The sequence below is a fragment of the Ctenopharyngodon idella genome, chromosome 19 (assembly GCF_019924925.1).
Source record: "Ctenopharyngodon idella isolate HZGC_01 chromosome 19, HZGC01, whole genome shotgun sequence".
Lineage (NCBI taxonomy): Eukaryota > Metazoa > Chordata > Actinopteri > Cypriniformes > Xenocyprididae > Ctenopharyngodon > Ctenopharyngodon idella.
This window is the reverse complement of record NC_067238.1, coordinates 30,170,139-30,292,034: the sequence shown is the minus strand read 5'-3', so window position 1 is coordinate 30,292,034 and position 121,896 is coordinate 30,170,139. Positions and strand designations below refer to the sequence as shown.

The following is a 121,896-nucleotide window of genomic DNA, read 5'->3' as shown; positions in this document are numbered from 1 at the left end:
AGAATACACACTCTAAAAAATGCTGGGTTAAAAACAATCCAAGTTGGGTTGAAAATGGACAAACGGTTGGGTTAAATGTTTGTCAAACGTGCTGGGTGGTTTTATTTAACTCAACTATTGTTTAAAATGACTATATGGCTGGTTTAAAATGAACCCAAAATAGGTTGAAAATTAAAAATCAGACACATAATTACTAGAGGCAACAATAATAATCAAAAGGTGAACATTTATTAATAGGCAATTTAATAAATGTTTATTGTTTAATTATTATTATTCGTTAAACTTATTAATAAATGTTAATTTCCAACATACTTTGGGTTCATTTTAATCCAGCCATATAGTAATTTTTAAACAATATTTGGGTTAAATAAGACTACCCAGCAAGTTGGGCAAACAATTAACCCAACTGCTGGGTTTGTCTATTTTCAACCCAACTTGGGTTGTTTTTAACCCAGCATTTTTTAAAAGATTCATCTGAAAGGTAAAATTATTCTATGATGATTTGTAATTATTTACTTATTTAATTGCCCATATTTTAATTGAAGATATGTCATAATAGCAGCACTAAAATGCTAATTTAACAATTTCACTCAACTAATCCATAGGTTTTAATGAAAGCAAAGATGTCTGAAATGTACATCTAATTCATGGAAATACTGAATAATAACCCCATTAATTACAATAATTATTAAATTTAAAAATAACAACACTAGTAACCTTACCCCAACTTACCCTACCACATATTTCGAGATACCAAATCTACAGAGGGCAATATTTTTTATTTTATTTATTTATTTATTTTTTTAATGTGAATAATGTATATTTGTCTTTTTGGTCTTTCCATTTTAAATTTAGATTGTCACAAGATGCTGACCACACAAGTTTTAATTTTTGGTGTCCTTATGATGAATGACAATCATCACTATAAAACTTTAACTGCATTATGTATCAGTGATTGAATTTGGTTTAAATTGAATCACATTTACTTCTTAAAGTAGCGCACATTTAATTCTTTGGTTTTGGTCAAAAGCTGTAAAGCTGCATACAGGTATAGAAGCCATTCATTTTTTTTCATCTTTGTGCTTATTCTCACAATAAGAATATGATTATACGACTGACTTCTTGTTAACATGCATCCGTTTCAGAGAATGTAAAGGAATTAGAATTGTATTTTATTTTATGAAACCACACTGGAGACCATGTGGTCTGTCCAGTCCTGTATGCAAATTAGTCAGCAATAGCACAAAGTTGATAAAGGCACTCAGGTCCATTGTCTCAGACGCATCTCCACCCGGTGCTTCATCTATTCATATTCAAATTCAATCAGATAGGACTATTTGCTTAATGGTGAGATTTTCACTTGCTTATTTTAAAACATAAGCCCATGGGAGACAACAAAACTTTCTTAATTTCCCTTAGTTTGTGTGCATTTCATGCATTCAGAGATCTTCATTGTTTTTAGGGTGAATCCTCAATGTCTTCCTCATGCATTGCAATGCATTCCTCATAACTTTATTTCAAAGAGCTGGCATCTCCCTGAACCTCCAATTAACTCTCTCTAGGTAACAGATGCTTGGTCGACAGCTGCTATTTTCAGTCAAGAGCAGCAGCACAGACACAGTCGGGTCACATATACTGTGGCAATCAGAGCGGCATGCAGTGGAGTCTAAAACTCAAAGACCTCACTGGAAATCTAGGATTTTTTTTATTCAAACCTGCTAATAAATAATATTTACTTTTATTTACTTTGAAAAATGCTGGAGAACATGATATAACAGGTTTTACAGAGTTCATGCAGCTCAAAAGTGCTGCTGTCATAAAAGAAAAAGGGGGACTGAACTGTTATAATATAAATTCATTAAAAATAGCATAATAGACAAATTATTTTACTATAGGTCACATATGTTTGTACCCCACTTCACATCAAATATTACACGGACGACAGTGATAAGGATTGACTGTCCATTTGAGTAAAATATAATCAGTCATAATTGCATTAACAGAACTGTTGTCATTGTCTGAAGACAATGTCCTTCATGTAAGCAATGCTTTGCATAGTCAACAGACAATACATATAAATAAAAAGCTGAATTATATGCATTATTAATAATGAGAAAATACATAGGGCAGCACATGCAGCTTTCTAAATGCACCAGTTGCAATAAAGTGACTGAAAATTAGTGGGTTTAGGAGGACATAGGAATTTTATTATTTATGTATTAATTTATTTATGATGAAACTAAATATGTAAAATGATGTGTTCATGGCATGGAATCTTACATTAATGTGCAAAATATATTTTTACACACAAACAAAATGCAATTGTGCTTCAATGCTGCTTAGTATACTTCCCCTTAACCATGCTTCACAGCTGTCGTTATATAATTTTGAACTTTAATTTAATCCAAAAAAAGTAAAAGATAAAGAAGTTAAAGAAGTTTATCTGTCAACTTGATGCATGTTAAACAGCTAATCTAAATAAAAAAAAGACTGAACAACTCTGATTAAGTCAACCTAAACCTACGGGGCAAGTAAATAATCAAACAAATCCTTTTAAAAAAAGTCTCTTTAATAGTCATGATTGTGGTCTTGCTCAACAGTAATCCTAGAAAATGAAGGAAACAGAATTATGCCGTAAGCAACCGGTCATATGACTGATATTACAAAGAGATTCCACAGCAAAAAAAAACAAACAAACAAACAAACAAACAAAAAAAGTTGGCACATGTGAATTGTGGCAATTCTCACTTTCTTCTTTCCCTCACACACAGCCCAAAGATGATTACTGGAGTCCCACCCCTACATACAAACACAACTCTGCATATCCTGCCCTGTTTCAAACCACTGAACATTTGTCTTTTTGTTTATTGTGAGGACTCTTGGTCTGGTCTGGCCTGTTTGCCTGGTTCTTGTATAGCAGAGCAATGCTAACAGGCTTAATATCTATTTATCCAGATAAACTCCCATTTGGTGTCTCTCAGGCACTCAACAAGTGTGGGGGAGGGCACGAATCAACGTCAGTGCCTGGCATGAGATCAGAGTTGAGTCATGCAATACAGAGGGAAAGGCCTGAACTTCTCTCTCAAGGCTCAAACACAGAGCAGGCCTCATTGCAAGATAGCTTATTTACATTTGAAGTAATGCAGCGATGCTTATATTATGAATGGCTTGAGTTTTGCCTCATAAATCGGTTTGGATCAAAGTTTCTGCTAAATTAATAAATGCAAATGTAATGTACATTTTACAAATATATTAGCCAGAAATATTGCAATGCTATGGATCTTTGGAAGTGCTTTATTTTATTTAAAGTCTGCATAAAATTGAAGTTTTCTTCACTATTGTGATACATATCCGAGTGAAACAGTTTCTCGAACAATAACAAATGTAGGGCGGGACTTGATTTTGTCTGTGGGGAACCGATTGGATGGTTGTGGTTTGCTATTGGTGGATCTCATTTGAGTGACAGGTTGCCCCGCCCTCTCACCAGTAAACACGTCATTAGAGAAAAGAAGTTGCTGCAGGAGGGAGGGGAAGTTATTTAGATTAAAGATTACGAGGCACACCAATTTAAGAAAATAATCATGTGCACGGATAAATCGTTTATAATAAATGCAGCAATATTCCATACAAAGAAAAAAAAAAGGTCAATTTTGATTTCATGGTGACTTTAAAGAATCTTTGGGCTTTCTAGCTTTAAATCAGATATATAATACATGATTTGTCATTCAATCAAATTATTGTACTCTAGTTCTAAAGTTAAAACAGCATTGCTTTTAAAACAGTCAAACATAACATACCTTAAAACTTGGCCTTCAAAATGTCAAATATAGTCATAAATATCAGGCCAACCTCACAGCTTCCTGTAACAAAGAAAAAACACCCTTTAACCTAAAAGGTAGAAATCCTCCACCTCCCCCTCAAGGCAACAAATTTACACTTGCAAATCCTCTCCATGTGTTATGCATTTTAAAGGTGTAATGCAAATGGTTGGGGGTCAGGAAACAAACATCTGCATGTGTGAGAACCCCATGGATCTGTCTCAAACCTTTGGTGAGAATGCAAATGTCCATGAATGAAAAGAAGTTATTCCTGTTTACTTCACAACTGAGAACTGTTGCTTGTAAAAAAAAAAAAAAAAAGTAGAAGTATGGTTCACTTTACAGTTTACACCCATATATATATATATATATATCTTCCTTCAAGATAAGACTTTCAAGCAGGAACGCAAATATGACTCATCTACTGTAATATTAAACAACATAACAGGGTATGTTAGGGCAAGATCAAGTTCATAGGGCAAATACTTTGCTCCCTTAAATAGCTAGTAAAACGGTAACACAAGAAAGGCTATTTTATGACTCGACCAGTCTTATTTTTGTCCTCCAGGTTTGTCAGATTATAGCTTGCCCACTTATTTACACATACAATTTTGGAAAAATACAGAAAAGGTGCTTTTACAATAGGAAGAGAGTAACCTAAAATACTCAGATATTGGCTGTCTTTTTGATAAAATCGATGTATCATATCAAACTTCTCACTTTATCAGTGAACCCTGTAAGGTTACATTACACTCTTCACGCTTACGTCAGTCTTTCGCGCATGTAAATAAGCACGCGACATCTTGCCGCATTCAGCAAAGCACATCCGGGTCATTTTCTCAACAGCGCTGAGGTAAATCAATAATAAATACCGGAGGCAGTGTCATTGTTCATATATCTGTTATTATTGCCCATTAACTGTTTGAGTTATATGCCTACATATTTTTAAGATCTACAGCATTTAACAAACTCAGCACTATCTGCTGTAAAATTTAATAGACATTCTTTTAACTCGACATGATGCGCCACCTGCTGGCCGTCACCGCACTGCGTCAGTTAATAAGAGTGTGGATGGCTGTAATGGTTAGTTTATTATTTACACTGTAACCATTAAAATTATGAGAGGTTATTTACTCTATAATCGCACATAGGAATGCAAATGACTCTGCACTGTAATCATTGCATTTATTGTGCATGATCATAATCAGAAATGTATATGATTTATTATAAAAAATAAAAAAAAATTGAGACTCAAACATAGACTCATTGCCCCGGTTTCACAGACAAGGCTTAAGCCTAGTCCTAGACTAAAATGCATGTTTGAGCTGATTTAATGGAAAGCAACTTGCACTGACATATGTTAAATATGTCAGTAATGTTTTTTTCTAAGGCACGTTTATAAAAGTTTCTTAAATGTCCTAATTAAACTAAGGCCTAATCCTGGCTTAATCTAAGACCTGTCTGTGAAACCAGGCCGTTGAGTGCTTAAAATAAGCATTAAGTTAATGACTTAAAAACTCCATTAAATTCATTAAACATTTCAACTTTTGAACAAAGGCAAGTTTCAAACAATAATGAAACAATAATTCCCTGTCTGGACTATTAATAGTAAACATGAATGGACTGTATCTGTCAACACCATGGTTTTCGTGAAAATGTTAGATGACCTAGTGCTGAATGACAATTAATAGAGTACAGTTACTTCATTAGCAGGATTAAAATGACCTTAAAATGCATTGGTATCCCCCCAAAATAAAGTATTTTTGTTATTGATGCATTAAAGTGCTTATTAATAAGTATTTTCAAATGCAATAAAATATGGTTGAATCCTCTAAATTTGTTCCTTTTCAGCAATGTACCACATACTGCACTTCTTTAAAAGATAGCAAAATAACAGAATTAGGATATGTAATTTCTCCATTCCATCATGATTAACTCAACAAGTGAAATATCACCAGAATAATAAACATCACTCTGTTTAAGGCACTTTAGATTTTTTCCTGAGTGAAATATAATTATTATCAAAAGTTTGGACAAAAAGTTTAACCATTTCTGCTTTTATGAATAATTGTATTCAAAGTATGGGAATTATGCAGTGACCTAAAAAATTACTGTCTGGTTCAATAATAATAATAATAAAAAAAAAGGTAATAGCACATTTTATATTTGTCTAAGTGTAACATTATTTCTTTGAAGATCATGAAAAACAAAGTGAAGTTAGTCCGAACTGGTGCCATGAGTGGCACCAGTCAAACTCAAATAAGTCAGTTCTAATATCCCTCTGAATTGGTCAACTGGAATGTTTAATTGCGCATATCTGTGTCTGATTCCTCATCTGTCCTTGCCCAGCTCTGAATCTTTCCAGTGCCAAAGATGATGAAAAAAATGGCTCCGAAGGCGCTCACTCCAGCTGACAAAAAGAACACATGCCTCCATCCTGTAGCTGAGTGCTGCTCAGAACAAAAGAAAGGAGAACAAACATATTAAAAAACGTGATGAATTCAAACTGCAGTTTTATAAAGAATAAAAGGACAGCTTACATCTTTGGTCAAGTAACCCACAACAATTGGTGCAAGAACACCAGGGATGGTCCCAAAAGTGTTTGTGATTCCTAGAAGCATACCCGCATACCTGAGAAAATACAAACAGAGATATAACTGGTGCAATAAAAGTGGAGCATGTACTTAATTGATAGACTGATGCATGCTATGTTTAGCATAGGGATGTTCATCTTATAGTTCTAAACCCAGAATCAGCATTTTCGAGCATCTCTTCAAATAATTTTAACCTACAGACTTGATTTTACGTCAAAAACCCATAGGAAATTCCAGACGGAACTCATATCCTATAAATCTATGTTATGACTGAACAGCTTTGTTCAGCCAGTCAAGCAGTTTTGTTTTTGTACCGTGGAGCAATATCGATCTGGTTAATGAAGACACCAGCAGCACTGAATCCCCCAAACGCACTGGACAAAGTCAGAAAAGTCACGGCCAGCAAACCGCTACACCCCGAGAAGCCCACCGCAAGCAGGAAAACAGCGGGTAGAAACAGACCTATGGGACACAAGACATAAAAATATAAATTAATACAATATCAATTAATATCGATACAATTACAGTAATGTATATATGTATCTATCCTCTATTACACTTGGTCAGCATAAACATTCATCAAAATTTGTGACGAGAACACTTACAAAAAAAAAAAAAAAATTCCCAAATCCTGAAGCTCGTTTCCGTCCACAGAATAAAAAAAAAAAGTTAATTGAGACATAAAAATTGACATTTTTTTCCTCACAATTCCGAGTTTATATCTCACATTTTCTGAGGAATGAAGTCTGAATTGCGAGATATAAACTCGGAATAGCTAGTTATAAAGTTTGAACTGCGAATTTACAATTTTGAAAAAAAAAAAAAAAAAAAAAAAAAACAGAATTGTGAGATAAAAAGTTGCAATTACCTTTTTTAATTGCAAGGTTACGTCCACAATTCAGACTTTTTTCAATTTCAGGTTTATATCTTACAATTCTGAGAAATAAAGTCAGAACTGAGAGAAATAAAGACAGAATTGTGACATAAAAAGAAAGTTTCTGACGTTTTTCTCGCAATTCTGAGTTTATATCTCACAATTCTTGAATTGCAAATTATAAACTTGGAACGGCGAGAAATAAAGTCAGATTTGTGAGATAAGTTACAATTATCTTTTTTATTTTGTACAAAGCCCTGCACATGACATGCAAAAAAAAAAAAAAAAAAAAAAAAGTATATCATGGCACGAATTAACAATTCGTTCCCACGACTAATACGTCAACATTTACTAAAACGATTTACTAAAACGAGAGAACGAATTATTAAAGGATTAGTTCACTTCAGAATTCAAATTTCCTGATAATTTATTCACCCCCATGTCATCCAAGATGTTCATGTCTTTCTTTCTTCAGTCGAAAGAAATTAAGGTTTTTGAGGAAAACATTCCAGGATCTTTCTCCATATAGTGGACTTCAACAGGGACCAACGGGTTGAACGTCCAAATTGCAGTTTCAGTGCAGCTTCAAAGAGCTCGACACGATCCTAGACGAGGAATAAGGGTCTTATCTAGTGAAACAATCAGTCAACTTCAAAAAAAAAAAAAAAATGTATATACTTTTAAACCACAAATGCTCATCTTGCACTGCTCTGCGATGTGCCACACATTAATCATGTTGAAAAGGTCGCACGTGACGTAGGCGGAAATACCGCGGTGGGGCGAAAAACTCCATCTCATTTTCTCCTCCAACTTTAAAATCCTCCGACATTGTTGTTTTACCTTTTTTTTTGTAAAGGCCATTTGACTTAGTATTTTGCTTTGTAGACACTGGATCTGTACTTCCGCCTACGTCACGTGTGACCTTTCCAATGTGATTACGTAATGCGTGGCGCATCGCAGAGCAGTGCAAGACGAGCATTTGTGGTTAAAAAGTATATATATATATTTTTTTTTTTTTTTGAAAATGACCAATCATTTCAATAGATAAGACCCTTATTCCTCGTCTGGGATCGTGTAGAGCTCTTTGAAGCTGCACTGAAACTGACATTTGGACCTTCAACCCGTTGGTCCCTGTTGAAGTCCACTATATGGAGAAAAATCCTGGAATGTTTTCCTCAAAAACCTTAATTTCTTTTCAAATGAAGATTGAAAGACATAAACATCTTGGATGACATGTGGGTGAGTAAATTATCAGGAAATTTTAATTCTGAAGTGAACTAATTCATGGCCACAATATATATTTTTTGTCTGCATGTCATGTGCAGGGCTCCGGAATTTATTCCGTGGCGGAAACAAGCTTCCATATAAATCACATACCAATGAAAGTGAAGAGTTTTCGGACGGCTGTGACAGTCAGGAGCTCCCTCTCCAGGAGGTTGTCTGCCAGCACACCTGAGCCCACTGAGAACAGCCAGCCAGCCAGATACGGAAGAGCAGAGAGGAACGAATTCTGAATAACAAAATAGAGTGAGACGCAGTATATACACTAGACTCGTTTCATCTAAATATACCGACTGCCTCACCTGTTGCAAATCAAAGTGGAGCACAGTGTCCATGTAGATAGGAAGTGAGGTGAGGAGAGTGTAATAAGACCAGTTGGTGCACATCTGTGAGATGATTATGGCCCAAAGAGGCACAGAGAGCAGCATCGATAATGCAGGCACTGACCAACCATGAGGCAGCCCCTAAAAACAGAGAAAATATCAAATCAGCATAATAAATGCCTGTAGACCTAAACCACAGAATCAGATTAATTATGAAGAGGAGGGAATGTTGGAAATTCTCTTCTAAACACAATAACAAATTCACATATCATCATTATTTTTAACATGAATGATTTACCCTTGATTAATAAAGAATGAGGCCAAACTGCATGCATCATCAAAATTGTGCAAAATTGAGTAGTTCATACCTGTGAACCTATGGTGTTAATTATGTAATTTTTCTCTCTGTCACTAATTCTTGGGTGAGTTCGGGGTTCATCTGATACCAAGAGAAACCAAAACAGAGCCCAAAGGCACCCTGCACCACCTGGTGGTAAAAACATTTTAATACATATATGTTTGGATACAAAAAATACAAGATATAATACTATATTACATTAAACATGATATTACAAATATGAAGACAACATTAAGGACATGTACTTTCTTTCTCACACACACACACACACACACACACACACTTTATATATATGTTATATATACATGTTGGCTGTTTATTAATACTTATAAAGCACATGTTAATGCCTTATTCTGCATGACCATATTCTACATCCCTGAATCCTACCCAATACCTAAACTTAACAACTAATTTACTATTAATAAACAGTAATTCCAAGTTTATTGAGGCAAAAGTTGTAGTCAATAGTTAGTTAATAGTGAGAATTGGACCCTAAACTAAAGTATGACCATATATATATTTAATGTTTTTGAAAAAGTCTCGTTTGTTCACCAAGGCTGTATTTATTTGATCAAAAATACAGTAAAAACAGTAAAATTGTGAAATATTATTACAATTTAAAATAACTGTTTTCTATGCGAATATATTTCAAAATGTAATTTATTCCTGTGATCAAAGCTGAATTTTCAGCATCATTACTCTTCAGTGTCACATGATCCTTCAGAAATCATTCTAATATGCTGATTTGCTGCTCAAGAAAGGCTTCCTCAGCATTCTTAGATGAACAGAAAGTTCAAAAGAACAGCATTTATTTGAAATATAAATATTTTTTAACATATTAAATGTCACTTTTGATCAATTTAATGCATCCTTGCTCAATAAAAGAATTTATTTCTTTAAAAAAAAAAAAAAAAATCTTATTGACCCAAAACGTTTGTATCTGTAACTTAAATGTTATTTCCCTCACCACAGGAGTAGAAAACTGCTGGCCATCCTAGACTATTGCAGATTAAGCCAGTGAGAGGAAGAGCCACAAAGGCACCGAAGCTAGATCCTGCACCGGAGAACGTCATCAGACGCGCCCTCTCCAACGGAGGAGCCCAGCGGGCCCACATCGCACTCATAGCAGGAAACGTCACACCCTAGACAAAAGAACCCCACACAGACTCAATTACAGATTACATATTCTCCATTTGAAGTATTTCAGGTAATTAAAAACGGCCCTAACCTCCCCGAATCCCTCCAGCGCACGCAAGGCAAACAGCCACTTGGCTCCAAGCTGTGCTGACAGTGGAGTGAGGAGAGTGAGGACAGCTGTTCCAAGCACACCACCACCAAGGAAAAGGCTTCCTCCAAAGCGACCTGACAGGTAGCCTCCGGGGATCTGAGTAAACAGGTATCCAAAGAAGAAAGCACCAAGCAGCATTCCCTGCGTTTCGGCATTCCATGGGTATCTTGGAATCTGGGAGAAGAAAATTAAAGACAGAGAAACATGAACTAAATATTTTATATACACTACAGTTCAAAAGTTTGGGGTGAGTAAGATTATTTTGGTTGTTGTTAAAATAAACTAATACTTTTATTCAGTAAGGAAGCATTAAATTTAGAGATGCACCGATACTAAATTTCTCCGCTGATACCGATTATTCAGAACGATATCTGCCGATACCAACAGTTTGATTGAAATCTCTCTCAACTAATGCTGTAAACTATACAGAAACCCTCTCATTTGGTACATTACTATAATATTACAGCTTAAAATTAACAACAGAACTATTATATTAAACTGCAATTTATTTTCAGATAATAATCACACTCAAAAACTGAAAACTCAGTTGCACATAAGGTAGTTTTCATAAAGACTTGTCTTCATGACAAATTCATTAATATAATTAACAGTAAATAAGCTCCTCTCTAATGTTTTTATAGCTAACTAACGAACTGTGAACATCGGGTAACTTTCCTGAGGTAAGGTCCACAAGCTGTTTTATTGACGTCTTTCCGCGACTGAAACACTGATTAAGCGATGACATGAGACATGATACATTTAGGTAAGTTGTACTGTATCTTTCAACACATCTTCTGATGTTCATACATGTTTTTTCGTGCTGTAACTTGTTTTAAAGTGGAAGAGGTGACTCGCGCCCCGCGCTGCCACTTGAGCTGATGCGCTACAGCGATCTGTCACGTCACATTTAAAGGGATAGTTCACCCAAAAATGAAAATTATCCCATGATTTACTCACCTTCAAGTCATCCTAGGTGTATATGACTTTCTTCTTTCAGACGAACACTATCTGAGATATATTTAAAAATATCCTTAGTCCTCCAATGTTTATAATGGCGTTTTGAAGGCAAAAATAATGCATCCATCCACAAAAAAAATTTTTGGCTTCAAAACACGGCGCCCCATTCACTCCCATTATAAACCTTGGAGGAGCAAGGATATTTTTAAATATATCTCTAATTGTGTTCATCTGAAAGAAGTCATTTACACCTAGGATGGCTTGAGGGTGAGTAAATCATGGGATAATTTTCATTTTTGGGTGAACTATCCCTTTAAGAGCATCAAAACACTATTTATTGTTTGAATTTTGAACTTTGCGATTATTAGATGGGAAGAGCGCTACAAATAATGTTCAGTGTACAGAAAAACAGCAGATCTGGCAACCCTGGCTTGATCTACGGGTGACTCATAGGGTCAAATAGAGTCTGCTTTATTAGAATGATTATTATTAGTAGTATATTAGAATGATTTCTGAAGGATTATGTGACACTGAAGACTGGAGTAATGATGCTGAAAATTCAGCTATGGCATAACAGGAATAAATTATTCCAAAAACATAAAAAAATCTTACTGATACTAAACTTCTGAGCGGTAGTGTATAAGAACAAATCCATGACTTATGTGGAGACCTACCAGGTTCAGTGCATGAAAAGCTGTGTGCAGTTAAGTCTTACCCCTTCTGGCTGTTCTGAGCTTTGGCTGTTGTTGTGAAGTGTATGGGAAGATCCTGGACACTCATTGGATATATTGCTATTGGATGGCGGCTGGTCATTAGTTCCATTTACCATAGCAACCATGGCAACACTGAGATTTACACGCAGACCATAGACCACAGCAAAGCCAAAGAACATCATAGCAGCCAGATTGCATCGTACTGAGCAGCATTTGGGAGGCACTGTCACACATACAAAACACATTCTCAAATGTCAAATAATTATAGGTTTAAAAAAGATTAATAAATATTAGTGTCACTTAGTACATTACTTTTCAAAAGTCTGGGGCCTTTTTGAAATAAAATACTTTTTTTTTTTTTTCCAGCAAGGACGCATTCAAATGATCAAGAATAATCAACGAATCCTGGGGGAAAAAAATGGACTAATGGACTAATGAAGGATGAAAATAGGAATAAATTACATTTTAAAATATATAAAATAGAAAACAGGTATTTTAAACTGTAATACTATTTAAAATACCTGTTTTCTACTATCACATTATTACTGTATTTTTGATAAAATAAATGCAGCTTCTGTGAGATTAAGAGACTTCTTTCAAAAGCATTAAAAAAAAATAAAAATAGTACTGACCCCAAACTTTTGAACGGTAGTATTTGTGTAACAGGACCTATAAAGCTCATCATGCAGATTTTTAACAGTCCGCAAAAGATCACATCCCAGACTTACCTGTGATTTTTTTCACTTCATTTTCTAAAAGCGGCGCAGTGTCACTGTCCTGGTCATCCGCGCTCGAGTTAATGGAGTAGCCGTGTTGTAATGCCATGATCGCAGAGGTTAAGGTGTAAGTTTTAAACTGAACTTGAGCTAGTCGAAGTATGACATCCACAAATCCTGAAACAAAAACAAGACATTTCAGATAATGCAGCTGATCTCTTTTGTGGTGTCAAAATACATGAGCTGTAAACAATTTCATCATCATCATTATCAACAATCATGGGCTCAGTGCATGTGTGTCTGAAGCTGTATTTATTACAATAACAAAAACACAATAACTATCTGTTGTGTGCAAAGTGACCCACATTTGGTTTTAGACCACTGAAAATAGGCAATATTCAACAATTTGGACATGGAGCCGCAATGAGATCCCCATATCTATGGGTTTGAACTTAAAAATTAACATAGCAAAAGAAAAGTTTGCTAAGAACCAGAATGTAAAATTATATTGAGATATCTTTAATACTTCTTAAGTTACAGACACACAAATTTGGGGAAAAGAATATATATGGCACTCAGACAGGAATGTTCTATGCAATTGTTTTCATAGAGGGAAACAAAATACATTTCTCCTTTTTACATTATTTGTTCTACAGACGTTCCTCTTTAAAAGAAAAAAGTATCAGCTGTATGCAAAGTGACCCACATTTAGTTTTTAACTATTGAAAATGTGTACAATTTAACCTTTTATTCTTGAAACCATATTGAGATCCCAATACCTCTGGAATTAAACCATATAGGGCCTTCAGGAATGAAGATACCAAAAGAAAGGATTGCTAAGAACCAACATCTAAAAGGATATTAAGATATCTTTAATACTTCTTGAGTTACATGTATGCAAACTTTGGAAAAAAAAAAAAAAAAGAAAAACATGAAAATGCCTTTTCCTAATTTTTGAACTGTCACCACTGGCATATAATGCAACAAAGATTGCTAAAGACAACAGATTTCACACAATCTCTGTGTAAAAATAAAAATGATGCTGCCATCTTTCTAAGGTCATTTTTACCCCCTGTAATCTGGCTCCAAATCTCAGGTGAGAATTGCCATTTTGACCCCCCTCTACAAAATGGTGAATGAGTAAATCCATTTGGCTTTCATCACTATTTAGGTTTGTCTTCTTCAAAAAAAATTATCAGAATCAAAAATGTGAGCTGGGGAAGTTTCCAAAATTTGGTTGATTTGACACGGACCCTATTCTGTTTCCATACACTGTGTTCCAAATTATTATGCAAGTGACATATCAGTAGGATTTCAGTACAATAAACATTCAGATTTTAGTTTTTCTAAGAAAGTGTTTGTTTGTTTATTTACCCATGTCTTTTTACATAACTGGTATCTCAGACAAAATAATTTGCCAGGTCTACTTAGGTAAATGGAAACTCTACTTAGAGGTTGTGCCACATTATTATTATTAAGTTCTCATGCAGTATGGGGAGGAAGAACGATCTTTCTGAAGATGAAAAGCATGAAATGTGCAAAAGGCATGAAAACAACTAATATTGTGTGAAAACTGAATGGAGATTATCGAATTATCATAAGATTTGTGAGTGATTTAGATCACAGCAGAACTCGCTCAGATAAAGGCTTATTAAGGAAAGTTTCTGTCAAACAAGTTAATTGTATTAAAAGGGCAGCTATAAAAAAAGCCAGTGTTGAGCAGCAAACAGGTATTTGAAGCTTCTGGTGTCTCTGGAGTCTTGAGAAGCTCTCCATGCAGGCTGGCAGTTATGTATAAAATTGCATTTCATCCACCACTAACCAAACCTCACAAAGAGAAACATTTACAGTGGGTGTAGAAATACATTTTCAAACAGTTTTATTGCTGTGGTGTTTTTGTGCAGCATGGGATAGTGCATAGTGCATTGTATTTCAGAAGGCACTATCCTCCTTTTTATACCATAGCTGAAAATGGCCAGTTATGAACTCCGCATATCTTGCAAAAGTCATTTTGACACCCTCAGAGACCCTAAAGGGACCTTCCATCTCACTTCCCAATATTCCAGCCCAAATCATCACCCGGTAGCTCCCTGCTGACGTCGCAGTCTTGTTGGAACGTGGTGGCCATTCACCAACCATCCAGAAATCCATCCATTGTAGTACGGCATTCGTCAGTGTATAAAACTATTTAAAAATGAGTCTTTATGCATTTCTAAACCCACTGTAAATGTTTCTCTTTGTGAGGTTTGGTTAGTGGTGGCTGAAATGCATCTTTACGCACAACTGCCAGCCAGCATGGAGAGCTTCTCAAGACTCCAGAGACACCAGCAGCTTCAAATACCTGTTTGCTGCTCAACACTGGCTTTTTTTTTTTTTATAGTTGCCCTTTTAATACAATTAATTTTTATTGACAGAAACTTTCCTTAAAAAGCCTTTACCTGACCGAGTCCTGCTGTGCTCTAAATCACTCACAACTCTTATGATAATTCGATAATCTCCATTCAGTTTTCACACAGTATTAGTTGTTTTCATGCCTTTTGCACATTTCATGCTTTTCATCTTCAGAAAGATCGTTCTTCCTCCCCATACTGCATGAGAACTTAATAATGCTTAATAATGTGGCACAACCTCTAAGTAGAGTTTCCATTTACCAAATTATTTTGTCTGAGATTGATATCAGTTATCTAAAAAGGCATGGATAAACAAACAAACAAACACTTTCTTAGAAAAACTAAAATCTGAATGTTTATTGCACTGAAATCCTACTGATATGTCACTTGCATAATAATTTGAAACACAGTGTATATTTCTGCCTAATGCTCCACATTAGTGTTTGATATCATCAGTCTATTAACTGAGGGGTCTTCCTTTTCTGTTTGGACCATCCATCATGCTCAATACCAATTGTTTAATCTTCCTGTCATCATTCGTTATGCAAAAGTTTCTTTTTAATCTTCTTTCAGGTGAATTCTACGATAATGTTCTTTGTTTGTGACCTTCCGAGTCCGTTGATTCCTTTTAAATACTATTACATCCTTAGGATTCCTTTTTTTTTTTTTTTTTTTTTCGTGACAACCTTATCTGCATGTTTTTTTTCCAGATCTGTTCTATGTTCTTTAATATTATGTATTGCAATTCAGGTGATATGTTATATTGCACATATTTAAACATCTCCTTCAATCTTTGTGATTTTTATGCCATCAAATACTAAAAGGTCTAATATTTTTTCAAAAAGAGGGAGAAATACTCACTCAGATGTGGACTGCATCTATTGGGAAGCCCAAACCTCGTGTAGCACCTTGCTGAAAATTGTGCAAGCACTATGGACACTGTAAAATAAATACCATATCATACAGGTTTAAATTCCTATAATCTCTAAGTGTAGCACATGACAGCATCTGTACATAACATATGACCAGCACAAAGGTTAACAGAAGAACAGATCAGCTGACATGTTGTGAATAAACATTAACCACAACATCCATCATCTTTATGTCAATAGCATCGGTGATACAGGTGACAGTCTTTGCCTCCTTTACTGGACATAAATATGAAATAAAAATAAAAAAAAGTGAGAAAAAGCACACATACGTGATACAAAGGGTTTTATATTCATTTATATGTTACATTACTTATGTAACGTAATACGTTACAGATTGTACAAATACGTATTAGGTTACAACTACAAAGTATCCTATGACATATGGTGCACTTTTTATTTATCCTTACCATGTTTCCCAAACAAATGTAAGATTCTGGACAATCGCTGGATGATTTAGAAAGAAGACGATTCGTTTTCAACCCCTCCATAACCGTACCAACCGCTTTAATTTTTTCTATAAGTGATAAATGTTTAATCCATCGGGAAATATTAATGCTGACCGGGCTTTCCAGCGTATTTTAAGACATTCACAGATCCTGTTTTGACTTCAGTGTTGATCACGTGATCTTCAGACTTCCTGCTCTGGAAAACATCATAATCTAAACGCTCTGGAACGACTGACTGTGTTTATTTCTATGGACAGGTTTAATGCTATGATATATTAGTCTAATACCGTGCTTAAACAGCATTTGTTGGAGCGGTGTTTTCGTCTGTCATGTGATTTAAGAACAGAAAGTTACCACGGTAAGTATACAATGGTTTTAAACTGAACATTTTAACGCATTTATTAACGTATTTATATATAATACCCATTCCTAGCTTAGCAAAATCGAGGCTTCCGGTTGTATATTCGCAAATGAAACGATATCGAGGGGCATTGGTCGTTATTTTGCAATGAAACTGTTTCTTAATCTTCATACTTTTATATGTTTGTGCCCCATAAAAATGACATTTTAAATGTGTGGTGCAGGAAATCACAGTGACTAGTTCACTTATTCACTTCCTTATTTAGTGTTTTCTCTTCCTGTAAGCGTATTCTGCTAACAGCAGGGCTGTGAATGTGTTCAGATCTTCAGATTGAGATTTAAGCATGAGTTTCTCAGCGGCGAAGCTTCGCCTCATCTCTGTATCTGCGTGTCTGCTGTTGCTGTGTGGATCATCGTGGGGATCCAATGCCACAGTTCCTCTGGTGATATGGCACGGCATGGGTGAGACACACTACATCATGATCACATCCACCGATCAATTAAAGCTGCTGGTGAATAATAGGCATGAGTCATTCATGAATCATTAGGAAATTTTCAGTGGTCACTGGTCACTTTTTAGGTGATTCACTCTGTGTACACAAACAGCAACTAAAAACTGACATCAACTTTTTGAAAATGTCTTAACACATCAATGTGCAATTTATATACAGTGGCAAGAAAAAGTATGTGAACCACTTGCAGAATCTGTGAAAATGTTAATAATTTTAACAAAATAAGGGAGATAATAAAAAATGCATGTTATTTTTTATTTAGTACAGTCCTGAGTGAGATGTTTTACATAAAAGATGTTTATATATAATCCACAAGACAAACAAATAGCTGAATTTATTCAAATAACCCCGTTCATAAGTATGTGAACCATTGATTCCTAATACTGTGTGTGGTTACCTGGATGATCTACGACTGTTTTATTGTTGTGTGATGGTTGTTCATGAGTCTCTTGTTTGTTCTGAGCAGTTAAACTGAGCTCTGTTCTTCAGAAAAAATCTCCAGGTCCTGCAGATTCTTCAGTTTTCCAGCATTTTTTGCATATTTGAACCCTGTACAGCAGTGACTGTATGATTTTGAGACCCGTCTTTTCACACTGAGGACAACTGAAGGACTGTATTTGTATTTAATTTGTCTTCCGGGAAACATGCAAGTATTTTCTGTTTCTTTCGAAGGGCAGTACTAAATGAAAAAAAAAAATGATATTCAAGCGAAATAAGAAAAATTTGGACCTCCTCATCCTGTTCAAATGTTTTCACCCCCCGGCTCTTAATGCATCGTGTTTCCTTCTAAAGCCTCAGTGAATGTTTGAACCTTTTTTTAATAGTTGTGTTTGAGTCCCTCAGTTGTCCTCAGTGTGATAAAATGGATCTGAAAATCATACAGTCACTGCTGGAAAGGGTTCAAATATGCAAAAGATGGTGGAAAACTGAAGAATCTGCAGGACCTGGAGGATTTTTCTGAAGAACAGAGCTCAGTTTAACTGCTCAGAACAAACAAGAGACTCATGAACATCTATCACAAAACAATAAAACAGTCGTAGATCATTCAGGTAACCACACACAGTGTTAAGAATCAATGGTTCATAAACTTTTGAACTGGGTCATTTTAATAAATTCAGCTATTTTTTTGTCTTATGGATTATATGTAAACATCTTTTATGTAAAATATCTTACTCAGGACAGTACTACATAAAAAATAACATGCATTTTGTATTATCTCCCTTATTTTGTTAAAATTTTGCACATTTTCACAGATTCTGCAAGGGGTTCACAAACTTTTTCTTGCCACTGTATACATATGAAAATAAAATATATTATTTTTAGTGCTGTCAAATATTGTAAAAACAATAATAATAATAATGATATGTGTGGGTGGGTGGTGTGTATATATATATATACACACACACACGTTTATGTTCGATGCGATTGATTATTTTGTATTTATATTTCCATTTATAATGTTACAAAAGATCTCTATTTCAAATAAATGCTGTTCTTTTCAGCTTCCTATTCATCAAATAATCCTGAAAAAAATGTATCAAAGTTTCCACAAAAATATTAAGAAGCACAACTTTTTTTTTATTGTTGATAACAATAAGAAATGTTTCTCAAATCAGCATATTAGAATGATTTTGCATCACAGGAATACATTACATTTTAAAATAGAAATATATATTAGTTAAAATAGAAAACAGTTATTTTAAATTGAAATAATATTTCAGAATATTACTGTTTTTAATATATTTTAATCAAATAAAACAGCCTTGGTGAGACTTCTTTCAAAAGCAGCAAAAAATCTTACCGACCCCAAGCTTTTGAACTTTTTAAAAAAGAAATATATAATATAATATTTTGTGTGTGTGTGTGTGTATATATATATATATATAGTGGACATAATATTTTATTCAAATTATAAAATTATATTACCATTATATCTCCTCATTGTTTTTTAAAAATAATTTATTTATAAACATTTTCAAAGCATTAACAGAAAGTTTCATACAATTAAAGTTATAACTTTTTCCCCATAATAACCCTTTCTGCCTAAATGATTAAACGTACATAAAATATTAAGACAACAATAACAATCGTAATAATAATAACAACAATAAATAAATTTAAAACAAATACAAAATGGTAAATAAACTTTAAATAATGTACTCATTTACAAATGAAAAATATCATTGCATGAACAAATAAATTAATTAAAGTAATAACAAATAAAAATACATAAACAATAATACATATATCTCCTCATTGTTAATACACGAATCTCCTATTTTTTTTTTTTCCATTTAATCATATTTTTTAAGATGGTCATTAGGGGTTATCATGATGTTCTGCAGTAAACAACTGATATCTGGATATTTGTTGAAATAATGTCTCTCTAATAAATACCTTTTGGTGAAATTTTTGGTGAAATGGCCTAAACACACAAATTATCTATTGAGTTTACTATAAAGATAACTAGATGATTGCTAAATATCACTGTGTTTTGCAGGAGACAGTTGTTGCAATCCACTCAGCATGGGTGCGATGAAGAAGATGGTGGAAGAGGAAGTCCCAGGAATTTATGTGATTTCCCTGATGATCGGCAAGTCTGTTCTACAGGTAAAGCAGGACGACACCCTCTATTCGTGTCATTGCTGTCGTTGTTTCAAATAAAAGTGTCTGATTTTCTTTCGTTGTTTTACAGGACACTGAAAATGGCTTCTTCATGGATGTCAATGAGCAGGTGTCTTTTGTGTGTGATCAGCTGTCCCGGGACCCTAAACTCAAGGGAGGCTACAATGCAATGGGCTTCTCCCAAGGGTCACAGTTTCTGTGAGTGGTTATTATTCAAATCAATTCATGCAAAGTGTAATTGTGTCGTTTTAAATCTCTATTTTGATCTTTTAATCTTTCATAAGGCGAGCAGTTGCTCAGCGCTGTCCAGATCCTCCAATGAAGACCCTGATCTCAGTCGGTGGGCAGCATCAAGGTAATATGACAGATGTGCTCTGCTCACACTATACTTGATTTACTCTCTGAAAACAACAATTTATTCCTAAAAGTGGTTAGCAGTTCACAGGAACACCGTGGCATAACAACCTTGTTTTGATTATGTTGCTTCAGGATATGTAACTGTTTTAAATAATGGAGTAGAAATAAAGTTTTTATTTTTCCACCAGTCACAATCTATTACAACATTTAACATTATATATACACTACTGTTCAAAAAAATTAGGGTCAGTAAGATGTTTTTGAAAGTCTCTAATGCTCACCAAGACTTAATTTGATCAAAAATACAGTAAAAATAGTATTGTAAAATTATTACAGTTTAAAATAAATGTTTTCTACTTGAACATATTTTAAATTGTAATTTATTCTTGTGATCAAAGCTGAATTTTCAGCATCATTGCTTCAGTCTTCAGTGTCACATGATCCTTCAGAAATCATTCTAATATGATGATTTCAGATTACTATCAATGTTGAAGAAGAGCATTTATTTGAAATAGAAATCTTTTGTAACATATTAAATGTCTTTACTGTTATTTTTGATGCATCCTTGCTAAATAAACGTTAATAAAAAAAAATTGTACTGACACCAGAATTTTAAATGGAAGTGTAAATAATCATAATAATTAATAAACATTCATAAAAATGTTGTTAATTAATAAAATATCATATTTATGTTTTATGTTTTACTAACTAAACCTTGAGTGACTAAACCCAAATGAGTCAAACATCTTTTTTTAATATGCTGTTTTCGTCTGACATGTGGTTCTCTCTTCCTCTTTTCTTTAAATCTCAGGGGTTTTTGGTCTTCCGCGATGTCCTGGCGAAAGTTCTCATATCTGTGACTGGATTCGCAAGAAGCTGAACTCAGGAGCATACACAGATGCAATTCAAAAACAGTGCGTGCTTGATTGTTTTGAGCTTCTCAACAGACCATTTCATGTTACTCTGACAGTTACTCTAAACGGATTATTATTTCGGAGAGTCTATTTACACTAAGTGCAAATATGCCTCCTTGTTGGCAGAGGCTATTTACACTAACACCTTTTTGTTACTATTTACACTTAGTTAGCATCATCTATAACTATTTGCATATAGTGCTGCTTCCTTATCATTTTTTTTATGTGATTCACTAGTCAAGAAGATTGATTGTGATTTTATTTAAGCTTGGTGCAGGCACAATACTGGCACGATCCCCTCAATGATGGCTTGTATAAAAAATACAGTCTCTTCCTTGCCGACATCAATCAGGAGCGGGTAAGTCCGAGGATAAGGGAGAAATTACTATATAAATGGATATATTTGTTAGTGTGGTGTAAATTAATGATATTTCTGTCAGGTGGTGAATGAGACCTACAAGAAGAATCTCATGTCTCTGAATAAGTTTGTCATGGTTAAGTTCCTGCAGGACACTATGGTGGATCCTGTGGATTCTGAGGTACTTTACAGTTAAAATCTCTCTTTTGTTGAATTAGAAGACTGAACTCTTACTAACTGAATTGTCTTTATTAGTGGTTTGGTTTCTATAAAGCTGGTCAAGATAAAGAGCTGGAAACGCTGCAAGAAAGTGCTATATATAAAGAGGTAAACTTGTTGTTTTTTTCCTGTCCTATTTTCCTATGCATAATATTGCTATTTATTCATTACTTTGATGATACTTTTACCATATTTCCTGTTCAATTGAACCTAGTGATGGGAGAAATGAAGCTTTTAAAACTTTGATTCAATTGAATCAATTGCTTCGCAAAATGATTCACTGTTTCGAAGCGCTCAAAACGCCACACGCTGGTGACGCCTGCTGGTCAAAACGGTGCAAATGCAACGAAAACTTGTATTCAAAACACCTTTTACAAACCAATTGCAAATGTTTTATTGAAAGTGCAGCTAACAAATCATCTAATACCATTGAATACGAAGTGTATGTATAATATGTGTTATTTTATTACATTGTAGGGCTTGTTTTAAGGGCTTGGTTAATCAGGCCAATAAGAGACTAACTAAAACTCTTCCTTTTTATTATACAATTGTCATATAAAATGTCTACACTTTTATAAAACATAAAAAAAAATAAAATAAAAAAAAAAGTCTCACCGAGATGAAATTTCGAGACAGATGTGACGTAACGAAACCTCATTTACTGAGATCACGTGACTTTGGCAGTTAAAAACGCGCTCCGAATCACTGGTTAGAAACAAATGATTCGCAAAGGTTTCGAAGCTTCACGAAGCCTGTTTTGAAAGCGTCCATCACTTATTGAACTTTTTCCCAAGTTAATTATATATATGGATTTATGTACTTTATTACCGTTATTTTGTTTTGTCAGGATCGACTGGGGTTGGCAGAGATGGATTCTGCAGGGAAGCTTGTGTTCCTCGCCTCTGATGGAGATCACCTACAGTTCACCCGAGAATGGTTTAATGAGAATTTACTTCCCTACATGCGCTAAACACAGTGACATCATGCTTATTCCCAATAAGAAAGTTTACACACACTCAATCCAGCTAATTTAGGCATGTTTCTAACTCTTACACAATCACCAAGTCTCATATATAAATTAAGCCAGTCTTATTTTGTTGCACTGATCTGATTTTTATTTGACTGATTTAATTAAAAAAATCTCTTTAATGAAATATAGATTTTAATCGTTCTAATTGTGTACTATGTTTGTTTATTTTTGTCACACAATAAAACATTGAATCTTACGAACCCAGTGGCCCATTTTGTAGCCTATTTATTTACTAATCACATAAAGGGTGTAACATTACCAACAGACTACTCAGGTGAGAAAAAAAGTACTCTTCCATAATGCAGTCCACAACTTTTGGCGCTCTAGCGGTTAATAAACAGAACAGCATGCATCTTGCGGAAGAACATTGTAGCCGGAGCTACTTCTCCCTGTTTATGTCTATGATGAGTCACGCAGGTACTGTGCTACTCCGCAGTGGTACGACCCGAACCAGTCTAAAATAGTCCGAATATAAACACTTATTATAGGTGTACCATAGTGATTTAGAATAAGACAAAAACACGGTTTGGAAAATTGATTCATGATGTACTTGCTCATTATATAATTTTTTGTAAATTTTGAAGAAAAAAAAGTTTAATGTGTTTTATTTTCACGCACAAATTTTGTAATTAATATACTAAAAATTCTTTAGTACTTAAGATAATCTTAAGAACATTAAGTGTACTCAATTGTGCTATTTTGAGACACCATGAATATGAACTAAATGTCCTTTTAACATACTATCTTTGTATTAAATGTATTTAGTTACCACTTGTAGTACACTTGAACCCATTTTTTTAATACAGAGATGTTGGGTAAGAACATTAGCAAACTGTTTTGTTTAAAATTTTGTAACACGTCCTTAATATCACTTTTGATTAGTTTAATGCATCCTTGCTGAATTTGGAGTTGTTCCTTTGTTGTAATACTGTAATATCACCTTTCTGGAAACATGTTTAAGAAGTTACCTTTTTGCGTCAACTTACTGGGTACGTTCAATAAAGCACATCAAAGACTCAGGAAAAAGTGATGTTATTTATTGCAACAGTTTTAATGATGTTTGTTCTCCAGTACTATTTCTCAGAGCAAAAAGACAAATGATGAAAAAGAAATTCCATACACATGACCTCAATATTAGGAAAGTAAAGATTAAGATGTTGGAATTAAAGTCTAAGCTAGTTAAAGCATGTGATGAGAACAAGAGGTGGACACAATTCATGTAAAGCCAGTATCTGTACAGCAGATAGTCATCAGACACAGACAGTACCATGAGCATCCGAACATTAGGCTGAGTGTCTTTTTCTGCCTCCAGTTTGTGCCAAAAACAACAAAACACTTTCCACACCTTTCATGGAATGTTCATTTATTTATATTACAGGGAATGTTGCTCTGGAATACAATATGAAAAAAAATGAAGAGGGAAAAGAGAATTCCTAAAGCAACTATTGTTTTTCAATGACACGATTGGAAATATAACTATGATTCTGCAAGTTGCTTAAGTTGCCAATTCATCCTCTAAGATTTGATAAATCTTCATTCTAATTATCCCTTGGAGAAAAAAAAGAAAAAAAAAAAAGAATTAATAAAGTTACAGTAAATGTCTGTCTTGGTGGTCGGAAGAGGGACATTTGTGTGCTTCATATCTGAATTGCATATGTCAAACAGAAAACGCTGTGACCCCCCCAATACTTGCCCCCTGACTAGAAAATGCGAATGGAAAAAGAATCAAAAATACAAAACACAAATATGATAAAATGACTTGATTCCTCTTGTTGGCCATTCACATGTTATTATGGCTGCAAGACAAAAACAAAACATGGAAACACTTCAACTGTTGGCAATTGATTTCAAGTGCTAATGTTTTAAATCAATGGAATAGAAGAGAATGGAGCCCTGCCGTTGACTGAGCAAGTGCTTCTGGTAAGCAAGCAGTCATGTCACTAGCTGAAGATATGATTGCCGCTGTGATTGGCTGATAGGAGAGTTGACCTGGTTGGCATTCCATTCTACTTTGTAGTTTAAGCTCATTGGTCAGTCAGGTAGGACACTGCAATGGGGGCGGTCTCGCACAGGTTGGTCCTTTATCCGGCAATCTCGGTTGCTGTGGTGACCAGCTTGCTGCCGTCCCATACGGTTTTGAACTGTTCAGGGACTGGGATCTCAGTCTTGAAGGAAAGAGAGAAACATAAAACATAATCACGATTAATCACACTTAAAATTAACATTTTTAATATAATTTATATTGTAATATATTCACATCGAATCTCCAAATTAATGTAGAAATGACCTAAAGATGGTTTATTTCTGGAAAAGGGACCGGGAAAGATCCACGAGCCAGGACTCGAACTTGGGTCGCCCGAAGCGCAACCGCGCTGTTTGTCGATGCACTGCCCACTAGGCTACTGGCGCCGACAAACAGGCTAAACGGCAAAATAGTGTGAGCGCGCAATTCCACAAATGCGCCGATGGGAGTGGCAAGTTTTGTGCGTGATCTACTGCTGATGTGCAAATGAAAGAACAAATAATTTACATAATGACCAACGCAATCTAACAAGAGCAGTGCAAATTAGCGTTGGGTCGCAAATAAGCAGAGCTGTTGCTCATCAGGTGCGGGTCGACACAGGCGCAACTTATAGGTAATATACGGATAACGTCTTCCTCTGGCATTCCAAAGAAATTAATATGAGTGGAAAATATTTTCTCCCTTCTACCATGCGCTCTCTGTTCTCTGCGGTGTCTCCTCCTAGCAGCAACAATTGCAGCCATGTCGCAAAATGGGTTAAGACATGCTTTTTTGGGCGTTAAATAATGGCGCAAATACCAGTAAATTGACTAGCGCAAACATTAGTAAATCGTGATTCACTTAAATACTGTCCTTCCATAAATTTTGCGACTGAAAGGGAAACTCCTACAAATGCATATGCAATAAGGTCAGCCGCAAAAACAACTCAGTCCACGCCTTTTTCAGTGCTAATTTTGCACTGCGTCTTTAGTAAATCCCGATAGTAGTTTAACACCAAAACAGTGTTTGCGCTGGCACAAGCTGTTAGTAAATCTGGCCCTTTGTGTGTTTTTGTCCATTCAAGCGATAAGATGCGAGAGAGAACTCAAATCGGTACTGGTGCGTTATCTCTGCGTTTCATAAACAGCACACAAGTACCAAATTGCATTCTTTTTTTACATCTTATCGCGTTTGAATGGTTTAAAAGCACTTGAACGAATGAGAGCATGATCATATACTGTAACGCTAGCCAAAGGATGCAGGAAAAACAAATTCTGCATTAAATATTTTTAATGTGTTAAATAGAAAAAAATAAATATTGCAAAAATTGACAGCCCTAATGTTAAGAAATCTTTATAATGCATAAACAATTTACATCTTCACTTACATATTCTCCATCTTTGTTGGGCACCAGCACGTTCATCTCTGAGCTCTTAGCGCTGACGATTTCACATGCCAGAGAGTCTTTGCTTAGGTACACATGGCAGCCATCTGTCTTGTTGATGGAGATGGTTGGCACTTTACCCATAACCTGGAAATCAAAAGAACAACAATGAGCAGATGCAAAACACGAGTGCAAAGAAAAAACAGGCAATGCTAATGCAAATACTTTTAATGACAAGATATCGAGATGTTTAAGGGAATTACATTCAATTTTAATTAAAAAGAAAAAAAAATGTTTTATTTATAAGTCAAATTATTAAGAAAAAAAAAGATATTTTTTATATTTTTAAGTCATTAAATAATGGGGTTTTCTCAGGGAACAGTTTTCAAAGGGAGTTATTCTCTATATCAGTGAACTCTTTGAAACGCCTCCATTATAGTCATTGTAGTTTTCTTCCGGGAACAAACACGTCACAATATTCCTTGTTTAAATATTTCCTGCCCAAGGCATACACAAAATCAAAGGGCGGGGACTGGTTGAGTTAGTTAGTAGTGTGTTGAAACTGGCGGCTATGGTAAGGGGCAGGACATTTCCCAAACGCTCAAAATGCTTGACCAGTCACAACACACTGATCCAGCCGACCAATCAGAGCACATTGCTCGTTTCTGAGGGAGGGGCTTTATAGAGACAGGAACTAATCAGAGCGTTACTGACAGACTGGGAAGAGAGGAGCTGCAACAATGGAGAATGAGGAAAATAATGTTTTTTTGTTTTGTTTTGTTTTTTTACATTCAAGCATTAAAACCTATTCTTGTAGAGCCCAAAAAGAAAAGACTTAAAGAGGCCATATTATGCCCGTTTTCAAACTTTTAATTAAAATAGTTCAAGAGAGATAACATTTATTCATATGTATCAGTATGTTAATACATGTTAAAAGCATTATTTACCTAAATACATATACTAAAATGTTGAAAAGTGAAAAGAAATTAATACTTTAACGACATACTCTGCATTCAAGTACATCTATAGTGAAGAGAGTTCTCACCTGGATCTTTACATCCCTGCAGTTGATCACCTCAATAATACCCACAACATCGTCAAAGACAAGACCCATTTTCTTACAGTTATCTGCAAAGACAAAAACAACAAACTTGTATCTAAACTTTCTACTTTTTCATTTGTTAACATGAACAGTGAACAATATTTTTACAGCATTTATTAATCTTAGTTAATCTTAACATTTACTAATACATTTTTAAAAACAAAAGTTGTGTGTTAACATGAGTTAATGCACTGTGAACTAACATGAACAAACATTTTTTTTTAACTAACATTAACAAATGCAGTAAAATATTTTGTTCATTGGTAGTTAATAGATTAACTAATGTCAACAAATTGTAAAATGTTACAATGTGAACAAAATGGAGGACCTGCTGGTAATGTGTACAGACCTACAGTAATGGAGTTGATCTTCCCCTTCACTTGTAAAGTGCTGTTGTTGCACTTAAAGGCATAAACCACCTGTTTCAGTTCTGTGTCACTGATCACAAGGCCTTGGGCACCTTCCTGATTTTCCTGTAGGGAAAAAGCCAAAGAGAGGATCAGTATATGAACTGGACAAACAGTGTCATGTCAATACTAAAACATCACATCTTTTTTTAGTACCTTTTTTTATTGGCATGTATAAACACAGATGAGACCGAGATGGAAAATACCTTTCAAAATGGCATTTCCAAAAATAATTTCAGCTGTATACACAGACTATAACAGGCATAGTGACTCACTCACCACTTTCCATTTCTTGCCGTCCAGCTCCAGCACTGGGGGAAGAGTGCGGGCCGGGCTGGCAGCTGCTGTGGGCCGAGCAGCGAAGGGTTTGGGCCCAGAAGGCAAAGGACCTGTTTGGGCTTTGAGCCTAGGGTTCTTGTGGGTCTTCTGGTCATCAGGCACATGTTTCAGTCCTTACAGAGAGTTAAAAGACATGTCTTCAATAAATGGACAAATGAACTAATAATAATAATAATAATAATAATAATAATAATAATAATAATAAATATTAAATTCTATTATTATTATTACTGCTGTTATACCTATTAGTATTTATAATCAGGGTTATTATAGTTAAATAAAGCTAAAACTATTAAAAAAAAACCTGTCACTTGAAATAAAATACATTTTAACAAATAAATTAAACGTTTAAGTTTTTTTTTACCTTTTATTTCAGCTAGATGTCAGGGAAACATTTCTCATTTTAATTTAGCTAAAGACAATGTAATAAAATAACAACTGAAATAAATAAAAACTATACAGACAAAAAAAAAAAAAAAAATTAATACAAATGTCAAAAACACAAAATAACTAAAACCTTAACTAGAATTAAAATGAAAAAAGAAAATATGACATTTAAGACAACTGAAATTCAACTCAAAATATTGATAAAAACAATATAATAGTACCTCACCGATACCAAAATAACACTTAATAATGATAATAATACTATAAATGTTAACACTTTACTTTGATCTTAATGTATTAATAAATGTTGAGATTAACATTGGTTAAGTTTAATAAACGCTGTAGACGTATTGTTTATTGTTAGTTCAGGTTAACTAATATAGTTAACTAATGTTTACAAATGAAACCTTATTGTAAAGTGTTATCATATAAATTATTAATAAGTGACAAATGGGACACTGTAGAGCCTCATGGATGTGAACAAGTGAGGGCCACAGGACCGTATTATAACTTTGCCCTTTTTGCTGTGAAGTCTGCAATGACCTTTATATACACTGATGCTCCCATTACAGCGCATACAGGCATCATTTCCAATCAGTCAAAAGGACTGTTTAATGTTTCAGCAATGATCCTTCCATCATTTAAACAGCAATAAAAGCTCTACCGGCCACATTTTGAACCGATTTTCATCATTGTTCTTTTGTAGTACCATAGTAAGTTAGGGATCCATGTAATACCTTTAGTAATATCAGCTCCCTTGTTGATGGAGGCGAAGAGAGCATTGCGACTGACTGGGCCAGAGTCTCCACCTGAAGACTTGTCAAGGTCCATGGGGGGTGGAGGGGGGCCTGGGGGAGGTGGAGCTGGAGCTCCTCTGCAGGGGGCGCCTCCAGAGGCCGAAGCAACCGGGCCCTGTGAAACAAAAAACAATTAAACTTTATATTCTGAACCACGAGGGACAAACCGAACACACGAGAATGAGACTCACAGTCTTGCTCCAGCTCAGTCCAGTGGTGTGGTGCTGCTTGATGTAAGCCTGCAGCTCGGTCCAAATGGACACATAGGCATTGACCCAGTCCACATGTGTCTTATCTCTAAAAAAATAAGACAATAAAGCAGATGGGAAAATGAGCAATATGCCATTTTGCTTCTGTACAAGTTTCTTCACATCACAGACAGACACATACTTCTCCTTGTAATCCTTGAGCACACGGTTTGTGTAAAACATGGCTGCGTCCTGCATGTCCTTTACATAGGGGCCTGGCTTTGGGGCCTAAAACATATAGAAAGAAAAATGTTACATTTAATAAAGAAATTAATTAAAAAAAAATTAATTTCAGTGTTGCAAATTTGCTTGCATTCAACTAGTGACCTAGAAAGAGCATATCATAAATATTTCTTATTTTTCAGGTTCCACTTAACACCGATGATATGCAAAGTATGCCAGCCTAACCTAGATATTTGTAAATGTAGTCACAGCAGGAAATGCTCACACTTGAGGAGGAGGAAATTGATTTGTTAAATGTACACTGTCAAAGTGTAAAAGTCCCATAATTGATTCAATTTCAAACAGAAAACTGCAACACACAGACTCCGCCCTTTGCCTTACCATGGCAACCCAGCCGAGGGCGGGAACGCTCTCGCTGACCGCAGAGAGGTGGTTGAAGAGAGGAGAGGAGCGGTTCTTCTCTCGGAACGCCTGCACCTCCTCGATCACTTTGGACACGGGGGCCAGCAGAGAGGTCAGGGCAGACTATATCACAGAGGAAAAGATGAACAGACAGATAACATGAGAAAATGTTACAAAAACGGTAAACAATGTCAGTGTGAAAGATACACTACTGTTCAAAAGTTTGGCTTCAGCAAGATTTCTTTCTTTTAATAAAATTAATACGTTCATTCAGCAAGGATGCATTGAATTGATCAAAAGTGACAGTAAAGACATTTATTGTGTAAATAAAAGCTGAACTTTTCACTTTTTTATTCATCTCCTTAAAATGTTTCACAGTTTCCACAAAAATATGACCTGTTTTTTAACATTGATAATAATCAGAAATGTTTCTTGAGCAGCAGATCATCATATTAGAATGATTTCTGTAGGATCATGTGACGCTGAAGACTGGAGTAATGATGCTGAAAATTCAGCTTTGCATCACAGGAATAAATTACATTTAAAATATATTCAAATAATATGTTTTTAATGTATTTTGATCAATTAATTGCAGCCTTGTTGAGAGACTTTCAAACACATACAATGTCTTACTTTCAAATTGAACATAATACTTACATCAGAAGGTTTCTGAGAGCAGGAGGCAGTGACCAGAAGCTGTCTTTGACAGGTAAAGGCCTGCTTCATCATCTCAGCCTACGACAGAACAAAGGATAAGGAACATTGCGTAGACTCTTTATCAATGTGTGCCAGTGTTCAGGGACTATGATGACAGTGCTGGATTACATACATGCTTCTGAACGTCTCCCCCTATCTTCTGACTCAGGGCGACATACTGAGCCACAGGGCCAGAGATCAAACTGTCATAGGCTTCAACATACGCCGACACCACTGAAGAGAAGAGAAACAAGAGCAAAATGGCACCATGTTCTAACCAGACACAAATTCACAACACAACATTTTCAGCAACAAGTCCATTGCCACAATGGTAGAGTTTCACTTAAGCCCAAAGTATACTTCAGCCATACTTTTTGTGTCTGTGCGGGCAATGCGCGTACAACGGCACATGTACGAATGTTTTGAGCACTTAAAAGTCCACTAGATTGTGCGCATACAAAGAATGCATCTTTCCACACTCACAGCCAAGGAGTAAACTTTGTTTGTTTATTGGTTTTATTTCCATACCAGCATCTATGGCTATTTACATGGCAAGACTAATGTATTTTAAAAGAAACAAATAGTAGTAACATAGTAATAATGAAAAACAACAACTGACAACCAACTCACATGATTATAACAAACATTATATAAGATCTTTCATTTCAATGTTTGATAAATTTAAGATTATTCCTGGTGAAACATTTTTGAAAACATCTATTAGAGAACTAAAAACGTTGCCTTGTGGCATTTAAAGCGGTATATTTCAACAAAATACGCTTTATAGACAGAGGAATCTGACAAAAAAATTACATCTTGTTGGTACATAATCTTTCAATAAAATGCAGAATGTGGAAAACAAAGTCCATCCGAGGCTTTACAATGGAGTTGCTTAGATGGTAACTTACAGGCCTAAACCAAGAGAAAGTCCACCTATAGTCATTATGATATTCTGGGTTCTTTGCAAGTTTATTGGCTTTTTAGCCCATGATATTGTTCACACCATTAGAAAAAGTATTAGTACATCCATCTTCAAAGAGTTGCATGATTTGAGGTGTTCAAGACAATTTACACAGCTAAGTTTAATACTTAAGTGAAATTTCTAACTCCAAGTACACACTTGGTAAGCAGCACTAATTATCTTAAGACAGAACTGGTTTGCATTAGGTTCTTATTACCTCCAGATCCAGCAGCAGGGCCGCCTCCACCCCCAGAACTAGACATGGCCTCCAGACGGCCCACAGCCACCTCCAAACGCTGTACTAGACCCGCCAGCTCTGCCATACCTGCTCAGAGAGAGAGAGAGAGAACAATGATTACAGAAACAAGGTTTTACAGAAACACAGTATGAATGAAAGTTGCAATGAAACAGAATTAGTGACGAATCTTTTCTTCTTGTATTGTGACGTACATCTTGGTGAAACAGATAATGTAGAGATAAAAACGTAGGGCGGGGACTTGGTTACATCCATCTGTGGTTGAGTGGATGAAGGCAGAATGAGAGATGACAGCTGATTGTAAGAAAGGGGCGGAGTTTAAGGGAACTAAATGATTGGAGAAGTCCGGCATACGCTGTTTGATCGTCAAGGTTCGTTTTTGATTCAGAATACAAGCTCAAATTTAAAAATAGGCATGTCGTGATTAATTGACCATCTGTCTGTGGTTATCTGATCTAACCACAATTATTTGAGAACACATTTTGCAAAAGAACATAAAAAATGTGTTGTAAAGTACATAAGAATAGTCAAAGGTCTTTCTTCATATGAAATGAAGGTTTGTGGATTTAATCAGACTGCATTATATATAAAAATATATTTCGCAGCATTAAATAATGTGGGCCTATTATATTATATACAATTTCAAGTTATAAAAAATAACATATTAGGCTTACATTGTAAGTGACATGAACAAAAACATTATTAAAAGTAAATGGTTTATTGCAATTATTTGTATGTATGACAATTTATACTTAAAAAAAAAAAAAAAAAAAAAAAAAAAAATGTAAACATGTTCACAATGAGATCAACAACACGCATTTAGAAAATACGGTGAATTTTTATTTTATGCAAATGTTAAAGAGTATTCTTGTATTCCAACTTCTGCATTTTATTTATTCTGCAACTCTCTCTCATTTATGATAAAATCATCAAAAAAGCAACATACAAAGTGAACGCATGGAAAACACGGATGTGCCGAGCCTGGAGAGAATGCAGGACGTGCCATAACATGCTGTCCAACAGAAATGCAACCGGAAGAAAAAAATCTGCAATTAAAGATAAAATACGTGCCAAACCTCTCAAGATACAAAAAAAAGAAGGAAGTAGATCTTGTTTGCCTTTTAGGGGCAACTTTCAAAGGGCAAGTCCTTTTTTTTACTGCCCCTTCACATGCACATACACTAAACAGGTAACATTACGTAACAGAAACCTGATACACAAATCTGGCTCACTGACTCACTCCCCCCTTTCACCTGAATGGCTCTTCTGGGAAATGCACAGGTATCCATATATGAGCCTGCTTCTAATGAGAGCCTGCACCAATTCCTGAGGGAAAACCCCACTTATTTATAACTCCTTCAGGAATCACAAATTTCCCAAGACTGCATTACAACTGGAGCATTAATAAACTATTAGTATAAACTAAGTTCATGTCTGATACATTAAATGGCACTAATATGGAGAATACAATATCAAAGAGTAAAGTCTGAGTTAGATGTCAACATTACTCTTATAATAATAACAACAACAACAACAACAACAACAGATTCTTCTGTGGCCACAACCAGCTGTGTCTGTTTTCAGGCAGAAGAATGAACAAAACATTTAATCACACAGGACTAAATTCACAGAAGCACATTCACCTGAGGAAATAAAAGCACATGAGCAAAATTTTGCTCATGTGCATAATTTCAACTATTGCCACATATAATAAAGATAACGATTATGCAGACTGGAGTCAAACTAGAGTCAAATTTTCTTTTTCTTTTCCTTTTGTCCTCCACATAGTAAGAAAATATTCACATTCAAATCCGAGTAGTCAAATTGCCTTGCCTCACGTAAACAATTTCAGACAAATTCCTAGTGTCCTCTCCCTAAAAACCAGACTGAGGCGGCAATGATGATTGCAGAAACTGCCACCTACATATGTAGGAAATGATCTAGAGATTAAATTGAAGGGTTTGAAATTAACTTTTTCACTCACCAGCCAATTTGGCTACAAAATGTATGTTATCGGCCTTTCAGAACTTCAAAGTCAGAACAATTAATGCCAGAAATAAACCAGATTATCAAAATCACTGCTTAGATTTAAATATATTTATTATTAAATCTGATTTGGAATCATTGAATTTTCGCTAGCAGGTGATAGTTCACACAAAAATTAAAATTGTCATCATATACTCACCCTCAGGTTGTTCCAAACCTGTATAAATTTCTTTTTTCTGCTGAACACAAAGAAAGATATTTTGAAGAATACGGGTAACCAAACAGTTGATGGATCCCATTGACTTCCGTAGTATTTTTTATTTCTCCAAACTATGGAAGTCAATGTGTTCCATCAACTGTTTAATAACAAAACACTCTTTAAAACATCTTCTTTGTGTTCAAAATTCATACAGGTTTGGAACAACTTGGGGGTGAGTAAATGATGACAGAATTTTCTATTTTGGGTGAACTATCGCTTTCAAACCCAGCTTATAATAATGTTTAAGACAGAAAGCAATAGTTTCTGTGCTTCAATACATTCTGTATTGACATCACACCTGCTCTACATTCTGTAGGTAACACCCTAAAGGTAAACATGTCAAAACAAGATAAGAAAACTACAGAAGATTCAAAGGCAAGCCTGAAATGTCAAGCTTATGGGTGCAAGCTGCTCTTCTGGACATAAAAACAGGTCATTTATGCTTCAGGACTAGTAAAACTAGGCCAGATCACATCCATTCTCGGCACAGCGCAGGATGAGATGTGCCACATTTATTAAACATACACACACTCGACACGACCAACAGTCTACTGGGTTCTTGACTAGCATTAATAGGATTGCAATAGCATACGAGGCAAGAGATTTGATGTGATGTGATTTGACTGAATAATCAGGCCAGCCGGGAAAACACGGTCGCGCGATCAGTCAGACAATACTGAGCGATTGTTTATAGAAAATAATATGAAGACGGAAACAATTCAGCGATCGCGAGTCGCGACGAGCTAGTGTTCAGATTTCCTGCACTTTACACCCGCCCCACTTCCTTCATTTGCGCTGTAGCGATTTTCGGTGTTCTTTTGAGTCGGAGCTTTTCAGTGAATCAGTTGAATCGATTCACAAGACTGTTAACAATTTATTAATTGAACTGAATCGGCCAAACGGCTTTCTAATCTAATCAACTCACCAACAAGAATTTGACTTGATGCAGCGGAATACTATAAATGCTACAAACAAAATGTGTAAATATATATATATATATATATATATATATATATATATATATATATATATATAAAATATATAGTATTACCGTTTTATAAGCACACATACGAAAAGCGTTTTTATTAAAACATTGTGACGTAATGACGCAAACGAATCACTGAGTTGTTTTGGAAGCGGTACTGTTCGAAAGAACCGATTCGCAGAGATGAGTCGCCCATCACTGAGCTCTGCAAGATCAGGAACTTTTCCAACCGTCGCATTGAGACTGCTGTTAAGAAATCTGCACACATGCAAATGTGTGATAAAACGCGTTTTATTTATAAGGCCTAATGCCACTGTGAAAATATATCATTTTTAACAGTATTATGCGCGAGCGATGCCCGTTTCAGTTGTCATGATTTGCGCAGCGGCGCACTGTATCTAGAACAGATTTCCGCCGGCAAGTCGCTTCACACAGATACTAATCATTTGGACAAAGCATTCAGCATTTTCTCCTTACCGTTATCGTCTGAGAAATGTTACAGTGGTCCTGGCTTTAGTCTTTGATGTTGAATGGGTGTGTTACGGGCTTCCCGTCTGCGTTGTCTTCCTGTATGAGCGCGTTGAAGTTCCCAGCTGTCACCGCGCGCCGTTTCCGCCCAAACTCCACCAACAGCTCCACTTCCTTATAAGGACAAAGGAGAGAGAGAGAACGAGTGTGTGATAAAGTGATGAAAAAGAGTAAAACAGGAACAGGAAGACTCAAGCCTGAGTATGAATATCTATTTGTTTATTGATTTCAGTCAATATAGGTGATTAGATGTAATATTAATTAAAGGAATTCCCTCAGTCTACAATGTGGCATAATTATGTAATAATGAAAGTGCTTATTTTCTTAGTTTTTCCCATTGATCTCTGGCAGTTTTGAAGTCTTGGCCAAAATTATTTGTGGAGCTGGAGGGGAAGAGAAAATTAAGATTCAGTCCGGATCCTTCTTGCCCAAACAGGAAGTGTGGATGTCACAATTTTGATCTGCCCAAACAGTGCATGGAATTAATTAAAGTGCCTGCTTTCACTGACTTGGAATAAATAGTTGGCTCTGTGTGCTTTAAACCAAGTTATAGCACATGTTTTTGTAACTGTATTTTACAGTGTCCTTGTTATGCATGTTACATGTACTTACTATAGTAAAAAACTATGGGTTACACTTTTTTTTAAGGTGTCTTTGTTACATTGTTATTATATATTTAAGTACTAAGTAATATTAAGTAACTACATGTACTTACTATAGGGTTAGGATTAGAGTTTAGGGTTAGTTGCATGTAATTATGCATCATTTATAGTTATTACTATAGTAACTACATGTAACATATGTAACAATGACACTGTAAAATAAAGTGTTACCAAACTATGCATATTAATTACAAACAAGATACCTTAAAATACAGTGTACCTTATTTTTCCTCATGTACAACAAAATAAATAGTTCATCTCAAAATAAAAAAAATAAAAAAAATCCTGTCAGTAAATAACCACACTTCTTTAAAATCAATTTTAGACCCCCCCAAAAAATTACAATAATTAAAAACAAAAATATAGGCATATTGAATCTAATTTGGTCTCAGATGAGTTTAAGCTCCACTTGAAGCAGTGAACATGTGATTTAGCTTACAAATATTGTGTACAATCATAAGATTAAGGACCGAAATCAAGTATAACAACAACAAAAAAAGACGGCTGTAAATATATTTTCTTTTTATTTACTCCAGTTGTGTTAGAACAAGTCACATGAAACAGGGAATTCTTCACTTAAAACAACAAAAAAGCATGGATTTAAAAAAAAACAAAACAAAAAAAAAATCCCTTCATTTTCCCCATGCATTCAAAATCTGCAAGACTCAGACATGTAGGGAGGGGAAAAAATAAAAAATAATTAGCACACACATAATTTAGATAACATTCAACCTTTTCATAATAAACCATCAAGTAACATTGGAGCTGAAGTGGCTGAGCTGAAAGCATTTTAAAACCAAATGATGATTTCTGATGAATCAGCAATCATCAGAAAGCCAAAGAGAGTAAAATGCAGTACTAATGCGTGTAGCAAGTGTAACAAACATGATTTATCAGTTGGCGGCTGTTTCCAGTTTGAGTAATCCAGACCCCATCCTGTCATATTCCAGCTCCAGTGCAACTTCCAATACAATTTCCAGTGTACGATATTCCTCCGTAAAGAAAAGAAACCCCTGACAAACATAGCTATTATGCTGCAGACGCCACTTTTGCTGGTGTTTAAAGGGGCAAAAATGCACCTTTGACATACAGCCACGCAGAGTAGCACACACACGTCTCAATTTAATACATGCAAACCATGAAAAATAAACAAGGGTAACCAAATCTTGCCTTCTCATGCAGTCATGTTGGGTGCCTTAGGACTCACTCTCTGCATTATTAGCACAAATAAAAATACACAAATTATTAAGACATGCCAGGCAGTGTTTGGATGCGACAGGCTGCCTGTCATATCTGGAAGCTTCGTAGGAAGGGGGCAGTGAGGCAGGCTCAGTTATCCGCGGTGTGATGAGACATTCTGGTGGGGAAAAGTTTCTCAGAGAGCTACTTTGAAATGCTCAACCCTTTCCGCCGGTTACATAAATCTCTTCAGTGAAGCAGGAACATTCTCATTGTCTTTTGAGGTGCATGGCTCTACAGATCTGACCATTCGGGTTTAAACGCATTTTCATTTTGGCTCAGACTGGGCTGCGATTCAACCTGAAAGTCCTGCAGGTCCCTCCTGAATTACGTGTCGTGGATGAGGGGTGAACAGTGCGTTGGTGCGATACGAGAGGTTTGGTTTGTTTGCTAAAGCCGCTCCTCTTTATGTTTTTTGTGTTTATGAGGACCTTGGCCGTTACGCAGAGATCCGTTTTGGGGTGGCAGGAGTTTTCCGCGCTCTCGATCGGACCACGGGATACCTGCCTGGCCGTCATCGCTTTCCAGATCAGAATCGGAGTGCATGAGCGCGGAGGATGTGGGAGCAGGAGCCGGCTTTAAGCGACCTGGAGGAATAAGGCAAGGAGAGGATGAAGCATGTTTGCTATGGAGATACAGTCAAATAATCATACAGTTAAAATAAACTAGGGCTGTCAATTTAACACATTAATTTAATATAAATATTAAATTAATAATTTAAAATATGATATAAAATATATATATATATATATATATATATATATATATATATATATATATATTTAAATATAATATCTTTAAATATATTATAAAATAATTTTTAAATACTAATTTAAAATATAATATAAATATAAAGTGAATAAAATATTAAAAAAAGTATTTATAAACAATTATTAACACTGTTTCAAATATACTGAATATACACTACCAGTCAAAAGTTTGGAAACGTTACTATTTTTTAATGTTTTTGAACAAAGTCTCTTATGCTCATTAAGGCTGCATTTATTTCATAATAAATACAGAAAAAACAATAATATTGTGAAATATCATTACAATTTAAAATGAAGAAATTTAAGAAATCATTGTAATATGATGATTTATTATCAATATGTTGGAAACAGTTGTGCTGCTTAATATTATTTTATAACCTGTGATACTTTTTCAGGATTCTTTGATGAATAAAAAGTTAAAAAATATCAGCATTTATTTAAAATATAAATCTTTTGTAACAATATACACTACCGTTCAAATATTTTTTCTTTCTTTTTTTTGAAAGAAATTAATACTTTTATTCAGCACGGATGTGTTAAGTTGATAAAAAGTGATAGTAAAGATTTATATTGTTAGAAAAGATTTATATTTTGAATAAATGCTGTTCTTTTTAACCTTTTATTCATCAATGAATCCTAAAAAAGTATCACAGGTTCCAAAAAAATATTAAGCAGCACAACTGTTTTCAACATTGATAATAACTGAGTATCAAATCAGCATATTAGAATGATTTCTGAAGGGTCATGTGACACTGAAGACTGGAGTAATGATGCTGAAAATTCAGCTTGATCACAGGAATAAATTATATTTTAAAGTATATTAAAATAGAAAACCATAATTTTAAATTGTAATAATATTTCACAATATTGTTTTTTCTGTGTTTATTATGAAATAAATGCAGCCTTAATGAGCATAAGAGACTTTGTTCAAAAACATTAAAAATAGTAATGCTTCCAAACTTTTGACCGGTAGTGTATTGACTACGGTTGGGAAGATATCTTAATGTTTTTGAAAGAAGTCTCTTATGAAATATTGTGATAATACAAGTTATTTTATATGTTTTAAAACGTCACTTATTGGCATTTCTTATTATTATTATCATCAATGTTGAAACCATGATACATTTATTTAGGATTCTTTAATGAATAGACAGTTCAAAAGAACAGTATTTAAATAGAAATCTTTTGCAACTTTATAAATGTCTTTACTGTCAATTTTGATCATTTTAATGCATCCTTGCTGAATAAAAATATAATTTTTTTTTTTTTTTTTTTTTAAATCGTACTGACCCTAAACCTTTTGAACGGTTGTGTATATTTTATTCTTTACTCTGTCTTTGGAAAAACATTTTTAAATTGATTAATTACAATTTAATTACAATTAATTAATTACGTAATTTTCAGTGACTGAAAGATCTGATTTTATTACCAGGTCTTGGTAACTGTAATTCCAGAGTCTCTTGTTCATCCTCCTCCAGCATTTTATAGCGGCTCTTTCGTCTCACTTTGCTTTTCCGTCTGCTCGAGACACAAAGGACACTTAATAAACACCAGCATTAAACTCCAAATTAATGAAAAATAATAAACAGATTATCATTTGTCTAACCCTTACCTTCGACAGCAGCACACAATACCCCATATTACAGTCGCTATGCCAACTATGGTCATGAATGATGCTATCGTCACATATAAAACACTCCATTCTGAAAGAAAACATGAACAGGCTATTAAACTGCAGGTGAACTAACTTAAAGAGGACTTATTATGCTTTTTTACGTTTATCTTTCTTTATAGTGTGTAATGTTGCGGTTTGAGTATGAAAAAGCTCTGCAAAGTTACAAAGTCATATATTCTCTGAACTCCCTGAAACTGCTCCATTGTAGTCTTGAGTTTTCTTCCAGGAACAAACACGTTACAATTTAAATAATTCCCGCCCAAGGCATATGCAAAATAAAGGGCCGGGGCCTGGTTGAGTTAGTCAGTAGTGTGTTGAAAATCGTGGTTATGGTAAGGGGCGGGATATTTCCCAAACATGACCAATCAGAGCACATTGTTCTTTTCAGAAGGAGGGGCTTCATAGAGACAGGAACTAAACAGAGCGTTACTGACAGACTGGGAAGAGAGGAGCTGCAACAATGGAGAATATGAGGAAAATAATGTGTTTTTTAAACATTCAAACATGAAAACCTATTCTAGTAGAGACCAAAAACAAAATCAAGGGCATAATAGGTCCTCTTTATAACAGCTTTCCTCAACAATTCTTAGTGCCCCCTTACCACAGTTGCTCTCAGCATCCCCAAAATAAGTACTGAATAAATTCTCCATCCAGAACGGGTGGCACACACATCGTCTGGTGAAGGAGTCGCATTCCCCGTGACTGGAGCAGTTCAGCTGGCAGACTGAGGAAAGATCAGACGGTTAATACGAGACCACTGCTACAATAAAAAGTTAATGGAGCGTTTAATGAAGACTTATGAATACTTACTAACTGTGTCCACTCGTCGGGCCCTAAAGATAAGGAATTCATTTTTTTGCTTGCGAAATTTGTTGCGTAGTTCCACTGCAACACTATGGCCAGTCAATGGAGGGCGTCCAGGACCTCCAGATACCAGAAATACCAGGCGAGTGCTGTAAAAGTAAGTAATATCATCATATATGCAACATATGTAAAATAAAACAGCTTTTATGAGACTTTTGATCAAAATCCTGCCCAATGGCTACTCAAAACTATCCCAATTGTGTAAAATTTGCATTCCAGGGGCTAAATATTATGTTATTTGGGGTCGCTTCAACCCGCGGCAAAAGTGTTATAGATGCCAAATTCCGTGGAAAAACCATGGACTTAGCAACACTGCTTCTGATATGATCATGTGAGTGTGCGTGATTTTAAACATTTATTTCAGAAGTACTATTAGAGTGCTGCAGGGATGACAAATTTATGTTACAAGTTAGCATTTCCATCCTTTCCATCCATACACATATATACATAGATTCCTCATTATCGGCTATTTCTATGGGCCTCTATACGTAAGCCATCCGCCATATTGGAACAGTCAAAGTCGGACCGTCAACACTCGAGAGCAAGTTGACTGAGCATCTGCAACCGTAGTTAGACGGATGTATGAATATATATATTTGCAATAGACATCAGCAGATGATTTTGCTAAATGAACACAATACAACAAGACAAAGGCATAAGCTGACACGACATTAAAAAGTACCATAGTAAAAACCTGAGTTAAAACATTCTCACCTGTTAAAGTTTATCCCATTTCTTCAGGAATTTTAATTTCATCCATAGTGTAGTTCACTTATAGTCTATGATTAGCTTTTTACTTCTTCCGACTGAATTTAGGCTTCAAAATTCATAAAAGTTGTGTTCATGTGTGAAAATTATCATGATGAACCAAACATGCAAGAATCATAAACTTCTGTTGATCACAGAGCTTTTTTTTTTTTTTTTTTGCAATAATCCAAAAGCCAGTGGAAAACTGGGTTTTTGTAGAGGGAACCAGGGAGGTCCTACAAAAATACGTCATCACTGCAGCGCTCTATTCTATTTATTTATGTGAAAACTGAGTAAAATGAGAATAAGAAGTTCTCCTATGGTTTCTTTACAGTACTGTGAAGCAATTTAATCAGATCAGTGGAGATGAGGTGTTAAGTTTAGCGCTTCCCATGAAGCCTGAACTTGCTCTAAGCCGGACTGACCTGTGCTCATTGAAGGCGCTAATCTCTCGCACAATGATGTCACTGTCCAGGACTCCCAGGAGGACGCCAACCTGCCTGATGAACATATCCTTCTGTCTGTGGGACACCTGGGCCACAGCAACTTCTAGGATTAGCTCCACCAAGTCTCGCTCATAAACATCTATGAGAATTAAAATATAATTTATTATTTTTTATTTATTCTCCTTTTTTATATGTTCAACTTTCTTTAGTGTGTAATGTTCCTGTTTGAGCATGGAAAAGGTCTGCAAAGTCCCTCCAGCGGGAGTTATTCTCTATATCAGTGTCACTGTTTCTGAACTCCCTGAAATGCCTCCATTATAGTCTTGAGTTTTCTTCTGGGAACAAACACGTCACAATATTCCTCATTTAAATAATTCCCACCCAAGGCATATGCTAAATAAAGGGGCGGGGCCTGGTTGGGTTAGTGAGTTGGGACATTTCCCAAACACACTAAAAGCGTTTGACCAATCAAAACACACTTCCATTCGACCAATCAGAGCACTTTGTGCTTTTCAGAAGGAAGGGCTTCATAGAGACAGGAACCAAACAGAGCGTTACTGACAGACTGAGAAGAGAGGAGCTGCAACAATGGAGAATATGAGGAAAATAATTAACATTCCAGCATGAAAACCTGTTCTAGTAGAGCCCAAAAACAAAATCAAGACTTTGAATGCTCAAACAGCAACAGTACACAGTAAAGAAAGCATAATAAGTAATAAATAAATTTATTTGATGATCTTTTACAAGCATACTGACCTGGTCGAACCTCTACAGTGCCACTGTCAGTATTGGTCTTTCCCTTACTATCAGTTACAGTCAGGGTGAAAGTGTACTTCCCTTCCACTAGATTACCAAGAAAAAGCACTGCCTGGTGGTCAGAGTTATTCAGGACATCCTGGAGGAGAAAAACAGAGGGCACATTTCAACAGGGTCATTTTCTGGTCCTGATTTACGGCTCCTCCTCCATTCAGATGGAGTTTTCAAACCTTTGAGGAACACACTCTTAAAGGAAAACTGGTTTTACTTGTTCTGTCACTACCTCACAGTAGTGAACTGCTTGAATATTCAGCAGAGCCATGAATGTAATTTGAATGCCAGCATGAATTTCGAATGATTACTGAACAGTACTGACCCCTGCAGCCGGGCTACTGTTTTCACGGGTCCAGAGGTAGCTGATGCCACCCTTATCATCTGATGAGCGAGAACCATCCAGAACTGCTGTACGGACGGGAAGAGTGATCGGAGGACTGGACAGGACTTTGGCAACAGGTGGCTGATCATCCTCTGATGTGAACAAGCCAAAAGCAAAATTATATGACAGAGACCACAACAGAACTAAACTAATAAAGTCTTCTAACGGCCACATAAAACTTTTCTTTGGTTTAATTAAGGACACAGACCTTCTCGGACGATGACAGAGACCATATCCGAATTCTCCAGCATCCTTTCATCCGTCACTGTCAGCATGAAAATGTACTCGCCCTTCTGCAGACCGGTCACCATGGCAACCGCAGTGTCCGCATTTTCAATTTTCACCCCTTCTGGGCCCCTGTGACACCATAAAAAATATAAACCATGAGTCTACAGCTAAATTAACTACATTACTACTCTGTATATTACAAAAAGTAGGACTGTCAATTAAATTCAATATATGCAGAATGATTAATCACATTCATGAAAATTAATTTCATAATATGCCTGTGATCAAAGCTGAATTTTCAGCATCATTACTCCAGTCTTCAGTGTCACATGATCCTTCAGAAATCATTCTAATATGAAACATTTATGATTATTATCAACGTTGAAAACAGTTGTGCTGCTTCATATTTTTTTGTAAACAGTGATTTTTCAGGATTATCTGATGAATAGAAAGTTCAAAAGAACAGCATTTATTTGAAACCGATATCTTTCATAACATTATAAGTCTTTACTGTCACTTTTGATCAATTTAATGCATTCTTGCTAAATAAAAGTATTAATTTCTTCCAAAAAATCTCACATTTTTAATGGTACTGTATGTTCAATGCATTAAATTGGCCATAACAAAATAAATCCAGTCCATAAAATTAGATTTTCTACATTTTGTACAAGAACTTTTTAATTATTACGAATTATAAATATACATAAGATGCATGCAGGGAGAGTGTGTGTGTAACTGACTTGGTTTTTGTCCAGTGGTACGTGGCAATTTTTTGGTCGTCGCTGCTCTTGCTCCCGTCCAGCGTGGTACGATCGACCGGCAGCGTCAGCTCCTTGTCTGGACCGGCATCCGCTACGGGGGGCTTGTTATTCTCTGGAGGGATTTCACATAGAGGGAGCTCAAGCACAATCAGAAGCTCCAAATGTACAAGTTTAGTACGAATCATTGTGCTGTGTATTTAAAAAGATACCTGGCTGGACAATGACAGTGACCTGAGCCGTGTCTTGCTGGCCAGACGAGTCTGTGACGGTCAGCTGAAAGGTGTAGTCACCCTCCTGCATGGCAGAAAGCTGCAGAGTGGGCGTCCTCACACCCTATGAGAACAAAACACATGTGCTGCTCACTAATACACTCACTGACAAAAATAATCAACATAAACTGCATTCAAAATAGAGCTGCACGACTCTGGATAAATTTTAAATGGAGATCAAGATCACACAATTCTGAAGACAACTAAACAAAATAACATTTACTAGAGGTTCTGACAAAATGTTAATGTTAAAAAAAATATATAATTAATTTGAATGAATTATTTAAAAAAATGTTTTGATTGAATGGTGAATGATTCAATGACTCACTTCATTTTTTTTTTAATCACTGGATGAATCATCGTTTTTGAACGAATCTCTTAATTGAATGCTTCAATGACAAATACATTCACAGTCTCACAATGTAATCGATACAATCTTTATTTGAAGCGTCAAGTTACTTTCAAAGTTGATTTCCTCTATTTTGATAGCTACCGTAGACAGCAGTGTTTATATTCGAACTATAAACTTTTATCCCAGTACTAATTTGAATTATTGTAACACAGAAATAAAGATACTGTGTGGTTTAAAAGAATCTGTGTGAATCTGTTTCATACCTATACATGACAACTGCTCTCTCCGGGTCAGCGGCAGCGCAGATTTAAATGTTCGCTGTGATTGTACTTGTCAAAGGTTTAATGGACAGAGCCTAATCTGTGTCATTTAGGAATAAGATCGCCTGGGAGATCGCGATCATGTAAAAATTAATCATTCAGCTCTAAAATGGCATTGTGTTTTTCATGTACCTGCATCTCCACCACCTTGCCCTTGCTCTCAGGGCTGAGTGACCATTCATAGGACAGATTCTCGTGGTCGTCAGTACTTTGGTTTCCGTACAGTGTGATATAGTTGCGTGGCAGTGTGATCACTTGGTTGGGTCCAGCATTAGCTGTAGGCTTGTAGTCCGTGGCCTTGTTGACTAACAACATGGCTTGGGTTGAATTCTGAGCTCCATCCGAGTCAGTCACTGTGAGTCTGTTGGAGAAAAAAAATACCCTATTGTATAACAACCCTTTTTATTTGTTGTTTCATTTTGAGTGTCTTTAAATAGTTTGCCAGAGGACAGACTGGTTATCTGATGACTGTACATGGGATATGCAGGCTGAACATGCCGTAATACACAGATGAGCCAAAACATTATGACCACCCGCGTATTTGCTGTTGGTCCTCCGTGTGTGTCGTGACAGGCTGTCAGTTGTGCCGTGGAGGATTATTTTATTTTATTTTTAAAAGTCAATGCTTTATGCCTGTGTGTGGGTTTCACAAATAATAAAAAGTATTAAAAAGAGCTTGTGACTAAACTACGTAACTTCATTGGCTCCTCAAACTGAAAGCGAAACCTCTAATTATTTTTAATGAATTATTAAAAAAAAAAAAAAAAATCAGTTGAAAGGTGAATGATTCAATGACTCACTCATAAAGACTTTACTCGTTTCATTACTGGATGAATCAGCGTTTTTGAATGAATCTCTAGAATTAATGATTTAATGACAAATCCATTCAGTCTCTTGTCACCACCTACTGGTGTAACAATGTAACTCCACCTGCCTCCATTGTGAATGAAGTGCTGTAGGGGTTGGGGGGAGTGTGTGTGCACATTTTGAAGCAAAAATAAAATGCATCCATTCATAATAAAAGTAATCCATACAGCTCCAGTGGGTTAATAAAGGCCTTTTAAAGCAAAGCAATGCGTTTTTGTAAGAAAAATATCCATATTTAAAACTTTATTATTATTAATACTCGCTCCACCTGTGACTGGCCATAATGTTTTGGCTCATCAGTGTATGTACAAAAAAAATTAATTAGACATACCTGAAGGTGTAGTTACCGGGAACCAGGTTGGTGAGGGTGAGAACAGCAGTATCACCTGAGGCCTTTTCCTCTCTGAGCGGCCCCTTCACTTCCTCCCAATGCCATGACACCACTTTATCATCATCAGTACTCTCTGAGAATCACATTTATGATCACAAATGTTTCATTAGACATTCTTGGCTACTGCAGAGAACACATTAAAAACTAATTTTTGAAAGGTAGTATAAAATGCTATTATAGCAACAGTAAAATCTGGTTCAGTGAAAGTAAAAAAAATCTGATACGTACGACTTCCGTCAATCACAGTGGAGCTTGTAGGCAAGGAGATTTCCTGGTACTTTGGAGAAACCACAGCAACAGGTGGCTTATTCACTCGTGGCTCTATAGAAGCAAAAACACAGGACTTGTGCATATTTTATGTGGGCCGACCAAACAGAACTCTGAAAACTGATTCCAGTACACAATTAGCAGGTTCATCATTACTAAAGTTACCTGGTTTGACAGTAACATTGACGTATCCCTCCCCATGTGCACCGTCACCATCCACTACCACCTCAAACTCATAGAGACCCACTGTCAGCTAAGGGAAACATTGTTTGGAATATTAGCAATGTTTAGAATACATATATTAATTTTTTTTTTTTTTTACTTTTAGACAATGAACGTATTTATTTACCTTACTGAGCTTAAGCGTCTTGCTGTGTTTATCCTCCATTTCTCCACTATAGTCTTTTGGATGTGTCCTCAAACGCCAGTCAAATTCATAGTTTGTCCCTAAAGGAATTAACAGAGAAGTTATAACAAAGATAAAGGAGGAGAAACTAACTGCAATGGCTTATTTAGAGCAGTACCTGAAGGGGGCGCTGGCACTACAAAAGCATTCAGCTCCACCTCACTGTGTGGTAAAGTGACCTCCACATTGTTGCCAGCAGACACGACCAGCTCTCGCACTGTTACATGAAACAATGGTTATAATATGTCTGCTTTGTAAAATAGACTTTGTTTTTCATTTACTTTAAAAGACCTCATAATAAAGGTTGTAAATACTAACAGTACAATAAAACACATAATTATAGAGCAGTATGCCGTACCAGCTGGTTTTGTTGGTGAAGTCACTGAATGGGTGTCAGACGTGGACTGTGGCGACTGATTACTGTTGTTTAATGCTGAATGATCTCCAGTGTCTGCATCCAGTGTTGAATTTTGCTCAGATGCTGAGACAGCTTCCTGTTCGTCACTGTCACTGGTGGACTGGATGGAGGTCTCACCAGCTGTATGTGGAAGAGCTGCATCATGGGATGTGGTCAGTGGCACTGTGGGTTTAGCAGACAGCTCCTGTATGTCCTGTGAGGGCGAAAATATCAGTTAGTTCACAGAGATAAGCTGCAAATCAAGAGTAAGTGCAAAATGTTATGCTTTAGGACAGTGATATTAAAATTCGATACCAAAATAAATGTCAAAAAATAAATAGAATCCCTAATTTTAAAAGTCACCACAACATTATAATGTACAGTATAAAAAGAATGCATATTCATTTTGAGATTTGATATTACATTTAACAGTGTTATTAAATTATTTTCATTATTAAATAAAACTTAAAAATTTACTTTAAATAAACATTAGATGTTGGCAAAGAATCTAAATGTAAAAATATGGGAAATTATATAAAATGAAGTATATATATGCTCCAAATCCAAGAGTTGAAGTGCAAGATTTCATGCTTCAGGACAGTGATATTAAAATCCTATATTATTTTGTCTAAATAAATAAAATAAAAAAAGTCACCACAACATAAATAATGTACAGTATAAAAAATGTGTATTCATTCTGAGATTTGCTTTTACATTTAAAAGTGTTAAAAATGATTTATTTTTATTATTAAGTAATAAATAAAAAAATAAATAATTATTTTGTTTTTAAAAATGAACTTTAAATGAGCATTAGATGGCGGCAAAAGGTGATCTAAATGTAAAGATATGGGAAATGCACAATTAAATATAACAAATACAATACAAATATAATTAAATATAACAAAAATATACTATTTTGTCTAAATATAATTTAAAAATAAATAAATAAAATTGCAAATTTTAAATGCCACAAGTCACCACAACAATATAACGTATAAAAAAGTGCATATTCATTTTGAGATTTTCTATTACATTTAACAGATAATTAATACATTATTTTTTATTATTGAATATTAATAAATTAAATATTATTAATCATTAATAAATAAAATTAAATATCACATACATTAAATTACAAAAAAAAAATTAAATTAACTTTACAAAAAACATTGATGATGGCAAAGGTAATCTAAATATAAAAATATGGGAAATGAGCATGCACAATTAAATATCCAATAATTGGACAATATATACAGTATATGCTGCAAATGAACAGTTAAAGTGCAAGATTTTATTCTTTAGGATAGTTTGTCTCATTCACTAGCTCATGTAGGATAATCCATTAGAGTGAGGGTAATAACAAGCATACGCACCTTTGCGGTTGATATTTTTAACACATTAGTAAGAACACTTGTATGCACTTATTAGTGAATGAGACCCACTACTGAACTCCTTTGAGATCATATAATAAGGCTTACATGCTCCGTCTCCCTGATTACTCTGACATCCTCAGCGTTGCGAACGTCTCTCTTCCTGCGCATGCCCGTGTTCAGATGCTGCAGAAGCCCCAGAGATTCTACATACGGCTGAGGAAGTGACCTAATGGCGCAGCCCTTCGTTTGAATACAGGTCAGCAACACACAGCGTCCACCGAGGCTCCACACGGCACCGCAGGAGGGCTTCAAACAGCAGGCTTCCCAGCACCGAGCCCCTGCCTGGTCCACTGCCAGTGGCTGCCAGCCCAGACCAATGACGCTGCTCCAGTGGATCCCCAGGACACCACCTGTTACTGTGCATAAGCTGCCCGAAACCCCTGAGAGAGGGACATACGAGGCAAAAACAAAGGTTATCAAGGAGAAAAGAGACCTGAGAGGGAGAAAAGATTACTAAATATGGCAAAGCTATGATAATAAAGGTGTCAGTGTTTTGGACTGTTTGCACTGGGATATCAGGAGAAAAAAAAAACATCAGGATACCAATTATTTGATAAATGCTTTTATGTTAGGGCTGATAACTGATAAATGGCTGAAAATAAAATTCTATACTATTTTGTCTAAATAAATAATATAAATATTATTATAATAAAAAAATCCCTTTCTTTAAATTCCACAAGTGATTTTAGTTACCACATTATAATGCACAGATTCAATTAAAAAATAATTAAATATTAAACTAGATTAAAAATTATATATATATATATATATATATATATATATATATATATATATATATATATATATATATATATATATGATGATATATATCCATAATTGACAGATAAATATAAATAAAAAAACTCTAATATTATCTAATAACTAATGTATGTCTGATATTAAAATTATATACTATTTTGACTAAATAAACTATTAACAAACAAATAAATAAATAAATAAATGAAATTCATCATTTAAATACCACAAGTGACTTTAGTCACTACATTATAATGTACAGAAAAAATAAATATTTGGATTTACTATACATTTAAAAGTGTTATTAAAATTAAATATTATTAAATATTAAATTAAATTATTTTAATTATTATTAAATTAAATAAATAGTCCATGTATATATATATATATATATATATATATATATATATATATATATATATATATGAGCATTAGATGACAGCAAAGGTAATCTAAATCTAAAAATATAAGATAAATCTGCATGCACAATTAAATATAAATCCAGTATTGATAGACACCTATTAATTTAAAAAAAACAAAAAAAATGCTAATATTGGCAGATATATTAGAAATAGTATACAAATCATATACAATGCAACAGGTATTCAATTCAGAAAACAACAGGTCTCTGAATTAAGCTCAACTGCAGAGCTCAAAACAATAGGCTACTGACAATTCATGCATATAGACTCACATCTAGCCCTGATACGATGATAAATAACGCCTGTCCGTGCCACCGCAAGACAAGGCTGTTTATCACACAGGTCACTAACACACTGCTCTAGTCTGCACTGACAAGTTCCAGGAAGTCAGAGTCCAGTTAGACATCCACCCCCTTCCCCAATCCCTTCATAGACACGGTTTTGTCTCTAAAGACTGCAACCATGGCAACAGAGGGTCGTTTATTATGGGGTGGCAGTGAAACTTGAACAGCAAGACACAGTTGGAAGCCCCACCCGTGCAGTTTTTCTTTGGGGTGGGGGACTATAGGCCTGTTGTGTGATTTCCCCCCTTTGTGAAAACGAACACAGTGTCCATTATGCTTCTCACTTTGTAATCCTCCAAATCAGAGCCATCACTCATGACCAGCAACATGCGGTCACAAACATACCAAACATGCTACAGGCAACAATGGTCCAACATCCTACTAGTCAATTAATGCTACTGTTTTGATATTTTTAGCTGTGTTGTTTTAGGCTGCGTTTAGGCAGGTTTGGTTCGATTAAAACAAACTCTAGTGCGATTGCTCTAATAGTGCGGTTCATTTGATCCGCACACTGATGCGCACCAAACAAGCGCTCCCAAATGAACTCTGGTGTGATTTGACTGAAATATGACAAATAGGACTAAACACATCTTAACGAACCAAAAACAGGATGTGATGTCACAAGATGCGAATCTTAAAAGGACAGAACACTCAAGAATACCTGGGCTGTGTCCGAAATCACCCTCTATACTCTCATTCACTTTCCCTACATTAGTCCACTAATATAGTCCACTTAAAGAAGTGAATGAAAACGAGTGAGTGAATTCGGACACTGAAAAGGCATGTGACTTTCACAGTGCATTATGGGTATTCTCTAGCCGTTGAGCGTACATCGGTTGTACACTCGTTATTGCGGTGCATTGTTTTGTTGGTTGAGTAACTTCCATCACAAAATATAAATATATATCATGAAAGCCATTTTTTTTAGTTTTGGTGTTAAGAATGACAGTGTGAACGCTAAGTGAACCAGGACTAAATGTATCATTTTCCTTTTTGGTCCAAACCAAAAAACCAAGAGAACTGAACTACAAGTGTGAGCACACCCTTAATCAGCATGCAGTTCTTTAGCTGTCAGCAGCACACATCATTCTTATGCCACTGATTTGGAGTTATTTCATACAGAGACCTCCAGAAGATTTGACTACGGGACCTGCTTACCAGAGACTGAACAGAGGAAATACAGACAGCTCAGGTACAGTGAGGTAAACTGGACGGGCCATTTCCATCTGCGCATCCTCAGCTCCACACTGGGCATCTTCCAACTAAGAGCACAGACCTTGGAAAGATAAAAAAGATACCAAACTCATACAGAGAATTCATCTTACTTGAGTTAAACAAAAGCTAATTCTACAACACACATTCGTTTTTTTGTGTTGTAGTTGCTTGCAATTGCACAGAATGTTTGTCATACCTTTCTCCAAAGGTAAATGACGTGAGACGTGAGCAGACAGGTGAAGAGTCGTCCACACAAACACCTCCTGAAGCCACAGCCGCATGGCACCACAGCACTGTGTGAATTCTGTAAAAAAAAAAAAAATCATATTAAACAAACGGGGCGAGAGATTTAAGACAAAAATCTCATCTCAGTTAACAAAATCAACAGATAAACTTTTATGTACTTAAGCAGGGGTGTCCAATCCTGCTCCTGGATGGCCACTGTCCTGCAGAGTTTAGCTCCAACCCCAATTAAATACACCTAAACCAGCTAATCAAGATCTACTAGGCATACTGGAAACTTCCAGTCAGGTGTGTTGAGGCAGGTTGGAGCTAAATTTTGCAGGACAGTGGCCTCCAGGATCGAGTTTGGACACCCCTGTACTAAAGTGCCCTAATCTAATTCATACTTTGCCATTGTTATTTTGATTTACTGACAACTCAGACAATACCGAAATATCAAAAATATGACAATTTGGTTATATGTTGGATGCAATTAATCGATTTGACAGCTCTTATGTGTGTGTGTGTATCACGCATATATTTACAAACTTTTATGTTAGATGCGATTAATCGTGATTAATCAATTTGACACGATTAATCGCATCTAGCATAAAAGTTTGGGAATATAATATATGTGTGTGTGTGACCCTGGACCACAAAACCAGTCATAAGTCGCACGGGTATATTTGTAGCAATAGCCAACAACACATTGAGTGGGTCAAAATTATCGATTTTTCTTTTATGCCAAAAATCATTAGGATATTAACTAAAGATCATGTTCCATGAAGATATTTTGTAAATTTCCTACCGTAAAAATATCAGAAATGTATTTTTGTGAGTGGATATGCATTGCTAAGGACTTCATTTGGACAACTTTAAAGGCGATTTTCTCAATATTTTGATTTTTTTTGCACCCTCAGATTCCAGATATTCAAATAATTGTATCTCGGCCAAATATTGTCCTATCATAACATACCATCAATGGGAAGCTTATTTAGTCAGCTTTCAGATAATGTATAAATCTCAATTTAAAAAAAAAATAAAAAATGTACCCTTATAACTGGTTTTGTGGTCCACGGTCACATATATGTGATTATATATATATATATACACACACACACACACACACACATACAAACTTTTATGTTAGATGCAATTAATTGTGACTAATACATCTGACAGAACTAAAAAAGTAATATAAAATATTTTATTATTATAATATTATATATAATACATACAAGTATATACTATAAAATACAAAAACAACATAAATTATTAAATATATTCTGAAAAATAATTTAAATTAAAACTTAAAATTAAAATTTAATTTAAAATAATCTAAAGTCAGGCTTATGGAGAGGTCACAACTTATGAAGAAGTTAAACCACATTCAACCATTTTTGGAGAAAATATGTCACTTGACTGAAAAACAACACCAAAAACTCAAATGTCAGAAACGTTTGGGTACATTACTACACAAACAGTACAACATTCAGATGAGCACTTCTCAAAATGACAAACAAACAATGGCTGGTATTATCAGGGTGTGAAGGAATGAACCAGGATAGTTCACACACACACAAAAAATATTATTCAGTCATTTAATCAACCGCATTGTTTCCAACCTGTATGACTTTCAATCTTCTGTGAAACACAAAAGGAGATGATTTGGCAGAATGACAAAATCGTTTCAATCATCGTTCGTTCTTTACATACAATGAAAGTGAAAGGTGACTGAAGCATTTTTTCAGAGAAGAAAGAAAATCTTACGTGGTTTTAGCAAGATATGTGCGAATAAATTCCTTTAAAACATCGGGTATATTTACCTACATACATTTCCGTTCATGTATTTCAAAATAATATCAAGAGAGTTACCAAATCACACTGCGTTTTTATGTTATGATGGACAGGCAAGTCAGTCAGAGTCAGACGCGTCGCAAACGCGACGATGTGAACATGACAGCTGAAGATGACGCGTCGCGTTTGAGAAAGAGACAGGTTTGTGTACAAGACGAGGAAGATCCGGGCTGGCAAGCTGTCATCACAGGCCTTCTTTGCGCCAACACAAATACAGTAAAACACACTGAGTAAACGGATTCATTAGGGGTAAATCCTGCGGGTTTTATTCCCCATGTCAGCGCATGCTGAGTTTGCAATGTCATTTAACTGAGTGACCGGAAAATGTCTTAAAATTAATCTTAAAATTAACACGCGGTCCACAAAATCATCAAATTAATCATTTAATGTATGACACTACTCACCTTCGCGGTTTACGTTATAATTAAAATGGATGTCAGTTCAGAATCGAAATGCGTTTTTCAATACACTATTTACAAGTTGGTAACGCTCACACTGCGATCTGCTGCAAACTGATTTTGTAACCCCAAAATGTCACGTTTCATCGATATTGTGTATTTTGCTCATGACTGGTTGAAGCTCGCGCGTATAAGGCAGTTTTCGGTGATTACCAGTGCAGAACCAATGGACCGGTTGCTAACAGCTGTTTAGTGTTAGTTACCACTGGACATGAAACAACTCACATCATCACGCGACTGTTTATCGATAGATCGCGCTCAGTGACAAACAGCGTCAAAAAATGTCACTCACCTGCTCAATGTCAGTCAGATTACTGTAGCGTAAAATGACATTTAGACCTGTGCAGCAGGACCTGTCTTCATCTCGATCTGGCTCAGTAATCTCTAGCAATCGCATCTTCACACGGACGGAAACAGACGAGCGCTTCCACACTTCCGCCCCGCACACCGAGTCGTCATGTTAAAAGTTTAGAATTCGATCACGAAATAGAGCTTTAGTGGAAATTGTGAATATATAAAGTCATCAGTAGAGTTTTAATAATACAATTTATTTAGCAGATTATAACGCAATGAAGATGCCACTCACAAACATGGCCGAAAACATTCTTCGAAACCAACGTCACTTCCGCTTTTAATTTCTCGCTTCAAAACCAAAACATAGAAACTATAATGCCTAGAAAATATATTATATATCAGATTTATATTTTTATATGTAAAAAGAATATTAGACAATATGATCTCACATCTGAAAACTAAATTTTAAAAGCATTTTATTGTTTACTTTTCTTTTTTATGTAGAATTTATAGATCGTTTCTGAGTAGCTGCTAACTGTAATTCTATCCTAAAAAAAATCAAAGTAAAATTCTGACCGTAAGCAAAACTTATTTAGGCTACTTGCTTACTTTTTTCTAAACTAGTTTATTTAGTTTAGGTTTTTGCTTAAGACTGTTTATTTTTAATGATCAGACTGCAGATATCATTTCACCCCAGTAGAGAGCGCTGTTTATCTTACTTGCTGGCCTCACACTGAACACTTTTTGATTTTTATTATTAACACTTTGCAAGTAACAACAGTTAGGATTCAGTTCATTTTGTTCATTTTGTGTGAGGGACATAGAGTATTAAACAGATAGGCTAAAAAAAATAATTAATTAAAATAAATGAAAGAAAGAAAGAAAAAGAAATATATGCTTTACCTTTTGTGTTGAATCAAGTGGGGGGATAGAAATACCTCATCTAAACATTGTATCTTTGTTCACAGATGACTTTATGATCTTATTTAATATCTGGTATATGTTTTAACTGCTTTTTTGTTTCTTTTCAATTTACTTAGGGAATCTGCACTCACATGGAACACAACAACACACGGAAACACTGACTGTCACCTGTTTCCCTCCATCTGTTTAATGTAAATACTGGAGGGGGAATGCAAACCCATGCACATACATGTATGTATATGGGCCATTCTACAGAACTGGTGCAGACTGCTGTCCCACAACCAAAAAACACATTTAAAAAGCATTAAAGTATTCAAATATTAGATGTTAACTAAGATCCTTCTATTATCTATTGAATCCCACAATAATATTTAAAATATCAGTAAGCTTAATATATATAAAATCATCATTTATTGGGGTCTTTCAGTTGGGAGGTGGCTGTCCCAAATCCTAACCCCTAAATTTCAACTTATGAAAATGATATTGAAATGCATTTGCATTTTTTTCCATTGTTGTTTTTAAAAATATCTTTTTCTTTTTCTTTTTTTTTTTTTTTAAGTTCAAATAAAGTATTTATTTTATATTTTCTTTGTAAATCATGAAACTTTGTGGAAAAAATGTGTCCCGCATTTTCATGTCACTACCGAAACAGTGCATGTTTTAGTCCATTGGCTGAGACTGATTTTAATCACACTTCTACATTTTTGTTTAGGAAATATTCCTGTGTCCCTCCCTCTCATAGCCTCTCTTTCACAATAGATAGGTACCATCATTTTGAGTTAAATGTCTTCAAACATCTGAAAATCTGTGTGTAACTTTAAGGAATGTCACTACCAAACAACTTTTTCTGCAATTAAGCAAACTTTTTTGGGTATTATTTTATTAAATTTCGTTTATATGCATGTACAACTGTTCAGAACTGTGCTAGCTAACCATGTGATGATTAGCATCTTTGAGCTAGGCTCAAAAGTATCTAAAATTGTCACTTCCGAAACAGTCACTACCGAAACAACATCATTGTTTTTGGGGGGTTATTCGATAAAATTAAGTTTTTGTGTGTGTACAACTGTTCAGAACTGAAGCTAACCATGTGATGATTAGCATCTTTGAGCTAGGCTCAAAAGTATCTAAAATTGTCACTACCGAAATTTCACCATGTTTCGGTCGTGACATCATTGTTTTGGTAGTGACAAAAGGGAACACATAATCATTTATATGTTTTATTATGCAAATCATTAGTGTATAGTATGTGAGTTAAATTTCTTAAATGTGATGTGGTCACTACAACGCATTACTGTCACTACCGAAAATGTGCAGTCACGACCGAAACATGGATGTTTTGTGAAAGATAAAGTATATTGAATTATCAACTAAGATGTTATTATAGTGTTTGGTTCAATGTATATTTAAACTAATAAATCCTTAACTTTGAAATCAGTATGATAAACTTTATGCCTTTTACAAAGAAAGATTGGATTCAAAATACAACAAATCTCACAAATTACACTTGAAATATTGTTAAAATTGTAATCGCTATTGATTTACCTGTGAAAATGTTTTAATAAAATAGCAAAAAATATATTTACAAGGTACATGTAAACAAAATCTTAATAGGTCAATTTAACCCTTCTTATTAAATTATTTATTATTGTGTTTCGGTAGTGACAAATTTAGGGAGAGGAAAAATATTCCAAAAACTTTCTGAAAATACAATATGAGAATTAACTGCACAATTACTATGTTATACAATTTGCATATGCACAAAATTTGAACTAATTCTGTAGAATGGCCCATGTACAGTACTATTTGTACTTTGATGTGGGTGAAATTAGCTTTGTAGAGAAATATAAATGTTATATGTATGACACAAAAATACTATACACAATTAAAACTTTTATATTATTATGTTGTTGTTGTTTTCTAGCAATGAGCAGAAAAAGCAGTGCCCTCATGAACTGGAGAATGCTAAGACTGCGCAAATGTGGGCTAAGGGTGGCTTTTGAAATCACACTACATAATTCACTTGTGTTATTCCATAGTTTTATGTTTGGCAGTGTTTGCATATAGTCCTTTCAAGCTCTATAGCTAAAACAGACATATCCTGGAAGTATAGACAGGAAGTTGACAGAATGCTGCATGTCCTGGGGAAACATCTGGGGCTGTGGACATGAATGAGTTTGGAGTGGGTAGATGTTATCAATGATGCCATATCTGACCAAAAGACTGTCGCTGTTTGCTCACTTCTGAGGATTTACAGCCCTGTGGTATCTGGACGCTTTGAAGAACTGATACAGCATCATCAAGGTCAGAGGTCACAGCAGGGCAGTCTTTCAAACAGACCTACAGCTATCAATATCAGTAACATCAAAACAGGACAGGTTTCTCAAGCTAATTGATCTGTTTTACCATTTGCAGCATAAATTCACTTGTGTGACACAATGACTTCAGATCAGCAAGAGAGGAAAGGCTGTTCTTGTGTAGATATAGTATGCATACTTTGCATTGGCCATACAGCTCATGTGCCAAAGTGTCAGTGGTAAACTGTGGAAGCAGGATATTTGCATATGACTGCGAATGGAGCAGGAGATTAAAAGGACGTCCGGTGGCAGGGCTGGGTATTGTGTTCGAGCACTGAAGCTCGCAACAACAATGACTTGTTTTTGTTGGTTTTCCTGATGACTGTATTATTACACAATCGTTTATTTCAAAAAGAAAATTCTGTCATAATTTACTCACCTTCATATTAAGAAAACTGTACCTGAACTGAGCAAAGATGGGAGATAGATACACAATAAGTACTTTCAGGACATCCTGGTTCAGTCGTAACTGCCACTGAGATTAATGGGAATGCTATCGGATAGTTTTCTCAAGCTATCATAGACCTTCTTTGGTTTACAGAGCCTAGGGCTGTTAAAGAGACAGGTGTGTTTTTAGTGAAATCTGTCCGGTAGCATTTTATGGATTACTTAAAAATCATTTACAGCACCTTTAATAGCCAGTCATTCCCAGCTAACAAAAATATGTTCTAAGAACATGTTGATATCCTTCACATTAAGCTGTGAAAACACTGAATGTTCAAAATGTCCAGTTTTTTAAACATTTTGAAGGCCCACTGAAGCAGCTTTATTCACTGTGTTGATGTCATTTCAAATGAAACAGGAAGACAGGACGGGATATATCTACAAGCTCCTCCCTTTTTTCAAAATAGCCAATAGTGTTTTGCCAAGATCACAGCTCGGCCAGAGCCGTTGAGCTCGTAAAAACCAAATTTTCCTCATAATCTCTAACCGTTTCTCCTCCACATTGTTTTAAAATATAGCTTCGTTTGTGCAATTCAAATGTGTCCAAACATTTTGTGGTCTGAGCCGACTCGCGCATATGATCCGCTCTGTGCTCTCGTGTCTCTGGACCGGAGCAGACTGTGCTCGCGCTGCAGCGATTCACGTGACACGAAAACGGACTTCATTCACGTCAATGGAAAGCATATTTACACTGTCTGAATCGTTCCCTATCCTCTATATAGTGCACTATGTGACATTCACCATATAGAAACTAGTAAATGTGTGAACAAATGACCGATTTCAGCCACAGCTTCAGCGTCTGTTTATAGTTTACAGACAGATTCTAGCAAGCATTTGATTGGACAGAAGATTTGATGAGAAGCTGAAGTGCGCGGTGATGTTGACTGTTTCTGAAAACTGGAAAATGCTGACACATTTCAAGGTAGGAAGGCATCAAGGTACGTCCGAATGCAATGTTAGCTTCACTTCCTGTTTCCTGAGATACCTTCATCTGATCGATTTCTGAAGGCAGCGTAGATGTATCCTTCACTGCTTTTGATATCCCCCAATCCTGTGCGTCCATTCTGTGACGTGTGATTTTTTTTTCCCCAAACGGTTCAGCAGAAATCCTCGCCCTGCAACTAATTTCATTGGCTGAGGTTACAGTGATGGGTAGGTTTAGGGATCAGGGTTGGGTGTAGGTAATCGTTACTGTAATTGACATGACCAATTAAATGTTTAGAATCGGCTCCAGGGCGGGATTTCCACTGAACTGGTTTGGGGGGGAAAAATCATGCTTCTGACTGTTGAGCTAAAAAAAAAAGGTGGTTGAAAGTTGAGTTTACTGGTCAGTTTGTGTGTAAATGTATGTTTTTGAGCAACATTTTCCACTTTTGATGTCATTTCTAGCAAGAAATTACTACTGTAGTAATTAAATATTTGTTTAGTTCTCGCCAAAGCTCGCGCTATTTTCTGGTAAATCATTAAACTGTTACGCTGCCTCAGAAGTCTGTCTGAAATCAGTTTCATGCACAAATGCTGCCTTACAAGTCATTGCATTGTCACAGCTTCCTAGGTTTTCGAATGCAGCCGTCATGAAAATCCTTGATCCATTTTAGCGGAAGTGAGAGACTGTAAGTTTTGAATGCTTATATCTCCTAAATGCGAATTTTGTCATTGTTTTGGAACACATCAGCATAACACTAAGGCTAACATATTCATACTAAAAGCTAAAAAACTTAAATTTTGATTTTGGGGGACTTTAAAAATTATTTTTCTTGTTTATGCAAATGTTAGTGAAAACATTAATGTTCTATTTTAGAATTTTAGTGCAAACATTATGAGAACGTTACTTTGGAATGTTCTTTGAACAATTTGAAACAAGTAGTAATGCTTAAAAAACACTAAAATAACTAAAATGTTTCATAATAAATGTTCCATGAACGATGTATAAATAACGCTGTGCTAACATTTTGAGAATGTTATTAAAGGCCAGAACATTCTAATATTTTTTCACATTTGTCACAAACTTACAGACAAGATGAAATAAAATGAATTGAACATTAAAAAAAAAAAAATCTGAGAAATCAATCAACTAAAATCAGTTAGAAAAATTCTCAAATGCTGAAAAATTTGAAATACATGAAAAAACAGGTACATAAAAACTACATTTTGTTCAACTTAGCAAAGATATTTTGCTCTAATTAAACAATTTTAGGATACAAAAGTATGAAAAGTCAATATACCATATACTATGGTGTTTGTGTGATGACGTTAAAGTGATGAATGATGACAGTTTATGGGGAATACCACATTAGATTTTGTTTTCTGATATGTCTGTGAAGGTGGATGCCTCATTTTTCTGTTTGATCATGACTGTAGACTGAAAGAATTCAATTGCAAAACCCCTCTAGTGAGTCAATCATGGCTAGATCGGCTCAATTCACATTTATTTGTAAACTTTTTTAACTGTTAGTCTGTTGAAACTAGTCCTAACTATCTGGGTTGACTAGCGAAAAATAGTCCACCTTTTACCGCTTATGCGATATAATCTTACAGAGTTTGCAATGTCTTTTTTGGGGGTGAATTCAAGGACACTTACTCCCAGTCATCTCAGTGTCCCAATCAACCTTGAATTCAGTTTGCTGAAAGCTGCTTCTCTTAAAAACCAGATGGCAATGAACTGCAGAAACAGTCTAATGGCTAGACTGACACGAATTAGTACCATTCTTAAGTCACTCAAATAACTTTACTGCTAACCTAATGGTATTTAAAACATTTTGGGACCAGATCACATGTAGATAGCAGAGACACAATACATGATTATAGCAAATTATTATATATATGAGTCTTATATAAAATTAACACACACTTAAACATGCATAATAAAAAAAGTGTCCAGTCCTGAATTTGATGTCTAAATATTTCCCAATCATTTATGGAATCTAGGCGCATGTGACATATCAAGATGGCAGACTGGTTTGGCTGATTTGTTGTTCTTTATGTTTGGGATGGGTGATGGACATGGACTGGAGCGTGAAGTAATAAAACACAATTCATCGTGACACAGCCCGAGGTGTACATCATTACTGGAGGAGATGAGGCATTAAACTGATATTAGCTCTGTAGCTTCAGGGGTTTGACATTTAATGTGAAAACATGCTACTTTACAGGTTTCAACCTCGCATCACAAACCGCCCGCGCTTATCGGTAATGTAACAGCAATGTGCCAGCGCACACAAACAATAATTAAAAACACAAACATAACACGTGAACGGACACGGGGAATTTTTACTCGGCTGTGACTTCGATACACGACAAATAAAATTAAATGTGATGGTGTGAGTAGAAAACCTAGTGAAAGCATCAATGTAAACTAGCTACTTTGAATAATGAAAGTTTGTTTATGTGCATCTGTGTGTGTTTAAGTGCGACAGGGAGCTGCCTTGTGTCACATGATACGCAGGTGTGATATTACAGTAGGAGAGGGGAATTGTGGGTGGGACTCTGCCAGACAGCCAAAGGACACCCTGTTTCAAAGAACAGAGCACTGTTTTAAAGATCACCCTTGTGTGGATAGATGGATGCGGATCATGTTGGCATGCTAAAACTTGCTTAGCTTATGAAACAAGACAGAATTTGCAGAAAAATGATCTCAAACAGTCTTTCGACATATTCTAGCTTGGCTGCTCACAATAAAATTCTTTAGCTGGGAGGTTGAATTTTATTTGTCTTGATAATAAAAAAGGCCCTTCGGCTTAAAAAAAAAACATTTTCAATTATTTAATATTTTTCTACTTGTTTATAGGCCTCACAGCTAAGAAACAACACACGACAGGCAAGTGAAGCAGTATGTACCGAAAAACTGAAAGTTTTGATACGACTGAATGAGTATGAGAGTGTTCAAGAGATAGGGAATATTTGCATGTGTTATATTTGTAATGATTTTTCGTTATGTGGTTTTGTGTGACCTCAAGTGAATGTGTGAAAAGTTATGTACACAGCAGAAAAGGTAAGTATGCTGGTGTGTGTGTGTGTGTGTGTGAGGAATGAGCATGTCCTAGGCGTGGTAAATGTCTCTCAGTTGTCCTGGCACATTCTTCGGCGGGCCGCACCCTTTCTCACACCCTCCCTTACCTGAGTGGTTGCTAGGTTAAACCAAATACAGACACACACTGACAAGATTATAAACCTTCTGAATCAATCACACAATCATAAACCCGAGGAAGAGCACATGAAACTGCTCTCACACAAATACACAACAAAATCATCTTTAAAGTTTTCAAACAAAACTTCCCCATACCTAGAGTGAAAGTCTGGCAGAATGAGGATATGTTTAAGGCTTTTCCTTTTCAGGGTGGGGCAAAATCCTCTGACTTTCTCCACCCCTGCACCATGCATACTTCCATGCATGTGAATTGTGCACTTATACATACATACAAATTGCAGTAAAGTAATCATTACGGCGTCATAAAGTACGTAGTGTATTGCTCCTGAGATTGTCTCGATACTACAGATCAAATTGTACAACAAATTGTACTTTGGTCTCATTTAAAAATATATTAACCTGAAGTCTATTTATTTTTTAAAATGTAATTACACCATGTTTGATATGTGGGTCATTGATATGTGATTCCTTTAGGATCTGAAACATTCATTAAAACTATGGATAGATATATATAATGTTAATTGCATGTTAATTTATATATATATATATATATATAAACGCTTATAAAGCATTTGTTACAAAGAGAATTAGATGCAGATAAATTAATCACTTTATTCAATTTAATAAAACAATCATTATTTAAGACCTACAATATAAGTTCCCTAACAAACCTACACTCTAAAAAATGCTGGGTTAAAAACAACCCAAGTTGGGTTGAAAATGGACAAACCCAGCGGTTGGGTTAAATGTTTGACCCAACCTGCTGGGTAGTTTTATTTAACTTAACTATTGTTTAAAAATTACTGTATTTCTTGCTTAAAATGAACCCAAAATATGTTTGAAATTAACTTTAAATATATGTTTAATAAATGAACATTTATTAATAAGTTTAATGAATAATAATTAAACATTTATTAAATTGCTTATTAATAAATGTTCACCTTTTGATTATTATTGTTGCCTCTAATAATTTTGTGTCTGATTTTTAATTTCCAACCTATTTTTGGTTCATTTTAAGCCAGACATATAGTCATTTTTATACAGTTGAGTTAAATAAAACTACCCAGCAGGTTGGGCAAACATTTAACCCAACCGCTGGGTTAAAACAACCCAATTCACTGGGTTAAAACAACCATTTGTCCATTTTGAAGCTGTTTTTAACCCAGCATTTTTTAGCGTGTACCAAAATACAACATAAAATGGTAAAAGCAATTAGAAATTTATTTCTGTTTGAGTTTGCATCTTTAAAATATAAAAATATTACATATTTATGAAATTCATTTAAAAGAAAGTCATGTTAAAAACGGTCTTCTTAATAAAATATAGCCTAATGTTCACTCTAAATATGTATAGAGAGAGAATGATATTTATAATCAAATTCGATATAATGTTATATTTATTGAAAAAGATCATCCACAGGAAATGAATGGATGTTTGTTGTTAGGAAAAATACCTGTAATAAAAATAACTCACTTTTAATAAGCTTGAAATAGGCCTATTGTTTTGGTTGAAGTCATTGTTTACACGTGCACATAAACTTGTTTTGATGTGAACTCAGATAGAAATAGGGAGCTTTAAAACCTTCGTTATGAATGAATAATTCATCTTTTATACCATCTGTAGCAGACATACAGACAACACTCAACAGTGTGATCATGACCTGGGTGCGCCTTTGTCCTATGAGCAACAATCCACCATCTGTCCGTCTGCTGGCTTTGGAAAGAGGAAGAGAAGGGTGAGCTGGGATATGGAGTGCGCTCGTGAAACTCCACGGGGCAAATTTGTACAAGTTTCGCCGGTTATGCAAATTCACCGACTCCAACCAAGCCTGCTGTAAAAACCGTCGATGTTTCTCTGCATTGCTTTGTAGTTGTCAGTTAGCTCTAGCTGTAGGTGAGCGCTGACGCCGGCGATGGTTGGGAGGAGTTTCACAACTCAAATTCAAAGGGTTGAGTCGTTCATTACGAACCGACTGGTGTGTTGTCTTAACGGCGCTGAGACGTTCGGGCGGGCAGGACTCGGCCGAACGCGAACAGGTTTCGCCAGGGCTGCTTTTCGCCTTGAAGCTGAATAGCGTTGGGTGGGGTTTCCACCGACACCAGGAATGTATCGTGGATGCATTCGCTGAACAGGGGGTGAAAATAGCCGACTTTTTCGGGACGGAAAAAAAGTTTCTTCACCGGCGACTGCAAGTAACTCCAATCATAAAGGTAAGGACGAGCGCGAAAGTCTCAACTTACTGCAAACAGACGAGCGCGAAAGTCTCAACTTACAACAGACTATAGTCATAAAGTAAGAGCAGCTGAGGGTTGACAGTGCAGAAACTTGGTGTGGAAACTCTCTGAACCATGTTATTTGTTATTCTTAAACGTTCTTTGCACTTGAATCTGAATGGTTAACCCTCTACATACTATACCAGCCCATTTGAAAGTCTTCTGAAGTAAGCATTAAAACGGTTGTGTATTATATAACTTGTTTGAACAGTCGTTTTGGAGATGATGGAGTGAAGCTTTGACATTTGTTTGGAAATGATGGAAGAATAGTTCTATAAACACTGTAAATGTTCTTAAAACTGAGAAATATCAGTATTTTATTAGAGTAAGTCTACTATTGATCTTTGAAATGTCATGGTTCAGTGTCGTGGGTGCATGGAATTTTTCCTTTGTTATCAAGTAAGGACTTTGGTTATGGGATTGGTTCAGGATGTACATTGCCACTATAGTCTTAAAACATTGCATAACTCTATATATTAAATTATCAATCTCTGTACGACTTGCACTGATTCTTTTTGTGGGTGAGGCCCAGGTAAACCACACCATGAACAGACTTGTGCATTTCTATGATTGTCATTTCCCATAATTTCCTACATATGGTTGAGCTTGGATTATATGACACTTTAATTTTGCACTTGTCGAAACACGAAGATATTCACTAAGAGGGTGTTGTTAGTAATTGATAACTGGCAGACTAAATCTGACAGAAACTGAAGGCACATAATATAATTATTGGATGTTTTTAAGGGAGGAAATGCATGATTTCCATGGGCGGAGATGAAAATATATAAAACTTGTCATGTTGATGGACAAACGTTAAAGTAGTCAGTATGTAAAATGTAATAATAATACAATGGACTGTCAAAGGAAATATTCAATGTCACATTAGTGTTGAACATCAATTGAGAAAACTGGATGTTGTAAAAGAGCATGTCAGGATTCGGGATGCACCGATATTATGGCTGATACCAATAATTATTTTCATGTTATGGCCAATAACCGATAAATGGCTGAAATTCTATTGTTTTGTCTAAATAAAGTAAATATAAAACACTAAATTTATTTGTTCTAAATACAAGAGAATTTAGGCATCACAACATTATAATGCACATTATGAAAAATGGATATTCATTACATGTAACAGTGTTATTAAATTATTAGTGTTTATAAAGATTAAAGGGTTAAATTTCTGTCATTAATTACTCACTCTCATGTCATTCCACACCTGTAAGACCTTCGTTCATCTTCGGAACACAAATGAAGATATTTTTGATGAAATCTGAGAGGTGTATGACTCGTCCATAGACAGCAATATAATCAACACTTTCAAGGTCCAGAAAGGTACTAAAGACACCGTTAAAACAGTCATGTGACTGCAGTGGTTCAACCTTAATGTTATGAAGAGACAAGAATACTTTTTGTGTGCAAAAAAAAAAAAAAAAAAAAAAAAATGACTTTATTTAACAATGTCTTCTCTTCCCTGTTATTATCCTTGCGCAGTTAATGCACTAAGCACAGTGAAGGCTTCCGTGTTTACGTCCGAATGCCGGCTCAGTATTGGCCAAAGCTGATCATGTGATCAGCACGACGCATGCGTGTGATGCTGACGCAGGAGCCGCCCAATAATGAGTCGGCGTTCTGAAGTAGAACCTGGAAGTGCTGGATGTAAACAACGTATGAGAATGACACAGAAGAGAAGATACTGTTGAATAAAGTTATTTTTGTTTTGTTTTTGTGCACAAAAAGTATTCTCGTCGCTTCATAACATTAATGTTGAACCATTGCAGTCACGTTGACTGTTTTAATGATGTCTTTAGTACCTTTGTGGATCTTGAAAGTGGTGATTATATTGCTGTCTATGGACGAGTCATGTACCTCTCAGATTTCATCAAAAATGAATTAGTGTTCTGAAGAAGAACGAAGGTCTTACAGGTGTGGAACGACATGAGAGTGAGTAATTAATGACAGAATTTTCATTTTTGGCTGAACAAACCCTTTAACTGTAAGTAGATGATGGCAAAGATAATCTAAATGTAAACAAAAAATCGAATGTCGGCCAATAACCACCATGATACTGATTTATTGTGCATCTCTAGTTAGGATAACCAAAGAAATAGCTTGAACTATCCTTTTAAGCATCCAAATAAAGATGTTTATATAGACGCATTCAGTATTTCTGAATTGTTCTTCATTCTGCATTTGAATATCATATGCAATTTGTTGCTGCTGTAAATATAACAGAATGGCACAATGGGCCGAGTATTACAATTTTAATAAGAGTCATGGGTTCATTATTAAAAATGTTTAGTCATGCAAAAGTCTATTTTTTGCTTGCTAAAAATAATTGCAACAAATAAGCTACTGAAACACAGACTGTCTGTCTGTTATATGTCAGTCTCTCTGCCTGTTGTTACAGATATCCCAGGAATGTAAAGATTCTTCTGCCTTGGTAATTTCCAGTTATATGCATAGAATGAATTTACATGAGCAATGTATGTGCAGACATCTACATGAACACATCAATCTACTAAAAAAGTAAAACTGAATCATATCTAACTTGGCACTTGCAGTGTAAGTTTCTCTGCTCTGGCACAGTGTAATTTCACAACATCTCTTGGCTATTTCTTCACATTTGGCCATCCAGTACAGTCTGAATCATTATTATCGGTCAGTCATTATAATAGCTTTATATTATGTTCAGAATAAAGTGAAGCAGTTCAATGGGGATGAATCCACTCCAACACGATATACTGGTCTGGGTGTCGACTCGTAAGGAAATATGCTGACAGCACAATAATCGAGGCTAGTCATGAGTAGATGCAATCTTCTTTGGCATCACATAACATTCCTGTTAGCAAATTTGTTATGAATCCCTTATACATATGAATTTACAACATATAGACGTGCTATCTTATGAATTAGCCACAACATGCCTTGGTTAATTTATGACCTGCTCAAAGTCTGACTCTAACTCGCATAGTTAACGCAGCGAGTCTCTTTCACAAGAACATCAGTAAAACACTCCCTTCTTTGATTCAGTCACATGTTTCTTCAGTTTTTCCTTTTCTGTTGATGTCTTTTCGGTTCCCCTCTTGCCCACAATGAGTCACTCGCCGACAGGCTGACACCGTTTCCCTGGTGATGTCTAAAATACAAACAAATGTACACAAGTGCCCACAACCTTCAAAAACCTTCAAACTGGGACCTAACCTTGCTTAGGGGTCATTGTCTGGAAGGCCCCATGCAGAACAGATAGGAATTTCATATGTACACAATGAGTCAAGCAGCTCCCAGAGTTTTTCGGCAGGTTGATCTGAACTAGCATGCAGTAGCACATTTTTTAGTTGCATACATATTTCATAATACACACTTCATGATCTGTGTCGCACAACATATAGTAGTGGCTTAGTATGCAGAATTTGCGCTTCCTGGATCCTGTTATATCATAGTGCAGATGGTAAATTTAAAAGTGTTATTTCCTGTTTGTTAATGTAGCCTAGTAGTAGGCAGATTTTGCTTACAACAAATATGTTTGTGCTAAAATTGTAAACATTTTCTGCAATAATGTAATTGAAGAGTTTCCAGATGCTCTGATTAGATTGTTCCACATGCTTATTTATTAAAAAAAAATATCGTTTCTTAGGTTGTTTTCCCTGCTCCACCATGGCCCATCGCTCCCAGAGTTCCTCAGTGGGAGACAACCCCCTGGATCCCAATTATTTGCGCCCACATTACCGGGAAGAGTATCGCATGGCTATCGATGCCCTGGTGGAGGAGGACATTGAGGGCTACTACAACTTTTTACAAAGTGCTAATATAGTTGACTTTTTATCAAGGTCAGAGATCGAGCATATTAAAAGCACTGTGCATTCACCACAGAGTGCTGGAAATGTACCAGAACTGCTGTATCGAGAACTAGATCAGGATGGGTCTTCTGACACCTACTGGCCGCTGCATTCTGATTTGGATGCACCAGGACTAGACCTTGGCTGGCCTCTGCAGCAACATAGTTTTGTGGGTCCCACAGAGGTCACAATGTTGGTAAACCCTGCTGAACCCGAAGTGGCCAGCATTAAGGAGCAGGCACGGCGACTCATCAAAAATGCTCATCAGGTTAGTGCTTTCAAATTTATAAATGATATTTATAATAGATATATATCATGCCTTATAGATGTTTTTAAATATTATCTCATAATTTGGGAGGAGGTATATTAGGCTGCTGTCACTTTAAGACGACGCACAGATCCATTACACATGCGTTTTCTTTCTCAACTGTTTACATTCACTTAAAATACATGACTGACTGTGTTTACGTGAATACTCGCCAAGAACGGCATTTTGACATTATTTTGTGTGTATTTGACTGTTTAAGTGCAATAAGCTGCAAAAAAATAATTTAGTACTGAGAGGCGGCTTTATGCGTGCACTTTGGGTGTGAGCACAAAATCTACGAGAATGAGTAAAATTATGCATAAAACACGCCGAAATTCAAGCCCTGTAGCACCAACAATATTCATCCAGAGCAAATGAAATGAGTGAGTGAGGGGAGGAGGGTTTGTGTGTCCACTCGCTGTCGGAGAGATGAGAGAGAGAGAAAGCGCAGCTGGTATTGTGTATCTTTTCTGCGGAAAATGAGCATTGGAAGTGTTTCAGATATTTCAGTATCGATATGTATCGAAAAATCTATATTTTTGACAACACTACATTGCACTTAGTTTATTATTTCAGATGCATTTTTAAAAGAGTACAACTGAAAAATACATATATTATATATAAAATGCAACCCGCCAATATGGCTAGTAAGAGTGACTGCGTTACACACCACTTCTGAAATCCACCACATTTGGTGGGTGTTAATGTCAAGCCCTGCTTATATGAAATAAAGACTGACCAGACAAATGCTACTCATTTTATGTTGGTAATCCCTGTTATTGCTCATAGAATAAAATAATCATGGCAGGCTGCGAATAGAGCATTTCTGCATTGGCTTCAGTAAATGAAAACATTGTACATTATCAAAGTATACTAAAATAAGTGCAAGAAAGGACTTATTCAACTAGACTAGTTTTAATTGTCAACATTTGATGCACAGTTAGAGGTGATTCCTTATTGCTATTTTCATTTTTATTTCCTCTTTCTTACAGGTCATTGCAATAGTGATGGATATTTTCACAGATGTTGATATATTTTCCGATCTTCTGGATGCTACAGCACGTCATGTGCCTGTCTATATTCTGCTGGATGAACAAAATGCCCATCATTTTGTTAACATGGTGGCAAGCTGTAAAGTTAACCTGGATATGATCCATGTAAGTATAACTGATCTCAACTAGCCTACGTTTTAATTTAAATTGAAAGAAAACAGGCTTAATGGTGACTTTACTGGTTACAGATGATGCGGGTACGGACAGTAGCAGGCATTACCTATTTCTGCCGCACAGGGAAATCATTTAAAGGTCAAGTGATGGACCGCTTTCTTCTGACTGACTGCAGAGCAGTGATCAGTGGAAACTATAGGTAATCTCAGTGACATTTGAATGCAAATATCTATTGTATGGGCACCCATGTGACACAGATGACATTCTAAATGTTTCTTTCTCTTTTTCTCCAGCTTTATGTGGTCTTTTGAGAAGATCCACCGCTGCATCGCCCATTTGTTCCTTGGAGAACTTGTTGCCACTTTTGATGAGGAGTTTCGTATTTTGTTTGCTCAGTCTCAGCCTCTTGTTGTTGAAAATGCCCTTGTACCCATGCCACAAGATAGTTACCTTGGCAGCCAGTTTGGCTTGAAAAGAACTCAGTCACTAAGGAATCCCAGAGGATATCATCGCCAGCCTGAACTTACTGGTTACCCATTCGGGGATCGTCTTGAAACTTTACTACCTTTTAGGAGGGATGACCCGTTCCGCCATACGATTGAACCAAGTGCAGGTCCTATGCAGGTCACAAAATATGCAACACAGCAGTTCAAGATGCAACAGTCATTCTTGGATCAAGGACGCTCAATGTTGGCCTCCCGGCAGCTGGAAATGAATGCCTTTAAGAGGCATAGCTATGCCGAGGGAACCCGCGAGACCTACGCCTCCTCCCGGCAGTACATGAAACAGCGTGTAATGAACAACTTGGAGGAGATGGAAACGCATTACCAGCGAGAACAACATTACTATCAGAGCGAGGGCATGGGACCTGGTTCTGAGCGCGGGCCACATGACCGCCTTAACTACGGCATGTACCAGGCAGATCAACAGTCTGATTCTGCATATCCACCTGAACTTGAAGCACCAGGAAATATGAATGTTTTATCCTCTGATGACCTCAAAAGTGATTCAGAAAAACAATATAACACAGGAGGGGGACGCTATGGTCCACAAAGCCACAAGAGGCCTGCTGCAGGCCACTCGTATGCCTGTCAGAGTTCGCCGACTCAGCCGCATCCTCCAGACCACAAGCAGTTGTTCTCCACTGGAGAACAGGTACGGCAGTCCGAGGACCCTGGTGTGAAGCAGGGATTGCGGAGCTGGAGAATCAACTCTTATCTCAGCGCTTATGAAGATGCAGGAGAGGAGGGTCTGAATCAGCCCATGGGTCAAGATGCTTTTGACGAGCCATATCAACAACCTGACAGCAGGCTTTATGGCTCAGAGGGACCAGGCCTTAATTTTAACATTAGAGAGCGTCAAAATATCCCAACTAAGCCAAACCTTGACTTGCGACCACGCTATGGTAAACCCATCATTCAAGATAGGAATCAGGTAAAAGATGTTACCTCTGACTTCGGTCCCACGAGTACTGACACATTAAAGCCAGCAATTTCAGCTTCATCACTAGCATCTTCAACAGACAATGAGAAGGAGGTGGAACCGAGGGAACCAAGGGAAATCAGCATTACCAAGCACGAGTCGTTCCGAACTCGAATTAACCCAATGCTGCAAAGGAGCTCAAGACTACGGTCTTCTTTAATCTTCAGCTCCTCAAAGCTGGAGCAACACAGTTCCTCGCAAGCCAAGTCTGGTGGGGATTTACAAGAGGAGAAAGATGAGAGTGAGCCTATTCGATACTCATCCATTGTGGCAGAGATTCTCGAGAAGAGGAGATCACTGTCAAGAGAGCCGTTTGATTGGAGTAAGCATAAAAAAGCAGATGAAAAAGATGTTAAAAACTCATCAACAGGAGACCTGACTACGATCACAGACGCCAAAGAGGAGCCCATCAAAGAAAACGAGAAACCTGACAACCCTGAACCTAAGGACAACAAAGTTACACAGCCAACAGAGCCTTCCAGATCTCAGCAAACAGCTTCCCTAAACGTGAATGATCCAGCAAGCCGACTTAAGTACTTTAAAGATCTGGAAGAAAAGAGAAAGACCTCAAAATTAGAGTTAGATTTGGGTGCTAAAAGTCAAGAAGCAGGTACGAAAAAGTCAGAACTATCTGATACAGCAACCAAAGTTCCAAATGTGCTTATTACTTCAGAGGACTCCACTGTAAAGACACAAGAACCATCATTTACCCTAACAGATCCTGTACCACAGCGCCTGTCGTTCACATCAAATCCAAAACCTTCTGAAGTCTCTGTGGACAGGCCGAACACAAACAGCAAAACTCTGACAGAGAGCACAGCTGATACGGCAAAGAAAGAGCCTGCTAAGGAGCCAACTAAGTCACTTCGGCCTTTCCCTTCACCCAAGTTCTTAAAACCATTCAAAAGCTCTCAGTCCTCTCATCGTCGGATCTCATGCGGTGAGGAGATTCTCACGGATGCGACAGATGCTGAAAAGAGCGAGCTTAAGAAGACCCGCAGCCTCAGCACATCGGGCATTTCCCGCACAGAGTCTAAAGAAAGCCTGAGCTCCCTAAACCTTGGAAGCTCTGATGGCAAAGATACAAAGGCCCTTGACTTCCTCAAGAAACAAACGCAGAGACTGAAGGGTTTACTTGGGCCAAAGGGAGAAAAGAAGCACTCAGGAGTGTCCAACTCTCAAGAGGACAAGTCAATGAAAACAGTTCCTGAGGTCCAAGAGGAACCCACGGACAAAGAGAAACCCTCTGAATCTTTAGCCACAGTAGAGACCAACAAACCCAATGCTAAACCAACTCAATCCCGCTATCAGTCCTCTACCTCGAATGTAATATTCAGTAGCAACCTCAGGGATGATACCAAGGTGATCCTAGAGCAAATCTCAGCAAATAGCCAGAAGAATAGACAGCAGAACGAAGAGTCTGGGAAAAGCGAGGGGGGCAAGGAAGACGATGTTTCCAATTCTTCTCTCCAAAGCCGGTCCCGGTTCAGCCGAGCTCCAGCTAACCCACAGGACAGGGACAATCTGCTGAAGAGAATAGAGAGCATGCGCAAAGAAAAGAAAGTCTACAGTCGCTTTGAGGTACTTTTTCGCAACCAAGAAGAGTGTTGCTGGGAGCAGGGAACTGTAGAGAAGGAAGAGCAAAGTCTGATTACATCAATCACATGAGATCCTTGTACAATATTTGTAATGTATTTTGTGAAGTATATCAATTCTAAGCAAAGCATTTAATGTAGCATTTGATGCCTACACTCTAAAAAATGCTGGGCTAAAAGTAACCCAAGTTGGGTTAAACATGGACAAACCCAGCGGTTGGGTTAAAGTTAAATGTTTGACCCAACCTATTGTTTAAAAATTACTATATTGCTCACTTAAAATGCACCCGAAATAGGTTGGAAATTAACATTTATTAAATTGCTTATTAATAAATGTTCACCTTTTGATTATTACTGTTGCCTCTAGTAATTATGTGTCTGATTTTTAATTTCCAACCTATTTTGGTTTCATTTTAAGCCAGCCATATAGTCATTTTTAAACAATAGCTGGGTTAAATAAAACTGCCCAGCAGGTTGGTCAAACATTTAACCCAACCACTGGATTTGTTCATTTTTAACCATGCATTTTTTTTTAGAGGGTAGTTATATTTATTGACAAAATTATCATTTTCGTGTTACGTTGTTTATTTATTATTTTGCCTTTACATTCTGTTGTGGTATGCATAGAATTTACGAATCTCTTTAAATTTCAACATTAAAAATTCAGTGTCGTTATATCCCATGACATGCAGCCTCTCAACTATTTATGTTTTCATTTATGATAGAAATAAATGGAGTAGACTATCACAGAATCTCCTGTACTATTTGTGGGATGTTTCACTTACATATCTGTCATTCTACTTCAACAGATGGGGAATAACCTGGGATAACAAAACAAGGAGGAAGGGGCCAGAGAAGTGTAAAGAGAACCTGAAACTATACTAAAAAATTGTACCAAACATCCCCAATACTGCTGTGAACAGACACAGAGATAAAACCATCTGCTAAATGACTGGTAACCTAAATGGTCCATGGATCTTGTATAAACACCACGAAAATAGCACAAGCTCAAATATGAGGAGTCTTGCTGCAGCAAGAGGAATATTCCTCGCTCTGTGCCAATCTGAGCCCACAGATGATTCACTTTGCCCTTATAAGGCATCAGGGCATACCTCAACAGTAATCACACTGCAATCCCTGCAGAATAGAGAAACACAAATCAGGCCAAAAGGAGGGTTCGAACGTCAAGAGACTTTTCTCAGCTTTTTCTACTGGACCTTTTAGTTCCTTGTGATGCAAATAAACAGCATTTTCAGCTCTGGTAAAGGAAATTAACATGTCAGGGCAGAAGCTGAGTTATGCTACTTTGAAGGCACTAAAACACACCCTCGTTAAAGTACACCACACAAACGCCCCAGGACACGTCATGCTGAAATTATGCTTTGGTGGTGACTGTGCCAATGGATCACAGGCATAAAGGAAACCCAAGATGGTTGGTAGACAACGCTTTTACTTTTGAAGGCAAAGAACAGAAAATCTGCAACATGAAACTGTCAAAAGTCATGACTGGAAAGTATTTAAGGGATGTATGAAAATGAAAGTAGGCTTGTTCATTCATTTTTTCCTCTATTTAAACCGTGTGCTGTCAAGGAAGTGGATTGAAAACAGAGAAAGTGATATATGGGGGGGGGTGGAGCTGAATGAATTTTATAACACTGGCAATCAGAATTTGCAGTATAATGGTTGCAGACCTACTACATGTGGACATTCCTGCATGAACCGTGTTGTGAGCTGAAACTGTAAAATATTAGGTTTATAAATATGTTCTCAGGACTGGCCTTTGGCCTGTATTTTGTCAATGCAAAATGAAATTAAGACAGAACGGTATTACTGAACACCAAAGATTCCCAGGGTGCCCTGCTGGATGTGTCGTAGGACTGATTTATGGAAACTGGAAGTTGATCTAATGAGGAATATCTGATCGGGGAGTATGATGGAGTTTGACTTTAATAGAGTGTCATCGATACAGTTTATGTATATAAATACAAATCTTGGGGAATTTAGGCTTGTTTACAAACTTTTTTATTGTGTCTTAAATAAATTCTGAATAAATGGTTTAGAAACATTTATATTCTAGGTATGGGTATGATTTGATTGAGGTTCATGTCAGAATTTGTTCTTTTTTTTGATGGCATACAACAACATGTGGCAACAAGTTAAAATAGAAGAATTGAACACAATGGAAAAACTGCTTCTCTAACTTCTCTATCTGCTGTAAAATTAGTATTTGTTGGAATACAGTAGGACTCAACTCAAGTTTGTGAAATGTGTGGATATTCATGGTGCTTTTTCACAAGTGTCCATGTGCATCTCTGCATTCTGGGTGTGGCTTAACCCGTCCAGCAGCTTGGTCAACTGCTCCAGCTTCTGTTGCTCTGTAGGGATAGACATACAAAAAACACACACAGGAAAGTATCAGATTACTCTGAGGATGATGTTGGTCTCTTGTTTAAGGATGTTGAGAGCTCAGTTTTAGGTCTTGTGGACACTTGTGTGAGGTTACGTTACACTGCAATCCAATCTTTGCAAGTCACCTAGCCTTAGGATGTTCTTAAAAAGGCTAAATTCAGAATACCATACTACTCTGACTATTTCTGCTGAATAAAGTTAGTATAGTAAGAGTAATATGCTAATACAGTAGAGGCCAAAAGTGATGTCTGACCTAGGAAAATTGACATCTTCACCCTTTATTCAAATATTATAAAAAATTTTGTAAGCATATTTCGTAGTTGTGCTTAAAGTCAATTGTTTTATTTGTGATAATGCAATGAAACATGCCAAATTGTGCAAACATAATTTTGGCCAGGCTGTCATACAAAGAAATTATGAACAGTGTTGGGGAAAGTTACTTTTAAAAGTAATGCATTACAATATTGCGTTACTCTCTAAAAAAGTAACTAATTGCGTTACTTAGTTACTTTTTATGAAAAGTAATGCGTTACATTACTTTTGTGTTACTTTTTTTCACCTGGGCTGGGCTTGCTTGTTTGTTTAATAACAACAAAAAAAGGTTATATTTTTGGCAAATGTTAAGGCCCTTTCACACCAAGGGCCCTATCATAGACCCGGCACAAGAGTTTTTTGCTAGTTTCAGCCCAATCCAGTTATCATTTTCACGTCCAGTGCCACATTGTTTAAATAGCAAATGCATTTGTGCCCATCTGTTTGCCCATGGTTGTGCTGGTCTAAAAACGAGGTGTGTTCAGGCGCATTGTTGGTGTGTTGCTATTTTGAGGCAAATGAAAACGACTGCGCCATTGACCAACTGAAACCTGGTCTAAAGTCAATGGCGCAGTATTTTTTTGTTATTTAAAGGGCGCGTTAGTAATATGCGCCTATAGGCGGGTGCACAAGGGTCAAACACTCTGCCTGTTACACACACAGGGACGCGCAGCAGCACACAAACATGCCAAATATTAAAAATAAAATGATTACAATGTAAAAGATTCTTATTGTGTACATAAAGATAAAAATGGTTTGGTGGAATCCGGCTTGTCTTGTAGATGGTCTGTTCACGCGCTTTAACCTAGCGCATGAGCAGATCCGTTTCCTCGCCTGAGAAGGGTTCAGGTTTTCCGCTTGCAAATTCCGCCATGTAAATAGCGAATCCGCCATGGCGCGAGTGCAACTGGCTTTTAAAGGCAATGGGAGTTGAGACTCCGTTTGGTTTATTGCACGTTATGCCCAAAACACACCCATTACTCATTAAGAGAATAGGGACAACCCTTTTAGACCAATGCGCCTGGTGCACGACCATTTTTCCCGTCGTTAAACTAGCAAAAGTGGATTCGGACACGCCCTAAGTGCACTTGTGCCATGCGCTTTAGACCATGTGCTTAGATCGTTAAAATAGGGCCCCAAAAGTGAATTGAATAAGCCTCAGGCTGAAGGTCATGCATATTTACACCTGTACAGTAGAGGGTGCAGCTCGAACAAACCTTTCAGCTGTGCTGCCATTCTGGATTAAAGAAGAACAGGATACAGGAAAAGGAAGTTTAACAGTCTTATTTCTAAGTCTAATCTAAAGTAATTTTTGATAAATAGTTTGTTTGAATTAGATCATTAAAGGTCAACAGCAAAGACATTGGTTAATAAAGTGAGATTAAATAATTGAAGTGTATTTGTGTAATTTAATACAGTTAATTATTACAGGTTTGCATACAATTTTAAAACCGTTTTTATTCATTTTGAGGAATACTTAATGTGCAAGTGAGATGAGCAAATGCATGTTCACATTTAGTCTAGAACTACAATAACAATCATGTTCACACAGCGCACACAACACCTCTAAACTTTATTTCTCTCAACATGGGGACAGGAGAGCTGTCAGTCAATAATGTGAAAAAGTAATGGATTATTTTGTTGTAAATTGAAAAGGTAATGCGTTACTTTACTAGTTACTTGAAAAAGTAATCTGATTACGTAACATTATTTGAACATGCAGTTAACACTGATTATGAACATGCAAAAACAAGAGCGAACCAACAAAATATTACTGATTATGTTGTAGTCAATGCATTTTTTTTTTCTTTGCATAGTAAAATAAAACCTGTAGCTATAGTTTCCCTTTTTTGCCAAATAATTTTGTCAGATTAATACCTTAACCAAAAATAGAAAATATTTTCCTCATATTTTGATGGTTTAAATGAACTTGTAGGGTCATTAAAAACAAATATCCCCTCCGGACATCACTTGGCCACTACTGTATATGCTATTCTGAATCCAGCCACTGACTTGTGGACTGGCCAAATGAGTCATTTTGGAAAAATGACTGGATTAATCTGACTTCTATGTCTGAATGAAACCAGAAGGCATCAAATGTCACACTAAACATGCAGCTACACACTGGAGAGGGCTGTAAAACTTAACCAATGGAACAAAAAAAAAAAAAAAAAAAAAACGTACCAGCCTTCAGCAGCTGCTCAGTGGTGTACTCAGCAGACTGGATTTCTGCTGGGAGTCTTTGTGGAGTCTGGAAAAAGAAAGAAAATGGAACGTAAAAGCTATTATCAAATGCCACCAATCTGTAACGAATAAAGCAGTTTCCATTTTACAAGAAAAGAAAGCTTAGTTGCTTTTATTTTAATATCTATTCCATTAGACCACTTACAAAAACAGCAGACAGGTTTTTATGCTGCTCCATTAACTGCTGAAGCTGGTTCTCAAACTTCATCCTAAAATAAATTAAAATTAGTTAGAATTTTAAAAATAAAACACGCTCTTAAATTTTACAATTGTTAATCCTGGTACCATCAGTAACGGCTGTAGCATTTAATTAAGAAAATGGGCATTACAATAAATATTCTGACTATATTTGCAAGAATGTATGACAGTATGTTAGTTGTGACAGCATCTAATATCTAATTCTGATAACTAAAGAGATAAATGCTAAGAGTTTCCATTCGCTGTTAAAAACAATGAGTCATACCGAATCTTTCTGTGCTTTAGTTTGGTCTCCTGGATCTGAAAGCAGTACTGCTTTACTAGTTCCTCTTTCTGATGGATCTGCTCAAGCTGCCTACAGAGTTACAAGTTAGATTTTAAATCAGATATAAAGATGACACAAATTCCTGCTCTCAACCTCATCCTATTTTTAATAACATTTGTGTAAGGTATCGATTGAATACACACCCTTTACAAATTCTTTGACCTGAGAGTGAGACCAAAGCTCAGTGTTTAGGTGACTCATGTTGTGGTTCACATGTGAGCAGTTTCCATATGATGTGCAGTAATTCAGAGCTTAAATACCAGTGAGTGTTATTTGGATGTCTGAGTAAGCTTACCTTTGTGCCTCTAGCTGAATGTCCTCACATTTGAGCTGCAGAGATCTATTTAACTCTGTATGACAAGAATATGTGCGTGTAACACTGTAAATATTATATCTGATAACAAAGCTTATTGGTGATTTCATGTATGGTAATAAACATTCTATTCATGTGGTGCTATACAGTGTTATATAAACCAGTATTTGGTTTTAGACGAGCACCTTCCTTTTCATGCAATGTTCCCTCCAACTGTAAGGCTTCAGCAGTTACTGTAAGAAAAAAATACACTGATCTGTACTGTTTTACTGTCATTTGAATGAATAGCAATGTATAATTCATGCTTGTTCGCCATTTTAGGGTAATGGAAGTATACATACAGGTATCTTCCTCCTCTTTCCTAGCACATCTGAAGATCATGGTTTCCTTCACCTCATCTTCAAGGCTTTTCTTGGCTGAAATCAAAATATGGGTGTTAATTTTTGCTTTTAAAACGTGTTGATTTAAGGCCAATTGGCAGCTGACCTTGTTGCAGCTTCCTGAGTTTGATTAACAGCTCCGTTGGTTTCAGTTCTGTTCTGTTGACTATAAAAAAAATAGCAAATGTTATGTAATAAATACAAAGGCATTATTAAGTCCCATTGAGTGGACAAACATTAAAGATCTGGTTTATGGGTTAGGCCTTCTCTATGGGACAAACTGGGAGAGGTAACGAAACAAACACAAACTCGTTGGTTTAGTGGGATTGTTTTTTATTTTACTATATTATTTAAGAGATTATTTGAGATGTAACAGAAAATAATGAATATAATAGCTCGTCAATGATTCATGTCATAGCCTACCTGGGCTTTTTGGTGTCTTTATAATATCTTCAATGTTGAATGATGACTCTGTACAAAACAATATTTAGCAATCTGCTACTCGAAAATCAAACTCAACCTGCTTAGCTGACTAGTCAACACCTCTTCACAAAAACAAACAAGAAAACAAAACAACAACCCACCAAGAATCACACTCATTACGACGGCAGTTATGTTATTAAATAGTCAGAAATATCTCTAAATTTGTGAAGTGAATAAATATACTGATGATGAGAATGTCAGTTGGCAGATCTGATCTTCCTCGCGCACTTTTCCAACCGCTGTTCACGCGCAGCGGTCTTTTGAATGTTGTTTATACTCGTAAAAAACCGTTTGACTATGCCTATATAATAAATATAGAACGATAAATTATACTTTCATTCATTTAAATGTATACCAATATTGATTTAGCCACATATATATGTATTTATTTTTTAGCACATATAAGGTTCGCCGCACCTTTTACATCATTTGGTTGTAAATTGGTAGTTTGGCGCCATCATCCGGTAAAGCATGGTATTGTAATGGCAAATTACAAATGGAGCTGTTCTTGAATCCTTTTACTACTCGTTTTAATGCTACTGGATCAGACTACTAAGGGATCGGTTTACAACTAAAGAAACAAAGTTTTTAAATACTCTTATCAACTTGGTTATAAACTTGGTTATTTCTAGTACATTATTACACAATTCAAATGACAAATGTCTGTGAAAATAAGAATTTTATTTAAGAAATAGGAATTTACTATTAAAACAATTAGTTACAATAAAAATAATTTGATATTAATACTTGTGACAACATGAACTTTAAATTCAATTATGACAGCCATGACAAAAAAATTAAGAAATACTGGATTAAACAAGTCTGAACATTCAACTGTTTTCTCTCTAAATTAATTTCTTCTACTTGGTCAGTTTTTAAAGAATATGAATTGTCAGTAACACTGAAAATTACAAAAGAAAATGAACTTGAATTACATGTAATGATGCTTATAAACCAGATCCATTGCTCATGGATTCTAAAACATACATTTGAACCAAGGATATCATGCTTTTTACATGTATAACCAAAACAACAACCATTTAGCTTATAATGCCTAACAAAATCTGAGAGCAATCTTTCTTGTTAAATCAGTAATATGTGCATGTCTGCTTGTATTTTTTCTTGACCTCAGCTGTGACAGAGGACTGTATACAAGAAACAATGTTCAATGTTTAATACTAATTCAAAGTCAATGCTACTGAATACAAGATACATATATATATATAAGTGCTGTCAAACGATTAATCGTGATTAATCACATCCAAAATAAGTCTGTACATGATATATATGTGTACTGATTTATTACGTATATATATAAATACACACACATTCATGTATTTAAGAAATATTTACATGTATGCATGTATATTTATATATCAAATGAATATTTTATATTTAAATATAATAGATTTTTGTTAAATATATACATGCATATGTGTGTATTTATATATACATAATAAATATACACAGTACACACATTATGTAAACAAACTTTTAGTTTGGATGCGATCTCGAAATAATTGATACTACACCACAAAGGCAGGTATTAACCAACCAATGTCTTTTTGATGAAGTGAATCATACTGATGAAAAAAAAAAAAAAAAAAATTATATATATATATATATATATATATATATAAGCATAGGTTTTCACATTGTCAAAAGACACAAATTTAATGGATTAATCTGCATTCACTAAAGAAGCACAAGTGATATATATGAAGTAGAAGCCCTTTCAAGTTTTTTTGAGATGTCTAAATACAGCTTAATAATTCAGTGATGATTCAGTCCCATTTCTTTACCAACTGCACAAATTCGGCTGCTTTGAAAAAGACTTAAATACAGTTTGAACTGAATTCTGTTGCAAAAACATGTTCAAACTATTTGTTGCATTTTTTTAAGCGCTGGAAGACTCATTCTCACCAGTACTGCATGTAACCTCCACACTCAGGATGATGATCACTTCCACCCTGGTTTTGCCTCATCGCAATCCATTCATTGTTATAGAAGGACCAGTCCTGCTCCGGCCATTCAGTATACGTCACAGCGACCACCTCGTCCACCGACCCGCAGTCCTTAGGTCTGAGAGAAGGCTGGACCGTTTGGATGACTTGAGGTTGGTCAAACTGCCCTGAGTATGCATACTGAGCAGGATTCATGAACTGATCCTCACACATACGACTGTCCATGTCTGAGTCCAACTCAGTGTGTGTATAGGTCAGTGTGGGAACGTCCGTCTGAGCGAGCACATCTCCGTCAGGATACTGCTGTGTACTCTCACAGTGTACTGTGGGTGGGAATCCGTGATTGCACGTTTGAACCTCAGGATGTGTGTTAGTCACATCATCATCTGTGCATGTGGACGCATGGCTTTGGCTTTCGATCTCAGGTGCCACTGTGACTGTGTCTCGTAGAGAAGTTCTCTCAATGACGACGGGTCCCTCCTGCAGTGACAGGCTTACCTTAAACACAGGATTCTTTATTTTGTTAATGCTCATGACTTGCTTAAGATGGTCCTTCTTAATTTTTTTGGGCATCTGATGGGTTGGAGGTCCATCAGGAGCTTTAATAGGAGATTTCTCAGAAGGGGGTAGCAGAGACTCGGCTGGGCGTTTAAGAGTCTGACTGGGACCTTTAGAAATAGAAGAATATAAATCATTTTCTTTGTTTTGTTTTCCAGTATGAATATCAAAACATCCTTGAAACAAAATACATTTACTTCAGGAGCAATATTACATACAAGAGGCACTTATCCAATTGTGTGCAATATTTATATATTTATTTATGTTTGAGGAATATTTTTCTTTATCGTGTTGGTGATGGTTACAACCTCTACCCATAAATAAGCACCTCTCTCCACCTGTTTACGAAAAGGTAGCATATTTTCTATTTTATTCCTCTATTTTAGAATAATTCTTGAATTATTTTTCCATTTTTTATAGACATTTCCTTTTTTAAGCATAAACCTCACTAAATGTTGTTAAATTTATGCTTAAATCAATAATAAAGGATTTAGACTGAATTTAAGATACAGTATATTCTCTAAAATATATTCTCAAGATATAAATCATCGCTGATGGGCGGAAACCTTGTATTTCCATTTTCCGTCTTTTTAATTTTTTGGTCATAAATCATATTGGTCACCCTTTACGTCTGTCTGTGGGTTTGGTAATAAAATGAAAGTATTAAAAAGAGCTTGTGACTAAACCTTGTAACTCCACTGAATCCTCAAACGGTCAGTCAAACCTCATAACTCCGCCCCGCCTCTATTGTGAATGAAGTGCTGCACACATTTTCTCTGCTTGTTTGCAATGCAAGGGTGAATAAAGAACTGGTTGACTCAATAAGTACAGCATTCTTTACTCAAGAAACACTATATATATATATATAGGCTGATGTTTTATGTATTTGAGGAGCAGAGAAGAGTGTCTTTATCTAGCATTTTTTGTCGAGTCACAGCCAATACTGTCTTAAACAGCCTGTGTGTAGCACTTCATCTTTTTGTAACATGAGATTTTGGTCAAATGACAGAAGAAACTGAGTGTCCACATAGCTACGATAAACTTGATGAAAATGTAATGCTAATGTAATTATAATGACGGCCAAAAAACATGTCCAACATCCGCTGGTCAAAAACCTCGTAACACCATTTGAGCTTGACTTGGTCAAATGTTAATAATATAATGACACGTGTCTGAACATATATAAAGCCACAATATTAACCTTGACAACACAGTGTTTTATATATATATACAGTGTTTTATATATATATATATATATATATATATATATATATATATATATATAAAATATACATACACTCACCTGTGGTTTTGTCAGTTCTATCCTTTAAAGACAGCAGATCTGATCTCCACCCCACATCATCTCCACAGTTCAACATCTTCATACCTTTTTGGTAAAGAAATTAGACAGTTTTGGCTCTCACTGACAAAGTATAATGTATTTTGCTTTCAACTACTGTACTTACACCATTGATAATCCTTGTGCAGTGCCTCACTTATGAGACAAGCGGACAACCTCATCACCTACAGAACAAGATGAAATTACCTCTGCACAATCACATCTAATTCCAATACGTCTATGAAAATCACATTAGATTACAGTACGAACATAGGCAATACCTTTATTTGTCCTCTTCCGTCCTCTTTCTCCAACTTGATAGCAATATCCTCAAGCATCTCATTTGTGTTGCAGTGTTTACGCTTTTTTGGCAGGAGCTGCGGGTGGAGAGCTTTCTGCCAACGTGAAGATATTCGCATGAGCAGCAACTACAATCATGGTGCTTCTATGAAGCATAAGTTAGAGATCAATTTTCAAAAATAATTAAAGCTGATAACTTAAAGTGCTATTAGTGACTTGTGCAAATCTGAGTGTACAAAATGATTAACAGAAAGTGTCTTATTGTGAAGTTTAAGCACTGTTCCCCGCCCCTTTATTTAAGGAATTATTTAAATGAGGAATATTGTGACGTGTTCGTTCCTGGAAGAAACTCAATGCTACAATGGAGGTGTTTCAGGGACTTCAGAAACAGTGACACTGATATAGAGAATAACTCCCGCTGGAGGGACTTTGTAATTTTGCAGACTTTCATGCTCAAACGGCAACATTACACACTAAAGAATGTTTAAAGTGTAAAAAAAGGCATTATAGGACCCCTTTAAGTTTCACAAGTTAAAGGAAGCACTGTAAACACTTACTAGGTAGTTTCGCTGGTGGTCACAGCTAGTCAGGTGGCTGAATATTTTCGTCTTCTTCAGCTTCATAGAGCACAGCCGACACAGGTAACAGCATGGAGGTGGATTCCCATCCACGCTCTGGCACTTGATAACAGCTTGTAGACCTGTGACAAACACGCTCACACACAGTTTGATGCAGTGAATTTGAGTCAGTGCATCATGTTTTATATGTGACTATTGTGCTAAATTACCTAAAGTATGTTAATTCATTTTAGTTTACTCTTAATTTCAGTTGGGGTGTACTGAGATCACACACTATGTGGATGCACTCACCGATAAGAGGCTTTCGACCCTTGTAGTTGTGGATGGATTCAACTTGATCAGAAGGGCTTTGAGTCTGAGGGGACTGGGCAATCGGGTTTTGTGAGAACAGAAAACCATTCTCTTCTTCAGAGTTGTCTGATTGAGCCTCCACTGTAAATATAAATCAGATTTATAGAAAACACCAAGAAGAATACAATGATATTGTAAATTCTATGCTCAATAAGACTATGTGCAATATTTATCATATTCAACTAGAGAACTCAGAACAGTAATATCACATTTGGACACGTTATACAGAATGTATCAAACAATTATTATCTGGTTGTTCAACTTATACGCTTATAATTGCACTTTTGCAGTTTGAAACAACCATCGGTTTGTATTAATGTATATTTGATAATTAGGTTGCACAATTATTGTAGCTGTTACACAATCTATATAATTTCATTCTGAAAGATAAAAATTAGTGCTGTCAGACGATTAATTGCGATTAATCGCATCCAAAAATTTTTTTTTTAAATATAAATTTATATACACTTATATTATAAATAACATATTTATTTATTCTTAAATATATAATATACACAATATACACATATATTATGTAAACACGAACTTTTACTTTGGATGCGATTAATTGTGATTAATCGTTTGACAGCACTAATAAAATTACAGTAAAATCAGTAATATAGTGATTATTACAATTTAAAACAACTGTTTTCTATTTGAATATATTTTAGAATGTAATTTATTTCTGTGATCAAAGCTGAAATTTCAGCATCATTACTTCAGTCACATGATCATTCAGAAATCATTCTAATACGCTGATTTGCTGCTCAATTGATTATCATCAATGTTGAAAACAGTTTCAATATTTTTGTGGAAGAATATTAGGAAGCTCAGCATTTATTTGAAACGTTTTATAACATTATAAATGTCTTGACTTTCAATACATAAAAGTATTAATTGTTTCAAAAGATCTAAAAATAGCAAGTACCGAATAAAAAGCACATCTAACGTCTAAAAAAGTACACTACCATGTGCTTCCTGATTGGTGTCGATTGGTTCCTGTGAATTAGCCTCATCATGGGATTGATTTGAATCGTGTGTTGCAGCTGGTTCCAATGCTCCTTTTAGCATCTGTGTTCTGATGAGCTTTATAACACTGGTAATCTCCACATCCCTGACAGGCTCTGGGCTATCAGGTGAGCTTTCATTTATGAAAAATCTATGCCTGCTTGTTAGACTCTGGGTTACCTCTGGTACCATGTGGTTCACTGGAGTTTGCAGCTGGGCTTCATATGGCGTGGTTTGGGCTGGGTGCAGTGGATGTGATTCGTAGACTCCAAATGAATGGATGACATTATTCCCATCTTCTTCACCAGCATGCATAGTGTCATTCTGGAAAGCAATTCTGATGGGGCTCCACTGTCTTGGTGGTCTTACGACAGTGATTGTCCTTGTTTCAGTTAGACACTGGTTTTCAGATGGCGTCATATATCTTTGTAGACTCTGATTTCTGTCTAGGATCACAGGTTGATCCTGATTTATGTGTTGGACGAAGGCTGGAGCCGGGGAGTTTTTTAGACAAGGTATTCTAGATGAAACGGGAGAATCCACTAGACTCCGAAGTGTAGATGACTCCTGGCATTTGGTTAATGGTTTGAGATAACCTTCGGTTCTAGGGGGCGATGCATTTGGTGACCTCAATGGTATTGCAGATGCACACGGTGTCGGGTGCGAACATCGTAAAGTTGGAAGTTGTGCAGTCCCGTCTGTGTTGCCAGACTCTTGCTGCTCTTGAAAGCTGGTTTCATTACCTTTCACTAAACAGATGCATTAAAATACATCAATCATCTGCTTACTACAGTATATTGGGACAGATTAAACGTATTGCATTCTGCATACCTTCAGATGGGCTGTTATGAACAAGCGAATGAATCGCATTAGAGTTTCGCTGATTCTTAATCTTCTTCATTTGCGCAAAAGCTAAAACATTTGAGGAAAGAGGGTGTGATGAGGATTAATATAGGTAGACTTGTCAAAAATATCTGTTTAGAATCCACTAAGCAGTTCTCTTTCCTTAAACTGTCCAGCATTTAACAACAACCTATTTAAAGTGACATAAAAATGTGAAAACGGCCCTGATGTGATCTGATGTGAACTACTGTAAACTGCAATGCTGAACTAAATTGGATTCAGTGATTTCTGTTTGTATCATTCTCACTTGTTAGTCACTCTGTATAGAAGCGTCTGATAAATTAATAAATGTAAACTTCATTAAAGGGGTCATGACATTTTTTTTTTTTTTTAACTCAGGACGAAAGTGTAACACCTCTTGCAGTTCAAAACGCTTACGCTACATCCTACGCCTTTCCGTATTCATACAGGAAGGTGGTCTGGTGGAAGCTTGTAATTTTACTTTATAACGTGCTAAATCTGAGTATTTTTCTTACACAAATGCATCGCTTCGTTTCAGAAGGCCTTTATTAACCTTCTGAAGCGAATTATATATATATATATATATATACAGTATATAAACCCTCATGTTTGGCTTGTCAGTAAATGGCTACTGTTATGATTGGCTAACGTCATTGCATAGGAAACAGTATCAACGCCTACTCACTATTGCATATGAGTAAGTGTTTCGAAAACGTCATTTACGGACAAAGCATTACTTGTGGTGTGTGATGCAGCTGCTGTCAGATTCAATACAGTCGCTGCTTTATCTGTCAACAAAAGTTTCTTTGCGAACTCTCCATTACACTGTGCCTCATTTACAAAACAATCTGCAGTCAAATCCTCCGAACAAACATATAATCCTCCGACACGATCCATGATGCTATTAAAAAAACCATCCACTTGTCCCTGACACTGGTATCTTTCTGAAGTCTCTACAGAAATGAGCAAATGAACTGTTTAACGTTCCTTTACACTTCCATTTACTTTCCATTTGTCATGTTGTCGACAGACTCAAGCGTATGGAGTACGTCAGAACATGAACGCATTGCCCGTTCATGTTCTGACGTACTCCATGCGCTTGAGTCTGTATCATGTCTATACTGTATCATGTGTAGACAGCGTCAGCAATTATAATGGATTTTATTTGCTTTTGACGTGGCGGGACATTCGCATTAAAGTGTCAGCCATTAAGCGACTGAATGCCAGTGGGCGGGGCCTGTGATGCAAGGATATATAACCATTTGTTGATGTCTTGCTCTGGAGGCAGTCATAAGCAAAAGTATTTGCCTGTGTGACGTCACAAATTCCACATTATCCAAACGAGCCATCTTTGGAGCCTGAATAAATGCTTTGTTTATAATGAAACTTGCAGGATGATTTAATAATACAAAAATTGCTTATATGTCATGACCCCTTTAAACTGCTGTATCAACAACATAATCCAACATAAACAGATAAATATTACACACTAAAGAAAGGTGATCGCTCCTGTTTTACTCAAAGGGCTTTGTTTGAAAATATAATATAGTTATTATATATAGTTATATATACTATATTATATATAGTTTTTTGTTTTTTTTTAATTGCAGGTATTTCCCACAAGTGTTGAAAGAAGGAGAGTTGGCGCAATAAGACAGACCATCAGGGACAGGCAATGATGTCATCTTGTTGTAGATGACTTCATCCACACACAGAACCTTATGAGAGAAAATGGAAGGTTAGTGGGGAAGGTATATGTTACTATATAACAAAACAATTTTAATATTCTATAGTTTTTTGTACCTGTACATCACCTGTTCCCTCCCTCTTTTCAATCATTTTTGCGATATCCATGAGAGGCCGAGCCAGAAGAGTCAGGTCTGTATAAGATCTCCACCCACATGCATGATGAGATTTCTGTTACAGAAAGTTCCCAAAAAATAATTACATAAGAAAACTGATGAAAGTAGAAACAGCAAACAGACGGATAAAATGTGAATCAATAAATACTTGAAGCAAATACAAAAATCAAGCAGGCCTATCGTGATTATTGATTAGTAATCTAATCGTGACTATTTGATCTAATAGCAAACATTTTAAATAACTGCAATAATTGTGCAGTTTAAATTTCAATCACATTTTGCCAAAGAATATATATATTAAAAAAAAAAACACTGTTGTAAAGAGTCAAATGTCTTCCTTCATACGAAAAGAATGTTTGTGGGTTTGATCAAACTATATTATATTATATTATATTAATTTTCACAGCATTAATGTAAATCATATGGGCCTATTTTATTATGTACAATTCCAAAAAAAAAAAAAAAAACATTTTAGGCTTACACTGTAAGTAACATGAACAAGACAGAATTAAATTGTTAATCGCAATTATTTGTATGACAATTAATCATGATTGTGACAGGCCTAAAATCAAGTAAATATGATCTATCTGAAGTCAATAAACACAAAGACATCTGAGGCAAGCAGCACAAGAGAAGAAAAGAATATAATAAAAAGACATAATATTGATAAAATGAATGTAATGCCGTAAGTGATGGAGTATCTAGATGTTCTAACAACAACAAAAAAAAAAAACTTAAAAGCAAAAGTTATATTTGCTTAAAGGTGTTATAGCTTCTGTTGTAGAAAGTCTTCTCTCTTTCAAAAGACATCTCAGTCCGGGAGTTTCCAGATGCCAAAACTCAGACTTTTATTGGTCAAGATAACAAAGCTGAGATGCCTGCAGAACAGCTAACAATCCCAACCGCAGCTTCTGTTTTATGCAGATCATAACCAATGACCTCATTCACCCTTTTCTTTTTTGGCTCATCCCCAATACTCTTTCCACAATTATTTCATTATCTTCTTGCTTTTTTTTTTTAATGGTGGCGCACATACAATTGCTTTATTTTTTTAAAATATATTTTTATATCTCTTTACAAGATTACACTTCAAAAGTTTCCAATATTGACAGAAAATACAATTTATTTAAAGAAGAATATATGCAGATGTAATGTTCTCGTACAAAGGATTCTCGTTCAATGATTAACCAAACTATGACTGGTTTCTTGATTCTGCTCATTACACTCCCAATCCATACTACAAAAAACACCGTATTTCTAATAAAAATATGCTATACTTCTGCATGTACTATGCAAGCACAAGAGAATTGTGTATATACAGTATTAAAGAGAGTCACAAAAGAGAGTAAATGAATTAAGAGTGCAATCAAGGAAAATCTAAACAAAATAAATCTAAACTAAATAAACATGTTAAACTGCGGAGCCCCTAAAGGGACATGGTGAAGAAAAAAAAATATAAGATGGGAGAAAAAATTATTTGGCAATGCTTTAGTTCTCTCGCAAATGTTTTGCATTCCCCCGAGAAACTTTGTGTTCGCTCACGCAGAACACAAAACATTTGCAAGAGAACGCATTATTGTTCCTCCCATTTCATATTTTTTTTACACCACCATGTCCCCCTTAGGGGCTCCAAAATAAACAAATCAAAACATACTTAATAACAACAATTAATAAAAGAAAAGTAAAACATGACATATTTCCATATATATAAAATATAGAAGAAAAACAAAAGAAACTATGGAGCCCCTAAGGGGACATGGTGGTGGAAAAAATATGAGATGGGAGGAAAAATAATAAGTTAATGCTTTTGCGTTCTCTCGCGTTTTCTCGCAAAACTTTGCATTTTGTAATTTATAAGAAAGTAAACTACAAAATAGTGACAAATGCATATAGAAAAATATCAATTACCAGAAAAGTAACCAATATATAGCAAAAAAAAAAAAAAAAGAGTTATACAAAAATAAACTACAAAATCATCATATATATACAGTAAAGTATCAATTAACAGAAAAGTAAACTACAAAATAGTAACCAATATTGATGAAAAAAAAATATACAGAAAAGTAAACTGCAAAATAGTCACCAGTATATACAATTAACAAAAACATAAACTACAAAAAGTAACCAATATATGCAAAACATAAATCACAGAAAAGGTTTTGAAAGTATTTAATGTGTATATATAAAATGCTTACCTTTGTAGTAAGATTTTACTACAGAGGGTGTACTGACAAAGACCTTTGGGTCGAAACGTTGTTCATTTTAATAAATTGATCTTTGGGAGCAGCAGCGGCAGTGTGCCGATTCTTGTTTATTTTTATATAATTTTTCCTCCCATCTCATATTTTTTTCTTCACCATGTCCCTTTAGGGGCTCCATAAGAATCCGTCATCTCAAGAAAAATCTGAAGACCAATAACTTACAATGTAATTGTATCTGTGAATGCTCCCCATGATGTGGTTTCTGATGTCAGGCTTGGTTATTCTCAAAAAGCAGACATCACAAAAGTACAGTGCAGGCTGACTGTACGTCAACACCTCAGTGATGGAGTTCAGACCTGAAACAGGTTCAAATGAACACATATAAAGCAGATTTTAGATTTTTTCTTAACTCCATAGACTAAATCATTTTAGATGTTGGAATCTCTCTCACCAATGATGGGCTGTGCTCTGTTCTGATTGTGCAGATATGAACATATGGAGTTATACAGTTGACTGTGGCACCCTGGAACACAATTCACAACAATTTATTACCAAGAAGACAACTAGGGCATAATATAATATATCAGGAGAGTGAGTGTGCTAGAAAAAGTGACAGAACAAACCTGCCGAGCTGCTGGAAGACAACATAACTGGGCTGTCGAGAAAACAAAAATACCAAAAACAACTTTAAGGTGAAAAAGAGAAAGAACAAAACAGAGTAAACTTCCAAGCTATCCACAGGTACGTTCAGAATAGCATACTAACATCCTAGTCACACTTTGTGTACAGCATACTGTGTCGAGTATCTTGAAATATGTTTATCTTTGATCATGTATACTGTTTTATATACTATTTTAACTGTAGTGTGCAGTACTAGCATTCTATTGCGAACGGAATCCATGACAAGTGTACTTACAACTTTTGCAAGTCTAGTAAGATCAACCGTTGTTTCAAAAATCAACAAATTCTCACTAAACCCGAAGATATCGATAATACGATTAGATGGTGAACATGTCAGTAATTTCAACATATCGTTGGTTGTTCTTACTCTAATCATAACTATTAAAGTTTTGGTTGATTAATAATAGAGAGAAAACGGCTAGAAACCCAAAATGACCGCAAACTGCCGTTACGTTTTCATCGTTAATGAAAAAAAAAGAGGCATCACGTACTTTAAAAGTGTGACCGCGTCCGCCAATATAAGTTTGATCGAACAGCTACCGTAAAAACACGTGCGGTTAGCGTGTCGATTATATCCGATAAAACTCTGAACCATGCAAACAAAAACAGTTAAGAAGTGATTTATCAAAGAATTACATGATAGTCCGCTTGCCTACCTGTACTTTATTCTTCTGTGAGGTAAATGCGTGCGCGTGTGCTGCGTGGTTTGGAGGTGTGCGTAGAGTCATGAATATTCATGAGCACGTCAGCGCAGCTTCGTGTATATTCATGTTCGCAAATCTTGTTTCCTGTTATGAAACTAAGAATGGAGAAACAAAACTTTTCTAGACATCCAAGAGCTAAAAAAAAATAGCGGGGAATTTAAGAATTAAAATGTGAAGCAAGCACAATTTGCATATGTTGTTTTGTTTTTTAATAATCAATGCACATACACTTTGTATATGGGCCATTCTACAGAAACTGCTGTGCCACAACCAAAAAACACATTTAAAAAGAATTAAAGTATTCAAATTTTAGATGTTACCTTCGAACAGCTTCTAAGAACCCTAAATTTCCCCCTTAATTTCAACTTGTGAAAATGACATTGAAATAATTTTTGCATTTTTTTCCATTATTGTTTTTAAAAATATATTTTAGATTTTTTTTTTTTTTAAGTGAAGTTAAAAAATATATATTTTATATTTTACTTTTAAATCATGAATCTTTATGTTAAAAAAGCGTGTCCTGCATTTTCATGTCACTACCGAAACAGTGCATGTTTTAGTTCATTGGCTGAGACTGATTTTAATCACACGTCTACATTTTTGTTTAGGAAATATTCCTCTGTCCCTCCCTCTCATAACCTCTCTTTCATAGTAGATAGGTACCATCATTTTGAGTTAAATGTGTTCAAAAGTCTAAAAATCTGTGTGTAACTTTAAGGAACGTCACTACCAAACACCTTTTTTCTGCAATTAAGCAAACCTTTTTTGGGGTGTTATTTCATTAAATTTAGTTTATATATGTGTACAACTGTTCAGAACTGTGCTAGCTAGCCATGTACTGATTAGCATCTTTGAGCTAGGCTCAAAACTATCTAAAATTGTCTCTACCTAAACATGTGAAGTTTCGGTAGTGACATCATTGTTTTTTGAGTGCTATTTGACAAAATTTAGTTTGTTTTCTGTGTACAACTGCTCAGAACTATACTAGCTAACCATGTGCTGATTAGCATCTTTGGGCTCTAAAATAGTCCTACGAAATGTCACTACCTGAAACAGTCCTTCATGTTTTGGTAATGACAAAAGGGAACACATAATCATTTATTTGGTGGAAATAAACAAAATTTTAGTACAGTTATGCAAATCATTAGTATTTTAATATGTTTTAGTAATGTTTTAGTATGCGAGTTAAAATTCTGTAATGTGATGTGGTGGCTAACAACACATTACTCTCACTACCGAAAATGTGCAGTCACGACCGAAACATGGATGTTTTGTCAAAGATAAAGTATATTGAATTATCAACTAAGATGTTATTATAGTGTTTGGTTCAATGTATATTCAAACTAATGAATCCTTCACTTTGACATCAGTATGATAAACTGATATATGCCTTTTACAAAGAAAATTGGATTCAAAATACAACAAATCTCATTAATTACACTTGAAATATTGTTAAAATTGTAATTGTTATTGATTTACCTGTGAAAACATTTTAATAAAATAGCAAAAAAATATATTTACAAGGTAGATGTAAACAAAATCTTAATAAGCCTTTTTATTAAATTATTTATTATTGTGTTTCGGTAGTGACAAATTTGGGGAGAGGAAAAATATTCCAAAACTTTCTGAAAATACAATATGAGAATTAACTGCACAATTAATAGAAATGTGTACCTTGGATATTATACAATTATCATACATACAAAATTTGTGGAAAATGCACATTTTTTTCAAGACGTTTCCAACTCTGACTTTGAACCAATTCTGTAGAATGGCCCATATATTTATATATGCAAGGTTTAATATTAGTTTTATTTCAAATTCTTATGCATTGTCTATAGATTTCAGATTTTATAAGAATAAATAGTTTTACTCGTAATGTGACCTCCTGCCCCTTTAAGGCTGAGAAGTGATAAACTATCCAAAAATTCTGTGTTGTCTCTCTGAAGGCCAGCGTGAACTTCTCAGCCTTGGCAGAGTAGATTAAAGAAAAGAATTACTGCTACTGTAATAACCACTGTTTGGCTTAAGTATCAAGAAACTCCTAAATTAGCATTTCTTTCGTCAGTCTTGGAGGCTCGTATACCACTTCCCTTTTTTTCTATTCTTAAGACAGATGTTTCCAGGCTTAACCAGGCGGAAATGGAAAACAGGTCACTGACACACAGATGTATTACTGGTGGAAACAAGCAGATGATACAACTCACTTGTTGTGGAGGGGGGTGAGCTAGCAAGTTATATTAATATAGTTAATCACAATCTTGTTAAGTGCATTTATTCATGCCATGTTTAATCTGAGAGGTGACCTGAGGGTGACCCGAGGAAGGGAGGAATGGGAGGGTAAAAAGTTTTTAGCTACTCTTTCAGGTTTATCAGCTTGATTCATTGCTTCATGCTACATTAATGAGGAGAATGTTTCTGTAGTCTGATTGAAGGTTGTTCTCTGTCTTATCTCTATGTTTTGACTCACTCCTTTCCAGCTGGTGGAGGTCTGTCCTGAAGACAGCCAACCCTGAATGGGAAAGATACTATGTTTGTTCTTGTTTTGGGCTATGAGAGGAGAAACAGAAACTGATTGCAAAATATTTTATATGAGACAAACAAGAAAATAATTCCCTGGCACAACTGAACACTTCAACTGCAGACCAGTTAGTCTGAGCATGATTTTGAGGATGGTGGTGTTGGTGAACACTGAAACTGCTTTTACTCCATCCCATGTGTGATGTTAGTCATGAATTTGATTGGATGCTTTTGATTTGGGTGGCAGGATTTGTTGAGAGTGATTGGCCTCACATGAACTTTGTGGTGAATCATCAGGAAGTGTTGAGGTCTACAAAGAGTGCAGTAAGACTTGTTGACTTCAAAGGATATTTTGGCTTAAGTTATCAAACATGTTTCCTCCATCCTCTCCCATTTCACCAAAACCAGAATTTACAGATAAAATGTGTATTTATGATTCCTAGTTTAATGCATGGTGTATTAATGGTTAAATACTGACACTTTCCATTCAAAAGTTAAAAGTAAAGCCTCATCACGCCACAGATTATTGTCCAAAATGCTTTAATTAATGTGTAAAACAGCACCTTGGAATTCTTATTTTTATTTTCTGATTATATATTTTTGGTGTTATTAGTTGAATAAATGGTCTCCTGTTTCTTTAAGAACAGACACCGATGCCCTTTGTGTCCTTGAGTGTTATCTGAGTAAGATAATAAACATAGTATTTTTTTCCATACTAGAAGTCAACTGTTTGGTTACCAACATTCAGGGTTGTATGTTTGGAGGAAGTTGATGCTCACAGCTAATTTTGTTGCATGCCCACTACTTAAGTGGTGTTAAAAATATAATCACTTCATACAATCTGTGTGGCTGATGATGGAAAAAAAAGAGATGTTTAAGATAGTTTTGAGGTTAATTTCCTGGTCCTTCCTGTCACATAGGCACGGCCTATAAAATTGGTTTTAGTTTGGTTTGGTTTTCTTCATGCATTTTATAAGACTTCTTACATTCTGCAGATCTTTTGCTTTTACAATTTTATGCTTTTTTCTATATTATCATACATATTATCAGACATATAACCATTGTACTTTAATTAACTAACTATTACATTTATGCATTCAGCAGACGCTTCTATCCAAAGCATCTTAGTTATTGGATTTTGGCATGATTAACAGAGTTGATGTTGAATCATTGAAAAGGACAACAGTCAGAGAGAATGTGTTTGCCAATTAATAGCAGTAGTACAGAGCAGATGTCTGCATCCCTCTCGTCTCTCGTCTCTCGTCTAGACACACACCAGTTCTCACACGTCCACCCCCTCACTGAGTGAGCAAAAACAAGAGACATCGGCATATCTGAAAGATAAATGATGCAGTGAGAGAAAAGAATTGTTTTTTTCTTAATAAAGAATAAATTAATAACAAATGGAGAATAACTTTGAGCATGTAAGTAAATAATAATTAAACTTTAATAATTGAGTACAATGTTGAAATGAAATAAAATGTAGGTCTAAAAATTCTATGTCTGAGATCTGAGTATAATAATCTTTGCGAAGAGAACGAGAGAGAGAGCAAGAAGACAGCAGAAGTGAATAACAGAACAAGAGCAAGAAATACAGGAAAACGTACATCCTCCCAAACTTGTGTTTATGTCAGAGAAGAAAAGGTCAAATAGTCTTATCCATGATGTCATACATTGGTGTAACAGCTAGGTCGGTGTGACCGGTCAAATGCTACAGCTGCAAAAATAGATGTGAGACGACGTGTGGTTTTGACGCCTTCAGAACAAAGACAGCAAAGCGAGAACTTTCAAATATCATATCTTACATCTTACAAACACTGTTTCTGAAAAAGTACAATATCTTTAACTACCAATTCTAAAAAAACATCAGTCGTTGGAATGCGTCCAATAGCTAACAAAAACACCAGTAACTAAGATGTATCTCTTAACATATGTGAACATGTGAGTATCAATGAGTAACTAAATACTTGAATATGATGGTTGATATATGAATGTATGATTATATGATTTCAAAGATAGATTGAACTAATAAAAAGTAAAAATCATAGATGAATAATATGGATAAAATTGGATACATTTACAGTTTGGATAAACCGATAGTAAAAGAGAAGCTAATACAAATTGTAGGGTTGAAAATGAACAGAAGTTGTATTCTTGTTAACCCCCCTATTCTTACCAAAAGGGCCATTTTGAATTTCTAAAGCCACTGAGGTGCTGATAGTGATCTAGACCAAGACATCAGGGGTTTGCTGCTGTCACACCTTTAGTATGGTAATGGACAGCTGTGATCTGCTGATTAGCCAGTTTGAATGTCTTAGATTTGTTTTTAGTCACATGGTCAAGGAAAGGATAAAAGAAGATTGTAACTGATTTTTTTTTCTTGGGCTCTGCTTTTAGATTTCTACCTGAGCTCCCTGGACAATGGGTTACTATCCATGATACACCAGACTCCTCAAGTCCTCAATGGCATCTTTCTACACTTTCTTTCTATTTCTCTCCTACTTTACCTCTCAGGAAACATTTCACATACATGCTGGATAGAAATGAACTGTTCATCTACATCTATTTTCAAGTATAACCATTAGTAACTAGTAAAGTAATGCATTACTTTTTCAATTTACAACAAAATATCCAAGTTACATTTTCAAATAAGCAATGCAATGTTAAGTGAAATAAAGGTCAGAGGTGTTGTGTGCGCTGTGTAAATATGATGGCTATTGTAGTTCTAGACTAAATGTAAACATGCATTTACTCATCTCACTTGCACGAAAACATTCAGTATTCCTCAAATTGAATAAAAACAGTGAAATGCAATCTCGTTTTTAATCCAGAATGGCAAAAAGGTTTGTTTGAGCTGCTGTTTAACAGGCGTAAATATGCATTTCCTTCAGCCTGAGGCTTATTTATTTAACTTTCGGTGTGAAAGGGCCTTAACATTTGGCAAAAAAAAAAAAAAAATGTTTATTAAAAAACAAACAAGCAAGCCCAGCCCAGGTGAGAAAAAGTAAAGCAAAAGTAATGTAACATTACTTTTCATAAAAAGTAACTAAGTAATGCAATCAGGTACTTTTTTTAAGGGAGTAACGCAATATTGTAATGTAAATGTAAAAGTAACTGTCCCCGAGTCATTATTTTTATTAAACCCTTATGATCACAAATTATGTGCAAACCAATTATTTTATTTTTGTTTATATTCTGAATTAGCTTTTATTTTTTTTATATATTTTTAGTTTTTGTGTTAATTTTAGTAATTCTGTTATGTGCTTTTGTCATATTTTTATTAAATATTGCTATTTAGGTTCAATTTATTATTTTTCAGTTTCTGTTTTAGTTAGTTTTATTTCCGGTTAATAACTTAAACTTATTTTAGTTTATTTATAGGCAACATTTCTTAAGTATTTCAACTAATATTTATATTTTATTTTATTTCAGCTTAATTTCAATTAACAGAAATGTTTTAGTTTTAGTTAACGATAATAATCCTGGTGCAAACTAGTCTTGATGCAATATTAATTGCAATAGTCACATCCTAGCAATGCTCTCTCCACATATTTTGGACTGAATGTGTGTGTATATGGTGAGTGTGTGAAATCTGAAAACTTCTGATAAAAACTATCTGCTGTGATTTCTGGAAATTCACTATAATATACAGATATAACACATTATACTTTAAGAATATTTCAGGCATTACATAAAAAAACAATAACATTATATTATGCTTGAGGGGGTTGTAAAATTGAGGTAAGCTGGTGAAATTTATGTTGAAAGTGGATTAAAGAGAAAATAGCTGATATTCTCAAAAGCATGCTACTGTAAGTGTTTTATTAATAATGCATCCTGGCTCATTATTATCCTTAATGGTATTGAATTCTACTGACACCTACAGGATTAATTCTGTATAACACCCCAGGGTCTAATTACTTTATTGCTTCATTATTCATAAAGGAATAACAAACTTAATGCTACATGAGTCTAGGTGACTACCTACAAAACATAACATTTAATAAAAAGAAAATACAAGGGCATGCAATTAATCAAAATATGAAGCAGAATTGTTCTTTCAGATCAATATAACAAACCAGAGAGATTTAAATCAACTTAAACAGATAAGAACACACACCACTAGAGACCATCATAAACCCACATTCAAATGTGAATAATCCTCTAATATATTTCTCATATTACTTCTATATTGTTTTCTTTTCACATATCTCTCTTATATACACACAAATATAGTTGGTGATAATTTAACCAAAGTAATTTAAAGGCTAATAATAACATTTTAGGACCCTCAAAAAGAGAAAACAGTGTCTATAGACTTCTCGCCCATGCATCATCTATTCCTGTGAATATCTGCTTCTCTTTATGTTTTGTTTTGTAATTTTCTCTCTCATTCACGACCTCTTTTCTCACTGAGGTTGATCACTGTAAGAGAAGGGAGAAAAAACAGTTACTGATCTACAGAATGAATCATTCTGCATGTACATGCCTTAAATGGCATGCATTAAATGTTGAAGGACAAAATTAATCAAGAAAAGCTCAGATTCGGTTAATAAATGAATATTGCTCACATAGTTTCATAGGTGCTGTCTTTCGTTTTGAGGAACCGCATGGCAAAAAAAGCCCCAGCTTGCAACACCAACACCAGGATGATTCCCCCAATGAAGCTAGACAGGTCAAATGATGCTTGAGAGAACTCGGAGCTCGTGTTATCTGCGTGTGAGAGAGTGTTATGGCAGAGAATGAAAGAGAGAATTCAGTAAACAACAGCAGCAGAGACATGTGAGGATTTATACAGTGAAAATTAAACGCCTCACCTTTGCCACCGCCATCAGCAGACCCGCCATCTGCTATAATATACAAAACATACATATCAAACACACTCCTTATATAAAACTTCCATTTGCAAATGTTGTGATTATCAGTTTTTTGCTCACTTTGGCACATGCCGGTCACATTGTAGACAGAACAGCCTCCAGAGTCTTCAATGTCAGACATGCATCTCGTGTCATTTCCTGAAAATTAAATGCATAATACCAAAGCTGCTTTAAGGCAAGCTTTCAAGGTCAGAAATAGAGAAGGATGCCAGAGGATGTTTTTTTTTAAATAGATGTCAATGGAGGAGAGGCAAAACCTGTATGAATTCTTTTCTGCTGAACACAAAAGAAGATATTATGAATATGAAGAATATGGGTAACCAAACACTTGATGGGCCCCACTGACTTCCATAGTATGGAGAAAAAAGAAAAAAAAACCACTATGGAAGTCAATGGAGCCCATCAATTGTTTGGTTACCGACATTCTTTAAAATATCTTCTTTTGTGTTTAGCAGAAGAAATAAATTCATACAGGTTTGGAAAAACTTGAGGGAAAGTAAATGAAGACTATTCCTTTAACATACCTCCATAGAACAACGTCACACACAACCCCACTATATCACCAGCGTGAGCTGACTGAAAACTAGCTAGATCGCAAAATGAACATCGCTATGAAAATGACAAGAAAATGAATACTGATTTCCAGTCACTATCAGGTAGAAGGAGGGTAATTTAAGTGCCTATTTGCTTTATTAAACGACTCTCTGGAACACTTGATTCTGATTGGTCAATGGCGCCATCTTACGGTATGGTATCTTTTGATATTTATTTTCAGGCGCGATTGTCCGTGAAAAAGTTGCGTAGTCACAAGAATTGGATTTAAAAAATAAATTAAAAAAGACACAAGAATCGGACTGCACAAAATCAGTGGACTGTGAAATTGCGCCAGGCGGACAAGGGAGCCCACATCCTTATTTTTAACGTAAGAGTGGGCGCGGCCATTTTAAACTTGAATGTGCGAGGCTTCCGGTGTCAAACGCTTCCAGTTACTTTAGCTGTAAAAAACAAAACAAAAAAAAACGTCCGTTATGTTTCTTGATGTTGCAAACTCATATTTGTTATAATTTTATTTTAATATATTATTATAATCATAAACGCACTGCACTTGGTTATTCATCTAGCTTAGCTACATCTGCGTTAACTCACGTTACCGCGGTACTTGAGAGTATGTGATTTCTGAGACATTGTAAATTTTATAAGATAGTACAAGGTAAGATTATATAATAATCCAACTTGAATTAATATTTAATGTCCACGTATTTTTATTGGCAGATAAGTTGTGTAAAAAGCAGGATAATGTCATTCAGTCGAAAATAAATTTGCATAGGCAGCAATAATATTTATTTATTTATTTATTTTTTAATAATGACTATGTTATCAAAATGATACTATATTATCAATTACATATTCGCGTGTACCTACTTAACCATATTTTGGGGACAAATTTGTACGAAGAAGTCAGGTAATATGACAAAACTTCCTTTTAGGCACATTCTCATTGGTAAAAATGGTTTGGAAATAAAGTAAATAAAGCTTTTTTGGAAAAATTAAGAATGTTTTCTGATAGTGTTAGGATGTGGCTTAAGGTTAGTTTATACATAGCTGTATATAAAAACAATAGAAGTCTGTTGAATGTCCCCGTTTGAGTAGTTAAGTTGTGTTTGTGTAAAGCTGGGTGGGCATATACAGCATATAAACCTAGTTGTATTTTAGATATGGGTCTAAATGAGAGAGAGACAGAGATTGTGTTACAGACTTGGTTGCCTTGGCAACAGAGCATGAATAGACTAAAAAAATGCTGCTTCTTGTTGAACATCTCTTTCTCTCTTTATGTCTCCCTCACACTTATTTCCAGGAGGGTGGATCATGGTGTTGAATTATTTACTGAGACTGATGTCTGTGTGGACGGCAGCTGTAACGGCCTGCGTTTGAATAATTCACCGGGTTGTTCCTGAGATAGCTCTCCTTGGCTAGGATCGCATGTCCGTCAGTGGGATCCTCTGTATGTGTGTGCATAAACAACAGAGACATTGCACAGGAGAATACATTTAAACTCATATGCTACATGTGTTCTTTTACCGTCATTACAGCTTTGCCAGACACATCGTGTCAGGTTGAGGGCCGGGTCGCCGCTTATGCAGCCATCACACGAGTCAAACTGAGAACAGTTCACGATGGCTGAATCATCTGTCAATCCATCAAGAGATAAAAGATGTAAGCTGTTAGAAGTTAGAAATGTTATCAATTAAATTAATCACATTCACTCTCAAAATTAAAGGTTTTTATTTGCATCTAACGTTCCATGAAGAACCTTTAACATCATGGAACACAAAAAGGTTCTTTAGATTATTAAAATGTTCTTCACACTAAGAAAAAATGGTTATTTTTAAAAACTGATCACTGAAAGGTTCTTTGGGGAACCGAAAATGGTCCTTCAATGGCATTACAAACCTTTATTTGTAAAAAAAAAAGAAAAAAAGAGGGTGGCATGCTAATTTATACAAAATAATCTTAAAAATTTTAAGCAAACACTCAAATGCAACTGAACAAAACATACTTTTTTTCTAAAAGCTTAGTGTCTAAATTTGCATTTCTTAAAAGTCTGTAATCTCAAAACTACACTGATCAAATTTAACAGAGATTAAAGTGATGTTTTAAAGTTATACTATTTTAAATTATTAATTCTTGTTTATAAGCTAAAATCCCAAATATAATGATTAAAATAAAAAAGTTGCAATTGGATATCATGGCTGAGAGACATCAGAGCAATGATCAAAAGAAGGTTTGATTTGCAGAATGTTTCAGGGAAAACTATTTTGAAAGTTAAAATTCTTCAGCATTCATATACAAACTTGTAAACTTACCTGATTCTTGTGAATTGGTTATAATAACCTGCGTTAGAAGTAGAATCCCACAGAGTGCGGCCACCACACACCTCATCCTCAAAAAATCGACAGTAATTCCACCTATAATAAACACAAACTGTGCACAATGCACAAACTGACTTAAATTATCAATAAATTATCAATTTTAGTTGATGTATATGAGTGAAGAACTATTTAGCTCTGAATCAGTCTAACTTTACTAGTCAGACTTACTCAGCTGAACACTGACCTCAGTAAACTAGCTAAAAGCTGATACAAGCACTATAGACGCCAACAAGTTGTCACCTGATGAACTGAGAAACACACAAATAACTTTCCCTCACCTCAGAAAGACTAAAACTAAAACCTTAAAGAATAGGAGTCATAAATGCACACGTGCCTGTCAAGCTAACATCCAATCCCAAATGTCTGTGTCCTCCAGACAAAAGGTCGTTGAGAACTGTGAGGAGCATGTGGTTATGTGTGTGTGTGTGTGTGCGACTGGAAGGTGTGTAATGTGAGACAGGTAACATGGCAACCAAATGGCAAATGACCATGTCTTGATATCCACACCACTGAAGACATTCTGCCTTTTCACAAGCAGACTGCAGAAATTTGTCACACCTCACCCCAACAGATGCAGGTCCATACTGGTTCTTTTGACCTTCTTTATGTTAGTCTATCTCTCTGGTGGTCCAGAAAAGGTTTTAGGATACAATTCTAGTGTAAGGTAAAAGGCTGTGGATGCGTATATTATATATAACACACAAACACATACCAAAAGGGAAAAGAAAAACAATGACAGCCGAAAGGAACGTCACAATATTTGTTTTTATGTTTTGAAATATACAAAAATGGCCAAAATATATTGCCAATGTAGATACTTTCAATAAGATTTAGTTACTTAAATGTATTTTTTAGCCATTTTTTGAGTGTATTTCATTCTAATTATATGTATACTGTCTTATATATACATAGGCTGATAAAAGTAATTATTTTCAATATTAGCCAATTGTTGAAAAACAGCCGATGATCAGGGCCGATTATATCCTGTCAATCAAAAGGGGGTGGAAAAACGTGTAAAACTGCAACACATACTGTGTGTGAACAAAAATCTCTTTTGTGTTGAATTTAGGGCCAGTTAGCAGACAACAGTTAAAAAAAAATAGCGACGTTAAAACAAGCTTTATTTTGACCCTATGAGTCACCTGTAGTTCAAGCCAGGGTTGCCAGGTCTGCTGTATTTCTCTACACCAAACATTATTTGTAGCACGCCTTCCAGTAATTCAGTAATTCCAGTTTTGCCGTCCAGTAATCGCAAAGAGCTTTGTGTTTTGTTACTTCTGATAAGAAACAAAGTCTCAGCTTTCAAATTCTGTCAATTTTATCACGAAATTCAAACAATAAATGGCGTTTTGACGCTCTTAAACATGACGTGACAGATCGCTGTAGCGCATTAGCTCACGTGGCAGCGCGGAGCGTGAGTTTTTACTTCCACATTAATACAAGTTACAGCATGAAAAAACATGTATGAACATCAAAAGGTATGTTGAAAGATACAGTACAACTTACCGACATGTATCACGTCATGTAATCGCTCAATCAGTGTTTTAACCTCGAAAAGACGTCAATAAAACAGCCTGTGAACAATATCACAACCTTGCATTTACCTCAGGAATGTTGGCCAATGTTCACAGTTTGTTAGTCAGCTATAAAAACACTAGAGAGGAGCTTATTTACTGTTAATTATAAATGTATGTTTGAATAAATTTCTAATGAAGACGTGTTTATGAAAACTAGGCTACTTTGTGTGCAGCTGAGTTGAATAGGCCTACAAACATTTCAGTTTTTATTAGTGTAATTATTATTATCGGAAAATAAATAGCTGAATATAATAGTTCTATTATTATAGTAATGTACCAAATGAGAGGGTTCCCTGTATATTTTACAGTTGGGAGAGTTTTTTTTTCCTTAAGAAAATCAAACTATCTGTATCAACAGATATTATTCTGAATAATCAGCTATTGCTATTGACTGAGAAATTTAGTATCATTGCATATCTATATTTTTTTGCCTATTGAAGTAAATTTTGTAATATATTCTGGCATTTGAAGGTTCAAATGAATGGCACGCTTTTTTGCAAAAATATATTTGGGTGTACATTTTAAATATATTTTAGCCAGAATGGAAGGTAAGTGTCAGAGCAAGCGAGACTCCCCCTTTTCTTTCTCTTTCTCTATCCCTCAAGACTTCTGCATCCTCGCCATCCTCCAGGATGCTCATTTTTATTTGTAATTAAAAGTCACAACATCATGAACTGAGCAGAGGAGGTGATGATATAATGAATGTGTATGTGTAGGTGCAGGAGTGCATGCTTACGTAGGAGGAATAGTCACCACTATCATTGCCACATCATTTTACACATCTGGGATCTTTGCTAATCAGGTCAGCATTTGTTTTTACAATAAATTCAGTGCCTACCCACCGTTCAATTAAAACCCACTGAGAATCTCCCTAACCGCCACCATCAAACTCTTTTGTAATGTCTCACGACATACAGACAGATCAATAGGTAGTGCCAAGCTGTGTGAATAGAGAGAGAGTAGGCGTCCTCCTCTAGGGAGGGCTAGGTGCAGAGAGATAAAGCCGCGCATGCGCTCTGCAGACATTAGGTAACTGGGAGAAATTCCGCAGTACACCCCCCACCACACGCACGCACAGACTTCCCGCCGAAAAAAGAGTAGAAGGGGATACAACGGTAGAATGTTAAATAGTGTCTGTGCTCTTATTTCTAAAAGTCATTTGAAAATGATTCTCTCATTGACCATCTCAGAGAATCAAAAGCATTGAATCTCAGAAAAGTAATATTTGCTTGGTGGAGACACGTGCATTAGGCCAATGATGTTTTATTGTTTAACGCTTTTACAATAGAGATTTTATTTTGTACAGGTTGTCAGGGATTGATAAAACAAACACTCAATGGGCTCCCAGCTGGAAATTCTGGAAAACTGTTGTTGTAAAAAAACACAGGGTTAAAAACAACCCAAGGGCTGGGTAAATATAGAACAGAACACATGTTGGGTTAATTTTACACAGCAAATTGGTTTGTTTATTTAACCCAGCATAATGGGTTAATTCGTTTTTACTATAATACTAGCTATTTTTTTTTTACTTCATACATGAATTAATGTTTACGGATTAACTTAAATATTCTAAACTTTTTTTAAATACTCCACACAACCACTGGTTTGCATGATAATTCCTTTATTTTCGATCATATTTTATGGTATAGCATATTTTATATTGTTTTTAACACATATTGCCTGCATTTATGCTCGTTTAACAAATATTAGTAGTAAAATTGAAACATTTAGAAGTAATTCAAGCGTAACGGACCAGCCTCTGCTGTCCAGTTCCCACCGTAACGGCGCTGGATCTCGTGCCGGAGATGACTCGCGTTCAGCGTTCTAACTTCAGACCGCCGTCCTGCGTTTCACTCGTAGCCGAAAAATGCTGTGACTGACTCCATAACCTGTCCATAAACAATCAGTGTACAATTCTGAGAACATATTATATTCTGTACCTTTTTGAATAAAATCATAAAATGTTATGCAAGGCATCAGGTGTTTCCATCACGCGAAAAGACAGACGCGACACTCGTTTAGGTGACTCACATCGCCCCTATATGTTGCTTTGCATAAAATTAAACAATATACAGAACAATAACGGATTTTTAGATAAAATAAAACGTACACAAACCTGTATTTTACCAAAGACATGCACCAATTTGATGGAGCTGCAAAAAGCCTGCGATAAATAACTCAACCCCTGGGTTATTACGTCTGACCCAGGATCTGGGTAAAACAAAAACTACCCAAACACTGGAAAAATAACCCAAAACAATTACCCAAATGGCTCAACCCAGGACTTGGGTAGAAAAAAATAACCCAAGGTTTTTTAGAGGATCATGCAACATGGTGCAGTTGTTACCTTAACGAGGTTGTTCAAATTGTTCCAACCTTTAAGTTAAGTTGGTGTAAATTAATGTATTTAGGTTGATTCAGTGATTTTAAATAATATATATAATTTTTTTTTAGGCTATGTTAATTTTAATGTATTTATTATAATTTTACTTATTTTTTCAGTGTAACTAGCAGGTCTAACCTAGTAATTAGCTGGTGTAACTTGTAGACTATCTTGGGCCAACAAACCAGCTATAACATATACCCCCGGTTTCACAGACGAGGCTTTGAAAGCAACTTCTTTTGTCTCAAAATGTACACCAGTAATGTTTTTTTTCTAAGGCATGTTTATAAAAACTATTTAAAATGTCCTAATTGAACTAAGGCCCAATTCTGGCTTAATCTGATCCCTGTCTGTGAAACAAAACCATAAGGTACATATACATTCCACAACAGTTTAAGGTAGCCAACCAACTTATGATTAAATAATACCAGCTAATTTCCAGCTTAGACCAGTTAGAAACCAGCTTCCACAACACAGCTACCATCATAAACTGGATTTTCCCCCCAACAGCGTAGTCTTCAAAACGGGATTGTTTGACAAATTGTTCAGTATCCTAAGGGGGTTCAACCCTAATAAGTTTCCTCCAGCTGGTGACCACCGGAAGCGCATGCCCTTTTATGGAGAACAGGAGAGTTCCCCGTATTGTAGCGCGCGCCCACCTGCTTCATTGAAATGCAGAGCCACGCGAGCACTGCGACGCCCACGCGCCGAATCTGCCGGGAAGAGCCATAATCTGCATCATCTGCAGGGAAATTATGTCATAGCTATAACCTTCAGCCACCCTAATAGTAACGTTTAAATAAATTGCAAATTAGACAGGTGTGCGAGCGCGCGTACGTCCCTTTTTTGCAACATGATACATTTAGCCGAGTCACTTACAAGGTTATAGATGAACACATGGGAGTTTGTGTTAGTGATTTTGTCAAAGTAATAACCGTGCCACGTACCCAAATAGTGCGGCACAACTGACGTCATCATCAATGAAGCAAGGCAGTTTTTCAGCACCATGGACAGCAGTGACTCACTCTCACAGTCCCTCTCAATCACACTCGCTCGTGCGCACACAGACGCGCGCGTGTGCGCGCGCATGCAAAAATACACGCTTGATTAGTACATTGTGTGTGTTGTGTTAGACAACTAGTTGTAACATTTATCAGAGATTTTTCAATAAAGGCCCTGACTGTGTCTTTTGCTCTTTAACAAGGCCAATTGATTACACTTTGTCCTCTCTCCCGCCGTCGCAGTGGGCGGGGTGAAAGAATGCGGTATTTTTATGAATGAAATTACGACAGAGGCTGGTGTTCCTGCGAGTCTCCTGATTGGTCGACCGGGGCAGAATCGCCCCTCATCATCGTAACTGACGTCATAGGGGAATCGGTGAGGGTATAGCTCGCAGCCCACCGGAGCTGAGTGTTATACAGAAGCGCTCGAAAGACTGAATACAGCGGAGCTACTAAGGAACCTCGCTTTGCAAGAAGAGCAAGATATCTTTTTCACAAGATCTGGAGTTGCACGCGTTTTAGCGGACCCCGTTATTCATTGGCGGCTCGAGCTCAGATTTCTGCGCGCGCTCTAACGGACCTCCAGCTGGATGGTGGCGTGAAGAACTGTCCGCTTTGCAATCTTCTAACGCTTCCGTAAGTCTTCTTTATGCATCTTTATCTACTCTGTGGAATTTAAGTTGACTAGAAGCCTAGTTGTGTTGTCAGAAATGCGCAGGGAGAGTATTTAAGGCATTACGGGATGGCATTGGTGCTTCTTGTATATCTTACATAACCCTGAATGTTATACCAGTCTGCCTGAACTTCAAAACGGTGATTCCCATGCAGGTGCACGTGTAATCCCGCAGGATTCAGGGGATTTATGGAAATATTTCATTTGCTTAAACCTACAAACCCTACTGAAATGATGCAATAATTGTCAGTTTGTAATGATAATGTAATGTGCATAAAACTATAGGCTATACATGTGAGTTAAAAGAAAATATATATGAGGTATAGTATGTGAGATTTACTTATGGGGCTGCAGGGTTATAAGACAAAGAGGCTGGGAAACATTGCTTTAAAATAGATTGATGATATTAATAAGTGGTAAATTGGGCACATGTTGGCCTCAGTTCAAAATAGCCTTTCCATGAACAATGGCTAAAGAACATAAATATAAATAAATAACACTGAAGACTGGAGTAATGATGCTGAAAATTCAGCTTTGATCACAGGAATAAATAACAGTTTAAAATATATTCACCAGTTATTTTAAATTGTAATAATATTTCACAATATTACTGTTTTTACTGTATTTTTAATCAAATAATTGCAGCCTTGGTGAGCATAAAAATCTAGTTTGTAGTAATAGTGTATTTATATTATATTATGTATACATGTTTTTAATGCAGAATGTGTACATATATTATAATTAAATATTATTTTTACAAATTGTGTTTTCAATTCGCTTTTGCCCTTGCTAGCATCTCCAGCAGTACTTGTAGTGTGCAGACTAGGGATGTCAATTTGAATAAGATGTTAACTGCTGTTCATCTTACTCTGCATGTCATCATGAGGTCAGACGTTAGTGTGGAGTGCAGAAGCTCTAGTGCTGAACAGAGTGACAGTCACCCTGCTGTGGATTGCGTGACTAAGCCTTCTTTCCCTCCCTCACAGAAATGGCCCTGAACAACTCTGAAGTGGGCTTAGAAGTCATCTTGGCGATGGACCAACTGCTGGAGCTCACCCCGTCCCATGTGACCCCTAAACCCATGGAGTCCACATTGATGACCCCATGGGACGTCGCCCTGTGCGTATCAGGAGTCTTGATCTGCTGTGAGAATGCGATCGTCGTGGCCACTATCCTCTCCTCGTCGTCTCTGAGGGCACCTATGTTCCTGCTAATCGGCAGCCTGGCCTGGGCGGACTTCCTGGCAGGGGTGGGGCTCCTTTTGCACTTCCTGTCTCGGCGATGCGTGTACTCGGAAGCGCTAGAGCTGGGCAGCGTGGGTCTGCTGGTGAGCGCACTCAGTGCGTCCGTGTTCTCTCTGTTGGGCATCACCCTGGACCGCTTCCTCTCGCTGCATCGCGCGCTGACTTACGGGTCCCGCCTGCACTCACGCGCAAACACTCTGCGCTCTGGCCGTTGGCTGGACTATTGCGGGTCTTCAGGGCGCACTGCCTGCCTTGGGCTGGAACTGCTTGCATGACGGAGAATCCTGCAGCGTGCTTCGCCCTTTGACCCGAGTGCACCTCGCGACCCTGTGCGGCGGCTTTCTGCTGACCTTGGCTTTGATGCTGCAGCTGAACGCCCGTATCTGCAGCGTCGTACTTCGGCACTCGCACCAAATCGCCCTCCAGAGGCACACGCTCCCATCCGCTCGCACGCACACGCGTCGTCGGGTTCACACTCTCGCCCTCATCCTCGCCACATTCGCCAGCTGCTGGATGCCCTTCGCCTTGTACGGTCTTCTGGCCGACGGATCGTCGCCGGCTCTGTATACTTACGCCACATTGGTTCCGGTCACAGGAAACTCTCTGCTGAACCCTCTGATCTATGCCTACAGAAACACACACATTCAGAGAGTGTTGCGACAGGCTTGCTGTTGTTGTCTACCAAACACACCCAGTAAAAACACACACACTCCCAGTGATGTCTGACATCAAGTGCTGAACACTTCAGAAGATTCTATGGTGCCATTAAAGATTGTGTTTCACATTTTATGTCTGTTCCTGTTTGGGAACGTCACTGTGCCAGTTGCCAAATCTCCTGTCTGAAAAGTTAACATGACCACTGTCAGTGACCTGATCTACTCTGCATTGTTTTATTTAACTCTAAAAAGGGTTTATGTAGCAGTGTGTGTCCTTTTTTTTATGTTATATTGAGAAAACTGCCACTGTATCCTTTTAGCTAGTTGCCAACTAAAGGGGTCCAAGCAGAAGCTCTCCTGTTCGCTTTAATGTCTCAGATTTGTGCCTCATTTTATGTCCTCTGAAGTACAGAGTTACTGATGGAATCAAAATCATTTGCACTTTATGACAATGACTTGACTTTTAAGCTGAAACTTGTTTGAATTTCGTTCGTTTTTACCAATCAATCAAATGATTTGCCGTTTGTTATTCTGGCTGATGTTTTTTATACTTCATAAATGTCATGTTTGCACTTACAATGTATTAATGTTGCACAAAATGTCCAAATGTATGAGTGAATGTTTTATTGTTGAAATGAGATGTTTTATGGAAAATGTTTATAAATAATAAATTGTAACGTTTGTACATTTTCTGTTGTATTTTTTATATCAAAAGTGTGAAGTATTGAAATATTAATCCAAAGAATCAGGGTTATTATAGCTGACTACAACCATAAAAAAAAACATTTGCTACTTGAAATAAAATATTAAATGAACGTATTTGATTTCATTGCGTTTCAAAGGTCACAAACATTTCTCATTTAATTTAGTTTAATTTGATAAAATAAAACTGAAATAAAAAATATACAGGCTACATTTAAAAAAAAAAAAAACTAATAAAAATGCTAAAACAACAAAATTTCTAAATCTTTAATATTACACATTACACAGGCGCAATGTGTAAATTTTAGGAGGATGTATTGAATGAAATGCAATATAATATACATAACTATGTTTTCAGTGGTGTATAACGACCTTACATAATGAACCGTTATGTTTTTATTACCTTAGAATGAGCCGTTTCTGTCTACATACACTGCGGGTCCCCTTACACATTGTCGCCATTTTGCGCAGGCATGTTTCTACAGTAGCCCTAAATGGACAAACTGCTCATGTTTGCTTGTCTGGCTACTCTCTGCTGTCTCAGATGACAACATATTTATCCTGTGTTGGCCACCGTAGCTTCTCTATATTGCAATTCACAACCTCACTGCTAGGTGCTGCTAAAATTTACACACCGCACCTTTAAAACAGAAAATATAAAAATAAAAACTAATTCTACATATTAATAGAAACTATAGTGTCTCAGTGATACTAATAGAACACTGCTAAGAATATCGAGAATCACCTAGTGTCTAATTTATTGTGCATCAGATATTTTTACTAAATGCAAACTAAATGTGCTGTTGATACTGAGTAGGACACGGCCCGTTCACACCAAGAAAGGCAACTATAACGATAACACCACACTTTAATGTTCAATATAATCGCGCCTTGTGTTTTGTCGTCTGCCACTTTAAATTATAATCGCGCACTGCCGTTTTGTCGTCTGCCACTTTAAATGCGTGAGCTCTTTAAAGTCAGGTGGACTCTGATTGGCTGTCGTTGTTTTTAATGGTTCGGCTGAAAAAAAAATCATTCTGAAAGTGATTCCAATGATATCGTTACTCGGTCATTGCCGTTATAGCTGTGGTGTGGACTTTAATAGTCTCATAGAATTAGAATGATTATTAAAACCAAAGACTATAGAATAACACGCGTCACTCGCATTGTTTTGAATGGGAGAAAGTGCAACGCGCAATATGGCGGATTAAGTCCGGCCTTATAAATAAGAGCCAGTCGCCAATTGGTAAAGTCATTGCGTCACTGCAGCAGCCGTTAGAAGCTCCGGTTCCTATAGAGAGTATGCACGTGACGTCACCGTCGACCGTTACAACTGTGGTTACGCCCACTGAGTGGCAAAAGACTGAGTGGCAGCATTGGGTTTCAGTGTGAATGCCGCGAAAAACACACAAAACACATCCAAAACAGGCAAAAGCTTTGCGACTGACTGTACAAATAGCTTTGACACAAAATCTGAGGTATATTTTTACAGACTGCTGAAAGCTACAGAAAAAAGAAGCAAATAGGTCACTGCAATTCACAAAAACAGCTGGACTCCAGGCAAAGAAACATGTTTTGCAGTTATCATTTTGTGTCAAAATGTTGGGGTAAAATAATAACCTATATATTGTATTGTTATATGAGTTGTGTGACAACTCATCAATTAAATATTTACCATCTTATATTCTGCATAATTGGGTGTTTTTAAATAAACACTGACAAAAACTATACAAGTTTTAGGGCTGGACGATATGACGAAATATATAACATTGATATAAGTGATCACTCGGATTTAGACCTACCTATATTGTATTTATATAAAGCGTTCACAGGCCGATTTGCTTTATGTATTTCCCCGGCGTCGAAATCAGGCACATATAAATGTCAGGATTCCTGGCTGCATGTCAATATCCATGGATTAGGTTTCTTTGACATGTCATAAAGAACACTTTCGAGCCCAACCTTTAGTGTAATCGTTTGTTTTACTCGCGTTTTCGTAGTTTCCCCTATTAAATCCAGTCATGCAGCAGGTTCTTTTGCCACTCAGTCCAGCTGAGGGAGCGCGTTCCGGCGGGAAAGGTTGTTAAGTCTGACGTCACGCGGCAGCGCTTCCGGGTCCAAACGATCTCATACCACAAGAAAACAACAAACGGTGCTAATATACACACACGATGTGGTGTAATACTGCAAAAAAATTATAATCATAACCTTCATCTCCATACCAAAATTCCAGATGGCCAGACAGTGATTCATCTTTTATAAATCATAAAAATTAATGTCTGTGACGCTGTGAGCACGGAGACTGTTGTGTAGACTGTAAGTATTTAAAACGTTTAACTTTTTTAAATGTTTGATGTTGAGGCTTGGACCCAGAAATTTCGTTCCTGCGCGCTTTAGAACTGCGCATGCGCATTAGATTGATCCAGCCGGAAAAATACCGTTTTTTGTCATGATTCGAGCGTTTAGAAACAAAATTTATGATACAGTTGTTGTTAGATTTCATTGGTGATTTCAAATATGAAATTTAATCGAAAGCTTAGCAAACAGTTTTGGAGAATTTGATGTTTCCCCATTCAAAGAGATAGGAGCTGCACTTACATGCCCGAGAGGCGTTTCAAAGATGGCCGCCGAGTGAAATGACTTGTTTTAAAGGGACTTTGTTAAAACTTGATAGTTAAAGTGGTGTTGTGAATGTGTGTCATTGTATTTAATCTCTGATTCTGAATTTGTATTAAACTGTACAAAAAAAGCAAACTGAATACTTCAGAACTAGCAAATAGGCTAAATACAATTAATTCTCATTTATAAATGATTTAAACATACTATACCAACATCAAATCTTTGTAGATGATCTGGGGCCTCATTTATAAAACGTTCAAATTAATAAAATTTGAACTTAGAGTGTCCATATGCTAAAATCCACACCAACGTTCATATTTATAAAAACGGTCTTTGACGTGGAAAAGTACTTAGCGCCACGTCAGCGTTTCTCAATGTCAAGGAAGGATCCTCGGAAGCCAGAATTTCGAGGATGCTACGTCATCGACATCCGTCGAAGGACTGTTCCAATGTCGAGGATCCTCGGAATTTCAAACAAGGACTGAGTCCTTCGTTCGAAAAATATCCCATATACAGGAAAGGATGCATATGTGTAGCCTTCGCGCTCTCAAATCACCCACAATCCTATGCGCGCAGCTTTGCGATCTTGTTCAAAAAAATTTTAAAAAAATGTCGGACGTTAGCGGGCAATATGCTTTCAAATGTAAGTATATTTACGTTACCAAACATTTGTTATAACTGTAGTAAATATGTCAGATAAATAAAGTTTAACGTTTAAATGCCAGTACAAATTACTACCGTATTGATATTATAAATTATACAAATGCAAATTACGTTATTGATGGCTAACTGAACCGGACCGTCATTTAACAATTGTTAGCTTGGTTGCCTTTTCACTGACGTAATGACGCAATGACGTGCACTTGCTAGTCTGTTCCATTTACGTGTTCTCCGAATGCTAAAGAGGAGCCTCGCCTAGCCTCTGAAGGAAGTGACTTGGAAGGACCAGTCCTGCCAAGGAAGTATCCTTGACATTGAGAAACGCCTCGGGTCTAAGCAGATGTACGCACTTTTCCCTATGGCGGCGAGCCGGAGTACTGCAGGTATCATTCTCAAGTAAAGGATTTGGACGTTGACTGGTGCTGTATGTTAATGACATTATGCAGCGTTTACAAGGCGGATATCTGAAACCATTCAGCAGCGCATATTTTCAAAATCATTTGACTTCTGAAAGAAGAAGCGTACGCACGTTTTTTATGCGTACGTTCGTTCTTTGAATCACACGTAGGCACATTTGAGAAATGATCGTAAGATCAAATGTAGGACGGTTTCTACGGAACATTTTATAAAAGAGGCAAAGTCATATTATAGGCTGGACTGTTGCATTCTTCATTTTCTATGAAGTACCAAAATATTTATAAAGCTAAAGAGCACCTGTGTGGATTCAATGTTTGTCTCAAATAAAGCAGCAGCAGCAGCAGCACACACACAAGCTCAAACATGTCAAAAACAGTTCAGCTATGCACACAGCACACTTATGAAATGACTGTAACAGCAGCAGGACACAACTTTATACATTTAAGATTTTTATTTCAGTTGCTGATAGAAAATTCTCATAATTATTACCCACATACATCAAATAAAACAATCTCACTTTTCTTTGATTTCCAAAAAATCTTGCATAATTTCTAAAACTTTGGCATTAAAACAACAGGCATTATGAAGCAGGCACTTGGGCTGAACAAAGAAAAGAAAAAAACTACATCAGTCAGACCTGAGGGCTGCGATACCGTACGGACACAGCCGGATGCCATTCAAACAGATAACGACTTTTGGTCATGGAGCGTGTGGATATGTGTTACAATGGAATAAAAGGTTATTTCATCCTACAAGGTGCAAGAACTATCATAGACACATCTTATTATTTTAAATATCTGCATTATAAAGTGTGTCTTGTCTTGGTTGTAAGGAAGGCTTTAGTTGATTAGGTTATACAGAGTATTGTTAAATCGTGGGATTGTAACAAAAACGATACTGATGCATAAAGAGGAAAATATGGAAGCACATACACACAAGTACGCGCACACACACACACAGTCTCGGTTTACCTTTGGCCACATTATACAGAGGCACAGCCGCTCTGAAACAGGAGAAGGCTTATCAACTAAATAATTCACACTCTCATTTAGATTAGACTCAACCCTCTGGACACACACAGACACACAAACACACACTATTTGGCCCACTTCCCCTTATTTGCTTTTGGCCTCACTGCAGGTAAACAGGTAATATGAGAAGTGTGAGGTCTAAAAGGAATGATCTTAATGTCATAGCACAGGTGATGAAGAGCGGGACGATAGCGTTAGTCAGACCAGTCATCATCATCAAACTCCGATGAATCATCCTCGGAGTCGCTGCACTCCACGGCAATGCGGCGGGACAGGATGGCTGCGACATCATTGCCCATGTGATCTCTCTTCTCCTGCTCTCGCTGTTCCTCCACCTTACGCAGGTTAAATCCTACGCACACACACAAACAATTTCAGCAAGCTCAGTCACATTTTAAGAAACATTACAAGCTATGTTAAACCACTTAAGGTAAGATCATCATCTCAATTTTAATCTGAAGACAATCTCATAAGAGTAAGCAAATCAATATGTGAGATCAGATCACCTGAAACAGATGTATTCCAGATGGTCAGTGAATTTACAGTCAGCATGTTTACATGCACTCAGTTATAATCAAGCTGCAACTTGTTTTGTGTAGTTTAAATACAGTCTTCATCTCTCTGTCCGAGTATACGTGGCACAATATTTGAAGGATTAAACACACAATGTGCGTCACCTCTGTTTTTTAGGAGTGTGCACACAATGCCAAGGACAGTTAGTCAGATTATGTGTAAACATGCCAGATGAAGCTGTGCTACAACTGCATTATCTAGATCTGTTAGTCAGACTTTGCAAAAAACGGAGTGATACAATATCAGCAAATTCGCATGACAACTTGAACATAAGCAAAATCTGCACAGGGAACTTTTTCACCCTCACACGAAACTCAGGATCAAGTGGATTCCTATTGGAACGACTGGATTTCACTGCAAAATTTACAATGTTTCTGCAGGTTCTATGAAGGTAAAATACTTTTTAAAGACCTTTTTAAGACCAACAATAGGAAATTTATGAAATAAATTGAAGGGAAAACTATACATCAATGTTTTCTAAATGTAATTGTCTAGGGAGAAACACGATGAGTTGTATTAGCAACACTTCAGAGTTTGAAAATACGACTTCTAACAGATATCCGTTACTTTTTAATTCATTGGAAAACTTTTACTGTAACTTCTGATCGCACTGCACATAAAAAAAAAGTGATTTTTGTCATCTTTTTTTCCCAGTACAAAAATCGAAACATTCTTAAATCAAGATACATGTACTCGAGATGCAAAATGACACAAAATATGAAGTCTGTGAAATTTACCAAACTAAAGTGAGTTTGTGATTAAAACAAGAACAAGTATCTACCAGTGGGCACAGAAAAATCAACTTAGGATTAGTTGATTTCAAAATTCAAATTTCCTGATAATTTACTCAGCCCCATGTCATCCAAGATGTTCATGTCTTTCTTTCTTCAGTCGAAAAGAAATTAAGGTTTTTGAGGAAAACATTCCAGGATTTTTCTCCATATAGTGGACTTCAACAGGGACCAAATTACAGTTTCAGTGCAGCTTCAAAGGACTCTACACGATCCCAGACAAGGAATGAGGGTCTTATCTAGTGAAACAATCTGTCATTTTCTAAAAAAATAAATAAAAATAAAAAATTATATACTTTTTAACCATAAACGCTCGTCTTGCACTGCTCTGTGATGCACCATGCATTATGTAATCATGTTGGAAAGGTTACACGTGACGTAGGCGGAAGTACTGCGGTACGGCGAAAAACTCCATCTCATTTTCTCTTCCAACTTCAAAATCGTCCGACATCGTTGTGTTACCTTTTTTTTTTTTTTTTTAAATGCTGTTTGACTTTGTCTTTGCACGTTTGCTTTGTAGACACTGGATCGGTACTTACTCCTAGGTCACGTGTGACCTTTCTAACGTGATTACGTAATGCATGGCACATCGCAGAGCTAGTGCAAGATGAGCATTTGTGGTTAAAAAGTATATAAATTTTAATAAAAAAAAAATAAAAAAAATGACCGATCGTTTCACTAGATAAGACCCTTATTCCTCATCTGGGATCATGTAGAGCTCTTTGAAGCTACACTGAAACTGCAGTTTAGACCTTCAAACAGTTGGTAGCCGTTGAAGTCCACTATTCTGGAATGTTCTCCTCAAAAAACATAATTTCTTTTCGACTGAAGAAAGACAAACATCTTGGATGACATGGGGGTGAGTAAATTATCAGGAAATTTTAATTCAGAAGTGAACTAATACTTTAAGAGCTTTTTAAGATCTGTAGAAACCCTGATTTAGCTGAGTAATGGTAAATGTGACGCACCTTGAAGTGTGTACATGACATTTTAATTATTGTTTAATCTAAATTAAGAGTATATAAATGTATCTAATTATGTTACCTTGACGGATGGCTGAAAGAAGGTCACTGCGAGCGTCACCCTGGGCTGGAGCAGGCTGGGCTTTGGGTGCGGCGGGAGCAGGAGCTCCTGCTGAGGGAGGTGGGGCTGGAGCAGAGGGTGGAGGAGGACCTGGAGGAGGAGGTGGAGGGGGAGGAGGAGGTGGTCCACCTGACATGGGTGGCGGAGGAGGAGCTGGAATACAGGCTTCCATGGGTGGTGGAGGTGGGACAGATGCAGAATTGTTGGAGAACGGAGGAGGAGAGGGGGGTGAATCAAAACCTAGCGGTGGTGGAGGTGGGATCATGCCACCGGGAGGTGGAGGTGGTGGCGGTGCCAGAGGAGGAGCCACAGTTGGACGGCCTGGAGAAGAAGGCATCGTTGGTGGAGCTGGAGGAGGATGACTGGGGCTTAAAAGACTGCTACGCTTTGGAGGCGCACCACCAGATTCATTATACCTGGAAGAGAACAAGTGTTCGTCAGCTCAGAAATAAACCTGCATCTGATACTCAACAACAGGGAAATCATAGGCTATTTTAAGACACTCACGGTATGTCTGGAGGTGGTGGTGGTGGGAAGTCCTCTTGCATTGGAGGCGGGAGAGGAGAGCCGGGATCATAGCTGTAGGAGTTAGTGCTTTGGTCCAAATACCCATCAGAGTGATTAAAACCATCATCACCAGAGCCAATACTGCCGTTCAACACTTCTGAGGAGTTACTGTTAGAGACACATACATTATAATATTAAACTTACATAGACATCAATAGTATCCTTTAACAGATGTTTTTATTACCCCATGCCATCGTTTTTGGGGACAACGAACTCCTCCCCCATTTTCCGGCGTTCCCATTCTTCTTTACGGGTTTTGATTTTGCGAGGGTTCAAGTTCCTTCGATTAGGGTTGTCATCTTTCTTCTTCTGCTCTCAAAAAACACAGAAATACAATAACACAAACATGTTGTGCATTCTGACAGGTATTTTAAGGTGGTGTACTTGCATCTCTCACCTTGTGCCTGCGTTTCTCTTTTATAATGTCCTTGGTATCTTGAAGCATTTTCTCTTTCCAAAGGTCGAAGAAATAAGACGGATCAGTGTAGAACTTCAGAGCCTCCTTACCATCCTCCCTGGAAAACAGAAAACACTTTAATCATGTTGAACACTTAAAACACTCAAAAAAAGGCTCAATGTGCTCTGATTGGTCAGCTGGATCAGTGTGTTGTGATTGGTCAACCACTTTGAGTGTGTTTGGGAAATGTCAACACACTACTAACTAACTCAACCAGGTCCCGCCCCTTTATTTTGCATATGTCTTGGGCAGAATTATTTAAATGAGGAATACTGTGACGTGTTTCGTTCCCGGAAGAAACTCAAGGCTACAAAGGAGGCGTTTCAGGGAGTTCAGAAACAGTGACACTCATATAGAGGATAACTCCCGCTGGAGGGACTTTGCAGACCTTTTTCATGCTCAAACAGCAACATTACACACTAAAGAAAGTTGAACATGTAAATAAGCATAATAGGTCCTCTTTAAAGTTAATTTAAATGAAAAAACTACATCGTTCTGCCTTTATTCGGTCGGTAAATGGTGGTCAGATGCGTATTAATGTGTATACCTGTAAGAGCTCAGGTTGTTGAGGGGGGGTGGCTCGTTGCAGGTCAGATAGGTCTCATGGATAGGCTGTGGTAGTGACAACCTAATGAAGAGCTGCTGATCCTGGATGAAATTGGAGTGGAAGGCTTTGCGGCTGGTGATTGCCTGAAGGGAAACTGAAACGAGAAAGCAAAAATAGGAGAAAGGGAAAGATAATGACATTTAGAATAAATTCATCACTGTTCAAAAACCACAAATTAAAGGCCCATTCACACCAAAAACATTAACTATAAAGATAACTATAACTATATTAGCGTCCACACCATTGTTCAGTGTATTCTTAATGCAGATCTGTCATCTGCCACTCTAAACGCTCAAGATCTTTAAAGTCTGGTGGTTTCTGATTGGCTGTCAATGTTTTAATCATTCATCAGTTGAAAAAAATTGTTCTGAAAGTGATTCATACGATATTGTGCCGTTATCATTATAGCTGTGGTGAGGACTCTGCTATTCTTCTATATTTAGAAAGATTTTTAAAACGATATCTTTGTCATTTGTCACTTTTAGTGTGAACGGTTCACACTGCACATAGATCTGATCTTTATGGCAACAGTCATTTTGCAAGTGATAATATCAAATTTGTTTTGCTTTAGTAATGACTATGATGCACAGTGATATAGTGGAGTAGATGCGAAAAACAAAAGTTGGATATGGGGGGGAAAAAAAAAGAAAAAGAAGAAAATAATACAAAAGAACTAATCAAAAGAGTTGAACACATACATGCATACTAGGGATGCACCGATATGAAAATTTTGGCCGATACTGACCCTAAGCCGATAACCGATATATTGGCCAATAAATCTAAATCCAAATTTTTATATTATTTTTCAGAGTCTGATTACAAAAACAAAAGTATCACAGTTAAAAGCCATGTCCCAAGCACACAATTATAATGTACTCATTTTAATATTATGTAGCCTATATGACAGACTTGCGCTATATGTTGCACTTAACTGTATTTTCCTTATTGAAGTGATTTCAATCATATTTCAAGCAATTCAAAACCATCATGGAGGACAGAGCGCATCTGAAGGAAATAATCCATTATTTATCGGCTTTAATATATCGGCCAAATTTTCTTATCGGTCTGATAACTATAACATTAAAAATGAACACATATCGGCCGATACCGATATGGTGACCAATATATTGTGCATCCCTAATGCATACATAACATAAGCAGCTGGAATCAAACTTAACGCAAAATTAACAACTCTGTTTTCTGCAACAAACCAACGTGGTCCAAAAAGGATTTTATTAAATCTACAAATGTCTCACAAGCCCCATAAATTAATGAAATGCCTTGATTATAACCCAGTCTGTATCTTACCTTCCTCTTCTTTAGGGTCCAGCTGGGTGACTTTGACCTGCAGCTTGTCCACTCTCTCTCCCAGCGTGTTGACCCGTTCGGCAAACGAGCTGGCTTGAATAAACAGTTCGCCAAACACATCCTCTGCATACTTACCTATGATTAAACGACATGTTAAAAGCAGAAACACACAACTGATTTTCTTCTGAAACACTCCATTACACAAACACTTACTAAGTGATCCGAGCTGGCGAATGATGTTGGCAAGTGTGATGTTGGTCACACACTCCAGTTCACTCTTGATCGTATTTGGCAGTGTCTGGCGACAGAGGTGCCTTGGTTCGATGTTTCGCGTCACCAAAGGCATGATGGGAGCTTATCAGTCACCTTCCTCTTTTAGACAAAAAAAACAAACAAAACAAAAACAAAAAAAAATTCACATAATGCATTACGGATACTGTCATTAGCTGTGCTGGTAGGATCTATAACACACTGCTGCTCTTTTTCTTTTCAGATTGCACATATCCAACACACACGCACACACACACACACACAGCCGTATATGTGCTCAAAGCAGAACCAAAACTGCTGCTGTGTTTCTTCTGCCAAGACGCAACTTATAGCCTAATTTCTGCAGTTCAACACCAGCAAGCAACTACCCTCTAACTCTTCTTGTATTTGGGTTTGAAAGTAAATACTGCACCAATAGCACATACTATACTATACAATATACAACACTAATACATAAACAAAAATGTTCAGTTATTTTAATAAAGTTGTTCTATA

General features: G+C 36.2%; 9 protein-coding genes across 17 annotated transcripts in view; 3 read left to right on the top strand and 6 right to left on the bottom strand.

Annotated features, from left to right (window-relative positions):
- Window positions 1-4,701: 4,701 nt before the first annotated feature.
- On the bottom strand, window positions 4,702-16,881 carry si:ch1073-513e17.1 (sialin). The gene is made up of 12 exons (XM_051871523.1): window positions 16,652-16,881; window positions 16,174-16,251; window positions 12,935-13,099; window positions 12,209-12,429; window positions 10,477-10,710; window positions 10,216-10,390; window positions 9,259-9,377; window positions 8,870-9,031; window positions 8,664-8,796; window positions 6,727-6,874; window positions 6,359-6,449; window positions 4,702-6,268 (listed from the first exon to the last, which is right to left on the bottom strand). The coding sequence occupies exons 3-12, from the start codon at window positions 13,029-13,031 to the stop codon at window positions 6,122-6,124; spliced, it is 1,527 nt and encodes a 508-aa protein (XP_051727483.1). The 5' UTR covers window positions 13,032-13,099; window positions 16,174-16,251; window positions 16,652-16,881; the 3' UTR covers window positions 4,702-6,121.
- A 22-nt stretch (window positions 16,882-16,903) lies between these two features.
- ppt1 (palmitoyl-protein thioesterase 1 (ceroid-lipofuscinosis, neuronal 1, infantile)) lies at window positions 16,904-23,269 on the top strand. Of its 2 annotated transcripts, XM_051871526.1 has the most exons (10): window positions 16,904-17,048; window positions 17,373-17,512; window positions 20,063-20,172; window positions 20,258-20,385; window positions 20,472-20,542; window positions 21,356-21,458; window positions 21,726-21,816; window positions 21,899-21,997; window positions 22,072-22,143; window positions 22,883-23,269. In XM_051871526.1, the coding sequence occupies exons 2-10, from the start codon at window positions 17,395-17,397 to the stop codon at window positions 23,003-23,005; spliced, it is 915 nt and encodes a 304-aa protein (XP_051727486.1). In that variant the 5' UTR covers window positions 16,904-17,048; window positions 17,373-17,394; the 3' UTR covers window positions 23,006-23,269. The 2 variants fall into 2 exon arrangements, with proteins under 2 accessions (XP_051727486.1, XP_051727487.1); XM_051871527.1 differs by lacking the exon at window positions 16,904-17,048 and having other exon boundaries at window positions 17,351-17,512.
- An 817-nt stretch (window positions 23,270-24,086) lies between these two features.
- Window positions 24,087-36,137, bottom strand: cap1 (CAP, adenylate cyclase-associated protein 1 (yeast)). The gene is made up of 13 exons (XM_051871524.1): window positions 35,937-36,137; window positions 32,191-32,298; window positions 31,146-31,246; window positions 30,974-31,051; window positions 30,296-30,439; window positions 29,874-29,959; window positions 29,675-29,780; window positions 29,424-29,598; window positions 28,240-28,412; window positions 27,903-28,026; window positions 27,497-27,579; window positions 26,455-26,598; window positions 24,087-25,230 (listed from the first exon to the last, which is right to left on the bottom strand). Exons 2-13 carry the CDS (start codon window positions 32,294-32,296, stop codon window positions 25,147-25,149), a joined length of 1,404 nt encoding a protein of 467 aa, XP_051727484.1. The 5' UTR covers window positions 32,297-32,298; window positions 35,937-36,137; the 3' UTR covers window positions 24,087-25,146.
- Window positions 36,138-37,156: 1,019 nt separating this feature from the next.
- kiaa0319l (KIAA0319-like ortholog) lies at window positions 37,157-55,154 on the bottom strand. Its single transcript, XM_051871522.1, has 22 exons — window positions 54,840-55,154; window positions 52,207-52,314; window positions 51,954-52,071; window positions 49,319-49,653; window positions 47,802-48,054; window positions 47,562-47,660; window positions 47,387-47,484; window positions 47,203-47,290; window positions 46,999-47,091; window positions 46,711-46,843; window positions 45,645-45,873; window positions 44,781-44,904; window positions 44,551-44,683; window positions 43,791-43,939; window positions 43,523-43,674; window positions 43,147-43,285; window positions 42,370-42,529; window positions 41,144-41,286; window positions 40,935-41,057; window positions 40,271-40,361; window positions 40,088-40,176; window positions 37,157-38,475 (listed from the first exon to the last, which is right to left on the bottom strand). Exons 1-22 carry the CDS (start codon window positions 54,942-54,944, stop codon window positions 38,279-38,281), a joined length of 3,159 nt encoding a protein of 1,052 aa, XP_051727482.1. The 5' UTR covers window positions 54,945-55,154; the 3' UTR covers window positions 37,157-38,278.
- A 5,001-nt stretch (window positions 55,155-60,155) lies between these two features.
- Window positions 60,156-75,450, top strand: fam83hb (family with sequence similarity 83 member Hb). 2 transcript variants are annotated; one of them, XM_051873080.1, is made up of 6 exons: window positions 60,156-60,179; window positions 68,630-69,099; window positions 70,131-70,295; window positions 70,379-70,503; window positions 70,598-73,367; window positions 74,191-75,450. In XM_051873080.1, the coding sequence occupies exons 2-6, from the start codon at window positions 68,650-68,652 to the stop codon at window positions 74,209-74,211; spliced, it is 3,531 nt and encodes a 1,176-aa protein (XP_051729040.1). In that variant the 5' UTR covers window positions 60,156-60,179; window positions 68,630-68,649; the 3' UTR covers window positions 74,212-75,450. The 2 variants fall into 2 exon arrangements, with proteins under 2 accessions (XP_051729040.1, XP_051729039.1); XM_051873079.1 differs by lacking the exon at window positions 60,156-60,179 and adding an exon at window positions 63,684-64,923.
- Window positions 75,381-92,513, bottom strand: LOC127501192 (synaptonemal complex central element protein 1-like). Of its 7 annotated transcripts, XM_051873085.1 has the most exons (22): window positions 92,408-92,513; window positions 91,694-91,725; window positions 91,522-91,593; window positions 91,293-91,426; window positions 88,811-88,924; window positions 88,668-88,725; window positions 86,975-87,055; window positions 86,104-86,892; window positions 84,764-85,216; window positions 84,188-84,301; window positions 84,034-84,091; window positions 83,871-83,954; window positions 80,147-82,677; window positions 79,986-80,033; window positions 79,669-79,728; window positions 79,524-79,598; window positions 79,368-79,415; window positions 79,165-79,219; window positions 78,810-78,899; window positions 78,492-78,555; window positions 78,287-78,353; window positions 75,381-75,756 (listed from the first exon to the last, which is right to left on the bottom strand). In XM_051873085.1, the coding sequence occupies exons 13-22, from the start codon at window positions 80,160-80,162 to the stop codon at window positions 75,659-75,661; spliced, it is 621 nt and encodes a 206-aa protein (XP_051729045.1). In that variant the 5' UTR covers window positions 80,163-82,677; window positions 83,871-83,954; window positions 84,034-84,091; window positions 84,188-84,301; window positions 84,764-85,216; window positions 86,104-86,892; window positions 86,975-87,055; window positions 88,668-88,725; window positions 88,811-88,924; window positions 91,293-91,426; window positions 91,522-91,593; window positions 91,694-91,725; window positions 92,408-92,513; the 3' UTR covers window positions 75,381-75,658. The 7 variants fall into 7 exon arrangements, 5 of the variants coding, with proteins under 5 accessions (XP_051729045.1, XP_051729042.1, XP_051729041.1 ...); XR_007926556.1 differs by lacking the exons at window positions 75,381-75,756; window positions 78,287-78,353; window positions 78,492-78,555; ... (5 more) ...; window positions 79,986-80,033; window positions 92,408-92,513 and adding an exon at window positions 92,243-92,370 and having other exon boundaries at window positions 80,710-82,677; window positions 84,188-84,351; window positions 84,764-84,906; window positions 85,076-85,216; XM_051873082.1 differs by lacking the exons at window positions 75,381-75,756; window positions 78,287-78,353; window positions 78,492-78,555; ... (4 more) ...; window positions 79,669-79,728; window positions 79,986-80,033 and having other exon boundaries at window positions 80,710-82,677; window positions 84,764-84,906; window positions 85,076-85,216; window positions 92,408-92,500.
- A 6,369-nt stretch (window positions 92,514-98,882) lies between these two features.
- On the bottom strand, window positions 98,883-103,184 carry cd164l2 (CD164 sialomucin-like 2). Its single transcript, XM_051873767.1, has 7 exons — window positions 102,967-103,184; window positions 102,717-102,834; window positions 101,932-102,039; window positions 99,913-99,990; window positions 99,793-99,822; window positions 99,547-99,688; window positions 98,883-99,400 (listed from the first exon to the last, which is right to left on the bottom strand). The coding sequence occupies exons 2-7, from the start codon at window positions 102,790-102,792 to the stop codon at window positions 99,385-99,387; spliced, it is 450 nt and encodes a 149-aa protein (XP_051729727.1). The 5' UTR covers window positions 102,793-102,834; window positions 102,967-103,184; the 3' UTR covers window positions 98,883-99,384.
- Window positions 103,185-108,047: 4,863 nt separating this feature from the next.
- gpr3 (G protein-coupled receptor 3) lies at window positions 108,048-111,131 on the top strand. The gene is given in 3 exon segments (XM_051873766.1): window positions 108,048-108,379; window positions 109,403-109,839; window positions 109,841-111,131. Coding segments are annotated over 2 exon segments (981 nt in total). The 5' UTR covers window positions 108,048-108,379; window positions 109,403-109,404; the 3' UTR covers window positions 110,387-111,131.
- Window positions 111,132-115,146: 4,015 nt separating this feature from the next.
- The window catches only part of wasf2 (WASP family member 2), a 7,959-nt gene continuing 1,209 nt past the window's right edge, over window positions 115,147-121,896 (bottom strand). Inside the window, exons 2-9 of the mRNA XM_051872793.1 lie at window positions 121,345-121,501; window positions 121,132-121,266; window positions 119,764-119,917; window positions 119,157-119,274; window positions 118,944-119,068; window positions 118,700-118,867; window positions 118,154-118,608; window positions 115,147-116,097 (exon numbers count right to left, since the gene is read on the bottom strand). Of these exons, the coding sequence (XP_051728753.1) occupies window positions 115,940-116,097; window positions 118,154-118,608; window positions 118,700-118,867; window positions 118,944-119,068; window positions 119,157-119,274; window positions 119,764-119,917; window positions 121,132-121,266; window positions 121,345-121,477 (1,446 nt within the window). The 5' untranslated portion in view covers window positions 121,478-121,501 and the 3' untranslated portion in view covers window positions 115,147-115,939. The remainder of the gene's footprint in view (window positions 116,098-118,153; window positions 118,609-118,699; window positions 118,868-118,943; window positions 119,069-119,156; window positions 119,275-119,763; window positions 119,918-121,131; window positions 121,267-121,344; window positions 121,502-121,896) is intronic.

Coding starts and splice junctions, on each gene's coding strand:
- si:ch1073-513e17.1 (XM_051871523.1), bottom strand. CDS start 13,031: ATGGCATTACAACACGGCTACTCCATTAACTCGAGCGCGGATGACCAG. Junction 8,797..8,869: donor TCCACTTTGATTTGCAACAG/GTGAGGCAGTCG, acceptor TTTGTTATTCAG/AATTCGTTCCTCTCTGCTCT. Junction 6,269..6,358: donor TGGGTTACTTGACCAAAGAT/GTAAGCTGTCCT, acceptor TGTTCTGAGCAG/CACTCAGCTACAGGATGGAG.
- ppt1 (XM_051871526.1), top strand. CDS start 17,395: ATGAGTTTCTCAGCGGCGAAGCTTCGCCTCATCTCTGTATCTGCGTGT. Junction 20,173..20,257: donor TCGGCAAGTCTGTTCTACAG/GTAAAGCAGGAC, acceptor GTTGTTTTACAG/GACACTGAAAATGGCTTCTT. Junction 21,459..21,725: donor ACAGATGCAATTCAAAAACA/GTGCGTGCTTGA, acceptor ATTTTATTTAAG/CTTGGTGCAGGCACAATACT.
- cap1 (XM_051871524.1), bottom strand. CDS start 32,296: ATGGCAGAGCTGGCGGGTCTAGTACAGCGTTTGGAGGTGGCTGTGGGC. Junction 30,440..30,973: donor GCTCTCAGAAACCTTCTGAT/GTAAGTATTATG, acceptor TCTGTGATATAG/TCTGCCCTGACCTCTCTGCT. Junction 27,580..27,902: donor GATCAACTCCATTACTGTAG/GTCTGTACACAT, acceptor TTGTCTTTGCAG/ATAACTGTAAGAAAATGGGT.
- kiaa0319l (XM_051871522.1), bottom strand. CDS start 54,944: ATGCGATTGCTAGAGATTACTGAGCCAGATCGAGATGAAGACAGGTCC. Junction 47,485..47,561: donor AGTGCCAGCGCCCCCTTCAG/GTACTGCTCTAA, acceptor TAATTCCTTTAG/GGACAAACTATGAATTTGAC. Junction 41,058..41,143: donor CCGACGAGTGGACACAGTTA/GTAAGTATTCAT, acceptor ATCTTTCCTCAG/TCTGCCAGCTGAACTGCTCC.
- fam83hb (XM_051873080.1), top strand. CDS start 68,650: ATGGCCCATCGCTCCCAGAGTTCCTCAGTGGGAGACAACCCCCTGGAT. Junction 69,100..70,130: donor TCATCAAAAATGCTCATCAG/GTTAGTGCTTTC, acceptor TCTTTCTTACAG/GTCATTGCAATAGTGATGGA. Junction 73,368..74,190: donor AAGTCTACAGTCGCTTTGAG/GTACTTTTTCGC, acceptor CTACTTCAACAG/ATGGGGAATAACCTGGGATA.
- LOC127501192 (XM_051873082.1), bottom strand. CDS start 91,718: ATGTTGTCTTCCAGCAGCTCGGCAG. Junction 85,217..86,103: donor CACCAATCAGGAAGCACATG/GTAGTGTACTTT, acceptor TTATATTTACAG/TGGAGGCTCAATCAGACAAC. Junction 82,678..83,870: donor TAGAACTGACAAAACCACAG/GTGAGTGTATGT, acceptor CTATTTCTAAAG/GTCCCAGTCAGACTCTTAAA.
- cd164l2 (XM_051873767.1), bottom strand. CDS start 102,792: ATGAGGTGTGTGGTGGCCGCACTCTGTGGGATTCTACTTCTAACGCAG. Junction 99,823..99,912: donor TGTGACCGGCATGTGCCAAA/GTGAGCAAAAAA, acceptor ATATTATAGCAG/ATGGCGGGTCTGCTGATGGC. Junction 99,689..99,792: donor TGCTGATGGCGGTGGCAAAG/GTGAGGCGTTTA, acceptor TCTCACACGCAG/ATAACACGAGCTCCGAGTTC.